The 144,179-nt window shown below is 44.9% G+C and overlaps 3 protein-coding genes across 5 annotated transcripts; all 3 read right to left on the bottom strand.

Annotated features, from left to right (window-relative positions):
• Positions 1–2,486: 2,486 nt before the first annotated feature.
• On the bottom strand, positions 2,487–9,389 carry LOC120930510 (3-alpha-hydroxysteroid dehydrogenase-like). The gene is made up of 4 exons (XM_040341688.1): positions 9,261–9,389; positions 7,073–7,240; positions 5,116–5,232; positions 2,487–2,843 (listed from the first exon to the last, which is right to left on the bottom strand). Exons 1-4 carry the CDS (start codon positions 9,339–9,341, stop codon positions 2,487–2,489), a joined length of 723 nt encoding a protein of 240 aa, XP_040197622.1. The 5' UTR covers positions 9,342–9,389.
• An 11,191-nt stretch (positions 9,390–20,580) lies between these two features.
• LOC120932853 (aldo-keto reductase family 1 member C15-like) lies at positions 20,581–48,621 on the bottom strand. Of its 3 annotated transcripts, none has more exons than XM_040345641.1 (9): positions 48,421–48,619; positions 43,646–43,813; positions 42,756–42,872; positions 41,354–41,431; positions 40,948–41,070; positions 38,893–39,002; positions 35,882–36,050; positions 28,494–28,576; positions 20,581–21,495 (listed from the first exon to the last, which is right to left on the bottom strand). In XM_040345641.1, exons 1-9 carry the CDS (start codon positions 48,499–48,501, stop codon positions 21,453–21,455), a joined length of 972 nt encoding a protein of 323 aa, XP_040201575.1. In that variant the 5' UTR covers positions 48,502–48,619; the 3' UTR covers positions 20,581–21,452. The 3 variants fall into 3 exon arrangements, with proteins under 3 accessions (XP_040201575.1, XP_040201574.1, XP_040201576.1); XM_040345640.1 differs by having other exon boundaries at positions 35,882–36,047; positions 38,890–39,002; positions 48,421–48,617; XM_040345642.1 differs by lacking the exon at positions 28,494–28,576 and having other exon boundaries at positions 35,882–36,047; positions 38,890–39,002; positions 48,421–48,621.
• Positions 48,622–59,870: 11,249 nt separating this feature from the next.
• Positions 59,871–110,898, bottom strand: LOC120932852 (aldo-keto reductase family 1 member C1-like). Its single transcript, XM_040345639.1, has 9 exons — positions 110,757–110,898; positions 99,744–99,911; positions 92,380–92,496; positions 89,756–89,833; positions 88,952–89,074; positions 88,276–88,385; positions 74,474–74,639; positions 72,417–72,499; positions 59,871–60,145 (listed from the first exon to the last, which is right to left on the bottom strand). The coding sequence occupies exons 1-9, from the start codon at positions 110,841–110,843 to the stop codon at positions 60,103–60,105; spliced, it is 975 nt and encodes a 324-aa protein (XP_040201573.1). The 5' UTR covers positions 110,844–110,898; the 3' UTR covers positions 59,871–60,102.
• Between the last annotated feature and the right edge of the window lie 33,281 nt (positions 110,899–144,179).

Genomic DNA, 144,179 nt, shown 5'->3' on the forward strand with positions numbered 1-144,179 from the left:
GACGCGACAAGGGTGCCCACTATCCCCCCTCCTCTATATTCTCACAATGGAACATCTGGCCATTGCTCTACGTAACAATCCCTCGATCCAAGGTGTAACAGTCGGGCCCACCCATACCAAACTCGCCCTCTTTGCAGATGATCTGCTCCTGTTCGTGACACACCCACATACTTCCTTGCCCTCAATATTGCAGGAGTTTCGTAAATTTGGAGTAGTTAGCAACTTCAAAGTGAATTACGATAAATCAGAAATCCTTAATGTATCTTTACCTAAGTCAGATCTACGTAGGCTATCGACCAATTTCCCCTTCAAAACCGGCTCTACTTCCATCAGGTATCTTGGAGTTCAGATTCCGGCGGATACATCCCAACTCTTCGCCCTGAACTTTACTCCCCTGCTTATTAGGACCCAATCTGATTTGACCACCTATGCGTCTAAGCGGCTCTCATGGTTAGGTAGAGTGAATGCTCTTAAAATGGATGTTCTCCCGAGGTTCCTGTATTTGTTTCAAACTATTCCTATTCGTATACCCAATTCGTACTTCAAAAAACTACGCCAGATGTTCTCCAAATTTATTTGGAATGCTGCCCGTCCCAGAATACGATACGAAACACTATCTCTTCCAAAGGCTAGAGGGGGAGCCGGAGCTCCGGACGCCTCCTTATATCATAAGGCAGCGGTACTCACTCGTATACTGGATTGGTTCCATCACTCTTCGACCAAGATCTGGGTTCAGCTGGAAAGCCACATGAACCCAATTGAACTCCCCGCTCTCCCATGGATCTTGCCCACGGTTCGGGGGTGTTCGGGCCCTCTCGGCGACCTTACCTTCCAGACGATCCAGATCTGGGATCGCCTCCGGTCCAGAGGGGGCCTGTCGAATTGCATGGGGCCTTTGACTCCCTTCTTTGGGACCCCGGCCTTTCCACCAGCTCTTTCTGTAACTAGATTCGGACCGTGGCGAAAGGAGGACCATAGGAGACTTGCCCAGGTCCTTCGAGCAGACCCCACTCTAAGGGCAGATACCCCTGCCAATCCGACCTCCCGACACCCCATGCAGTGGCTTCACAGGCAACAGACCACTTCCTACATCCGAACTTTTCCATCCATTCCAGACATCCTCGCTGAACCGACGGGATTTGAGGTGCTGCTTCTTCAGGCAGAGCCTCCAACACATGTGGTATCTCAACTCTACTCCATGCTGCTTACTATCTTCTCCCCTGATCCCCCGCCGTTTACGGTGGCCTGGGAAGCAGACCTGCGTCACCCTGTCTCCCCTATGGACTGGCAGAAGTGTTTTACCCTGACACACAAACTATCCTTGGCCACTAAGACCCAGGAGAAGGGGTTCAAGCTGCTAACAAGATGGTACAGATGCCCAACAACTATTAAACACTTCAACCCTACGGTGTCAGATACCTGCTGGCGATGTCTGAGATCCCGGGGTACCATGCTCCACATCTGGTGGGAATGTCCTCCTGTTCAAGGATTTTGGCAGCGGATTTTCAAGCTATACTGCAAACTGATGGCGACTTCTATCCACCCTTCCCCTGAGGTGGCTCTCTTATCTATACTCCCGGGCTCGTTCAAGTCCATTAAAAATGATGTGTTGCGACACTTTCTGGCAGCGGCCAGGGTGGTGATCCCACGTCATTGGAGATCGGCAGCTATGCCTTCCCTAGGAGACTGGGCTGTTGAGGTGGACCGCATAAGGGACCTTGAACGTCTGTTGGCGGAGGAGTGTGATAAAAGTGAACAATTTTCTCTCACCTGGAGTTCATGGTCTATGTTCAGATACTCCTCTGAGTTTATTTCCTGGGCTGAAAGTAGCTTAGATGACGTCGCTCTGGTTCCATGATGGAGTGCTTCTCGCCCCAACGCTTGCCCCAATTTCTCTCCCCCCTCTGTTTCCCCCTGCTTCTTTTCCTTTTCTTGTTATCTACATACATCCTCGGGTTTTCGTTCAGTCCACATTTCATGGCTTTGATCTGCCGAATGTTGCTGATTCGCTACCTGACCCCATGTGTTGTCTTTATTTTTTTATTTTTTTTTATCTCTTTTTTCCGTACAGATTTGTATGCTCTCCCATATGCTGCACCGTATGCGGGGTAGCACTACTCCCTTACCTGTAGTGTGGTTGATAGCTACCATAGCTAGACCTTCCTTCCATTTTTAGTTTTACGGGGATTGCTAACACTAACAGCCTTATGGGGGTCCTTGTATTCCTGCTTATACTCTCATTTCTATGTAACATCGACATGTCTATATTCTGTTGTACACAATGCCTATTGTTGGTGTATTTCATTTTGCTGTATGTAATGTTGGAGAAGATATCTGTCTTTCTGCTTCTCTTTTCCTTAATAAAATAAGATTGAATTAATATCTGGGTCCCTCCGGAGTGGGTTGGTCACCGCCCGGGGTTGTTCTGAGCCTCTCCGCAAGGCTGCCACCTCTTGGCTGAGGGAGGCGACCATCTCAGCTAAGTCTCATACGACCTTCTCCATCGCGGGCGTCTCCACCGTTGAGACTGTGGCAGGGCATGGGGCAGTCGCTTCTTCCCGCCCCACCAGCCACCCGGCTCCCTGAGTGCGGGTAACCTGGCTTCTGGCACCAGCCCGTTCATGGTTCGACTCTTCCTGTTCCCTCTCGATGGCCTCTTGTAGGATCACTGCAAACTTCACTGTACCATCAGCCCTCACTCGATCCTTCAAGGCTCTTTTTAATGAAGGGGACCACACACCAGCGAGGAACTGGTCCCGTATTAGCTGATCGGGGGTTAGCAACTCCAGTTCCTGTGGGGGCCATTTTCTCCTCCAACCGGCACCAGATCTCCTGCAATGCCACTGCAAATTGAGGAATAGTCTCTTGATCATACTGCTCCCGACTGTAGAAATTCTTACGGAGTTCGGCTATGGAGGTACTCTCACCATACAAACATTCTAAGCGGGCCACAATGGCGGCTCTGTTATCTCTCTCCTTCTCGGGCAGAACCATCACAGCCCGGCGGGCTTCTCCTTCTAGCGCATTAACCGCCAAATCTGCAAAGTGTGTTGCGGGTATTTCGAACAATCGGACCGAGCTGTCCAGTCTCTCCACCCAATCTGTCAGGGGAATATTTGCACCATTGAATTTTGGAATCAGTGCTAAGGCCGCTCCGTACGGTGCCATGAAGGACCCTCTAGCCGCTCCCCCGCTTGAGGACGATGAAACTGACATCCTGCCGACTACGCCAAAATGTAAGCGGGGTGAGGGGTGCGGCGATTCACTGAGGGAGACACACGTAAAGTTCTTTGAACAAGGTAACGTTTATTACCGAGAGGCGGTAGTAGTAACAGTCTTTACAATCAACCGGCAAATGATTCCTCTCCAGGCATGGAGGCACATATATGCAGTACAGATACTGTAGTTCTAAGCGATGTGGCTTTCTGAGTATCACAGGCACTTCCCACTTAATGGTATATTATATACCCCAGTTCACAATGCTTATTGGAAGAGGCTGGAAACACATTACCCGTAGCAGCTGGGAGTCTTTCATCCGACCAAGGTTACCACTGCAGGACTCCGTAGGACCCCTAAACTATCCCTCACAGGCCGGAACACTCTCCCTGGCTACTCCTGTCTCTCCCTCACAAGCAGGGTCTCTGTCCCTATCTACATCCACACGTGTTCTGCCTAAAACCAGCCTGAGCTTTACTATAAAAAGAAACCACCCAAAGATGGTCGCCCAAATCTCTCGAGATCTCGTGCGGCCTATCAGAACACAGGGCTCCTCCAAAATGGTGTTGGAGACACTCTAGAGGCAGAAGTGTTAAACATAATTACATACAAAAACATAACAATTTGTCTGCAGTATGAACACATATGATTACTTTACAACTTGCTCTTGCAGCACTAGACTGCCCTATCACTGACAGCTGCTTACAAGCTTCTAGCAAAGTGATTTGAGGTCTTCAGCCCTGACACTGCTGAGGCCTTTAGGGCAGCTACACAGTCCATCGGATGCCAGCGGGCACCAGCCTCTCTACCTCTGAAACCCACCTTGGGAGAAGAAACCCATGCTCTCTAGTATTTATCACCTTTACAGCCCCCTTCTGGGCACTACTTTTCAGGGATTGGCTGGAAACTGATAAATATTCAGACTTTGGGCAAGAGGAAGCAATCAAACTCCCAGCCTGTGAAACCCTGAACAGACCAGGCCAAAACAACTGCTGCTTTTTTGATTACAGAAGAACAACTAAATGTATCTAGCATCCTATGCAAGGAGGGTGCTACATCTATTTTAGAATCAGTGATGTCATCATTGGGTCTTTGTGCTTCTCTGTGAAATGCAGGCAGATCGTGGCAGGTAAAAGGAACTGGCAGGGTTCTGTACATAGCTTCCTGTGTAAACATCAGAGCACCCTGCCCCACTACTCTTTTCAAGAGCCCTCTGCCCCCAATGCCCTTGGTAGTAATTATGTAAATATCAAAATGCCTTGATGGATGATGTCAGTCTGGAGGAGTGGGAATTCCTAGACAGACTGTATTTGCATGCAGACCTCCCTAGGTAGCGGCCAGATATGATGCTGAGCATTTTTGCTTGAAAGAACTAAAATCCAATAGATGAAAGGGGTGGGCCAAAGACAGACAATGCTAAGGGCCCACCAGCCAGGAAATTAGTAAGGCCTCGTACACACAACCGAGAAACTCGACGGACGAAACACATCGTTTTGCTTGTCGAGTTCCATGTTAGGCTGTCGAGGATCTCGGCAAGCTAAATTTCTCCATTGCCGTAGAGGAAAAAGAAGACATGCTCTCTTTTTGGCTCAACGAGATCCTGGACAGTTTCCTCGTCCAAGAGTGTACACACGACCGGTTTCCTCGGCAAAAAAAACAAAAAAAAAACAGCACGTTTCTTGCTGGTTTTTGACGAGAAACTCGGTCGTGTGTACGAGGCCTCAGGCTCTGTCTGATTTTCTGCAGCTTCTAATGCACATTGTGAGAAGCTCACAGTGTGCAGCAAAGTCAGAGTACCAATTGCAATTTCAGTACAGGGGAGGAGGCTGTGCAAGACTGAAGGGAAGGCTGGAGTTCTGTTTTAAACTAACAATGCCCCATCTCAGGAAATCTGCTTACCTGTAATTCTACAGGCATGTGAATGAGAAAGAGATCCAAGTATTTCATATTAAGAGCTTCCAGGGATCTTTGCAGACCTTTCTGAACCAAGTTAGGCCTGTGGAAAGTGCTGCAGAGCTTTAAAAAAAGAAAACAAGAACAAAAAAAAACATTATTTGGATATTTACAACAAACTTGAGAGGTCAGAAGGTATCAAAAGTTCATATTTTTGGGGAGACAAATTGATATGAGATTTAGCAGCACCAAGATGACCAAGGGACAGGATGAGGGAATTGCGGGGTGATTTTTTTTTCAGCCAGTGCTGTATAAACACTGGGGGAAATCCAATAAAGTTGCTGTGCCATTTTTGCTCCATTTTTGTGCATAATTCTTAATAAAATACCAATAGTGGGCCAGATTCAAGAAGCAATTGCGCCTGTGTAACCATAGGTTACACAGCGCAATTGCTTACTTGCTCAGGCGTAGCGAATGCTCCTGATTCAGGAACATCGCTACGCCGACTGCAGCCTAAAATCTGCGTGGCATAAGGCTCTTATGCCACGCAGATTTTAGGCTGCATTCTTGCGTTGGCCGCTAGGGGGCGCTCCCATTGTGATCTGTGTATAGTATGCAAATTGCATACTAACACCGATTCACAACGTTGCGCGAGCCCTGCGTACGCAAATTACGTAGTTTGCGTACGTCGGGTTTCGCGTAAGGTTACACATCCTAATAGCAGGCGCAGCCAATGCTATAGGATACCCACGTTCCCGCGTCGCGATATTTAAAATCTACGTCGTTCGCGTAAGTGAATCGTGAATGGCGCTGGACGCCATTCACGTTCAATTTGAAGCAAATGACGTCCTTGCGATGTCATTTGCCGCAATGCACGTCGGGAAAGTTTCCCGACGGAGCATGCGCTCTACGCTCGGCGCAGGAGCGCGCCTAATTTAAATGATTCCCGCCCCCGGCGGGATCATTTACATTGCGCGCGCTTACGCCGGGCTTACGCCGGGCAATTTTGCCGGCGCGCCCTCGCAATTTACGAATCTGGGCCAGTGTTGTTATTATGTAAGTGGAGCTAATTAGGACCAGCTTTCTTTTAGTATAGAGAGAGTAATTTTGCAAAAGTGTCTCACATGCATTCTAAGACCCCTTTCACACTGGGGCGCTTTGCAGGCGCTATAATGCAAAAAAAAAGCACCTGCAAAGCGGCCTGAAACAGCCGCTGCGGTCTCTTCAGTGTGTAAGCCCAGAGTAAGCTTTCACACTGGAGCGGTGTGCTAGCAGGACGGTAAAAAAAAAGTCCTGCCGCTAAAAATAGCGGGCTTTACCGCCGACGCACCCACTGCCCCAGTGTGAAAGGGGCCTAAAAGCAATGCGCCAAATTCAAGTACAAGTTCGAGACAGATACATGAATTTGGCTCATACTGAGTCTGCGCCACTTTTAGAACGCATGAAAGACACTTTCCCAAAATCTGTCTGCGCCAGGCTTTATGAATTCCAGGGCCTGCATCCCCCACCCCCAAATCCCCTCCTCTAAGGAAGGCAGGAACAAAATGAGGAAAAAGTTACCTTTTTCATGAATTTTGAGGCTTGATGCTGTCACCCTTAGGCCCCTTTCACACTGGGGCGGGAGGTATGGTGGCGGTAAAGTGCCGCTATGTTTAGCGGCGCTTTACTGCTAATTTCGCAGCGCTATTCGGCTGCTAGCGGCCGAGAAAGGGTTAAAACTGTGATCACAATTGTGCTTTTTTGCAGTTTATATCACAGTAAAAATGCACAGTCATTTTTTCTTCTTTGTAGGGTGAGCGCTTGTAGACAGACAAATATTGTAAAAAAATAAAAATAAAAAGATGGTAAAAAAAAAAAAAGAAGACTACTGACTACTGACTCAGGGGGCCCTTCATAGTTTCTTGCACAGGGGGCCTTGAAGGTTACTGGCTCCTGCTACAACCTCCCCCTAAAAAGAACCTACCTTCCCAGTAAGGAACAAGTCTTCTCTCCTTATGGTTCCATCTGCGATCTTCTTGTGGATGGCCCGACCAACTTCAGCCTCCTTGCCATACAGATATGCCCCATCAATATGGCGGTACCCGACTTTAATGGCTAGTTCTGTGGCCTCTTCTGCTTTGCTCTTTGGTTCCTGAAAAAAGCCAATGTGATTTATATATATATATATATATATATATATATATATATCAAACCAATAATTTATCAATTATTGTTGTTTTCCAACTATTTTCTCAACATCATTTGTTATGTCAATTTACTACTGTCATATCGTTTAGTTTTTAAATGATGTAGAGGTTCATTTCAACTAATCTTTTTTTGACCATAGGTCACTGAAATGTAGATGCCTAGACTAAATTAAGCAGTTAACATTTTTGTTGTTTCACTAGTAAAGTATATATTACCCTATATGTGTTACCCTATATTTGTTCACATAAAGTATGTGTATTTTTAAATCTAACATTTTCCTGTACTTCTGCCATCTGGTTAACTGGTTGGTCCTTTCAGTCACCTTTCTTCCTTCCAAAAGCTGGTCTGTGCTTGAGTGGTCAGTTTGCATCCTTTGGCTGGCCATTTAATGGTACAGGACTCTGTGCAGACAACCTGCCTCTTGAATACGCCCCCTGCTCAAGCACAGCCCACATCATGCCTCAGGCTGAACAGACTATAGAATACAGGCACACTGAGTCTGTGCAGTGTCCTTTAACCCCCCTCCCAATCAAGAAGAAGCATAGTCACATGACAAACCCTTTTTTCATTCTTTAATATTTTTTTTTTATTCAATTCTTTATACAATGCGTGATCCTCCAAAGCCCACAGCATTACAAAAGCATACCGCTTAACTTTTTGAGATGGGAACGAGGGACCCCCATGAGCAAAAGTATGTAGACACAGGACAACCCCTGCCACACCCTCTTAAAGGAGAATAATAAAAAAAACACAAAGTTAAACCCACAAGTGCTTTTTGACCACTACTATTACTTTGGAAATTTACATGCAGCATACAGGTTCCACCATGACACCACGCAAACCTCCTGCATGCACAACTTAACTTGGTTAACATTTTTTATACCCACTGCTAGTCGCTAGGTCCCTAGGGTCTTCACCACGTGGATGTGGTGCTGGTTGCTGGGGCACCAACCACTCGGGAGGGAAGCAGCAAACTGCTTCCCTCGCTGTGCATAAGACCCGTAACCCTTGCCGACACTGCTCTCCTGTCTGGCTATCGCATAATTTCTTAATGCTTGTTGCCCATAGCAACCGTATGTCCTCCACTTCATCCCATGTTGGCATAACAGGCCCTATTCTCTTCTATATGCCATTATCACCATGTACCATTTGTAGTAATTTCACACCAGATATGAAAGGGTTAATAGAACTTTACTAAACATTCTCAACAGTACAGTCCAACAGGGCAATAACAATCTTTCCCTAACTAAACATAGGCTGCCACAATGCATAAAGTTCCATGTTAAGAGTCCATAGTGTGGAAGAGTAGGTGGGGCAGTCATATCACTCTCTACAGCTTATCCAATCAGAGAATGCTTTGCATTCATTCAGAAAATGCAAAGCATTCTCTGAATGACGCGAATGCCGAGTGGCCAACCTCATATGTTCAGAATGCTGCAGGGCAGCCACGTGGAATAGGACCTGGAAGATCACGGTAGTAGTAGTGCCTACTTCAATGATTTCAAGCTTCCCTAGGCATTGACCAGGATATGCATAGTTACATTGGTCCAAGCTGATCGGATAGCTTAAGACGGGAGAGGGTTACAGCCAGCCTCTCCTCCACGGCTTGGTGCCCTGCTCGCTCTGCTCCGCTGAAGCAATATATTACAGAGTGTAGCAGTGGGCCCAGTGTCACCCCTCTGGCGGGTGTCACCTGGTGCGGTCCGCACCCCCCCCCCCATAGCAACGCCACTGCAAATAATATACACATATATGGTACCAATGCGATCGTCGGTAGCTGGAGAATTTGTTTTGGGTTGTAAGTTTGGGACTCTGAGGATTCAGTATTTTCAATAATTGCAGCAAAATGCTCTACACCACATCTGGTATGACTGAGCCCTGCACAGACATTACATGCTACACCCTTGTGGAAGGCCAATTTATTGTATAATGAACCTCGAAAAGTAAAAAATTGTCTTCCTTACCGTTTCAGGAGCGTACGTCCCAAATCCAATAACTGGGATTCTGTTCCCATCGTTCAGGCTGGCGTGTAAACTCACAGACATGTCAGCGCCTCTGTTAGCTCCCAAACAGCCTCAGATTTCTTTACGCTTCTGCAAAATATGAAATTTTACCCCAAAGCGAGGATGACAAACAAATACAGCCGCCTCTTTCATACAGAGCAGACAAAGTTGTGTTTTCAGAGATAAACTCCTAATGTGCTGAGCCAGCTTTTTGCTTCTGCAGCCTCAGATGATTGCTACTTACGTGCTTTCTAGAGCTTCTATTTTTCACGCAAGGGGCCTCAATATACAGGATTATAATCAGAGGGCTAAATCCTCAAAAATCCTGCCTAACTTATCTTTTCCCATTTAAGTTACACTGACTTAAAATTTCTACCTAAGTGCCCGATCCACAAAGCACTTACCTATAAATTTCAGGCCGTGTAACTTAAATGTCTCCGGCGCAAGGCGGTCCTCATCTGCAGGGGGCGATGACAATTTAAATGAGGCGCGCTCCCGCGCCGGCCGTACTGCGCATGCTCGTGACGTCATTTTCCCGACGGGCAGCGCGCGAAATTACGTTATGCCGGGGTTTGTGGATTGCGACGGGACAATAAAGTTGCGTCGGGTAAAAAAAAAGTTACGCGCCGGGAAAAAAACTTCAAAATTTAAAAAAAATCGCGGCGATCGAAAAAAAGGTCTGTTTTTACAAGGTGTTACTAGTTTACACTTTGTAAAAGCAGAACTAATTTTACGTATGCAAACGTAAACTTACGCAGAAAACACAAAGCTGAAAAGCTTTGTGGATCTCCGTAAGTGCTAATTTGCATACGCTAGCCGGCATTTCGACACGAAATGCCCCCAGCGGCGGATGCGGTACTGCATCCTAAGATCCGGCAGTGTAAGTCTCTTACAGATGTCAGATCTTCTGCCTATCTTTGGAAAACTGCTTCTGAGGATCAGTTCCAAAGATAGGCACAGGGATACGCAGGCTGAACAGCAGATCCGCCTGCGTATCCCTTTTGAGAATTTGGCCCAGAATTTGTAATCTGTATTTTTTATTAATAAAAATGTGCTCACGGATAGTATACTATGTGTTCTCTTTGATGTGTACACATCCTGTGTCTCTCGTTAAAAACAACAAGATAATCAGATGATGTAATGTGTGCCAAATCCACAACGATACACAGAAAACTCCCAGTAATGGTGGAACCATTGTATGTACTATACCTTATGTAGCACTACCCCAGCAGGAGCCGCTGGTTGATTTGGGATCGGCATATTAAGTTACCTTGATATGGACTGAGGGTGCAAATAGAACACAAATCAATGAGCGAAGGTCCAGACAGTGAATAAAAGGGTTTTCCAAGGCTTTATTTTCTAAGCCAACATGGCCAACATCAACATCAATTGGGAAGAACAAGGTTGATGAAAGAGATAGAGAAAACCTTGCAGTTTCAGGCCTGGATATTAATGGAGCAGTCCTGCTCTGTGTAGAACTAATTTGTAACTCGTCGCCACTCCTGCCAGAGTGGGTGAAGTGCCCCCGGACAGACCACTCTCACAAGCCTGGCAGTCGGAGTGTCTCTTAGGATTTGCTGGGAGGAACAGATCTCTCTCACAGACCTGGCCCTAAGACCTCTGCCACAGGCCAATTACTTTAAGTAAGCTAAGTGAATGGACGGGGCGAATCCTCCCAGTGAAATTTAGCATATGTCACGAATGACAGCAAAGCGTACCTGTCAGCATTCCGGTCACCAGATCCCCGATTGGTTTGTCCAAACCCTGTTGGATCGCCTGCCTCCGGGCTCTCCTCAAGCCGGCTCCCCAATCGTATGGCACCCAGCCTGGGATCCACTCAATAGATCTGGGAACCCAGTGAGTCACTGGGGTCCCCTTTTTTCCTCCGGATGAGGTCCTTTGTAGCCTGCAACTTTGGCCAGGTGGGCCACGCTGGCGGGGTCCATGGATGCGCGCACCCTGAAGGTGGATGCCGCACCTTGAAACGGGACCCCGTGAAGATTTTAGAACACATGACACCTGTCACAGATATACTCTCCCCCAGCATGCCCCGCGAGGGAAAACTCCTCTAATTGGCTGCTGGGGGAATACTTGCTCTGCCAGAACCCCTCTGGTGCCAACTGCAGGCCAGGGATGGTATCGCATCCCTGGAGCACAGACTGACCCAGTGGACATTTCTGGAATGACAGAGGTCCCAATTTAAACAAATTATGAATGGGAGCAAAGTAACGCTCCCATTCCCCACTAACTTTAGCGTAGTGCCCATACTGAAAGTAAGGGGGCGCTACACTTAAAAAGTGATTTGTCACCATTATGTGGCTAATGCCTATCTTACACAAATACTAATCCTGTGTGTAGGGCTTTGAACATGAATAGGAAAGGGTATGTGTAGCACTACCCCCGAAGGAGCTGCTGGTTTGTTTTTAGGTGGCACGTTACCTCGTGGCTCCTCCGCCGTCCTAGGGGTGTACAGTGCATATAGCAGTAATGGAATGTCTTTTTCTGTGCTCTTTATTACCCAGCCGGGTAAAAACATTAAAACTTGTGATGAAGAGTAGAGGTGAAGCAGAAGGAGAAATAGCAGACTCAGGCGTAACAACAGGGAAACAGTCCTGCTCCCAACAATACTTTGTATTCTTCGCCACTCTAGCCGGAGTGGGTATAGCGTACCTGGATAGGCCCCTCTCACTGACCTGGCAGCCAAGGTATCGCTCGAACTTGAAGGAAAAGTCTCTGCCACAGACCCTCCTGAAATGGACTCAGGGAAAAGCTTCTGCCACAGGCCCTCTCTGCGATTGTGATTACGGAGATGATCCTCCTTGAAAGAATTGAGCCTGGATCTCCTTCAGATAGTTTTCAGGTACCGACAGGTGACCAGCCTCTCAGTGTCTGGCTACCTTGATCCCCGGTGGTTTGTCGAGACCCTATTGGATCGCCAGCCTCTCATTGGCTCTCCTCCGATGGACTCCCCACTGAACAGCTATCTCGCTTGGGATCTTCAGGATTGGGAACCCAGTCGACTATTTGGCTCCCTGCCACAGCTTAAATGTTCTGGACCAACATGGTCCCGGAATCAGGAACACTGACCTGGAAGGTCATTATGCCGGGGTGCCGTGATGCAGTCACCCTGAAGGTGGGTGCTGCACTCCGAAGAAGAACCCAGACTAATGGTGTCTGCCCCATAAATACCCTCCCCCAGCCTGCACAGCGAGGCTGAACCCTCCTGAAATGCTGCTGGGGAAGAGCACCCAAACCTCGACTCCACTGCTGCCACCCATCGCCCCGGGGTAGGAACTACACCCCAGCAACAATAGACAATAGACAGCCCACAGCAAAACCAAGCTGAAACAAAGACCCAATTTTGACATAATAATTGGATCAGAGTCAGTTAACACTCTGATCCCTCTCTAAATTTAACTAGCACCAGTACCTTTTAAGTAACCAGGCGCTACACATGTAATATATAACATATCATTACAGACCCAAAAAGCATTCTCAAAAGGTCAAACCTTACACAGTTTATATCTACATGGTCATTAATATGCCCCGCCCCATCCAAAACCATCCAATATTTATAGGTCTGTACATGCAGCCATCTATAGGGCCCTGATGTTTTGATTTATTAATTTGTGTATTCATTTATCAAAATTATGGAGGATGAAAATAGTGTGGGGCACTTCTAATCCTCAAGGTTGGGGGGGGGGTATAGAATCTGGAACTATCACAAGGAATCCTACTACTGATGTTTCCAGGTATCAGGACAACAGATGACTCAGTCTGCTGAACCTCTCAGCACTGGGCTCCTGGGTTAAAGCCGGCTCATTGGGTATAAGGAACACTGCATGAAAAGAGTGTGGATGTTGCCTCTGTGACTCTAGATCTCCTAGTTTCCAAAAATGATTCAAAAACATACAGCTAATCAAATTACCTTTTACTCAGATTACCCATACCTTCCAACATTTTGAGGTGGAAATGAAGGACACCTAGCAAAAGTATATAGGCATAGGGCACACTCCCTGCCACGCCCCCTTAAAGTGAATTAACTAAAAAATAAAGATTAGTTAAATCCACAAGGGCTTTTTTTAACCAATACTATTCCTCGTTTTGTTTTTTTATATACAGTAAAACCTTGGTTTGCAAGCATAATTCGTTCCAGAAAAATGCTTGTAATCCAAAGCACTTGTATATCAAAGCATTTTTTACAGGGTATAAAAGAGAAGAGAAGCACCTCTAAGGCCCCTTTCACACTGGGGCAGTATGTGCAGTGGCGGTATAGCGCCGCTATACCGTCGGAATTGCCACAGAATTGCAGCGGTATTCGGCCGCTAGTGGTGTGGTATTAACCCCCACTAGCGGCCGAAAAAGGGTTGATACCGCCGGCAATGCGCCTCTGCAGAGGCGCGTTGCCGGCGGTATTACCGCGGTGTCCCATTGTTTTCAATGGGAAGGAGCGGTATACACACCGCTCCTCAGATGCTGCTTGCAGGAGATTTTTTTTCTCCCGCCAGCGCACTGCCTCAGTGTGAAAGCCCTCAGGCTTTCACATTGAGAATGCTGGGGCAGGAGTATTTCAGGCGTAATTTATGTGCTATTTTTAGCGCTAAAACGCCTGAAATACGCCTCAGTGTGAAAGGGGCCTTAGTGTAGCAATAAGTTAATAAATGTTGTACCTTCATTAAATATATTGCTACACTTAGGCCCCGTACACACGGTGGGTTTGGTCTGATGAGAATGAACCAAAGTTCATTTTCATCGGACCAAACCGACCGTGTGTAGGCTATCGGTCTGGTTTCCTTCGGTCCAAAATTTCTAAACATGCTTCAAAACCGAACCGATGGACCGCTGCCCCATCGGACCGAACCGATGGTTAGTACAGAAAAGCATCGGTTCAAAACCCGCGCATGCTCAGAATCAAGTCAACGCATGCTTGGAAGAATTGAACTTTGTTTTATTCAGCACGTCGTGTGTTTGACGTCACCGCGTTCTGACCCGATCGGATTTTGGCTGATGGTGTGTACACATATCAGGCCGTCAGGCCACTTCAGAGGTGAACCGATGAAAACGGTCCGACGGGCCAGTCTCATCGGTTTGGTCCGACCGTGTGTACGGGGCCTTAGAGGCTCTTTTCTTCTTTTTTATACTCAGCTGTGACATGATGCTACTCTTATTTCAAGACATCACTTGTATATCAAGGCAAAATATATTAAAACATTTTGCTTGCCTTGCAAAACGCTTTAAAACCAAGTTACTCTCAAGCCAAGGTTTTACTGTACGCAATTTTTATCTACTAAGTGTAAGTGTATTATTTTTTTATATACAATTTCTGTGACGATATCACACTATGGTCTGCTTCTTTTTCCCTTTGAGTGTATGATTAAATTTCGGTTACGAACTCTGAAGCCCTGTACACACGATCGGATATCTGATGGAATCTAATCCGATGGATTTTTTCTTTGGATATCCGATGAAGCTGACTTTCATCAGTCTTGCCTACACACCATCGGTCAAAAATCCGACCGTGTCACACGGTGACGTAAAACACTACGACGTGTTGAGAAAAATGAAGTTCAATGCTTCCGAGCATGCGTTGACTTGATTCTGAGCATGCGTGGATTTTTGACCAATGGACTTCCACACAGACAATCGTTTTTTTCTATTGTTTTTTTATCCATAGAAAAAATTTAAAACATGTTCCATTTTTTTTACCGATGGAAAACAAACCGATGGGGCCCACACACGATTTGTTTGACCGATGAAAACAGTCCATCAGTTGGTTTTCATCGGATAAACCAATCATGTGTACAGGGCTTAAGAGACGCCAAGGGGAATTTAGACATCCATCCAGTCTGCTTCCTGTTTGAATCAGCTCAGCATTGCAAGCTAAAGGCTGGGTTATAGCCAGACGCCGTTTGTGCTTGCCATCTGGTAAGCTGATTTATTTAAGTTACTGTACCCGTTACAGTTACGATGTTGGGCACTTCTTACCTTCATGTGCAGTCACTGTGGTGTCAGTTTAAAGAACATTTGGTTCTGGATAAGGACTTTTAGATTGCCTAAAACTCTATATATTTCATTGATTGTGGATTGTTTTATATAACACATATGGACTAATGGTTTGCCAACTCATACAATCAAAGCAGGGAGAAAAAACAAGCACATTTTTGGTAAAAAGCAGCACATATTACACACATTGGCCCAGATTCAGGTAGAATGGAGCAATATTTGCGTGGGCAAAGAGCAAAGATTTTTCTCTGCGCCCACGCAAATATTTCCATTTGCCCAGCGATTCACGGAGCAGTAGCTCCGTAAATTGCGCGGGCGATATGCTAAACAGCCGGGCGTAAGGCTGCCTAATGTAAATGATCCCGCCGGGGGCGGGAATCATTTAAATTAGGCGCGCTCCCGCGCCGAGCGAACAGCGCATGCTCCGTCGGGAAACTTTCCCGACGTGCATTGCGGCAAATGATGTCGCAAGGACGTCATTTGCTTCTAAGTGAACGTGAATGGCGTCCAGCGCCATTCACGAATCACTTACGTAAACAACGTGAAATTCAAATTTCACGGGCGGGAGGCGCAGCTATACTTTAGCATAGGTTGCCCCTGCTATAGCAGGAGCAACCTTATGCTAAAGTCGCCGTACGGAAACTCCGTACCTTGCGTGCGCAGGGCCCGCGCAACTTTTGTGAATCGGTGGTAGTATGCAATTTGCATACTATACGCCGATCACAATGGCCGCGCCCCCTAGCGGCCAACGCAAGAATGCAGCCTGGGATGTGAAGGCATAAGGAGGCTTATGTCTGTCACATCCTAGGCTGCAGTCGGTGTAACGAGGTTCCTGAATCAGGAGCACTCGTTACACCGGAGCAAGTAAGCACTTGCGCCGCGCAACCTATGGTTGCGCGGGCGCAAGTGCTTCTTGAATCTGGGCCACTAAGAACCCTTTCACACGGAGGCATGTTTCAGGCGCTAAAGGGCTAAAAATAGCGCTTGTAAAGCACCTGAAAAATGCCTCCCCTGCAGCCCCAGTGTGAAAGAATGAGTGTTTTCACACTGGGGTGCTGTGCTCGCAGGACATTAGAAGAAGTCCTCCAAGCAGCATCTTTGGGACAGTTTAGGAGCGGTGTATACGCCGCTCCTAAACTGCCCATTGAAATCAAGGGTTAATACCGCCCATGTATCGCCGCTGCCGAAGAGCCTGCAAAGTGTTTTGGCAGCGGTACTACGCGGGCGGTATTAACCTTTTCCTCCGCAAGTTGGGGGGGGGTTAAAAACGCTCTGCTAGCGGCCGAAAAGCACCACTAAAATGACGGTAAAGTGCGGAGCACTGTCAGTGTGAAATGGCTCTAACACTTGTAAGGCCCCGTACACACGGTCGGTTTGGTCCGATGAGAATGAACCGAAGTTCATTTTCATCGGACCAAACCGACCGTGTGTATAGGCTATCGGTCCGTTTTCCTTCGGTCCAAAATTTTAAAACATGCTTCAAAACCGAAACCGATGGACCGCTGCCCCATCAAACCAAACCAATGGTTAGTACAGAAAAGCATCGGTTCAAAACCCGCGCATGCTCAGAATCAAATCGACCCATGCTTGGAAGCATTGAACTTCGTTTTATTCAGCACGTCGTGTGTTTGACGTCACCGCGTTCTGACCCGATCGGATTTTGGACTGATGGTGTGTACACATATCAGGCCGTACGGCCCCTTCCGAGGTGAACCGATGAAAACGGTCCGTCGGACCATTCTCATCGGTTTTGTGTGTACGGGGCCTTAAGCACACACCTAACCCTTTGATTACTCCAAGATGTTAACCACTTTCCAGTACAGTGACAGTGTATAGAATTATCACTGATCACTGTTTTGGTACCACTGGTGATATCAGTGTAAGTCAGTTCCCACCCAGTGTCAGATTGCCCACCACACCAGTCCCACTATAGGTCACTGATCACCGCCATTACAGCATAGCGTCATTAGCTGCGTAAATTTCAGTGTACAGTATACCATAGGTTGTAGATGCTATAGCTTTCACACAAACCAATAAATTTACACTTGAGATTTTTTTTTACCAAAGACATGTAGCAGAATACATTGTGGCTTAAATTTATAGTTTTATAGTTAAAGGATCACTAAAGGAAATTTTTTTTTTAGCTAAATAGCTTCCTTTACCTTACTGCAGTACTGGTTTCATGTCCTTATTGTTCGTTTTTGCTTTGAAGTGGCTGTAATTCTGCTGTGATCTCCACACTTCCTGGTTGTCTTTTTCCTTATAATCATCGTACTGGGAGCTTTTCACTGTAGGTCTAAGCCAGTAGCAGGGAAGAGAAAAAAACAAAAAGGGGGGTAACTAGAGAGGCTGCGAGTAGTGCCAAGATGGCCACAAACCACTCAATCAACTATAGGCGCAAGATGGTTCAAAAAGGTACGGAGGATATTTTTCAGAGAAATAATTAAACTGGTCCCAGTAAAATCATCTGGTCTTATGTTCTTACAATTTGCCCCGGAGAGGAGAGGTCAGATGCTTAATGCTTTCTAGATAATTCCCTCTGGCAAACCAGTGGGCAAGAGTAGGAGGAGATTGTTTCCACATGGCAGGGATACAGGATCTAGCTGTACTAAGTAAATATTTAACCGCTTGCCGACCAGCCACCGGCATTAAACTGCGGCACTGTTCCCACGAATCAGCATACCAGTACATCGGCTCCTTTAAGAGCTATAGCAAGCACGCGTGGGCCGCCAGAGGCACATGCCCATTGCACGGCGGGGGAGCCAATGCACGTGGCCGCTGGCTACCCCGCGATCGCTCCTCAGAGAGCTAGCACGGGGATCTGTCAATGGAAACAGATTCCCGTTCTGACAGGGGAGTACATAGTGGTAGTCTGTTCCTAGTGATCAGGAACAGCGACCTCTCTGTATGTACACTCCCCCCACAGTTAGAAATATCTCCCTAGGAAACATTTAACCCCTTGATCGCCCCTAGTGTTAACCCTTTCCCTGCCAGTGTAATTTATACAGTAATCAGTGCATTTTTATAGCACTGAACGCTGTATAAATGTCACTGGTCCCAAAAAAGTGTCACGTGTTTGATCTGTCCGCCGCAATGTGGCAGTCCCGCTAAAAATCACTGATCCCCGCCATCACTAGTGAAAAAAAAATGCCATAAATATATCCCCTATTTTGTAGGTGCTATAACTTTTGCACAAACCAATCAATATACACTTATTGCTAAAAAAATTTACCAAAAATATGTAGAATACATATTGGCCTAAACTGATCATTTTTTTTTTTTTTTTTAGGATATTCATTATAGCAAAAAGTAAAAAATATATATATTTTTTTCAAAATATTTTTTTTTCCTATTTGGCAAGAAAGGGGAGTTCTGATTGCGCATGAAGATCAAGTAGATATTCATATGAAGATGACAAAGATTTTCGTATCGGATCATCCCCCAAACAGAGCTCTTCAAATGAGGTGAGGGGCCTCCGGAAAAGGTGTGGCTTGGGTAGTGCTCTCAACAAATGTGACAATTGGAGGGTTCGCCAGTGGTCTAGGAAGGGGGACCCAGAGCTTATAAGTAGGGTTCTGCTTGGGATACAGCCATTTGTGCGAAGGAAATAAGACACACTTAAAGCGGGAGTTCACCCGAAAAAAAATTCTAACATTAGATTGAGGCTCATTTTGGGAAGCAGAATCGGGTGTTTTTTTTTAAATCGAAGCAGTACTTACCGTTTTAGAGATAGATCTTCTCCGCTGCTTCCGGGTATGGGCTGCGGGACTGGGCGTTCCTATTTAATTGACAGGCTTCCGACAGGCTTCCGACTGTCGCATACATCGCGTCACGAGTAGCCGAAAGAAGCCGAACGTCGGTGCGGCTCTATCAGTCCCGCAGCCCATACCCTGAAGCGGCGGAGAAGATCTCTCTCTAAAACGGTAAGTACTGCTTCGATTTGAAAAAAAACACCCGATTCTGCTTCCCAAAATGAGCCTCAATCTAATGTTAAAAATTGAGTTTTTGGGTGAACCTCCACTTTAAGAGCCTCTGGGGCAAATGCATGGTAAATGCTGGGTCCAACAGTCCTGGACTGAATGTGGGATGACCTACAGTATTATCGGTGTCATAGGAGAAGGAAAATTGTTGAGAGGAATTTTTATAAAAAATTTCAATTTCAGTCAAAGTGGGTCGGTTCAATTAAGGGGTGGTGGGAAAGTTGAGAGGTATATATATATATAGTTTACCTGCCCAGGGTAGGCCTGGAATGGGTGCCTGTGCCAATCTTAACCATTTATGCTATGTTGTTGTCTTCTATATTGGAGAGTATAATATCACAAGAAGATGTTACCAAAGCATTTATGTAGCTACGGCCAGTAGAATACAAGAAAAGGATTTAAAATTATTAGCAAAATGGTACAAATATCCGGTAAGGCTGCACAGAATATTCCCTCAAAAGTCAATCAAATGTTGGAGATGTAGGACACACCTGGGCACACTATTTCCACCTTTGGTGGGCGTGTCCCAGGATTGTACCTTTTTGGTCAGCTGTACTGACCGTGTGAAATTTCGACCGTGTGTATGTCCCATCGGATTATTTCCATCGGATATTCCGAGGAATTCCGTCGGAGTTTAGATAGAGAACATGTTCTCTTTTACTCCGATGGAATTCCGTCGGAATTCCAATGTGATTTTGGTCGGACAAAGGTCCGATCGTGTGTACGGGGCATTAGGGAGATCAAGGAGGGTCTCTTAAGTTTTTTCTTAATGGGAGCAAAGCCTGTCTTTTTTCTTTTCATCACACTAGAATGCTGTGCGGGAAACCCACCTTCATTGCACTGCCCTTGTGATCTGCAGTGAGTGTCAGTGCAAAATGAATGACACCTCAAACACTGGTCACAAATGCAGTGCATTACATTGTACCATGTATGTGCATGTACTACGTTTGGTGCGGTATGTTTTCAGACCATTTACGGTATCTCACAAAAGTAAGTACACCCCTCACATTTTTGTAAATATTTTATTATATCTTTTCATGTGACAACATTGAAGAAATGACACCTTGCTACAATGTAAAGTAGTGAGTATACAGCTTGTATAACAGTACACATTTCCTGACTACATGCACCAGCATTGGCTGCATGCCATTACGCTGGACTGACTTCATGTTGGTGACAACAGTGGAACATGTCTGCACGATGTGTGTCAGCACGGTTGCTCATTGTCACTTCACCAGGGGAACATGTGACAGGATGGAAATGTAGGAGCATAATTAGGGTGCTCCTACATTTATGTCACCCCATAAGAGGAAATGTCTGAACAAGGACCTTTACGACAGAAGGACCAGGTGTTATTTTAATAAAAGCTGCCTATTTATTGTTTTTAGTAAGCTAAAGTTTATATGAGGTTTTGGTGATTGGGTTTACATTTACTTTAAATTATGTGCCGAGTGAAACATGGAGCCTGATATTCTTGACCGTCTAGTGGATGTGTATATGTCTAGTGGATGTGTATATATAGCAGTCCTCCTGTTTCCGTAGCTTCTGGCTGGGTTCACACTTGTCCACATTGCTGTGCAGATCACATGCGATATTTGTGTGATGCAAATTCAGCCATACAAACTGTATGGCTGAAATCGCTTTGCATTCGCAGCAAAATTGTCCAGGACCCTTTTTTTAGTCCGCACTGGAAGCGAAACGCACCTATGCTATACGATTCCTGCACCATTTGATCTGCAAACCGATCTGGGTGTGTCATTAACTTCACATTGACACTTGCAGCGTTTCACAGATGTCAGTGTGAACCGCCGGCGAGTGACTTGTGAACTTGCATTGGAATTGCACTGGTTCCTGCATCGCATACGTGTGAACCGGGACTCTGGGTCACCAATCTGGAAAAAAATATGAAGATCAGTAGCTCTTGTGCTTACTTGTTGTGGGACAGATGCACCAGATACAATGTTTAGTTGCTGACATATAAATCCTTTTCCATGCAAAAAACTATCCAGCGTACCTATCTACATACATACTCATTACTAAGGTTTAGTGCTAGTTCTTAATTTCTAAAACCGGTCATGCAAAACAGGGAATGGCTACAAATATTTGTTTTGTTCTCTACATGGTTACGTCAAAGCATATGATGTGTGTAGCAGTCCATCCAGGATTTATGTTAATATTCATCATGAAAAGGATATTTTGGATGGTCCTCCCACCTACAAGAACAAAACACAATCATACTGTTAAATAGTTATTTTTTTTCCATTCTTTTCCATTAAATACGAAAATAATGAATGAAAAGCCTATCTGAATTCTTTGGTCTGTTAAATATTCAATGAAAGCATTTTGTCATATCTGTTTAAAGGGTAAACAATACCTATTGAGCATGCAAGAAATCTTATGACCTGTTAGCAGTCAGCAGAGGCAGAGAGCACTGGAAGTTATCAGTTACTCCCCACCCCTATAATATAGAGGGGAAGGTGTTCTGCAATCCTGTCCTAGGGTGACAATGCAGTTCATAAATTGAAAAAGTACAGTGAGTGAGAGGTGTCACCCTTAGACGGGAGGTGTTACTGCCAAGATCACAAGATAAAAATAAAAAGTGGAAAAAAAAACCCCACAAAAATACTTGTAAGCTGCAATATTTTCCAGTCTTGTATTTAGGTTTAGATACAATAAAAACAACCAAAAAGCTGTCATTGATTATTTCCTCCTGAACATGCTATTTTCCTGGCTATCTTTACACTGAAAATGTTTAATCATTCATCCAGGGCAAATCAGAGTGAAGTCAGAATGTCTACTGTTCATATTTTAGGCCAATGAATTAAAAAGTTTTAATAACCCCTTGCCGACCGCTGCACGCCTAAATACGTCAGCAGAATGGCACGGCTGGGCAGATCGACATATATATATATACACACATGTCACCTTTAAGGCCCGGGGTTGCGGGCATCCACCCCAAGCTACATGAGTCTGGCTGCGGGTCCCGCGGACTCGATGTCTGCCGGGAGTCCTGTGATCGTCTCAAGGAAAGGAAGAACAGGGAAATGCTAATGTAAACAAGCATTTCCCTGTTCTGCCTAGTGACACACAGCTCCTTGTAATCCGGAGTGGTGATCAGTGTCGTGTCACACGTAGCCCATCCCTACTACAGTTAGAACACATCCTTGGACACACTTAACCCCTTCACTGCCAGTCACATTTACACAGTAATCAATGCATTTTTATAGCACTGATTGCTGTATAAATGTGAATGGTCCCAAAGTGTCCCCCATAATGTTGCAGTCACGATAAAAAAAAAAAAAAAGCTGATCGCCGGCATTACCAGTAAATGAAAAAAAATAATAAAAAGGCCATAAAACTATCCCCTATTTTGTAGACGCTATAACTTTTGCGCAAACCAATCAAACAGTTATTGCAATTTTTTTACCCAAAAAATGTAGAAGAATACGTATCGGCCTAAACGGAGGGAAAAAATATGTTTTTCTTATATATTTTTCGGGGATATTTATTATAGCAAAAAGTAAAAAAATATAGCATTTTTTTTAAATTGACAGTCTTATTTTTGTTTATAGTGCAAAAAAAAAAACGCAGACGTGATCAAATATCACCAAAAGAAAGCTCTATAAAGCCACATCGCACGACCACGCAATTGTCAGTTAAAGCAACGCAGTGCCGAATCGCATGGTCTTTGGCCAGCCAAATGGAAGTGGTTAAAGCCAGAATATGGACATGTCAGCCAGGCAGCTAGCATTTTCAATAAACTGGAAATATTTATCATATACTGTATCATAAACATCACATACTGTATATATATATATATATATATATATATATATATATATATACACATACACACACAAACATACTGTGTGTGTGTATATATATATATATATATATATAAATATATATATATATATATATATATATATATACACATACACACACACAGTGCATATAAAAAGTCTACACACCCCTGGTTAAATGTCAGGTTTCTGTGATGTAAAGAAAATGACAAAGGTAAGTCATTTCAGAACTTTTTCCACCTTTAATGTGACCTATAATATGTACAACGCAGTTGAAAAACAAACTGAAATATTTAAGGGGGGTGAAAATAAAAAACTAAAACAATGTGGTTGCATAAGTTTGCACACCCTCTTATAACTGGGGATGTAGCCGTGTTCAGAATTAAGCAATCACATTCAAACTCGTGTTAAATAGGAGTCAGTACACAGCTGCCATCATTTAAAGTGCCTCTGATTAACCCCAAATAAAGTTCAGCTGTTCTAGTAGGTCTTTCCTGAAATTTTCTTAGGGCTCTTTCACACGTCCATTCCGTTCGTCCGTTTTTTGGACGTCCGTTAACGGACCACAATGCTTTCCTATGGGTTAGCGTCCGTTAGCGGATGAGCATCCGCTAACGTCCGTTAACATCCGTCTCCGTTAAGATCAGTTTTTTTGAACGGAAGAAAACCCTATTTTTCTTCCGTCAAAAAAACGGAATGGACGAAAAACGGACGTTAGCGGACGATCCGTTTACAATCCGTTCCGCTGACATCCGTTTTACATCAAAATATGTAAAAAGCCCAAAAAAAAAAATTGATGAAAAAAACGGACGGAAAAACGGACGAAAAACGGACGTTAACGGACGAAAAACGGATCGGAAACGGATGTAAAAGGACGGAAAACGGACGAAAAACTGACGAAAAAACGGATCAACTGATGAAAAAAAAAATTATCTAAAAAACTGAGCAGACGTGTGAAAGAGCCCTAAGGCCCCATACACACCATAGAATCTATCCGCAGATAAATCCCATCAAATGGGTTTCTGCGGATAGATCCTATGGTGTGTACACTCCGTCGGATATTTATCCGCAGAGAAATCTCCCCTGGGATGGATTTCCAGCAGATGGATATTTGCTGACATGCACAACAAATCCATCTGCTGGAATCCATTCCAACGGATGGATCCGCTCGTCTGTACAGACTTACCGGATCCATCCGTCTAAAGGGATTCCCCGCACGCGTCGTAATGATTTGACGCATGCGTGGAATTCCTTATATGACAGCGTCGCGCCAGTCGCCGCGTCATAATAGCGGCGACGGCGCGACACGTCATCGGCAGAGGATTTCAGCGCGGATTTCAATGCGATGGTGTGTACACGCCATCGCATAGAAATCCTCTGAAATCCTCGAGAGGATTTATCCGCGGATACGGTCCGCTGGACCGTATCTGCGGATAAATCCTCTCGTGTGTATGGGGCCTTAGTGTCGCATCCTACAGCAAAAGCCATGGTCCCCAGAGAGCTTCCAAAGCATCAGAGGGATTTCATTGTTAAAAAGGTACCAGTCAGGAGAAGGGTACAAAAGAATTTCCAAGTCATTAGATATACCATGGAACACAGTGAAGACAGTCATCAAGTGGAGAAAATATGGCACAACAGTGACATTACCAAGAACTGGACGTCCCTCCAAAACTGATGAAAAAAATTGGAAGAAAACTGGTCATGGAGGCTGCCAAGAGGCATACAGCATTATTAAAGGAGCTGCAGGAATATCTGGCAAGTAAGTACTGGCTGTGTGGTACAGCAAAAGACACAAAAAGCGGCGCCTTCTAAGCGTAGCAGTTAAGTATTTTATTTAAAAGTATAAAGGTATAAAAAAAACCTACTCACAAAGCAGGTGTTAGATCAGGCATGGGTACATTAGTATTATCATCCGCGGGGATCCCGGTGGAGGCAGTCGTCACTGGCTGTGTGGTACATGTGACAACAATCTCCCATATTTATGTCTGGTCTATGGGGTAGAGTGACAAGACAGAAGCCTTTTCTTACCAAGAAAAACATCCAAGCCAGGATTAATTTTGCAAAAACAAATCTGAGGTCTCCCAAAAGCATGTGGGAAAATGTGTTATGGTCTGATGAAACCAAGGTTGAACTTTTTGGCCATAATTCCAAAAGATATGTTGGATGCAAAAACAACACTGCACATCACCAAATGAACACCGTGAAACATGGTGGTGACAGCAACATGCTTTGGGCCTGTTTTAATTCAGCTGGAACAGGGGCCTCAGTCAAGGTAAATGGAATTATGAACAGTTCCAAATAGCAGTCAATATTGGCACAAAACCTTTAGGCTTCTGCTAGAAAGATGCACATGAAGAGGAACTTCACTTTTCAGCAACGACCCAAAGCATACATCCAGAACAACAAAAAAATGGCTTCACCAGAAGATTAAACTTTTGGAATGATCCAGTCAGAGCCCAGACCTGAATCCCATTGAAAATCTGTAGAACCATTTGAAGAGGGCTGTTCACAGGAGATGCCCTCACAATCTGACAGATTTGGAGTCTTTTTGCAAAGAAGAGTGGGCAAATATTGCCAAGTCAAGATGTGCCATGCTGATACTCATACCCAAAAAGTCTGCTGTAATAAAATTAAAAGGTGCTTCAACAAAGTATTAGTTTAAGGGTGTGCACACTTATGCCACCATATTATTTTAGCGTTTTATTTTTACTTCCCTCCACATCAAAAGATCAGGCGTCTGGCTGATCAAAAAAATAAATAAAAGGATCAATCTATGACCAGCTTTAGTGGTCAAAGTAGATTGGGCTTCAAATTTAGAAGTATGCTTGCTGTTTGGTGCTTGTTAGATGATTTATTATGCATCGTATTTGAGTTATGGTTTGCCCTTCAGTTACTCAAGGAGTTTGAGCTGCTTCTGAGTTGCAATGATCTGCTTAGGCATTCACATTCACAACAAGCAGCTCAGATGCAAATAAAAGTCCATGTTCACGAGCTCTAAAGCCTCTTACACACGGTACAATTGTTGGCCAACTGAACGTCAGATTTTTGTCAAAAGGGCATGTGCCAGGATCTTGTCTTGTATACCAACGGTACACAATTGTCGTGCAACAAACACGAACGTAGTGACATACTACGAGGAATGTCAGCTTTTGAGTGTCACCCTTTGGGCCCCTTCTGCTAATTTCGTGTTTGGTGAGCATTGACTCCGAGCATGCAGGTTTTTACTTTTGACCTTTGTGTGACAGATTTGTGTACTGACCATACGGAAATCTGACTTCAAACCATCGTCTGCCAAAAATTTACTAGCCTGCCATCCAACATTTGTTGGCCGAAAGTTGGACAACAATTGTCAAAAAGGAGCGTATTAACGGTAAGATTTTAAGGACAACGGTCTGTCAGACAAATCCCCCTCCAACAATCGTACCATGTGCACAAGGCTTTAGGGTGACTGCAGACAGATGTATTCTTTGCAGGCATTTATACAGCACCAACAATTAAAGAAACGCTTTACATACTGTGCATTGGCACCTATCCCTGCCCTTAAATGTCACAATGTAGAGAATAAGATTTCCTATCATCTGTGCCCAGTCTTGCCACACAGAGTTAATCTAGCTCTGAGCAATCCTCTTTTCGTGTTCAGTGAAAATTAACAGACTTCCAGATAAAACCCTGTCTAAATTAAAAGTCCGAAAGCCTCTCTCCTTGCTTTGAGTGACAGGTTATTTACATATCTAGCTTGGATATGTTTATCATAATATGAGGCGATCCACAGGTCATTGTATATTACCAGGATGTGTTATGTGGGAGAGGGGTGGATTTCTCACTTTTTATACTGTGGATCACCTCATATTATGATAAACATAACATATGATAAACATGTCCAAGCTAGATATGTAAATAACCTGTCACTCAAAGCAAGGAGAGAGGCTTTCGGACTTTTAATTTAGACAGGGTTTTATCTGGAATCTGTTAATTTTCACTGAACAATAAAAGAGGATTGCTCAGAGCTGGATTAACTCTGTGTGGCAAGACTGGGCACAGATGATAGGAGATCTTATTCTCTACATTGTGGCATCAAAATATATATGTATATATTTTTTTTGGGGGGGTTTACATCCACTTTAAAGCTTACAAATTTCCTATCTCGCATGCATACACATACTAGGGCCACTTTAGACAGGAGCCAATTAACCACTTGCAGTCAGTAAAACTGCTATAGGGCGGCAGCTCTGCTCCAGATCATACACACACACACACACACACACACAGGGCAGGGGGCAGGGGGCACTTATGCATGCTACAGCCCACTTCTGCTGTGATTGCACACAGCAGAAACCAATCGGTGGGCGTCAGGTATTGGATGTCCGCCGGCACCCACTTATCTTCAGGCAGAAATGCAGAACGGAGTTCTGCCTATGTAAACAAGAGAGAACTTAGTTGTGACAGGGGGGAAGGGATGGATTCTGTGTCCCTACAAAGCAGGGACTAAAATCCATCACTTCCCCTAGTAAAGGCACCTCGACCAGTACACATAAACACTTGTTAGACATACAGTTAACCCTTTGCTCGCCCTAGATGTTTAACCCATTCTCAGCCAGTGTCCTTAGTACAGTGACATTGCATACTTTTAGCACTAATCATTGTATTAGTTCCACTGGTTCCCAAAAAGCGTCAGTGTCAGAATGTCCGTCAGAAGAATACATTTTTTCAATATTGTCTGCCTTTTTTTGTTAATAGTGCAGCGAATAAAAAACACAGAGGTGGTCAAATACCACCAAAAGAAAGCTTTATTTGCGGGGAAACAAATTATATAAATTTTACTTGGGTACAGTATTGCATGACCGTGCAATTTGTCAGTTAAAATAAGGGAGTGCCGTATCGCAAAATGGTCTGGGCTTGAATGGGGGCAAATATTCTGGAGGTCAAGTGGGTAACCTACCAGTGTGTCTTTGGAGTGTTGCAGGAAGCCCTAGTAGACAGAGGAAACCCCACAATCACATGGAGAACATACATACTCCATGGAGATAGCATGCTGGCTGGAATTCAAACCGAGGACCCCGGTTCTGCAATGCAGATAAGCCAACCACTAAGCCCAGGTGCTGTCCAAATACATTTCTCTAAGAACATAAATTGGGGAGACATCTGAGACACAGTACGGCCCCCTCTACGTGTCATACAACTCCGCCAGAAGACAGAAGTGGAAGGTTCGAGTTGAAAAACACTTTTGTGTGCTTCGGCCAGATAGAGGCTCTGATTATCACCTCATATGGTAGCTCTAAGCAGCTGAATCCTCATTCCCCATCACAATTGGCTGTCAAATCCAGAGTAGGCTTTATGAACCTTTAAAATATATAAGCTGGTTCTTACAACATAAAACATGACAATACAATCAGTGGTGTTATACTCACATAGGCATTTTACCATAACGCATATTTTTATTCAGGGCGTAAAGAGAATTCATGTCCTTCTCCTCCAGTTGGAAGTCAAATACCTGCAGGAGAAAATAATTGTTATATGTGTGGTTGTTTGCTCTTTCTACTGAATAAGGCCCCTTTCACATGGATGGCTGTTCTGCCGCAGTTAAAAGCATGTTTATTTTCTGCTGAAATTCAAGACTCCAGGCACAGCAATCAGCTGCATTTGTACAGTGCGATTATCTGCGGTTGCGTTTAGCCACAGCACGATATTGAACGGGGATCCGACTTGGATCCCTGCCAATACCAAGCAGTGTGTATGGTATGAATCTTAAAGGGAGAACTCCATGCCAAATTTCAAATAAAAAATCGGCATGGGTTCCCCCTCCAAGAGCACACCAGGCCCTTGGGTCTGCTGTAGCATATCCATACCAGACCCTTATCCGAGCACGCAGCCTGGCCGGTCAGGAAAGGGGGTGGGGACGAGCGAGCGCCCCCCTCCTTAACCGTACCAGGCCGCATGCCCTCAACATGGGGGGGGGAGGTGCTTCGGGACAGGGGGGCGCCCTGCGGCCCCCCCACCCCAAAGCACCCTGTCCCCATGTTGATGAGGACAGGGCCTCTTCCCGACAACCCTGGCCGTTGGTTGTCGGGGTCTGCGGGTGGGGAGCTTATCGGAATCTGGGAGCCACCTTTAATAAGGGGGCCCCCAGATCCCGGCCCCCCCACCCTAGGTGAATGAGTATGGGGTACATCGTACCCCTACCCATTAACCTGGAGGAAAAACAATGTAAAAAAACACACTATACAGGTGTTGAGGGCATGCAGCCCGGTACGGTTAAAGCGGGGGTTCCGCGGTCCAGACGTTTTTTTATTTTTTTGGTTCATTAAACACTTTTAATCTTCAAAAGACAGTACTCACATATTTAAGTTCTCTACTGCCTCGCATTCTCCGCCTACATCAAATGTGTATTTATAAAATTTTATGCTGGCCGTTTCCATTTTGCTTGTGGGCAGCGTGAAGCCCACAAGCAAATGCTTCCGGGAAGCGGGTGCACGAGCCGTGTTGACGGCGAGCAGCGCCGTCAACACTTCTCCGTTGCCATCACAACGGCCGGCGTAATAAAAAGTTTACGCCCCGTTGTGACGACAGGCACCTCTTATTAGCGACACGCCCACTCCCGCGGGAGCTCAACCAGGAAGTGCCTGGTTCAGAAACGACAAAACAAGGTATGTAATTGATTTAAAAAAAAAATTGACAGCGAACTTGAAATATAGACACTGATCCCCTGTTATTAACGTTGACTTTAAATTAGGGTGAACCTTCGCTTTAAGGAGGAGGGGGGCCGCTCGCTCGTCCCCACCCCCTTTCCTGACCGGCCGGTCTGCGTGCTCGGATAAGGGTCTGGTATGGATTTTGTGGGGACCCCACGCCGTTTACTCTTGGAGGGGGAACTCATGCTGGTTTTTTATTTGAAATTTGGCGTGAAGTTCCCCCTCAAGATTCATACCAAACGCAGCTGACACAGTGCACTGCGATTACCTGCGGTTATGTGCCGATAGCTGCGCCAGATCGCATCGCGGGGAGGAAGCCACCTGCCTTCCTCCCCGCACTCCCTCCCCCCTCTTTTTTCTCCAACCCCCCGCCCCCACTCCCATCCCCTGGTCCCTCCTTTTTCTGTTTCCTTCCTTCCCTCCCCCAGTCCCGCCCTATTTTCCCGCACCCCTTCCCTCCGTTTTCTTCCCCCCCCCTTTCCCCCCCCCTTTTGCTTTCCTCCCTTGTCTCCCCTTCCCCTTCACCCCTTCCTCCCCTTTCCCCCCCTTTTTTTTTCTTTTCCTCCCTTTCCTTCCCCTTTTCTTTCCTCCCCCCCCCCCCTCTCTCCCCTCCCTGGGTGGAGTTCCTTGGTTCTCCTTTTCTTGGTTTTGCTCTCTGTGCGATACACCATTCTCGATTGCCGGAACTCACAGCAAATTTAATTATGTTTTACCATATTATATATGTATGTTATTGTATTATCTGCGACTTATGATCTTTCTCCATTATTGTAGCACACTCCAAACAAATGTACCTTTGAAGAAGCGCCAAGTTCTAGCGCGAAACATGTCAGGCCACAGCGACATTATTGTCATCGTCTAGACTTCTCAGTCTATCGCAATCCGTGGGTCCTCTCCAGGATTTATATCTATTTTAAGTGGTTGGAAGTTCTCACTTCTAAATATCTCTATATTCATAATTATATTGATTTCCATATCTATTATGTATTCTGCATGTGATGACATGCAATGATCCAATTCCTGGTGGTTCTCAATCATTATTGCAACGCTGTGATAATTTGTCAGTGTGTACATTCAATCCTATGGAGATTTTACAGCTGTTTTGATATATATGTTGTGTAATAAATATACTTTTTAGAAAAATACCCCTTTTTGTGACTACTATCTCTACCAGTCGACAGTGCCCACAAAGTCCATGACTTGCCCCTAGGCAGAGCTTTTTTTCTCAGAAAATAGGTGCAGGAACTCAACCACGACCCGTTCAGATTTCACAAACAGTAGAAGGGTCTTAAAGGGGCATTAAATACCTGAATTGCATTACATAAAGAGTGCAGAGTTCAGGGGGTTACAGAGCTGTCACTTGTAAACACAGAAACCAGACTTCTGTGTTTACAAGTGATTGTGGTGAGCAGGCACCAAAGGGTCTGAGCCTGAGGTGGTGGAACTCAGTTCCCCCAAGTTCCCCCTGAAAAAAAGCCCTGCCCCTAGGTCAATTTTCTATTCAAAACTTATCCAGGACGTGGCACACGTACTACCACTATGTATCCACATGCTCACTACATGTGAGGATACTGTACATCTCCCCTTGTTTTACCGCAGGTAACAAAACCGCAGCTAAACGCAGTGTGTGAAGGGTGTCATAGGAAAGCATTGTGTGCTTCTAGCTGCTGTAAAATCCGCAGCTGAAAGCACCATTCTATCTGTCTATGTGAAAGGGGCCTAAGGGTGGTTTCAGCCAGTTCTTGTATACACAAAGTTTGTACTGAAATGTATGCAAACCCTGATAATGAACTTCCATTATTTGTTCCCCTTGGGTCTGTTAAATACACAGCTGAACGCATTTTGATATATCTGTGCTAGAAGTGTAAAAAAATACCAGTTGATGGCAGAAATGTTGTGAGCTGATAACTTCCTATGCTCTCTGTTAGCACTGATCCCCGCTATCTCTGATGACTACAAAATGCCTATCTCCTATGTTGTAGAGATGCAGAGAGGAGGAGGTGTTCTATAGTCCTGCCCTAGAGTGACAAAACTTCTCCATAAATACAGTGCAATGATCACCAGCTGAAAAAATATATATAAATATTTCACCCACCATACCCAACGACTTGTAAGATGTAATATTTGATATTTTGTTCTATGCTTTAGATACACATTAAAGCAGTTACAAATTAAAGCAGAGTTACACCCAAAATTGGAACTTCTGCTTTTAACACTCCCCGCCCCCTGACATGCCACATTTGGCATGTAATTTTTTTGGGGGGGCGGGTGCTTAGTTTTGAGTGGGACTTCCCGTTTCACTTCCTGCTTCCGCCTACGGGCAGCCTAGGCGACTCCACCTCTCCCCCTAGATGGCTCCGCCCTCTCTGCAATCTTCTGGGACACGTGACAGATCCCAGAAGATTGCCTGTCCACTGAGAGAGCGCAGGGTGACTCGCGCATGCACAGGGCACACCCAGCCGTGAAGTCGCAAGCTGTCACAGCCGGGTGCCCACAGTTTCAATGGAGACACAGAGGAGAGGAGCGGGGCTCCCTGCGGCCGCATCGCTGGACCATGGAACAGGCAAGTGTGTTTAATAAAAGTCAGTAGATATATTTTTTGTAGCTGCTGACTTTTAACAAAAAAAGCCTGGAACTCCGCTTTAATCAGAAATTATGACATTGTTTTTTTTTCCAGCGAGTTAATATTCTGAATATGTTTATTGAAATATTACATCATTGCACATTGCAAGACCAGTTGCTCCAGAACTTAGTAAATGAGCAGAAGCTCTGCTGACTTCCATCATCCAATCACAGGTCTAGCGCCTGTGTACTTTTTAAATTTAGTGGGACTTATTTGCTCTCATCAATGTTTGATTTGTTTAAATTCGGCTGTTGCCAGCCCTGAACTGTCCTGTGGGTCATTCTTTGCTCCAGAGATGCAGTTCCATCTCTGGGAGGCAGGTGGCGCTAGAGGGGTCCAGGCGGAGGCGCCTTTTCCCCAGCAGCCAATCAGAGGAGTGTTTCCCTCGCGGGGCATGCTGGGAGAGGGTATTTCTGTGGCAGACGCCATTTTGTGGGGTTCTTCGCGGGTTCCTGGTTCCAGGTGCGGCACCCACCTTTAGGGTGTGCGCACATCACGAGTTCCTGACTTTGGGCCCTCATGGCCTGGAGCAACTGATGCTGCAAAGGGACCCCAGTGATTTAAGGAAAAAAAAGAGGTACAGCGCAAAAAGATACTGATGAATAAAATTTCTGATGTGACACAAAATAAATGATGAAAACCAACCACTATGTATCACTGAAAGTGAACAAATGACTGTGAGAAAATGTATACAAATCAAAAGAAAAAATATTGAAATAAAAAACAAATACAAGTGAGAAATCTCAAGTGAATACATATAAGTGAAAATAAAAATTGGTTTAAAATGTCCGTGTGTTTATAGAGATAAACAATATGTGCAAGAAAATAGCTCCAAAAGGAGTGTTAGTCCATATATTCACAGGTATCTAAAGAAAACCTCTTTGAAAAAATGAATTCCACAGAAAATGTCTTCAAATAGAGGGTAATAAAAGGCTGGCACCACCTTCCACCACAGATACAATATATGTATCTGTATTTTCGGTACCAGCAGCATTCTCACGGTTCTTTTTTGGTTTAGCGCAGTGTTTTTTTCTATAACCCCAGTGACTTACTGGGTTCCCCACCTCTCATCAAGAAGATCCCAAGCGAGTTATGCTATTCGATGGGGAGTCGGTCTGAGGTGAACCTGGAGGCAGGTGATCCAACAGGGCTTAGACGAACCATCGGGGATCTGGGTGACCGGACACTGACAGGTTGTATGCTGCAAACTGTCAGTCGGTGACCCTAAGGAGAGGGAGTCTACCTGAGGGAGATTCAGGCCAGAATTATTGATTGGGAGGATTCGCTCTACCATCTATGTTCTCAAGTGACAGGCTTGTGGCAGAGGTCTCATCACAAATCCTAATTCTGTTAGGGCCAAGTCGGTGGCAGAGACTTGTTCCTTCCCAGAAGTTCTAAGTGACGCTCTGGCTGCCAGGCCTATGAGAGGGACCTGTCCAGGGGAATTGGATCATTTCTTTTTTTTTTCATTCAACCTAATAGTTGAATGAAAAAAAGTGATCAATGTATGGGCTGCCTAAGAGCTAAGACCAGCCATAGACAGTTTAAATCCCAGCTGGTTCAGCAGGAACTGGCTGAGATTTGAACCATTAATGAGCAGATTCTCTTATGATTATCACTACTGGTTGCTATAGCCACTAGTGATAATCACTGTTTGTCGGGAGAATACAATTGCTGGGCAGGAGGGATATTCCCCTGTCAGCACTGTCTGTGTTGATGGTGGAATCATGCACGTTTCTTTCCTGCAATCTGTGGATGCAGGAAAGAAATTTGCACCGTATATTACCTGCCTAACTGGAAGTGAAAGTAAATTGTGAATGTCTTGAAAGAACAGGAGAGGTGGAGGGAGGCAGATGGGGGAGAGAAGGGATGGAGATAATGTAGTTCAGTGAATACAGTGTACTGCAGTCTGCAGCGCACACACTAATGCCGCGTACACACCATCACTTTATGTGATGAAAAAAACGATTTTTTTTTGTGGAGTAAAAAACGACGTTTTTGAAACTTCAATTTTCAAAAACGACGTTGCCTACACACCATCGTTTTTTCACAATGCTCTAGCAAAGCGCGGTTACGTTCATCACTTTTTTCCATTGAAACTCGCTTCATAACTAGCTTCTGAGCATGCGCGGGTTTAAAAACGTTGTTTTAAACATCGTTTTTGCTACACACAGTGATTTTTTGTGAAACAAAAAACGACGTTTTGAAAAACGACACAAAAAATTGAAGCATGCTTCAATTTTTTTTTTGTAGTTTTTCACAAGACATAAAACAACGTTTTCCCCCACACATGGTCATTTAAATTGACGTTTTTAAAAACGTCGTTTTTTCATCACATAAAGTGATGGTGTGTACGCGGCATTACCCACGGTCCAGGCTAGAATCTCAGGCATCATTCACACACAGCCAGGAATGCTGCTGATTTTCATATTTCCCACCCACACATCCCCTCTCTTCAGATACAGCACACCGGGATAGTGTGGGCGGGACTGAAAGGAGGAGGAGCTGCATTCCTCCCTGCTCGAATGTGAGAAGAGTGGGGGTGTAGAATGTGGGAGAGAGGGGACATTTTTAACATGTGTCATGTGATATGTCAAAAGTCTCCTTCTTCCAGGCGCTTTGTTCCCAATATACAAAACTCAGGTTTTCTTCCATGAAAGTACGAACTTTATTCTTCCGTGATAGACAAACAAATAGTCAATGCTTACATATTGGCAGCTGATAACACATGGCAGGATGATAATTCAGAAGGTTAAAGACGGAGGAAAGATATGCTGGTACATCTGTCTGCTGGGAAAGGTCCCTTCCAGCAGGTTGGGGCTTCCTACCCCCATCTCCTCTGTAGGGTCGGTGACCCTAGAGCTTCTTAGCTAGCTACGCACACCACATGGACACTTATACTGTTTTAAAAGCCAAGCTAAGCATAATTCATATATTGAATAGCTCCAAGGAAGGTGACAAGCTTCTGTCACAAACGTAACACCCACTTGTGTAAATTTAAGTAACATATCTCCACCCACTGTCTTGACGTAGAACTTCAAGAATAGATGTAGTGTCCTGTAACTGACATTGTCTGTCCTCAAAACTACCATGTTTAAACATTGATTCAGAAACGTTTATCACATAAAAATATTAATAAACGTAAAATCTAACAGGGGGGGAGGTGACTGGACTCGCTGGGCTGTAAAAGAGTGTCATAGACTGACACTCGGCTCAGATTGCAGTCACCACTCTCGGAATTTACAGGCTGGTTCTCCTGTCCTCCTGTCCGCAGCCCCGGAAAGGAAGAGGGCAGGGACACTGCGGGCTTCGTTTGCAGGCAAGTGCCACATAATGGGCTAGTATGCAATGAATACTAACCCATTATGCTTTTATTTTGCAGGGGAACGAAGAGGAAGTAAAACCCATGAGGGTTTACTTCGTCCTTAAACTGCAGCTTTATCCATTCACTATTTTATCCAAAACATAAAAAAAAATGTTGTACCTGCAGGTTCTCTTTGATTCTGTGTTTAGTGTAGCTTTTTGCAAGAACGACAATCCCTCTCTGCAGGAGATAACGAAGAGCCACCTGAGCCGGAGTCCGTCCAATCCTCTGTGCTATATCATTCAGGACTGGGTCCTCAAGGAGTACAGGGCAATCAACAGCAATCCTGCATGGAAGCAAACAGACAAAGCTTATGCCAAATAATGAAATAGGCTCACCACTAGCAGGGCCCGAGCACACAGGCTGGCAGACAATTGTGTCTTTTCCTCCAGCAGAAGACATTTTTAATAAAAGACATAAAAAACTACACTACTTTTTTTGGTAAAAGGGTACCCCATACTCATCCACATAGGGGGGGTTGGGATCTGGGGGTTCCCTTGTTAAAAGGGGCTTGCAGATTCCATTAAGCCCCCCACCCACCAGGCCCCAGCAACCACCGGCCAGGGTTTTCGGGAAGAGGCCCTTGTCTTCCCCGCCCCAAAGCACCCACCACCCCATGTTGAGGGCATGCGGCCTGGTATGGCTCAGGTGGGGCGCTCGCTTGTCCCCTCTCTTTCCAGACCTGCCGGCTGCATGCTCAGATAAGAGTCTGGTATGGAATTTGGGGGTGCCTAAATATAAAAAATGGCTTGGGGTCCACCCAAAATCCATGCCAGTCATTTTTACATTTAGGCGTTGGGGGGTCCCCTTCAGATCCATACTAGAACCAAGGGCCTGGTATGGACCTGGGGGGGCCCCCCACGCTGTTTTTGTTTTTCTATTTTTTTTTCAGTCTAAACACATAAGTACAGAACACAAAAATAGAAACAATTCTGTACTGTATTATACAATACAACGATGGTGTCGGGAGAGCTGGTAGCAAGTCAGAGCAGTCGCTAAACGAGGAGTACCTGTATATTGCTCCTCTCCCCAACAAACCAGTGCTCCTCCATGTGTGACAATGTAGATGCACTCATCAGAGCCAAAAGGTCTCGAGGACCTATAAAGCCTTTTTTTTGTTGAACCAATATGAACAGATGTAGTGGTCATATTTGCTTCAAACAACTTCCAAGCACTTCTCCAATGGTATTATTCTCCCATCAAATGGTTACCACGAAGTGCCAAGAAATGAATTAATGGCAGGATGATCGTGCAATACCGTTTAATAAAATAAATTCCTAAAAGTATCTCTACATATGATGCGCTTACATTAAAAAGTGCTCAGACTGGCACCAGCTCGATCAGCCTGTACAATTTTTCGCTGGCATTCAAATATCCTTCTACAGGGAACTGTTCGCCCCGCTGTCACCTACTGGCGTGCGTTCCATAAAGACTGGATGTGACGTCACTGGTTATCTTTGGCAACAGACTGTATGCATTTCGCTGAATAGGCATCATCAGGAAGTCCGGTTGCTGCCATTTTCCTGGAGACCTAAATACCCGCTGCCATTTTTCTATTGGTGGACTAATATTAATTTAGGGAGAGGACTTGGTGGAATGCACGCCGGGCTCCAGGAGGTAACGGCGGGGCAAATGGTTCTCCGTAGCGGAATCTTTAAATGCCAGCAGAGATTGTATAAGGCTGATCTAACTGGTGCTGGTCTGGGCACTTTTTAATGTAAGCGCATTTTATGTAGAGATACTTTTAGGAATTTATTTTATTAAAACGGTATTGCACGATCATTCTGTCATTTATTCATTTTTGGCACTTGGTGTTAACCATTTGATGGGAGAATAATACCTTTGGAGAAGTGTTTGGAAAATCGGACCACTACATCTTACATCATATTTCTGTAACAAAAGGCTTTATTGGTCCTCGAGACTTTGTGGCTCTGGTGAGTGCATCTACATCGTCACACATGGTGGAGCACCGGTTTGTTGGGAGCACCGGTTTGTTGGGGAGAGGAGCAATATACATCCTTTGAAAAATTTCTCATACACAGTATGGTGGATGGGTTCTAAAGATTGATTGAACGTCTCATTGGACTATATTTTTGAGCTGTATACATTTGAACATTATACACATTTATTCTTGTGCATTGTTTTTCTGTTGTTCTATACAAGAATTACTATTACATTTTTGATTGCAACGGTTACATGTTACTACCGTACTAATATTGAGATTTTGAGTAAGGTTTGAATGAAGGGTTTAATACTATTCTATAGAATACAGGGTACAGTTTACACTAAATTTTGCACATGAGAATAGCCCCTTACTTTAATTTTTGACCTATATATTTTAGCGTGATTCACACTTAAAAGGGCAGCTGTCACATATATGCACAGAGTCACATATGGTTGGCATGCTTTACAATAAGACTTTAGTTATGTGTTATCATCAGCTCATCAGTTTAGGCCAATATATATTCTTCTACATATTTTTGTTAAAAAAAATAATAATAATATTGCAAAAAAGCGTATACTGTATTGATTGGTTTGCACAAAAGTTACAAACTATAGGAAAGATTTATGGCATTATTATTATTTAATTTTTCCCCCCACTAGTTATGGCAGTGATCTGCGATTTTTAGCAGTACTTCAAAATTGTGACGGACATATTGGGCACTTTGGACACATTTTAGGGACCATTGACATGTATACAGTGATCAGTGCTATAAATATGCTGATTACTATATACAGGTCACTGGTAGGGAAGGTGTAACACTAGGGGCTGATCGAGGGGTTAAACGTGTGTTCCCTCAGTGTGTTCTAACTGTATGGGGATAGGACCGACTGGGGGAGGGGACATATTGTTGTTCCTACTTAGAAGGAATAAATGATATGTCTCCTCCCCCTGACAGAACAGGGATCTGTGTTTACACACACACACAAATCCCCATGCTGGCTCTCGTGCACACGATCAGGGTTTCGTGCAGCGGTGTCATTGTGCCGCAGTAAAAGTACCTGAGCCGGGTTAAGAAGCAAACTCTTTCTATTCAGACTGTATATGCAAGACTAAGTACAGCTGAGATTCAAATAGTACATAGCAGGGTTCTTCTTTAACATTTTACACAAACTTTTGTATTTACCCAAATGTCACATCCCGGCTGGAGCCCAGGACACTATATGCAACCAGCACAATGTCATTTTCCTTGCAGAATTTCAGCAGTTTCTCTTGGTTCAGGTACACGTGGCATTCTACCTGCACAGACAAGAAATCCATTAAAGAGTATGTTCACCTTTCTACATGTAGCAGTAGTTTGCTACGAGTTACAAACATCCACCAAATCACCCTGCTGACCAAACCCAATATATCACCTCTGAGACATTGGGCAGTCATTTGCGTAGTTTTGTTGCATTTATTGCGGGATACAACTTGGTTGGGGGTAAAGAAAGATATGGGATTCCCAAAGCACTTATTGAATTTCCATCACATTTGTAGAACAAAGTGTAGTAGATTTAGCCCTGAAAATGTATTACATTCACAGTATTTTCCCCTGCATATCTCCATACCTCCCAACCGGCATGGATTCTGCGGGACTTTCCCGCATTGACACCTATTTCCCGCAATTGAGGAAATATTCCCGCATAGTGCAGAGGAAGAGAGGAGGCAGCAGCACAGGAGTAGGGGAGCAAGTAAGAGATTATCTGCTTCTTTACATGTCGGAGGTGGGCGGCAGCAACTCCCTACCCCCCGCTTATCAACTTATCTACTAGTCGGTGGTCAGCGGCAGGCAGCATCCTCCCTCGAGGCACCCCCCGCTTCTCAAACAGGGCCCTGCTCCCAAGTGTCCCGCAGTTCTTAGTTCAAAAGTTGGGAGGTATGTATCCACTGCAGACTATTGCTCCTCCTCTTCTGCACTGGCTCCTGCAGAGTATGACTCCCTTGAACTCCTCTTGTACAAATCCTTTGCTGCAAAACTGTTAGATTCCTGTCTCATCACTTCCAGTAAGACGTGATTGTTAGAGGGGGATTGGGAGATTGGGACTTTAAATTTATTCCAACTATGAATATGATGGACCCCCTCATTTTACCATGTGATTAATGTTCAAAGTCATGTTCCTACTGGTTATTATCGGGTCAAGGAATTGGCACTACTTACTTGTTTGGTGCCTTCCCTGTATGTAAAACTTATGTGTGTAAACATGTTTTCTATGTATCAATAAATCGTTTATTGTTCCACCATTGTATTCAATTTGTCACCACGAGCCTCATTCAAAGTCCCACCCCTTCTCTGCAACCTTGCCTTGTTGCAACCTTGCTCCCACTTCGTCACTTCCAGTAAGACAAAAAGGAATCACCCTGAATAACTCCAGCTTGCTGACTGTACTTAGTTGTTGTAATAAAGTCTCTTGAATTGTGTTGCTGGAGCAAATCAAGAAGCCAGAGGCATACAATACCTCTCCCCTGTGGCTCAGCGATTTTGGTAGCTACACAGTCTCTTGGATATTACCTGAGTGCTTTACTAGGCCAGAGATATGTGGTACCTCTCCCCGATAGCCTAGCAATTCGACAGCACACGGCAATAAGCGGACTACTGATCCCAGCCAACTACTGATCCCAACCAGTCCATAACTACAAATGCTGCGTTCCCCAGTCACAGCATTCTGCAGTACTCTCAACAATCCTCCTTGTGCTTCTTTCACATTGACCTTCTCCAAAGTGCAAATCCTGTGTTCCCCAGTCACAGGAGCTTCACACCAACTCCATGGTGAAGATCTTTATCCAGGAATACATCCTAGCAACTCCTCCGGCCCTCCTCTGCGCTCAGCTCATCCCCACGTGGGAACTGCCTAAACCCCCATTCTCTTTTCCTGCACCGACATAATCCCCTTAGCAGCATGTGACCTTAGCTTATATTGGAGACCTGCCCCCTGCCAATACCGAATGGGGATTGGTCAGAGCTCCCCACATGAGCTGCCTGCCACTTAAACCTCAGGTCCAACCTCTGTTCCGGAACAATTTTTCATGGTGTCTGTTTTTTTTATCAAAAGAGGCAGTAGGATTACAGACGACAGGCTGTTCTTCTACCCGCTATACTATGCACAAATGATTTGTGACCTTGTTCTTTATTAGATTTAGTATTCTGTTTGTATTTGACTTATCAGGTTTACTGGAGGTAAATACATTCTCAGGTCTGTATTACCTGATTGCAGACGGGCTTGTATTTTAATCCTGGCTTTTTGAGGATCAGCTCCAGCTGCCGACGATTGAAGTTGGACACTCCAATAGATTTGACTAGACCAGCATCTTTACACTGCTCCATAGCCTGAAAAATATTTGTAGAAAATTAAAATATCTGCTTGTACAGCAATTCCCAAGCAGCCTGCACCTGACCCCGCCCCCTCCTCTAAGGAACACAGAAACACAATGAGGAAAAGGTTACCCTTTTTTATTAATTTTGAGGCTTGATGCTGTCCCCCTTATTCCAGGCATGGATTACAGGTGCCTTTTGGTAAATACAACCCCAATTATGTCTTGGCCTCACACCATTGTTTTTCATCTTCTAATGCAGACAGAGGTTTACTTTACTTTAGCCATATCATTCTCACCTCCCAAGTCTCTCGCAAGTCTGTGTTGCTGTACAGATACTTCCCATCTTTATCCACTGGCAACAGATCTTCACTCGGCTTGAAAAAAAATAGATTATAGATAAGAATAAGATATGAAGTCCTCTGACACTGTCTTATGGGAGAAAACTAGATGCCCACCACAGATGTTTTTTTTTTTTTTAAGCTGAAGTTTAATCTGCATACATTTTGCCTTAAAGCGGGAGTTCACCCAATTATATATTTTTTTCCCTTTTCCCCTTAGATGGATGCTCGTTTTGTCTAGGGGAATAGGCTAGTTGTTTTAAAATATGAGCTGTACTTACCGTTTTCGAGATGCATCTTCTCCGTCACTTCCGGGTATGGGTCTTCGGGAGCGGGCGTTCCTTCTTGATTGACAGTCTTCCGAGAGGCTTCCGACGGTCGCATCCATCGCGTCACTAGTAGCCGAAAGAAGCCGAACGTCGGTGCGGCTCTATACTGCCCTTGCGCACCGACGTTCGGCTTCTTTCGGAAAATCGTGACGCGATGGATGCGACCGTCGGAAGCCTCTCGGAAGACTGTCAATCAAAATAGGAACGCCCAGTCCCGCAGCCCATACCCGGAAGCGGCGGAGAAGATGCATCTCGTAAACGGTAAGTACGGCTCATATTTTAAAACAACTAGCCGATTCCCCTAGACAAAACGAGCATCCATCTAAGGGGAAAAAGGGTCATGTGCGAGTGAACCTCCGCTTTAACCCCTCCCATCAACATGCTAATGAAATATCACCTTTTCATGTTGCACTAACCCAGTAGGGGCCGCTGGTAACAGCTGGATCTTCCCTAACCGTATAGAGGCTTGTTATGGCGGAGATCTGCAAATTTTATCGTGACACTTTTGACGCCATTTTGGGACCATTCACATTTATACAGCGATCAGTGCTATAAAAATGCACTGATTATGGTATAAATGTGACTGGCAGTGAAGGGGTTAACCAGCAGGGGAGGGGTTAAGTGTGTCCTAGGGAGTGATTCTGTTAGGGGGTGTGGCTTACTGTGACACGTCACTGATCGCTGCTCCAGATGAGAGGGAGCAGACGATCAGTGTTGTGTCACTAGGCAGAACAGGGAGATGCCTTGTTTACAAAGGCATCCCCCCATTCTGTGACTCGATCACGGGATATCGAGTCCGTGGGTACGGTAATGGATACCACAGCGCATGCGCACGCTAGAGGGCAGGTTCAAAGCAATGTATATATACACTGCTTTGCCTACCCGTGCCATTCTGCCGATGTAAATGTGCGCGAGGCAGTCGGCAAGCGGTTAAGCAATTTCAGTACAGGAGAGGAGACTGTGCAAGACTGAAGGGAAGGCTGGAGTTTAACTTTAAACCAACAATGCCCCATCCTAGGAAATCTGCTTACCTGAAATTCTACAGGCACATGAATGAGAAAGAGATCCAAGTATTTCACATTAAGAGCTTCCAGGGATCTCTGCAGACCGTTCTGAACCAAGTTAGGCCTGTGAAAAGTGCACCAGAGCTTTAAAAAAAGAAAACAAAAAAAATACATTATTTGGATATTTTCAACAAGCTTGAGAGGTCAGAAGGTATCAGAAGTTCATATTTTTGGGGAGACAAGTGCTGAAATGACATGTAAAACACTGGGGGAAATCCAATAAAGTTGTTGTGCCATTTTTGCACCATTTTTGCGCACAATTCAAAATGAAATACCAATAGTTCATATCTTATGTAAGTGGAGCTAATTAGGACCAGCTTTCTTTTAGTATAGAGAGAGTGATTTTGCAAAAGTGCATTCTAAAAGCAATGCGCCAAATTCAAGTACAAGTTCTAGACAGATACATGAATTTGGCTCATACTGCACCACTTTTAGAACGCATGAAAGACACTTTCCCAAAATCCGTTTGCGTCAGGCTTTATGAACCCCAGGGACTATCTTCTATTGTGATCACAATTGTGCTTTTTTGCAGTTTATATCATAGTAAAAATGCACAGTAATTTATTAGTCTTTTGTAGGTTAAGCGCTTGTAGACCAAAAAATATTGTAATTTTTTTTTTATAAAAGTAAACATTTAAAAAAAAAAAAATAATAATATGACACCAGTGGTGGAACTACCAGGGTCACAAAGGTTGCATTTGCAACTGAGCTCTAGCGTTCTGTCACCAGGCGTGTGGGGGGGGGGGGGAGCCTGGCTGGGGGTCATGGGGGCCTTCATAGTTTCTTGCACCAGGAGCCTTGAAAGTTCTAGTTATGCCACTGGCTCCTGCTACAACCTACCCCTAAAATGAACCTACCTTCCCAGTAAGGAACAAGTCTTCTCTCCTTATGGTTCCATCTGTGATCTTCTTGTGGACAGCCCGACCAACTTCAGCCTCATTGCGATACATATATGCCCCATCAATATGGCGGTACCCGACTTTGATGGCTAGTTCGGTGGCCTCTTCCGCTTTGCTCTTGGGATACTGAAAAAAGCCAATGTGATTTATATATATATATATAAAACATACCTCTGGAATTCATAGAAAAATATTCATTCATTGACAGTTGGCTCCAGTACATTCTCAAGCCAATCATTTTATAAATTTTTGTTTTCCAACATTATTCTCAACATAATTTATGTCAATTTACTACTGTCATATCATTTAGTTTTTAATCAACTAACCTTTTCTTGACCATGGAGCTGAACCGGTATTCCAGGAAATCGGTACCTAAGTCCACAGAAGTCATCTGAAGAGCCATTTGTCAAACCTCAGACCAAAAGGTCAGCAACTATGTTATGTGTAAGAGAGTACTGGAATCTGTTTGACATTGCCAGTAGACATTTAGGGCCAGATTCAAGTAGAACTGCGGCGGTGTAACGGATACGTTACACCGCCGCAAGTTTTCACCGCAAGTGCCTGATTCACCAAGCACTTGCGATGAAAACCTACGCCAATTCAAATGGGCGTGTGCCATTTAAATTAGGCGCGCTCCCGCGCTGGACCTACTGCGCATGTTCCGTTCCGTAATTCCCGTTGTGCTTTGCGCGCCATGACGTCATTTTTTCGAACGGCGACGCGCGGAGCGTAATTCCGTATTCCCGGACGGCTTACGCAAACAAAGTTATTTTTTAAATTTCGACGCGGGAACGACGGCCATACTTTATACAGCAATACGATTGCTGCGTAAAGTTAAGGCACAAAAAAAACCGACTAACTTTGCGACGGGAAACTAGACGTAGCGAACGTGAAAATCCATCGGGAATCGCCGTAACTCCTAATTTGCATACCCGACGCTGGTTTACGACGCAAACTCCCCCCAGCGGCGGCCGCGGTATTGCATCCTAAGATCCGACAGTGTAAAACAATTACACCTGTCGGATCTTCTGGCTATCTATGCGTAACTGATTCTATGAATCAGTCGCATAGATAGAACAACAGATACGACGGCGTATCAGCAGATACGCCGTCGTATCTCTTTGGTGAATCTGGCCCCTAGAACCTGTGGATATATTCTGTGTAGAAGTACTGGGGCATAATACCCTGTTCCTGACATCAGTCTGCAATAGATGCTTTATGTGCCAAGGCGATGTGATACCTTCTTTACAAGGTGAAAGTTAAGAAAGATCATTTCTGAAAGTCAGCAAAAGCAGTTATGGTGTCTGCAGTTATAACTGTATTAGAAAGTGTCTAACATTTATGCTTACAACTACTTTAAAAGAGAAGTAAAGGATTTTTATTTATTTTTTGCAGTTTTATACATACCTAGGTGGATGCAGCATTGGTCCGATGCCGAATCTCTTCTCCGGCGCCTTTGCATTGAGAACGGAGCGATCGAACACCGCAGATCGCTCGGTTTTCAGAGCTCTGTGAGCAGAGAGCTGTAGACTGTCACAGCTCTCTCCTCTGCCCCCTCCTCGCTCTTTGGGCTGTGGAGGGGGTGGGGGCGGCCAGCTCAGGGTGTCAATCCAGGCACCTGATGGATCCTGAATTTATTGTCAGGATGACAAGGTGCCGGGCTTAACATCCGTGACATCAGCAGAGAGCGGACTTCAGCCTGCTCGCTGCTGAAAATGGGTCAAAGGAGTGCAAAACGAACTGCACTCCTGTGATCTATAGAAGTACAGCCAAACGATCTTTGGCTGGACTTCTCTTTTAAGTATTAATGGTATTCTGCCACCCTGTGGTCACATTTTTACCTGCATGTCATTTTCTATAATTTCTCCCCCTTTGCTTGGAAAGAAAGTTAAAATATATTTTGACAACTTTAAACTCTTCAATACTGACACATGATCTACCACATCATATTGTTTGCTTAATCTTCTACATGCAGTAAAGATATTTATCTGCTTTAAAAAAAAAAAATTTAAAATGTACATGCCTTGGGGTAAAATGGACCTGGTGTGGAAGGGCCAGCGCCCCTGTCAGAAGTGGCATAGGTCACCTCAATCACAGAGGTGATCTATGCCCGGAAGTGGGAGCAAATACCTGTATTACACAGGTATCTGCTCCCTCCGCCCCCCTGAAAGGTGCCAAATAGTGGAAGTTCCATTTTTGGGTGGAACTCCACTTTAAGTTAGTTCAGTCCGTTACTCTACCTCGCAACCCTAATAACAGCCCCCACCTGGAAATAGTGTAAGTGCAATGACCAATGAGAAACACACACATTATGATAAAATACAGAAATTGTCTTTATTGCAAAATTTTTGTAGAAGAATAACAGACAGTAACAATATATATTTAAAGCGGGGGTTCACCCTTAGAGGGCACTTTTCCCCCTTAGATTCCTGCTCGTTTTTACTAGGGGAATCGGCTATTTATTTTAAAATATGTGCAGTACTTACCCGTTTACGAGATGCATCCTCTCCGTCGCTTCCGGGTATGGGCTTCGGGAATGGGCGTTCCTTCTTGATTGACAGTCTTCCGAGAGGCTTCCGACGGTCGCATCCATCGCGTCACGATTTTCCGAAAGAAGCCGAACGTCGGTGCGCAGGCGCAGTATAGAGCCGCACCGACGTTCGGCTTCTTTCGGCTACGAGTGACGCGATGGATGCGACCGTCGGAAGGCTGTCAATCAAGAAGGAACGCCCGCTCCCGAAGACCCATACCCGGAAGCGACGGAAGAAGATGCATCTCGAAAACGGGTAAGTACGGATCATATTTTACTACAAATAGCCGATTCCCCTAGACCGAACGAGCAGGAACCTTATGGGAGAAAAAAAAAATTTCATAAATGGGTGAACTCCCGCTTTAAGTAATCAATTGCAGGCAATAACTGAGGCACACTTTAATGGTAAATAAAGCACAATATGACACTTTAAAGGGGTTGTAAAGGTTTGTTTTTTATTTTCTAAATAGGTTCCTTTAACCCCCTGAGCGGTAATCCTGAGTCTGGCTCGGGGTGGAATTTCAGTACCAAAAGCAGTAACCCCGAGCAGTAACCCCGAGCCAGACTCACCAGAATCACCTCGCAGCGTCCACAGGCACAAGTTACTTACCTTGTCCCTGGATCCTGCGATACCTCTCCGCTGTGTGATCGAGGGGTGTCCTCCTCGCTCGATTCACAGTGCCGAGTGCCGCCGAGCTCTGTTCCCTGCGACGTTACGACGCACGGGGGCAGAGATCAGCGCCAAATTCAAAAAAGTAAATAAACACATTACATACAGTATACTGTAATCTTATAGATTACAGTACTGTATAAAAAAAATACACATACCCTTTTTCCCTAGTGGTCTGTCCAGTGTCCTACATGCACTTTTATATAATAAAAACTGTTCTTTATTTGTTAACTGTATTTACTACTGTAACGGAACCCCAAATGGGACAGGAGTTAAAGCCGTTTAAGATATTCCATTCCCAAGACAGCTATCGACACTCCACAGTCAGGCAAACGAACCCCAATAACGAGACACGCAGCTCTGTTTGAGGTTCCACACGAATAGACCCTTTATTGAGAAAATCAGGCTCTTATGTACAGTTAGAATACTGCAGTCCAAATGAACAATGACCAAACTCCACACACAACATCACACAATGAGCCCCAATACACATCTTTTTGGTAGACATTATGACTCCGACTCCTGATCTAATTTACATGAGCTAATTAACTACAGCTGATGTCTCAGACACATGCCCTTTAGACTGTCTGTTAACTTGTAATATTTATCACAGGACTCCTTCACACAATACAGTGTCAATTAGCACAAGCCACAATGACAGATCCTCAGAAGCCATCCTAGATTCATTTACATCACAACAGACAGACAGGTGTTACAGTATGTGTCCCCACATTATGAATGAGTCACTTTTTCAATTAAGTTCATAATCAACAAACAGCAACCAGTTCTCCACAGATATCCTGGAATATATTGTGTATAATAATTACATAATAGTCCCATCTCAGGTAGTCCAAGATATATTCTGACTGTCCATTATTTTCTGGCTCATACTTTCTAAGAGCTTCTGGGTCCCACGGGCCCTCCCGTTACATGTCTCCCCTTTCGGCAGGAGACTAACACAGGAGGAGACCCCAGACGGGTTGACTCCGAAGTTAGTCCATAGTTACATTCCTCTAATGCCTGGACAACCCATCAGCATTGCCATTTTGCTTACCGGTCTCTAGCTAAAGGTGAAGTTGTAAGGTTGCAGGGTGAATAATGGAATTTAGTTCTGCAACAGTCACTTGCTTTGCTCTCTCAATGGCTCCCAAAACTTGTTGCTAATGCTCTTGGGAGAGATAAGGCACAACCTGGATTCAAATTCCATTTAACCTTTTGACAATTTCAGCCTGTTTGTGCATTTCAATGTTCAAAAAAAAGCAAAAAGCGCACTGTTTCTGTGCCCTACTATGAGTGCAAACAACAAATAATATACACATATATGGTATCACTGCGATTGTCAGTAGCAGGAGAATTTTTTCTGGGTTGTAAGTTTGGGGCTCTGAGGATTCAGTATTTTCAATAATTGTAGCAAAATGCTCTACACCACATCTGATATGACTGAGCCCTGCACAGACATTACATGCTACACCCTTGTGGAAGGCTAATTTATTGTATGATGGATGTCGAAAAGCCAAAAATTGTCTCCCTTACCGTTTCAGGAGCGTACGTCCCAAATCCAATAACTGGGATTCTGTTCCCATCGTTCAGGCTGGCGTGTAAACTCACAGACATGTCAGCGCCTCTGTTAGCTCCCAAACAGCCTCAAATTCCTTTACGCTTCTGCAAAATATGAAATTTGACCCCAAAGCGAGGATGACAAACAAATACAGCCGCCTCTTTCATACAGAGCAGACAAAGCTGTGCTTTCAGAGAGAGGACCCTACTGTGCTGAGCCAACTTTTTGCTTCTGCAGCCTCAGATAATTTGAGCTGATGAACACTTGGGCCCAGATTCAAGAAGCACTTGCGCCCGCGCAACCATAGGTTGCGCGGCGCAAGGGCTTACTTGCTCCGGTGTAACGAGTGCTCCTGATTCAGAAACCTCGTTACACCGAATGCAGCCTAGGATGTGACAAACATAAGCCTCCTTATGCCTTCACATCCCAGGCTGCATTCTTGCGTTGGCCGCTAGGGGGCGCGGCCTTTGTGATCGGCGTGTAGTATGCAAATTGCATACTACCTCCGATTCACAAAAGTTGCGCGGGCCCTTCTCACGCATGGTACGGAGTTTCGGTACGGCGCCTTTAGCATAAGGCTGCTCCTGTTAATAGCAGGCGCAGCCAATGCTAAAGTATAGCTGCGCCTCCCGCTCGCAACGTTCATATTTCACGTCGTTTACGTAAGTGAACCGTGAATGGCGCTGGACGCCATTCACGTTCACTTACAAGCAAATGACGTCCTTGCGACGTCATTTGCCGCAATGCACGTCGGGAAAGTTTCCCGACGGAGCATGCGCTGTTCGCTCGGCGCGGGAGCGCGCCTAATTTAAATGATTCCCGCCCCCGGCGGGATCATTTACATTAGGCAGCCTTGCGCCCGGCTGCTTAGCATATTGCCCGCGCAATTTACGGAGCAACTGCTCCGTGAATCGCGGGCAAAGCGCAATATTTGCGTGGGCGCAGAGAAAAAAATTTGCTCTTTGCCCACGCAAATATTGCGCGATTCTACTTGAATCTGGGCCTTGCTCTCTAGTGCTTTTATTGTCAACCATTTAAGGACCAAGCATCTTTCTGCAATTATGTAGAACCCCAAAACATTGCAAGTATTGCAACAAACATCATTTTATTCTCTAGGGTGTTAGAAAAAAAAATACTTATATAATTTATAATATTTTTTTTATTTAAAAGTGATTTTTTTACCAAAAAAGTGCGCTTGTAAGACTGCTGCGCGAATACGGTGTGACGGTGTGACGCAGCAGTCTTACAAGCGCACTTTTTTGGTAAAAAAAATCACTTTAAAAAAAAAATAAGACATCAGTAAAGTTAGCTAAAAATGTTTTTATATATTGTGAAAGATAATGTTACGCGGTGTAAATTGATATCCAACATGTCACGCTTCAAAGTTGCGCACGCTCGTAGAATGGCGCCAAACTTTTACCCTTAAAAATCTCCATGGGCTTTCTTGTGAAAAAAAAAAATCTCCATGGGCGACAGTTTAAAAAATTCTACAGGTTGCATGTTTTGAGTTACAGAGGAGGTCTAGAATGATTTCTCTTGCTCTAACGATCGCTGCGATACCTCACATGTGTGGCTTGAACACCATTTCATATTTGAGCGCTGCTCACGTATGTGTATACTTCTGCGCGCAAGCTCTTTGGGACGGGGCGCTTTTTTTTTCTTATTTATTTTACGTAAATATTTTTATTTTGACACTGTTTTTAAACATTTTTAAATTTGGTCACTTTTATTCCTTTTACGAGGAATGTAAACATCCCTTGTAATAGAAAAAAGCATGAAAGGACCTCTTAAATATGAGATCTGGGGTCAAAAAGACATCATATTTACAAAAAAATTCAATTTTTTTTTCTATGTCATTTAAAAAAAATGTCCCTTTAAGTGCATTGGGCGGATGTGACGTTTTGACATCGATTCCGCCCTGCAATGATATGGAGTTGGGTGGGGGCCATCTTCCCTTCACTCGTCTCCATATCCAGGCAGGGACAACATCCAATCTCCTCCGCCACTGCCGCCGACTCCCGCTGCCGATAAAAGTGACCTTGCGGCGTATCCGCTGCAGAGACCACTTTTATCTGAAAGCGGACTGCAGCGGGTGATCCGTAAGTGGTTAAACCAAATGCCCTTGTCCCTCGTTTAGGTGTAGCACCAACTTGTTAGGCTACTAGGATGTTAGGTATAATTTGTTTGGCTCCTCTGTAGCCAGTGAAGCATTGTTGATTGCCTTTGCCTGTTCTGGTTTTTACGGGCTGTGGATTTGATTGCTCTTTTCTGCTTTCTAAAAATTGATAGGATGTTCTGTAACATAGGTTTGGGGCAAGGCAAATGGTCAACATAAATATTTATACTGTTCCAACCAATCCCTGGGAGACATGGCCCAGATGGTGGATGGGAAGGGGTATATATAGTCTGAATTGCAGAACAGCATTGTCTTCCCTGTAAGGGATCACCACCTGTTCAGGTGAGGGGTGGCTACCTCTCACTTCAATCTACTCTGCTGATTCAAGTTGTCGATGTTTGGGGTCCCAGCTAGGACTAGCTGGGGAGTCTACTTTCAAGTTCTTTTGTGGAGCCACTTTGGATCTCTGCTCAGTCATCCCATCAGAGGACTTATGGATAGTGTTACCAGTCTGGTTAACCTTTCCCTCACTGGAATATGTCTGTGGTACTGGAAGGAGACATTTGTGAGCACTGATCTGATCTGGGGATTTTGTGCTTGTTAGCAGATAACTGTTCCTTAGGTAAGCCTCTTGCACACAGCACTGATGTTTGAGCATCAGCATTTGTGGAATAATTTCAGTGTCTTTGTCAGTTTTTGTTGCACATATTAACTCATACGATATACATTCCATAGGCAAAATCTGTGAATGTTCAAAACAATTCTGCTCATATGCACGTATTCGCGCATATTTGCATGTACTGAAGCAAACTATTTCTTGGGAACACAGATTTTTGTATTATTTTTTTACTCAAATATGCAGCGCTTGTTTACACAGCTGTATGTACAGGCACATTGTAAACAATAGGCTGCATTTTGGGTCAGTAAAGATTAGTGTTGCTCACGAATATTCGCATTGCGAATATTCGTTACGAATATGGCATATTCGAATATTCGCGAATAACTCGAATTTCGCGGCCAAAATTCGCTATTCCAAATATTCGTATTTTTTCAAATTTATTTTTAAAACAGATCACATCCTAGTGATCTCCATCGACGTCTAAAAGCATTGCTGGTATGATTAGAGACCCTGGGCCAAGTAGCTAAGCTGAGGCGATCCTTTTATGTTGCCGAATATTCGCAATCGCGAATATTCGTATTACGAATATTCGCGAATACTTTCTCCGCCCTTCTTTTGCATCAGAGCCAATCAGAGTTCTCCTACCACAGTTGTCATAGGAGAGAGTGGAGTGTTTCTGTGCGTTTTTCCAGTGTATCACATCTTCAAAGAATTTTCCATCTTTTGTCCCGTGTCATCATTTGCATTTCACCTCTTTAATGAGAATAATAACTGTTTAACATAAAGACATTTAAGAGATGTCAACGTAAACGGTTTACTTGGCTTTTTTTTTAACTCAACAGAATCAGGGGCCCCAGTGTGCGGTTGATCTTTACCTAACTCAATACAGGTCAGTCTAGAGGAGAGATCTGTATTTTCCAAATCTATGGTTATTCAATATTTATTAAACTAATCAATATACAAATTGGTCAATGTAAACCCTCAAATCTAAATAATAATACATTTATTTTATTAATACCTTGTTGTTAGTTGCAGGGTCCATTACGTAAAACCACACTTTTTCCAAAGGGCAGGTGAAATTGAATGTTTCAAAATTTCGCAATCAATTTCGCATTCGCATTAGCGAAATTTCGCAATCAATTTCGCATTAGCGAAATTTTGCAAAAAAAATTTTTTTGATAAAATATCACGAATATTCGATGTTAGCGAATATTTCACGAATATTCGTCTATATATTCGTGATATATTGCAAAATCGAATATGGCGTATTCCGCTCAACACTAGCAAAGATAAAAAAAGAAACCCCCCCCCCCTGTACTGAGCTTTTCGTGGGACATTCGTGGATCCTCCCGGACTGCTCCTCATGCTGATGACAGCTGATGACTGATCAGTGTACCGGCTCGCTGCCAGTACCACTGCTGTGACCAATGGCTGCCGTCCATTGTATAGAATTCTGTTGCTAGATGTGATTGGTCAATGGGATCACATGGTAGAGACAGGGCCAATCACAGCTAATCAATTCACAACAAAACAAACTGCTTCCAGCTGTCTCTCACTGTCAGGTCGCTGTATTAAAGCACCGGCATGCGTTCCACCATACAGATGTTCTAGGAAGTGTCCAATCAAATGTAGTATTTGCTGGGACACTTCCTAGAACATCCGTATGGTGGAACGCACAGTGCTTTTGTACAGCGACCTGACAGTGAGAGACAGCTTGAAGCTGCACATGTTGAGCACGCAATTCTACAATGACATTGTGAGTGCATTTATTTTATTATGTTATGAGCTTTTACTACAATAAAACATACTACTACACTATATATTATCCTCTTGTGGTCCCTCCTGGAACATTTTATTATAGTGTTGCAAAGTGGGATTGAGGAGAACTTGAATCTGTTCCTAAGTGGATCTGTTTACTTCCTGCTTGAACTGATAGGCTGGTTATAACTAAATCAATTGCTAGATTGACTTCAGTACAACCAGCCTGCCCACAGATGTATGGACAGGAACCAGACACATTTTGATCCATCTGTGGGCAGGCTGGTTGTCTATGGTTGGATTAAGAGGGTAATTACTCTCACTTTGAGAGATTTATTTTAACATCCTATTCTGCCTCTGGGACAGGAAGTGAGGTGAAATTTCCCCAATGGTGCATAGACATCAAAAGAATAATCCGGCAGGGATTTTAGCCCTTCTCTATCCAAAAAAATAAATAAAGTTTGGGCTATACATACACTTTATCATTCTCATTGCAAGGGGGCAAAGGGAACATACTGCAAAAGCAACAGATATCAAAATATTAAAAATGGCTTTTTAACCACCTATGCATGTTCATCAGTGACACCTATCAATATCCATCAGTACCGCCTATCAGTGCAGTCTGTCAGTGTCCATCAGTGGTGTCTATCAGTGCCACCTATCAGTACAGCCTCATCAGTGCCCACCAGTGCTGCCTCAGTGCCACCTCATCAGTGCCCCTCAGTGCAGCCTCATTAGCAAACATCAGTGAAGGAGAGAAATTACCTGTTTGCAAAACGTTATAACAAACTATTGAAAACTAAACTAAACTAAAAAAAAATAACACAGTGGTGATTAAATACCACCAAAAGAAAGCTCTATTTGTGTGGAAAAAAATATAAAAATGTCATATGGGTATAGTGTAGCATGACAGTGCAATTTTTATTCAAACCATGAGAGCGCTAAAAGCTACAAATTGGCCTGTGCAGGAAGGGGTTTAAAGTGCCCAGTAGGCAAGTGATTAAATAACATGAATATATTAAAGCTCATACAGTTTGAGATTTTGACGATTAGTTTTACATATGGTTTAATTGAAGCAAATTATATAGTTTTGTAGGGCTGTAAAATGTTACGTAACTTTATTTGCAGCAGAAAATGTAGTATGTGTGGGACTTAAAAAAGCGTGCGATCAGCATTCCTTGGTGTGCTGCAGAAATATGTTCCAGCAGGACTCAATTTCAGCTCTCTGCAAAGCTTCATGTTTGCTTTGTTCTGCGCCTTTCATTGCAAAGATGGCCCCGGTCCATTTTATTCTGGCACTTGACAGAAATCCCCAAAACTCCCTCCTCCTCCTCCAAGGTCCCTTGTTCTGGCCCCAGTTTTATATTGTAGTCCTTCTGATGTTCCCATGGAATTACTGAGGCAGCCGTGTACAGGAAGGAGTTGGAGTAATTAAGAATAGCATTATTTTCATCTCTGATAAGTTAGAGGGGGGGGGGGGGGGCAGAGTTCAAATCAAGGCGACATTCTTTGTGTGCTACTTCACAAGACATTTAAAGATTAACTCTAGGGAAATTAACCACTAAAGAACCAGAAGGATTTAACCCCCTTTATGACCAGGCCATTTTTTATACGGCACTGCGTCGCTTTAACTGACAATTGCGTGGTCGGGCGACGTTGTACCCATGCAAAAATGTATGTCCTTTTTGACACCGATTACTATGTAAATGTCATTGGCACCACGATCAGATTTTCGGAAAAAACATCCAAGGTTTTTCCGACGGAATTCCGCTCAAGCTTGGCTTGCATACACACGGCCACACAAAAGTTCTCTGATCTTTCTACCGCCAAGAACGCGGTGACATACAACACTACGACGAGCCGAGAAAATTAAGTTCAATGCTTCAGAATTTTGCATGTCGGAATTGTTACAGACGTTGGGATTTTCCGATAGGAATTTTTTTTTTTTTTTCTTGTCCAATATTTTTTATTAAATTTTTAATTTTTTTTTTTAACAAGCCGTGGTTTGCCCACGCAGGGGCGACATAGAACATACAACAAAAAAAGATAAAAAAATGTAAGAAATAGCGCATGAACACATAATAGACAACAAGATCAATTATAACCCAGGCCATAAAGGACCAGGTTGAAACATAGACCTATGTCATAAACACAAATATCTTTCTGTACCTAGGAGTACAGCAGCTTGCATTGTTGGTCCTTATAACGAAGAATAATGACAGAGAAAGCAAACAGGAAAGAAGGAGAAGGGAAAACGAAAGAGTAGAGAGAAAGAGAAGCCCCAGAAGAGGGCAAGTATCACGGACACGGGACCCGCCGGAGCAAGCCGATAGGAATTTTTGCCCTCTGAAAATTTAAGAACGAGCTCTCAATCCCGACAGCAAAAGTCCGAAGGAGCATACACACGGTCGGAATTTCCATTCAAAAGCTCACATCGGACTTTTGCTGTCGGAATTTCCGATCGTGTGTACGGGGCATTAGAGAGGCCGACATACAGCTACGGCTATTCACTCAGGGGAGCCAACCTGCTGTAGTATAACTGCAGTAGCTGGTCCTTAACTGGTTAAAATAAAATACCCTGGCAGTGGGGCTCCCCACACTGTTGGGTTTAAGCCCTGGTTCACATTGATGCTACTTTAAAATCGCGCTACTTCACTTGAGTAGTGTGATTTCAAAGTAGCAAGGTCAGTGCGATTTTAGGTGCTACTTGATAGACATCTGTGTAGCTTCATGCACAGATGTCTATTGAAATCACACCTGAAATCTGCAAAAGTAGTACAGGAACTACTTTTGCAAATTGGTGCGGCACCGCAAAAACGATGTCGCACCAATTGGAACAGCGCTATTGCCTCCAATAGGCTGCGAATTGTCATGCAAGTTTATCTCTCAAATTGCATGACAGATCGCTCCAATGTGAACCTAGACTTAAAGTAAATTTTTGTCTAAGGTAAAAGGTCCTTTTTAGACAAAATAAATATTTGGATTATTCCACGCTGGAGGTGATATAGTGGAATAAGTAAAGCAGCTACTACTACACAATTATGGCGTATACACAGTGGTAATTGACAGACCTTTTCCTCCATGCCCACTAACCAGCTAAACACAATGGGGGCGGGACATTACATGTAGATTAATGGTGGCTTCACCTCCCTCTTATTCATTCTCTCTACAAATTTATATTTGAAAGTAAATATCTTTTTAAGTCTTTAAAATCTTTTATTATTTTTTCTGAAATAACATGGTGTGGGTGGATTTCTGCCAGTCGTGGGCTGTGTCATGGCCCTCTAGCCTATTTATACATATTTTGCAGATTTCCATCTTATTTATTGGATTGCATCATTGGTTGATCTCCATTTGTAGATTTTAGTACTTATACGTACCTTATCCCTTGCTCCCACAGACACCTTTTTGCATGCAAGAAAGTCTACACTGCATTTTTGCTTCAGAAGGTACGGGGCAGGGATTGGGTACAGCTGGTTATTGCCGAGTATGGCTGGGGTGGATTGGATGGATGGCAGAGTATGGTGGAGGGATGGCAGAGGCTGCAATTGTCAAGGAGCAGCGCTGTGGGCACTACAGATCCAGCCCACAGCGCTGCTGCATCCGATTTCTCCCCTCTCACTGTACCGTTCGGTACTGAGAGGGGAGAGTGGAACCGAACATGGCGCCTTTTTTTTTTTACTAGTGATCGCTCCGTCATTTGACGGAGCAATCACATGGTAAACAGTCGCTGTCAGCGGCCATTTACCATGACGCGCCAGGTCCACTGGAGGACGATTCTGGGAGCACATCAATGTACGCCCTCCCAGAGTTAGAGCCGTGCTGTAGCCGTCATTCGGCTATGGTGCGGTCGGCAAGCGGTTAAACATTTGTATTGCCCATCACTTTTTTCCAATGGCAATGGTCAGTGAGATAAATGGGTGAATCTCTGTCTGTATTGCAGAGAGCAATAACAACCTGACAGGGATTCTAGTCACATTATAGTCCTGCCCTGCAGAGCCTGCGAACCAGGACCCGCTCCAAGACATCCGTTTGGATCTTTGTCGGGGTGGTGAGAATTTCCCTATTGGCAACATCTATAAGAGTTTGATCACCTGTAATGGGTGTCCTGGAAATCCAATTGGAGATCTGTCCGGGCCGTGGTTGTAGGAATCCTTGCTGGCAATTCCCTTAAGCACTTTTTGACTACCTATAATGGGGGTCATGCAATTCTGGTGAGTAGGATGTGTGGCAGGCAGTGTTGTAAGTAACAGCGTTTAACCACTTGCTTACTGGGCACATATACCCCCCCCCCCCCCCCCCTCCTGCCCAGGTGAAATTTCAGCTTCCGGCACTGCGTCGCTTTAACTGACAATTGCGCGGTCGTGCGACTTGGCTCCCAAACAAAATTGACGTCCTTTTTTCCCCACAAGTAGAGCTTTCTTTTGGTGGTATTTGATCGCCTGTGCGGTTTTTATTTTTTGCGCTATAAACAAAAAAGAGCGACAATTTTGAAAAAAATACAATATTTTTTACTTGTTGCTATAATAAATATGCCAATTTAAAAAAAAAAAATTAAAAAAACACTTTTTTTCTCAGTTTAGGCCGATACGTATTCTTCTACATGTTTTTGGTAAAAAAAAAAAAAAAAAAAAAAAAAAATCGCAATAAGCGCAAAAGTTATAGCGCCTACAAAATAGGGGACAGAAATATTATTATTTTTTTTTTTTTACTAGAAATGGCGGCAATCTGCGATTTTTATTGGGACTGCGACGTTATGGCGGACACATCGGACACTTTTGACACATTTTTGGCGCCATTCACATTTATACTGTGATCAGTGCTATAAATATGCACTAATTACTGTATAAATGTGACTGGCATTGAAGGGGTTAACACTAGGGGGTGAGGAAGGGGTTAAATGTGTTCCCTGAATAGTGTTCTAACTGTAGGTGAAGGGGGGTGACTGGGGGAGGTGACCGATCTGTGTCCCTATGTACAAGGGACACAGACCGGTCTCCTCTCCAGAGACAGGACGCTGTCTCTATGTGAGCCGGCAATGAGAGATGATCTCATATGTTTACATGAGATCATCTCTCATTGGCCGCACAGATCGCATCGCAAACGGCCACTCTGATTGGCCGTTCGCAGCGATCTGCAATTGGCTGTGTCCAAGGGACACGGCCAACACAGAGTTTCCCCGCTGGGCGCTCTGGAGTGCGCGCGGGGAATGCCCAAAGGGGCGGACGTCAATTGACGTCCAGTTGGATATTCAGGTCCGCGCTGTAGCCGTCATTCGACTATAGCGCGGGCCTCAAGAAGTGAAATAAACGCCGTTACCCAACGATGGCCCTTTTGAGGGTAACGAGTAATGTACCAGATTACTCTTTCCCTCTCGGTAACGCCGTTCCCATTACTTGGGCGGTGTTACCGAAATTACATTTAGCGCACGGGGGGGGCAGTCCGGGGCATGTGACCACAGAGCTGGCCTGTCTCCGTGATCGTCGTGGGTGGCGCTGGCGCATGCACGCGCCTGGAGTCTCCCGCCCGCCTGCAGTGTGCTTACGAGGGAGTGAGTCAACCCACCTCAGCCAACAGCCGCCAACATCTCCCCCGCGGAGGCTCCGCTCCACCACCGGTCCGGATAGGATAGTCAGCCAGCTGAGAGCGCCAGCAGTGCATCGACCGTGGTCCTGCGCAGGTGAGGAGCAGCATCGCATTGGAACTTGGTGTCTGGGAGTGGGGGGGGGGGGGCAGCCTAGTCTAGGGCTGGGGCTGGGCATGTGGAGCGGAGGTAGAGTAGTGACTCGAGTGACACACACTGGGTGGCTGCACACTGAATCTGATGATGATGTACAGTATTGCTGGCGCTGCCTCCAACCACCAGAAGGGCCTTATGAAGAAAATCTTTGAATGCAGTTTAACTGTTTAATCATTAATTTAATAGAAGGTGGAATACCCAAAAACTCAATGGTCAGGCACCAAAAGCTTCTCAGTCTAGAAGTTGTTGGGTGAGTTTCAGAAACCAGAAGTATTGCACAGAACTTCTTCTGTAGCAAAACACTCACAAAACTGGCTGTTCTAGCGTTTCTCTGATGATGTACAGTATTGCTGGCGCTGCCTGGGCAGTTGGGCACTGTGGGCAGGTGGAGTTGATATAATTAATTGTACACAGTATTGCATTTGCTGGGCCTGCCTGGGCATGTGGAGCGGTCCGGTGGAGTGTCACTCACACTGCACACTGAATCTGATATTGTACAGTATTGCTGGGCAGGTGGAGTGTGATGATGATATTAATAATTGTACACAGTATTGCATTTGCTGTTATAGAACGTAATTGCATTGTAGAATATTAGAACGTAATTGCATTGTAGAATATTAAAAAAAAAGTCAGTTACTTTGCTGAGTAACTAATTACTTTGCCAATGTAGTAACTGAGTCACTAACGCAATTACTTTTTCGGACAAGTAATTTGAAACTGTAACTAATTACTTTTTTAAAAAGGAAGATGAGCAACACTGGTGGCAAAAAACCTACAGTCACTCATTTATTGCTCATCAGGAATTGGAAGATCCATAGGCACTTTATTGTTTAAACATAAGATTATCCATATACATTGGACACTCAGATGTTAGAATTTTGATGGGATATATACAATACCCATGTTTGTGTTTTGCTGACACTGTTCGATGTAAATTTATTTTGAGAACTTGCACTTTGAAATAGCTTTACTTAGAGAGAGCGCAGTTTAATAAAGTAATTATTGATTGATTCTTTCACTATATGCCAACATTTGATAAAGTGATTTGGCACTACATATTCTTACTCCAGTGCCAGGATCACCCACAATCTTTTCCTGTTATCAGCAGTGTACAGACATGTAGAAGAACAAAGGTTACAAATGCAATAAGTCAATAGCATTGTGTGACACAAAGAAGCACACATTGAGAGGCTTTGGTAATAAATCTCCGGCATTCAAAAGCTTTATTTTAATGCTAAAACTCCAACACTTGAAAAGCACAAATGTGAGACACAAACTCTCATTAATGTTCTCTCTATAACCATCAGTGTGCGCAGTGTGACATCACAGCACCGCGTCATTGTCTCGCACTGGAAAGACAGACACATCCCAACTCCAGATGAGTGCTCCAGGCATTGTGCAGTCAGGCTGGGAAACCCAATGTCTTAATACTCATCATGATAGGGGTATTTAGGAGATTCCTTCCAACTAAAATGAAGAGAGGAAGAAATACATCAATGATGTCATGTCAAACATTACAAAAATCTAAAAAAAAAAATAACATTTAAATGAAGATGAATTTATTTGCGTTAATACTCAGGTATACAGTATGGCAGCATCACCTGAAACTGTTTTTTTTTTTCTTTTTTGGTGGATGTATTGCCCATCGACTTATAGCCCTGAGATTTTAAAAATGAACTTCTAGAATTATCTATTTTGTTAAAAACTTACAAGTTTGGTTCCATGTAATCAATACCAGAACATACCAAAACTTGTGCTATTTCCCCACCACACCCAGTTTATTAAAGGGTAACTCCACTTTTGTGGGAGAGAAAAAAAAAATAATAGCAAAAGTCTCCATCGGAGACTCTTTACCTAGATCGGAGTTGCGGTGTGTCAGGCTGACAGACTATGTCAGTCAGGAGTATGTAATGTATACAGTACTATAAAATTCTAACTGCTGCATTACATACTCTTGACCACTTATCTTTGTATACTGTGCCATCTTCCCCAAGTAAAAAATAAATACATAAAAATAATAAAAAAAAACACCACATCATTTATCTCTTCACCCCCCTGGGAACAGCTCACCTCTAACCCTCCCATCTATAGCCCACCTTTGTACCCCCCCATCCACAGCCCACTTCTACATCCCATTGTCCACAACTAACCTCTGCAACCCCAGCTAAACTCTGCACCCCTCTCCAATGCTCACTTCTGCACCCCACCATCCAAAACTTCTGTACCTCCATCCACAGCTCACCTGTGCACCCCACCAACTCACCTCTACACCCGTGCCCAATTCTCACTGCTACCATCTATAGCTTACTTTTTTACCCCCCATTGTCCATGACTCACCTTTGCACACCAGTCCACAACTCACCCTTGTACTTGTCCACAGTTCACCTCTTCATCACCCCTTCCACAGTTCCTTATGATGTGAAGAAGATACAGAGATATCTCACTTCTGCACCCTCAGTTCTGGACTCTGCAGCCGAGATTAAAACATGGCATAGGTGCCAGGATCCAGATACCAGGCAAGAGATGGGGGATCACCAGGCCCGGACTGGGACAAAAAATAGGCCCGGGCATTTTAGACTGAGCAGCCCGGGGGGGGGGGGGGTATACGCGGCGGGGGTTAATGATGGAATGCCCGCACAGAGAGAGAGACTGCTCCACATTTGTGGCACAGAGAGAGAAATCACTCCACATTGCTGGAACAGAGAGAAATCGTTGGACATTTCCCATTGTTGTACTGAAGTCAGTTGATAGATCGGAGTCTGTATAACCAGTCTGCACATTGATAGGTAGAAATTTCTGCTGAACTGGCAGAATTTCAATCTATTTATGATGGCCTAAGTCCACCAGTCTCTGAGTTTAATAATATCCTCAAATCTTCTGAAAGGGGTTCTCAACCTAGGTTTAGAAATTCACTTTGAACTCCACCTTATTTCCAGAATTCTCATTATGTATTAGATGTGCAAAGAATAAGGTGAGAGAACATCTAATACCTATAAAGAGTAATGAAAATAAGGTGGAGTACAAAGTGAAATATCTGGAGGGACTGGCTGAGGTTAAAACAGGCAGGGAGGAAATTAGGCATCACCTCCTTACTGTCTGTCAAATGCCTCTGAAAAGTGACCTGAGAATTGATAACTTTTCAGTGGAGTATCTGTGAGTGCAAGCCTTTTGGCTCACACTGGTGCTCAACATTTTTTTGGGGGGAAGCAATCAAACTGAACAAAAACATCAAATGCAGCCACTGTGCCCCATTAAATGCAGCCACTGTGCCCCATCAAATGCAGCCACTGTGCCCCATCAAATGCAGCCACTGTGCCCCATGAAATGCAGCCACTGTGCCCCATCAAATGCAGCCACTGTGCCCCATTATATGCAGCCAATGTGCCCCATCAAATGCAGCCACTGTGCCCCATCAAATGCAGCCGTTGTGCCCCATCAAATGCAGCCACTGTGCCCCTTAAAATGCAGCCACTGTGCCCCATAAAATGCAGCCACTGTGCCCCATCAAATGCAGCCACTGTGCCCCATTATATGCAGCCAATGTGCCCCATCAAATGCAGCCACTGTGCCCCATCAAATGCAGCCGTTGTGCCCCATAAAATGCAGCCACTGTGCCCCATTATATGCAGCCACTGTGCCCCATTAAATGCATCCACTGTGCCCATCAAATGCAGCCACTTTGTCCCATCAAATGCAGCTGTTGTGCCCCATCAAATGCAGCCACTGTGCCCCATCAAATGCAGCCACTGTGCCCCATCAAATGCAGCCACTGTGCTACATCAAATGCAGCCATTGTGTCACATCAAATGCAGCCACTGTGCCCCATCAAATGCAGCCACTGTGCCCCATCAAATGCAGCCACTTTGTCCCATCAAATGCAGCCACTTTGTCCCATCAAATGCAGCCACTGTGCCCCATCAAATGCAGCCACTTTGTCCCATCAAATGCAGCCACTGTGCCCCATCAAATGCAGCCACTGTGCCCCATCAAATGCAGCCACTGTGCCCCATCAAATGTAGCCACTGTGCCCCATCAAATGCAGCCACTGTGCCCCATCAAATGCAGCCACTGTGCCCCATCAAATGCAGCCACTGTGCCCCATCAAATGCAGCCACTGTGCCCCATCAAATGCAGCCACTGTGCCCCATCAAATGCAGCCACTGTGCCCCATCAAATGCAGCCACTTTGTCCCATCAAATGCAGCCACTGTGCCCCATCAAATGCAGCCACTTTGTCCCATCAAATGCAGCCACTGTGACACACCCTCCACCCACTCGCTGTCTGACCGACACTTACCCCATCTTAGTGGCCGGTCAGGCATGAATCTATCCATTTTACATATGGGGGTGGCATAATGGAGGGGCAGTGCCCGTGTGCCCTTAATGGACAGGCCGCCACTGTGGCGGTTTTCCAAAGCCCCAGTCCCTCAGACTTCTAATTAGAAATTGTGCGTTTTTGCTGCATTTTTTGGAATTGCACCACAGATGCGGCATGCAGGACTTTTTGTGCACTTTCAGGACATGCAGCAAAAATGTACAACCTAATAGAAGTCTATGGGACTGGAGGGTAACATGCCAGAACTGCAGCTAAACTGCAGCTTGCCAGTGTGAACCCACATCATAACATCTAGGAGGGCAAGAAACTGTCACAGGCTGCTGTAATATAACACTTAATATGCAGAGAGGGGGATGTGGCCAGTGGACAATCCACAACTTGTGGCAGGTGACGTGGCCAGGTGATTTGGCAAGTGGATAATCCACTTGTGGCAGGTGACGTGGCAAGTGGACAATCCACAACTTGTGGCAGGTGACATGGCCAGTTGACGTGGCAGATGACGTGGCAAGTGGACAATACACAACTTGTGGCAGGTGACGTGGCCAGTTGACGTGGCAGGTGATGTGGCCAGTGGACATTCCACAACTTGTGGCAGGTGACGTGGCCAGGTGATGTGGCAGGTGACGTGGCCAGGTGATGTGGCAGGTGACGTGGCCAGGTGACATGGCAAGTGGACAATCCACAACTTGTGGCAGGTGATGTGGCCAGTGGACAACCCACAACTTTTGGCAGGTGGCGTGGCCAGGTGACATGGCAGATGACATGGCAAGTGGACAATACACAACTTGAAGCAGGTGACGTGGCAAGTGGAAAATCCACAACTTGTGGTAGGTGACGTGGCCAGGTGATGTGGCAGGTGACGTGGCCAGGTCACGTGGCCAGTGGACAATCCACAACTTGTGGCAATTGACGTGGCCAGTTGACGTGGCAGGTGACGTGGCCAGTGGATAATCCACAACTTGTGGCAGGTGACGTGGCCAGGTGACGTGGCAGGTGATGTGGCCAGGTGACGTGGCAGGTGACGTGGCCAGGTGACATGGCAAGTGGACAATCCACAACTTGTGGCAGGTAACGTGGCCAGGTGACATGGCAGGTGACGTGGCCAGTGGACAATCCACAACTTGTGGCAGGTGACGTGGCCATGTGATTTGGCAAGTGCATAATCCACTTGTGGCAGGTGACGTGACAAGTGGACAATCCACAACTTGTGGCAGGTGACGTGGCCAGGTGACGTGGAAGGTGACGTGGCCAGGTGACATGGCAAGTGGACAATCCACAACTTGTGGCAGGTGACGTGGCCAGTGGACAATCCACAACTTGTGGCAGGTGGCGTGGCCAGGTGACATGGCAGATGACGTGGCAAGTGAACAATACACAACTTGAGGCAGGTGACGTTTCAAGTGGACAATCCACAACTTGTGGCAGGTGACGTGGCCAGTTGATGTGGCAGGTGACGTGGCCAGTGGACATTCCACAACTTGTGGCAGGTGACGTGGCCAGGTGATGTGGCAGGTGACGTGGCCAGGTGACGTGGCAGGTGACGTGGCCAGGTGACATGGCAAGTGGACAATCCACAACTTGTGGCAGGTGACGTGGCCAGGTGACGTGACCAGTGGACAACCCACAACTTGTGGCAGGTGACGTGGCCAGGTGATGTGGCAGGTGACGTGGCCAGGTCACGTGGCCAGTGGACAATCCACAACTTGTGGCAATTGACGTGGCCAGTTGACGTGGCAGGTGATGTGGCCAGTGGATAATCCACAACTTGTGGCAGGTGACGTGGCCAGGTGACGTGGCAGGTGATGTGGCCAGGTGACGTGGCAGGCGACGTGGCCAGGTGACATGGCAAGTGGACAATCCACAACTTGTGGCAGGTGACGTGGCCAGGTGATTTGGCAAGTGCATAATCCACTTGTGGCAGGTGACGTGGCAAATGGACAATCCACAACTTGTGGCAGGTGTCGTGGTCAGGTCACGTGGCTAGTGGACATTCCACAACTTGTGGCAGGTGACGTGGCCAGTTGACGTGGCAGGTGATGTGGCCAGTGGACAATCCACAACTTGTGGCAGGTGATGTGGCCAGGTGACGTGGCAGGTGACGTGGCCAGGTGACATGGCAAGTGGACAATCCACAACTTGTGGCAGGTGACGTGGCCAGGTGACATGGCAGGTGACGTGGCCAGTGGACAATCCACAACTTGTGGCAGGTGGCGCACTCGGCCAGCTCAGTGGCCTTTTTGCAGGACATTAGAGCAGCCCAGGGGGCAAATGCATTCTTGCAACCCAGCCCAAGGGCCTTGGTACACCTCTGGGTAGAAGTGACATGCTGGCCGCCGAGGGCCGTTCGCGGGCCACGATCGGCCCGCGGGCCGCCAAGGGCCATTCGCGGGCCGCTACCGGCCCGCGGGCCGCCGCGGCCCACCGGGCATATGCCCGGTATGCCCTATGGCCAGTCCGGGCCTGGGGATCACTGAGGGTTCAGCTCGCCATGCAGAGCCAACCTTCCACCCAAGAACAGACTGCACCTAGGGCACCTGCTCCTCCTACCCCCCTCCCTTCCTTGCCCCGGCCCTACAGATAATTATGCATGTGTCACATCCAGCTGGGGATGCTGAAATTAACTGTAATAGTCTGTGCTACATACAGTCAGATATGTCCTGTTCCAAGTGCTGTTGGTATGCGGAACACAGAATCACTGGCTCCCATACCATACAGCAAAAGGTGTTAATTTTCCCAAATGGCTACAAGCCATTCTGATTGGATGAGGCAGTGAGAAGTGGTGGATGTCATCACAATGTCCAATCACAGAATGCTTTGTTTTATAGAAAAGACAAAAACAAGATGCTTGCAGAATGACAGAGGTATGGATTGAGCACCTATAACAGGACAGTGTTGACCGTTTTACTAAATTGAATTTCAGCGCCCCAAGCAACCTTCTGCATAGAAGACATGGATATTATTAAACCAAGCTAGCCTAATGCAAGTTTAAAAATAGATAATAATAAAAAATATTTTCCCAACAAGGAAAAAACACTGTGCTAAAGAATAAGTGTATAAACATGAGAGAGTCCCAAAATATTGGGATAAAAAGCTGGCAGTACCAAAAACCTAGGATACCAAAAGTTTAGGAACAATGGGCCTGATTCTCAAAAGAGATACGCAGACTTAACTGCTGTTCAGCCTGCGTATCCCTGTGCCTAACTTTGGAAACGATTTTCAAAAGGCTTTTTCCAAAGTTAGGCAGAAAATCTGACATGTGTAAGACACTTACACGGTCAGATTTTAGGATGCAGTACCGCATCCGCCACTGGGGGCATTTCTCATTGAAATGCAGCTTTGCGTATGCAAATGAGGACTTAAGCAGATTTTCAAAGCATTTCAGCACTGTGATTTCTGCCTAAGTTCCGAATTTGCCTGCGCAAAACTAGGGCTGGTTTTATAATGTGGAAAGTTAGTCACACATTGTAAAGGCCCATTCCAGCGACGACATTTGGTATGCATTCCCGAGGGAGAACTCCACGGCAATTTTTAAATTCAAAACCGGCATGGGTTCCCCCCCCAGGAGCATACCAGGCCCTTAGGTCTGGTATGGGTTGTAAGGAGACCCCCCCTCCGCCGAAAAATCGACGTAGGGGGTCCCCCTACAATCCATACCAGACCCGTATCCAAAGCACGCTACCCGGCCGGCCAGGAATGGAGTGGGGACGAGCGAGCGCCCCCCCCCCTCCTGAGCCATGCCAGGCCGCATGCCCTCAACATGGGGGGGTTGGGTGCTCTGGGGCAGGGGGGCGCACTGCGGGCCCCCCCACCCCAGAGCACCCTGTCCCCATGTTGATGAGGACAGGACCTCTTCCCGACAACCCTTGCCGTTGGTTGTCGGGGTCTGCGGGAGGGGGCTTATCGGAATCTGGGAGACCCTTTAATAAGGGGGCCCCCAGATACTGGCCCCCCACCCTAAGTGAATGGATATGGGGTACATCGTACCCCTATCCATTCACCTGGAGGCAAAAAGTAAAAGTTAGTAAACACACAACACAAGGCTTTTTAAAATAATTTATTATTCTGCTCCGGATGCCCCCCCCCCGTCTTCTTTATTAGCTCTATTTCCAGGGGGGGCTTCTTCTTCCGCTCTCCGGGGGTCTTCTTCCACTCTCCGGGGGGGTTTCTTCTTCCGCTCTCCGGGGGGGGGGCTTCTCTGCTCTCCGGTGGGCTTCTTCCATCTTCTCCCCTCTTCCGCTGTTGACTCGGCGAACCCCGGTTCTTCTCCAGCTGTCCGGTGCCTTCTTCTTCAGCGCTGGCTGCCTGCTATGTTTGTGTGTTAGCTCAATTAGTAACAGGCAGCCGGCGCGGTCTTCTGTGACGTCAGGGTCTTCTGTTCTTCTCCCCTCTTCCGATGTTGACTCGTCGTCTGTTGTCGCTGTAATGATGGAAGCGCGCCTTGCATCCCATTTATATAGGCATCACCGTCCCATCATGCTCCGGCAGGTACCCACGTGGTGGGTGCACGTGGGTAGGCACCCACCACGTGGGTACCTACCGGAGCATGATGGGACGGTGATGCCTATATAAATGGGATGCAAGGCGCGCTTCCATCATTACAGCGACAACAGGCGACGAGGCAACATCGGAAGAGGGGAGAAGAACAGAAGACCCTGACGTCACAGAAGACCGCGCCGGCTGCCTGTTACTAATTGAGCTAACACACAAACATAGCAGGCAGCCAGCGCTGAAGAAGAAGGCACCGGACAGCTGGAGAAGAACCGGGGTTCGCCGAGTCAACAGCGGAAGAGGGGAGAAGATGGAAGAAGCCCACCGGAGAGGGGAGAAGCCCCCCCCCGGAGAGCGGAAGAAGAAACCTCCCCCGGAGAGTGGAAGAAGACCCCCGGAGAGCGGAAGAAGAAGCCCCCCCTGGAAATAGAGCTAATAAAGAAGACAGGGGGGGCATCCGGAGCAGAATAATAAATTATTTTAAAAAGCCTTGTGTTGTGTGTTTACTAACTTTTACTTTTTGCCTCCAGGTGAATGGATAGGGGTACGATGTACCCCATATCCATTCACTTAGGGTGGGGGGCCGGTATCTGGGGGCCCCCTTATTTGAGGGGACTCCCAGATTCCGATAAGCACCCCGCCCGCAGACCCAGACAACCAACGGCAAGGGTTGTCGGGAAGAGGTCCTGTCCTCATCAACATGGGGACAGGTTGCTCTGGGGTGGGGGGGCCCGCAGTGCGCCCCCCTGCCCCAGAGCACCCAACCCCCCCATGTTGAGGGCATGCGGCCTGGCACGGCTCAGGAGGGCGGGGGGCGCTCGCTCGTCCCCACTCCCTTCCTGACCGGCCGGGTAGCGTGCTTTGGATACGGGTCTGGTATGGATTGTAGGGGGACCCCCTACGTCAATTTTTCGGCGTGGGGGGGTCTCCTTACAACCCATACCAGACCTAAGGGCCTGGTATGCTCCTGGGGGGGGGGAACCCATGCCGGTTTTTTCTTTGAAAATTGGCATGGAGTTCTCCCTCTCAGGAATGCATGCTGAGCGACGCTGTCATTTTTTTTAATAATCATTTGTTTTCCTGGCGCGTCTTTTTTTTTTCACCCGTCGCAACTTTAGTGTCCCGTCGAAATTCTCAAAGCCGCCCGGCGTTAATTACGTTCGCGCGCTGCACGTCGGGAAAATGACGTCACACGCATGCGCAGTACGCGGGAGCGCGCCTCATTTAAATTTTAAACGCCCCCAGGAGAGGAGGACCGCCTTACGACAGCGGCACTTAAGTTACACGGCCTGAAATTTCTAGGTAAGTGCTTTGACGATCGGGCACTTAAAATTTCTACCTAAGTCAGTGTAACTTAACTGCTGAAATTTAAGTTACGCAGGATTTTTGAGAATTTGGCCCAATATTTATAATGAGATACAGCGCTAAGTGGACAAACGTGATGAACCAATTGTAAAAACAAATGTTGATAAATGGCTAGACAAGAGTTAAACCAATATGACAGATGGGTACAAAATATATATGTACATAAAAAGATGAATAAAAACTGTGAAAAAAGTTCCAAAAATTGGTGAATGGAGATAAGCAAAAACAAGGCAAAAAGTCCATATACTGCGATTCTCATCGGTGCATATAGATTGAATGTGTAAAGAAAAAGATATCTTCTTCCACCAAGAGGATACCCAAATAGTGATAATGTAGTCTCCTTACCAGAGGTGGAGGACCGTTGTTACAGCGGTCTTTCTAAGCATAGGGATTTAAAGTCTCCCAAATAGACTCACTCCAAGCGGTCGTATTAGGTAAAGTCTCCAAATTAAACTCACTCCAGATGGTCGTTTGAAGCATATGGTGATGATTCAATGTCCTCTCTTGCAAACTCCCAAAAAGGATTCTCTTTGGAGTTTGCAAGAGAAGACATTGAATCATCACCATATGCTTCAAACTCCCAAGAGAATCCTTTTTGGGAGTTTGCAAGAGAGGACATTGAATCATCACCATATGCTTCAAACGACCATCTGGAGTGAGTTTAATTTGGAGACTTTACCCAATACGACCGCTTGGAGTGAGTCTATTTGGGAGACTTTAAATCCCTATGCTTAGAAAGACCGCTGTAACAACGGTCCTCCACCTCTGGTAAGGAGACTACAATATCACTGTTTGGGTGTCCTCTTGGTGGAAGATGATATCTTTTTCTTTACACATTCAATCTATATGCATCGATGTGAATCACAGTATATGGACTTTTTGCCTTGTTTTTGCTTATTTCCATTCACCAATTTTGGAACTTTTTTTCACAGTTTTCATTCATCTTTTTATGTACATATATATTTTGTATCTGTCATATTGGTTTAACTCTTGTCTAGCCATTTATCAACATTTGTTTTTACAATTGGTTCATCACGTTTGTCCACTTAGCGCTGTACCTCATTAGATATAAAAATAGATAATAGTTCACCTCTAGATATTCAGTGTTCGATAAATGCAGAAGGGTTAGGCCCCTTAATTATATCTTTCAGAGACTATTGGTGGGATCTTTGGGCTGTGTTGTCTGTGTCTACACATCTGCTGGATCCATTATAAGGGGAACCAACCATACCTCACATACCTATGGAGTGAGCATAAAAATTTACTGACTAGGCTTCAAATTCACAAGTGGCTCAGGCTCCTCCCCCTGATGCATTTCACTGTGCAATTGAGTTTATTCAAATAAAATGTGTCAGTGGGAAGAACCCGAGAAGATTGTGCATGGACTCTGTGGGGAAGGGGGTTGCCAACAACGGCTGCAGAGCCGGGGGCGAAGACTTCACTCAAAAGCTTACTATGGGGCAACCGTTGTCGGCTGCCCCTCCTCTGCGCTGGTGCTGCCGCTGACGGCTGATCATGGGACCCGAGCAACTTCAGAATGGGTAAGTGTGGCAAACTTTTTTTTTGCAGGGCTGGATGGAGTGGGCTTGGAATGGGGGTAGGTAGGTTTAGTCTTAGTTAGATTTTGACTGAACTTCAAGTTTAAAGCCTTAACACACAGTATATGTTCACTGCAGTGCACTTATACTGTACAACCAAATAGATCTGCCCTATACTACACTACAACTCACGTGTGTCTTGCAAAAAAAAAAAAAAAAAGGGGGCAGGTTTTCGATGGTGCCTTGACGGGCATTGAAAGCCTTGATTTAACTGAATGCCCTGCCTATTCACAACACGCCTCAATGGACACAAAGGTGTAAAAAGACAAGTTGGATGAAATCTAACTTTTGTGGAGTACAATATGGCACACCGACACATTTTTTTGCAATAAAAGGTTCTTGTAAAAAAAAAAAAAATTAGTCAGGATAGTAATCTGGTGTACAGCTCCCAAGTTTCATCCAGAAACAAAAGTGGGCACAGAAAAAATTACATAAAGATCAATTGTTTTTGACCTTTACCTATATGCCTATTAATATGAAGAACCACGATTACGCCGCGTACACACGATCGGACATTCCGACAACAAAACTGATTTTTTTTTTTTTCGGCAGAATGTTGACTCAAACTTGTGTTGCATACACACGGTCACACAAATGTTGTCGGAAATTCCGAATGCCAAGAACGCGGTGACGTACAACACTACGACGAGCCGAGAAAAGTTCATTGGGCCAGATTCAGGTAGAAGTGCGGCGGCGTAACGTATCGTAGATATGTTACACCGCCGCAAGTTTTCATCGCAAGTGCCTGATTCACAAAGCACTTGCAATGAAAACCTACGCCGGCGGCCTCCGGCGTAAGCCTGCGTAATTCAAAGGGGCGTGTGCCATTTAAATTAGGCGCACTCCCGCGCCGGACCTACTGCGCATGCTCCGTTCTGAAATTCCCGCCGTGCTTTGCGCAAACTGACGTCATTTTTTCGAACGGCGACGTGCGTAGCGTACTTCCGTATTCCCGGACGTCTTACGCAAACGACGTGAATTTTTAAATTTTGACGCGGGAACAACGGCCATACTTTATACAGCACATAAGTGTGCTGTGTAAAGTTAGGGCACCCAAAACGACGACTAACTTTGCGACGGGAAACTAGACTAGCAGCGACGTAGCGAACGCGAAAAACCGATGTGGATCGCCGTAACTCCTAATTTGCATACCCGACGCTGGTTTACGACGCAAACTCCCCCCAGCGGCGGCCGCGGTACTGCATCCTAAGATCCGACAGTGTAAAACAATTACACCTGTCGGATCTTAGGGCTATCTATGCGTAACTGGTTCTATGAATCAGTCGCATAGATACTCTGAGAGATACGACGGAGTATCTGAGAGATACGACGGAGTATCTGAGATACGACGGAGTATCTCCTTTGTGAATCTGGGCCTTTGATTCCGAGCATGCGTAGGCTTTTTGTGCGTCAGAATTGGCTACAGACGATCGGAATTTCCGACAAGAACTTTTGTTGTCGAAAAATTGAGAACCAGCTCTCAAACGTTTGTTGTCGGAAATTCCGACAGCAAACGTCCGATGTAGCGTATACACGGTCGGATTTTCTGACAACAAGCTCACTACGAACATTAGTTGTTGGAAATTCCGACCATGTGTACGCGGCATAAGGCTGGGTTCAAACCGCAGCATGGAGCAACTCACAGCAAGGGTCTGATGCGTCTCCATCCAATTTCAGCCCAAATGCTTGGCTGAATGCGGTCCTGAAACGAACGAGAAGACGCACAGGACTTTGCAATGGAGCCACTCCAAAGATGTGTGAACCGGCTCCACAGAGAGCCTATCACAATCTCTTAAAATGCAAATTGGATGTAGGGGACTAGTGTGAACCCAGCCTTACATAATGTGTGTTTTAGCTTTAGAGATCATTTCAAGAAAAATACGGTAGATGAAAGGTAAAGCCTATGCAAGAGGTCTACAAATTCCACATAAGCAGACAAGGCTCTTACATACATCTCAATGTTGAAGTAACGCATGTTTTTGTTAACGCCATCTAATCTTTGTATGTCTTCGGCACTCAGCTGAAAGTCACAGAGCTGCAAGAAAACAAAACAAGTATAATTACAAAGATGTTAAATAGACGTGTGCATGGCGAAAAAAATGGTTTTGTTTATCTAGTAATTTATTTTGTTTCATTAAATTTCAGTTGATTCCTTCTGAATGCGTTTCACGTCTTTCAAATTTATAAATATTTTTTGTGATTCGAAATGGTCAAAACGATAAATAAAAAAAGTTCTAGCATCTACAAAATAGGGATAGATTTACAGCTTTTTTTTTTTTACTAGTAACGGCGGTGATCAGCGTTCATCGGGACTGCGACAGACAGATCGGACACTTTTGACACTTTTTTGGGTCCAGTGATGTATACAGCGATCAAAGCTAAAAATAGCCACCGATTACTGTATAAATGTCATTGGCAGGGAAGGGGTTAACAACCAGTAGGAACAGATCGGTCTCCTCACTCCTAACAGAACAGAGATCTGTCTGTTTACATTGACAGACCTTCGTTCTGTCTCTCTGGAGCAAGCGCGGGTGCCGGGCGGACACACGCATCACCTAGGGGAGCTAACCTGCCACAGTATAACTGCGGCAGCTGGTCCTCGAGTAGTTAAAATGTCCTTTGACGCAACAAAAACAGCATGATTTCGAAATAGTACTCTAATAACAGTCTTTGATTTCAGCAATATGTGTAGAGTTAGAATTTTACATGGAACTCCAGTCGAATTCTATTTGAATTTCAGTCCAAATTTCCAAAATTCAGACAAATTGCGTTTCGTTATTTGAAGCATTCGGTAAAATTAATTTATATTGTAATTCGAGTATTCAGATATATCTTCCTGTGACAGCCATGAAATCAACCACTTCATCTCTAGCACCTGTAAAACCCTTTACGGACTAGAGCAATTATTACAGTTCCACTATGGGCCTGTTTATTTTTTAATGTTGTCATTACTTACGGTAGTTAAATCGTTAAGGAGATGTCCCGGTAACATTAAAGGGGTTGTAAAGGTACAATTTTTTTTCCTAACTAGCTTCCTTTAACTTCGTGCAGTCCTCCTTCACTTACCTCATCCTTCGATTTTGCTTTTAAATGTCCTTATTTCTTCTGAGAAATCCTCACTTCCTGTTCTTCTGTATGTAACTCCACACAGCAATGCAAGGCTTTCTCCCTGGTGTGGAGTGTCGTGCCCGCCCCCTCCCTTGGACAACAGGAGAGTCAGGACTCTTACATTGCAGATAGAGAAAGGAGCTGTGTGTTAGTGGGCGTCCTGACTCTCCTGTTGTCCAAGGGAGGGGGCGGGCACGACACTCCACACCAGGGAGAATGCCTTGAATTGCTGTGTGGAGTTACAGACAGAACAGGAAGTGAGGATTTCTCAGAAGAAATAAGGACATTTGAAAGCAAAATCGAAGGATGAGGTAAGTGAAGCAGGATTTCACTAAGGTAAAGGAAGCTATTTAGGAAAAAAATTAATTGTACGTTTACAACCCCTTTAAGCCTTAGATTTCTGTGGACTAAGTGCAAGAGTTAGGATACACAGAGGCAGCTGTATTTTGATGGTCGCTCTTGCTGTGTAATACAAAGCTTTTGCCAGCAGTCACTTTGATAGCCTGTACTTTGGTGGGGGAGACAGGATGGATGCAAAAGTTGTATCCTATAAACTTTGTTAAAGTCTTTTAGGTTTAAAGTCCTCAAGTGGTTTTTGAGGGTGTAGTCATTGGCACATGAAGGCACAGGCAGCAACATCAGAAGTTTCTAACACTTCCTCAGCTAAACATGTGCTTTTGTTGTTCTATGTTTCCCTGTTGTAGAGAGAACCCAACTGAACAAGCCGAAGATAGAAGCCGACTGGCTACCATGCACAGCTGCATGAGATTTTGCAAGCTACAGTTTTAGTAAATAAACTCTAGAGTACTACAAACATGACAGGTTCCAACCCTTCCATGGTTAATCTAAAGCAAAATAAAACCTGTGTGCCGAAGCCGAGTTTTGACCTGGATTGAATCACCTGGAAGTTTTGTTTGATTCTCTCTGGAGTGAAGCTCTTTGCGAGGACAACAATCCCTCTCTGCAATAGATAACACATCGCCACCTGCGCTGCAGACCGTCCAACCTTCTTTGCCACGTCTATGAGAACGGGGTCCTCCAGCACTTTGGGTGAGTTTTGGTCTACCCTTTTAGAGAAAACATAAGAAGCCGATTTATTTTTTTCCCCATTATCAGTATTTTTAGTAGGATTCCAAACCCTAAGGCTGGCCATACATAGATAGTTTTTTTTTTCTTTATCCATACAACGTGGATGGAGGGACCTCCCCCAAGGACATTGTATTCGGACAGCTGCACACATATTTTGATGGAACATTTTACAACATTCAACTTCTGTTGAGCAGGGTAACACACACACATAGATACACATTCAGAAGGCTCCTGCTGGACCAGCTGATTTTCGATCAGTGTATGGCCAGCTTAATTGGATGATATTTCGTTTGGTAAAGTACTGTGTCACAATGTTAAACAGCCTTTAAAAAAAATAAACAGTGCCACTTATTTCACAGTGCCACTCACGTAACTCTTTGCTGCTCCCTCTCCCGATGTGACAGCTAGAGCAGGAGGGTCTGGCAATCCCCTGCTAAAGTCAGTCGGGAGGAGAGGACCAAGACATCACCCGAGAAGGAGGGGAGCCACGAGGAGTCACGCGAGTGCCACTGTGAAATAAGGTAGTAATGGGCAGATTTTGTTTACAAAGCACATGCATCATAGAGGGATTGCATGTACCTTGTACTGTTATTTCAGCAGCAGGGGGGCCTGACACAGAGCTGACAGACAGGGAGAGGGGAGAGAGGAGAGCTGCAGATGATGGAGGCACAAACTGACCACGGTGTCAGGGCTCAGCAACCTTGATAAACCGTGGTTAGTTTACAGGGGGGGCGGGGGGGGGGGGGACATGGCCAGGCATTTCAGGTTAAGACATAAAATTTGAAATAGAAAAGAATAGACAAACAATTCTATATTTGACATCTAACTTACTCCTGGTCCTGTCCTGTGACGCCTTTGGATACATAAAGTAACAACTTAGTATATGATGAGGCAGTGGCCATAATGTGAATGTTTTTTTTCTGGCTTGTACATTAATATCCTCTTGTTGGATTTCACCTAACCCTCCTACCCTTGGGGACTGGGTAAAAAATGGACAAACATGTACTATTTGAGAAATATACTTATCGTCGATGTAATGCATCTTGGAAATTTCAGAAGATATGGAAAAAAAAAAAAAAAAAATAGATCAATTTAGGTTGAAAGTGGAGAATATTTGCCATGTATCTCTGCTTTCTAGCCTTTATTGGTGGTCGCTTCCTCCTACCCCAAATACTTGACTTGGGCAAGGGGTAAAACTTAAATTACTGCTAATTATATCAGTATGGTGGTTGCTCTGGGATATCATAGTATTCCAGGACTCAATTCTTCATCATATGGGGGGGGGGGGAATCCCCCATCAATCTGAGATATCTTCTTCCTCCCTCTCGAATATTTTGGGGGAACGGATGATAAAATTTATTTAAGGAATAAAATAGGTTGTTGATGCTGATATACTTGCTTTAAAAAAGCAAGAAAAAAAAATTGTTTAAGTATTATAGTTCTTTTTTTCTCTTATTTAATATTTATTTTTGTTTGTAATATTAAAATATTATACTAAACAAACCATACATGTCTAGACATGTGCAGAATGAAAAAAATTATTTGTTTTGATTAGTTTGGTTAAATTTGTTTTCAGGATTTGTTTTGTTTATTTGGATCGATTTGAAAAGTTTTCGAATTTCCAAAGAGAATAAAATAAAGGAATACAATATAGAGTAAAACAGAACAAAATAGGATATAAAATAGAATTAAAAAGATTACCAGCTTCTGAAATTCGAATAGAAAAAAAATAGAATATAATAGAATCATTTTACAAAATTCAAATAGAATATATAGAATACAACCATCTTTCCTATTCTAATCTATTCTCCAAATTTGAATTTTGGAAAATTTCTGTTCTCTTTTTACCCCCCTTTTACAGAACAAAAAAAAAAAAAAAAAAAGAAGGAAGGAAAGAAAATCAAAATTCTAATTTGGAGAATAGATTAGAATAGGAAGATGGTTATATTCAGTATATTCTATTCTAATTGATTCCATTTGAATTTTGAAAAATGGTTATATTCTATTTTTTTAATTCTGAAATTCGAATAGAAAAAAAAAAAAAAATTAATAGAAGCTGGTTATCTATTTAATTCTATTTTATTTTTTATCCTATTTTGTTCTGTTTTACTTTATATTCTATTCCTTTATTTTATTCTCTTTGGAAATTCTAAAAATTTTCAAATTCATTTGAATAAACAAAACAAATTCTCATATGAAAGAGAGTTTCCCCATTGAAGTCAATGGAAACAAAAATAATTTGCTCCGCCACTTCAATGGCATGCAATAACGCATGCGGCCAGAGGTGGGGGGCGCCGGAGAGCCACGGAAGTGGCCGGAAAGACTCCGTTCCCGAGCTGTCCTCGGGTCTTTCCGTGCATTTCTGAACGTCACTGATCAGCTCCGTCGCCCCCCCCCCCCACCTCAGGCCAAACGCGGTACTGCACATCGCTTTGGCTAAATCCTGCTTGTTTTGCGAGACAACACTCTCAAACCGAGTCAGGATTTTTTTTTAAATACGGTGCTAGTATCGTGAAATGCTCATTAACCGCGTTACAGGCAATCTGAGGTTCCACTGTACTATTAGTCAGTTATATACCGATTAGATATGGTGTACTTTCACTACACCATTTTCACTCTGTTTCTTACATTTTCCTTTTTAGCTGAACTCCTCTCCTCCTTTTTTTGGGATAGCCCTCTTAGGGACACCTTCTCTTTTTGTACACATCTCTTTGGAAAAGCCAGTTAGTTACACCTTAAAAAGGTAGGCGCGTATGAGGATAAGAGATGTAGTAGACCTCTGATGATTATTGTAACTTCCCATCATTGTAACTTCCATATTTAATCCATGGGGATTAACCACTTAAAGTGGAGTTCCACCCATAAATATAACATTACATCAGTAGTTTTAAAAAAAATTCATTAGTCCTTTAAGGAAATTTTTTTTTTTTTTTAGATGCCTTCAACGTGTTGTTGCTAGGCAGAATAGTTAATCTTCCCACTTCCTGCACCTAGGTGCTTAAGCTTCCTAACCTATGTAGTGGGTGTAACTTTCCAGGAGTCTGCGCACTCCCCAGTCTCGAAGAATCATGTGACTTGGACAGTACAGGTGCTGAAACCTGATCTGAAACCTATTACACTGCTTGTGCAGCACTGAGCATGTGCGAGATCTGCAAGGCTGAAATCCAGGAAGTCATACAGTCTGGCTTCATGATGCCCACACTTAAGATGGCCCCAGTCAATTTCTATTTTATAAAGTGTCTAAATGCTGTAACAACCTAACAAAACGGACCTTAGTTTACAGACTAACTTTACCAGAATACATTAAGCTTGTGTATTACAGGGGTATTTATATATAAAAAGTGAAATTGGGGCCGGAACTCCGCTTTAAAACTCGGACCTTTAGGCAGCTAAAGGACCTGGCCATTTTTTGCAATTTGGCACTGCGTCGCTTTAACTGACAATTGCGCGGTCGTGCGACGTGGCTTCCAAACAAAATTGGTGTCCTTTTTTTCCCACAAATAGAGCTTTCTTTTGGTGGTATTTGATCACCTCTGCTGTTTTTATTTTTTGCGCTATAAACAAAAATAGAGCAACAATTTTGAAAAAAATCTATATTTTTTCCTTTTTGCTATAATAAATATCCCCCAAAAATATATATAAAAGAAAAAAAAAATGTTTTCCTCAGTTTAGGCCAATTCGTATTCTTCTACCTATTTTTGGTAAAAAAAAAAAAAAAAAAAAAAAAAAGCAATAAGCGTTTATCGATTGGTTTGCGCGCTAAATTTATAGCGTTTACAAAATAGAGGATAGTTTTATTGCATTTTTTATTTTATTTTTTACTACTAATGGCGGCGATCAGGATTTTTTTTCGTGACTGCGAAATTATGGCGAACACGTCGGACATTTTTGACACAATGGGACCATTGTCATTTTCACAGCAATAATTAAAAATGCATTGTTTACTGTGAAAATGACAATTGCAGTTTGGGAGTTAACCACAAGGAGGCGCTGAATGGGTTAAGTGTGACCTCATTTGTGTTTCTAACTGTAGGGGGGTGTGGCTGTAGGTGTGACGTCATTGATTGTGTTTCCCTATAAAAGGGAACACGCGATCAATGATGGCGCCACATTGAAGAACGGGGAACGACCCACGGCTGGGCACTAAAGAGGACATACCTGTACGTGCTTGTGCCCAGCCGTGCCATTCTGCCAACGTATATGTGCAGGAGGCGGTCCTTAAGTGGTTAATGAAAAGATTTAACCACTTCCATACCAGGAACTTTCGCACCTTCCCGCCCAAGCCAATTTTCAGCGCTGTCGCACTTTGAATGGCAATTGCGCGGTCATGCTACACGGTTCCCCACAAATAGAGCTTTCTTTTGGTGGTAATTGATCACCTGTGCGATTTAAAAAAAAATTTGGGCGCAAAAAAAAAAAAATACGTTTTGTTTTTGTAAATAAGCTTTCTCTTTCAATTACGGGCACTGATATGGCGGCACTGATGGGCACCGATGAGGTAGTACTGATGGGCACTGATTGCGGCACTAATAGGCGACACTGATGGGTGGGCACTCATAGGCGGCACTGATGGGTGGGCACTGATGTATCCTTTTTTTGCCCTTCCCTGGTGGTCCAGTGTGGGCTTCCCTGGTGGTCCAGTCTGGCGATCCGAGGGGGGGCTGCGCTGATTAAAAATCAGCGTGAACCTCCCGTCAGGAGAGCCGCCGATCGGCTCTCCTCTACTCGCGTCTGTCAGACGTGAGTGAGGAAGAGCCATCAACGGCTCTTCCTGTTTACATCGTGATCAGCCGTAATTGGACACGGCTGATCACGTGGCAAAGAGCCTCCGCCGGAGGCTCTTTACCGAGATCGGAGATGCAGGGTGTCAGACTGACACCCCGCATCACAGATCGCCGCGTGCCCCCACGAGCGCGCGCGGCATGAAATCCTGCAGGACGTCAATAGACGTCCAGTCAGGATTTCAGAACCACTTCCGGGACATCAATCTGTTATTGACCGGGCGGGAAGTGGTTAATGGTCATGTTCTCAGTTTCCCTCCCTTTCTCTATTCTACATTTATAAGAGTGAAAGGGAAAATGGGTACCGTCATACTAAATTTTTTTTTAATTTTATCCTCTTATAGTGTATTACAGGCAGTCCCTGACTTACGAACGACTCCTACTTACGAATGGCCTCAATCCCTTCTGTTTGTGCTCCACGCTGGTCCTGGATACCCCCGAGCAGCCATCTTGCCACATTCCACACTGAAGTACTGCATGGCCAGAAGAGGCCCAGAAGCGGCCCGGAACATACCACATCCCTGCACAGGCGGAAGCCGGAACATCCCACATCCTTGCACAGTCGGAAGTTACTTACAAGCAGTGTTCCGACTTGAGAACACACCTTCAGTCCCTAATGAGTTTGTAACTCGGGGACTGCCTGTACTTTGTGACACAAAGTTTACTCATTGAAATGCATTCATGTGTACCACTTTTGAAACCTCTTGAACTTTTATGTATCTTTCTACCACATATTCCTTTAGGCTTTATTATGCTTGTATATTGGAAACTTGTACTTTTTTGGAAATTTCAATAAAAACTATTGTAAAAGAAAAATTATTCAGCAGCTGGTTTGACTCCAGCCAAACTGCATGCTATCTATCCTACAGTTTTCAAGGATGCCCTCTGCTCAGCATTTTTACACACATGGTTCGGCCTTGTGAAAAACTGGTACCAGTCTGGCATAGGGTAAAGGAGTTCACCTCCGAAATAGTTGGCAGACCCATTACTTTACCCAAAGCCAAAATGATTGCTTGCTTCCCCTCCCAAACTATGCATTTGTTCAAAAATACTTATTCATACAATGTGTGTAGCTACTTATTGGGCAATTGTGCTGCGTTGAAAATCCTCTGATGTTCCTATCGTGCAAATAAAGGGTAGATTAAAAATTCTACTATGCTTATGGAAAGAACATACTACACCTTATGCCACTCTATGCCCTTTAAAGCGGGGTTCCGGACATAAATTTATTTTATCTTCAAAATGTTTTATTTTATATATTTTTTACATTAAAGGCAAGCTGTTAATAGAAAGTTCGTTTTTAGGGTGGAACGCTTTAATAAAAAAAAAAAAAAGGAAAAAAATGGGACCCTTGGTATGAAAAATTTATTTGATGGAAAAATCTCCAAAAGGCATCAAATTACAGATTAGACATTCTTATAATATGTCAAAAAAGTTAGATTTTATTTCCATCATTTACACTTTCAAAATTACAGAAAACAAAAAAATGGCGTCTGCAAAAGTTTGGGCACCCTGCAGAGTTAATATCTTGTACTGCCCCCTTTGGCAAGTATCACAGCTTGTAAACGCTTTTTGTAGTCAGCCAAGAGTCTTTCAATTCTTGTTTGAGGTATCTTTGCCCATTCTTCCTTACAAAAGTCTTCCAGTTCTTTGAGATTTCTGGGCTGTCTGTCACGCACTGCTCTTTGAAGGTCTATCCATAGATTTTCAATTATGTTGAGGTCAGGAGATTGTGAAGGCCATGGCAAAACCTTCAGTTTACGCCTCTTGATCTAATCCCCCGTGGATTTTGAGGTGGGTTTAGGATCATTATCCATTTGTAGAAGCCATCCTCTTTAACTTCAGCTTTTTCACAGATGGCATCAAGTTACCATCCAAAATTTGCTGAAATTTTATTGAATCCATTTTTCCTTCTACTTGTGATGTTCCCTGTGCCATTGGCTGCAATACAACCCCAAAGCATGATTTATCCACCCCCATGCTTAACAGTTGGACAGAGGTTCTTTTCATTAAATTCTGTGCCCTTTCTTCTCCAAACGTACCTTTGCTCATTCCGCCCAAAAAGTTATATTTTAACCTCATCAGTCCACAGAACTTGTTTCCAAAATGCATCAGGCTTGTCTATATGTTCATTTGCAAAGTTCAAACGCTGATTTTTGTGGTGAGGACGTAGAAGAGGTTTTCTTCTGATGACTCTTCAATGAAGACCATATTTGTACAAGTATCTCTTTATAGTGGAATAGTGTACCACAACTTCAGTGTCTGCCAGATCTTTCTGGAGGGATCGTGCAGTCAAACGTGGGGTTTGAATTGCTTTTCTCACAATCCTGCGAGCTGTTCTGTCTGATATTTTCTTGGTCTTCCAGATCTTGCTTTAACTTCCACTGTTCCTGATGACTGCCAGTTCTTAATTACATTCCGAACAGAGGATATTGACATCTGAAAACGCTTTGCTATCTTCTTATAGCTTTCTCCAGCTTTGTGGGCGTCAACTATTTTCAGTTTGTTTCCTAGACAACTGCTTAGAAGAACCCATGGTGCTGATTGTTGGGGCAAGGTCAGATGAGTCTGGGCATTTAAAACCTCTTCCCAGACGATGATTGAGAACAATCCATGACACTGGCAGGTCTCAGCTTTGCAAAGGGGGCAGTGCATGCTATAAATTCTGCAGGGTGCCCAAACTTTTGCAGACGCCATTTTTTGTTTTCTGTAATTTTGAAAGTGCAAATGATGGAAATAAAATCTAACTTTTTTGACATATTATAAGAATGTCTAATCTGTAATTTGATGCCTTTTTGGAGATTTCTTCCATCTTTCCTTGGCTTCGTTATGCACATTAATACAAATGTTTACCTGGGGTGCCCAAACTTTCGATCCCCACTGTAATCTATATATATAAAACTCAAGTGTGTGTATGTATGTATGTATGTATGTTCCAGCATCACGTCCAAACGGCTAAAGATATTAACATGAAACTTGGCACACATGTTACTTATATGTCAGCAACAAACATAGGATAGGTGGTTTAACCCTTACCCACCCCCATTTGCCATGGTCGGGGTTTTTCTTTAAAGTCCCATTCAACTCTATGGGAAATACATGTTACTTCATAACTTCCAAACGGCTGTACATATTTCGATAACACTAATGCCTCGTTTCCACTGATCGGTTCGGTTCGGTACGGTACGCTATTTTGGGTGTTTCCTAACGGTACGGTTAGGGCGGAGCTACTGGCGTCACACAGTACTTTCCACTGATTGGTGGTCAGAAAACATCAATGCTGACGTCAAAGCAAAGCGCCAAACAATCACCACGTCGCCTTATTAGTCCATATAAAGGAGAAGGATGCCAGCAAACAACAGCAGGGTCTGGTTATCTGAGGAACTATCTACGTTCTTAGCAATTATCGGTGATGGCGTTATTCAGAGTGAGCTTGATGGATCAGTGAGAAATGAAAAGGTCTATAAAGATATTTCTCAGCGGATGGCAGCCGAGGGATTTGAACGGACGTCGGGCCAGTGTAGGGCAAAGCTTAAAAAGCTTAAAGCACAATATAAAAAAATTAAGGACGCCAACAGCCGTAGTGGAAACTGTCCAACTGCTTGGAGGTGGTACGACGCCATGGACGCCATTTACGGTCATCGGCCAGCAAACCAAGGCAGGGAGGGAGGTCTGGACTCTGCAACTGTAATTCTCGAATCCATGGTGGACCCCTTTGGTAAGTTTTTTTTTTTTTTAAACTTGGCATAGGATATCGCTCTGCTTACCATTTAAAATATAATATCTAACCATATGTTTGTTTTCAGAAACAGTTGGACTCTCCACTGATGCATCAAACTTATCAGAAGATGGACCTTCAATGTCTTACAGCAGCAGTATTTCATCAAGCCAACCACAGAGTAGCCAACCACAGAGTAGCCAACTACAGAGTACTCCCAATGCACCAAGGCACAATGGTAAGACATGATGATAATAAAGTAATTTTTAACTGTTCATTTTCTTAAACTAAAACAGCAGTGGGGCAGATGTGCAGGAGGTACAGTGTTGGAATAGATGAGAAGGGGGGGACCAGCTGTGGGGGAGATGTGCAGGAGGTACAGTGTTGGAATAGATGAGGAGGGGGAGATCAGCTGTGGGGGAGATGTGCAGGAGGTATAGTGGTGGAATAGATAAGAAGGGGGAGATCAGCTGTGGGGGAGATGTGCAGGAGGTATAATGGTGGAATAGATAAGAAGGGGGAGATCAGCTGTGGGGGAGATGTGCAGGAGGTACAGTGGTGGAAGAGATGAGAAGGGGGGGATTAGCAGGAGGTACAGTGGTGGAAGAGATGAGAAGGGGGGGATTAGCAGCAGGTACAGTGGTGGAAGAGATGAGAAGGGGATTCAGCAGTGGGCAGATGAGCAGTGCTGTGTATTGGTGTAGCAGATGAGCAGGGGGAACAGAGGTGTGGCAGTGAATCAGTGTGGTACAGTCTAGTGGGGCAGATGAGAAAGGAGCTTACAGTATTGGTTTGGCAGATGTTACCAAAAGCAATATTTAGGTCTTTTGTATATTACAGGTGAAAGGAGAAGGTTACAGTTGGATCTGCGCACAGTCATGGAGGATATGCGGGCAGCAGAAGAAAGGCAGCTGGAAAGAATGGATACCCTTTCTGAGAGGCGGTTTCAAGCACTACGTCAGGATGCACAGGAAGCTATGCGCCAGGAGGCAGAAATTTCCCGGCAGCAGATGGAGCAGTTGGCTACCTTCAACCAGGCCTTCCTCGGTGTCCTTGGTCAGCTTGTTCAAGTGATTGGAGCCAATCGTCAACACAGGTCACCACCCAGACAGTAGTGCCTTTCATGCAGCACAGGACCTGTACCCATGTTTACGTTTAAAAATATATAATTAGAGTGGGTTTTAAAGGTTCGATTTTTTTTTTTTTTGAATAGGCTCCTTTGAGCCATCAGCGATCACACAAGATTGGACACATTTGCTCCTTGCTGCACATGGCTTTCTTTGTGCTGCTGCTCCGATTCCCTTCTGCCTCCTTTGCGTTATCACCCCCCTTGGATGGTGGAGCCTGGATTTCAACAAAGGGCACCCCCGATCGCTTAATTTCTTCTGATTTTTGCATAGTAGATGTAATTGCGAATATACTTTGCATTTTTGGTTTACCTTTTCCTTTAATTTCCTTTTTAGATGTTTTTTTTCTTGGTCTGAATTTCTCACTTCCTGTTCCTTCTCAGTAAACCTGACAACATCATCTGAGCTGTGTTCAGTCAGTCAGCACAGCTTATTGAACAGCTTACTGAGGAGGAACAGGAAGTGAGAAATTCATACAAAGAAAACAAAAAAAAAACATTTATTGGAAGTGAAATTGAAGAAAAAAACAACAATGCACTAGCTTAGGGATATGCAATTAGTGGATATCCAACTGTTTCAGAACTACAATTCCCATGTGGCATAGCAAGACTCTGACAGTCACAAGCATGGCACCCAGAGGCAAAAGCATGATGGGACTTGTAGTTCTGCAAAACAGCTGGATTTCCGCTAATTGTGTATCCCTGCACTAGCTTAATAAAAAAAAAACCTTTACAAGCTCTTTATTGTAAACAATGTTTCTACATTATCAAAATTTTGCCTTTACAAAATATGTAGGAAGATGATTTTTTTTGTGGAATAAAAAACAAGAACGACTTCTCTGAGTATGTCTGATTTTATTTAGCATATAGCAAAAAGTAATTAAAGATTTTAATTATTCACGGTAACAACGTTAACGTTAAGGTGCCTCATCAGAGCCTGACGTATTTCACTGCACTCTTCTTCCATATCCTGTGCTGCTATTACTGGTACTGGCTCTTCTGGAGATGTATTCCAATCCTGGTCAAAGTCTTCTCCATGACTTTCACAGAGATTGTGAAGAGCACAGCATGTTAGGACCATGGATTTGGTAAGTTGAATGTCACTGTCATTCCTCTTCATAAGACACCTCCATCTACCCTTAAGTCTTCCAAACGCATTTTCCACTACAACACGTGCCCTGGATGCTTTCTTGTTGTAGATTTGCTGCTCTGTTGTTAGGCGCCCATTGTCAGGAAATGGTTTCAGGAGCCAATTTTGTAAAGGATAGGCAGAGTCCCCAAGCACATAATAGCCAACATTCACCCCACAAATGTTCTTAGTGCTAACAGGGTACAGGCCTCCCTGGCCAACCCAATCCCAAAATGTTGACAATCGGAGAACCCGAGCATCATGCAAACTCCCAGGCTTTCCTACATTCACATTCCAGAATAGTCCCTTGCCATCCACTACTCCCTGGAGGATGATGGAATGCCAGCCTTTTCGGTTGAAGTAGTCAGTGTGGTATTCTTGTGGTGCCATTATTGGTATGTGTGAGCCATCAATAGCACCAACACACTGTGGAAGGCCCCACCTGTTCTCAAAGTACTCAGCCATGTCTTTGAGCTTTTCCCTGTTAGGAAAATGAACAATTTCAGGAGCTAGCAATGTGCACACAGACTTACAGAAGTCCTGCACACACCGGCACACTGATGATTTGCTGACACCAAAAAGATGACCTATACTCCTGTATTCACTGTTGGTAGCCAGCATCCACAGTGCAATGGCAATTATTTTCCTTACAGGCAAACAGGCTCTGAAGTTGGTGCTTTTCTTTTCCATCACTGGACGTAGCTTGGCACAAAGGAATGAGAAGGTTTCCTCTGACATCCTTAAATTCTGCACCCACTGTCTGTGTGTGAATCCTGGGACGGTCACATTCCACCACTCATTGGCACGAGGGAAAGCCCAAATCACTGGTCGGCGGCGCTGCTTTGCCAAAAGGAGAAGCATCTGTAAAAAATGCAGTGTGTATAGGTCAGTGTGTGTGTGTCAGTGTGTGTATAGGTCAGTGTGTGTTTCAGTGTGTGTGTCAGTGTGTGTGTATAGGTCAGTGTGTGTGTGTGTGTGTGTCTGTGTGTGTATAGGTCAGTGTGTGTCAGTGTGTGTGTGTCAGTGTGTGTATAGGTCAGTGTGTGTCAGTGTGTGTTTCAGTGTGTGTGTGTGTGTGTGTGTCAGTGTGTGTGTGTAGGTCAGTGTGTGTGTGTGTGTGTGTGTGTGTTTGTGTGTGTGTGTCAGTGTGTGTATAGGTCAGTGTGTGTTTCAGTGTGTGTGTGTCAGTGTGTGTATAGGTCAGTGTGTGTATAGGTCAGTGTGTGTGTGTGTGTGTGTGTGTCAGTGTGTGTATAGGTCAGTGTGTGTCAGTGTGTGTGTGTCAGTGTGTGTATAGGTCAGTGTGTGTCAGTGTGTGTTTCAGTGTGTGTGTGTCAGTGTGTGTTTCAGTGTGTAGGTCAGTGTGTGTGTGTGTAGGTCAGTGTATAGGTCAGTGTGTGTGTCAGTGTGTAGGTCAGTGTGTGTCAGTGTGTGTATAGGTCAGTGTGTGTGTGTTTGTGTGTCAGTGTGTGTATAGGTCAGTGTGTGTCAGTGTGTGTATAGGTCAGTGTGTGTCAGTGTGTGTGTGTCAGTGTGTGTCAGTGTGTGTGTGTCAGTGTGTGTGTAGGTCAGTGTGTGTTTCAGTGTGTCAGTGTATGTGTGTGTGTGTGTTTCAGGTAAGTCAGTCAGTTGTGCTTACCCTATAGCGCTGCCGTCTTTGTCTTAGCAGCACAAATGTATACTTCTCCTCCCGGCTACACATCCAAGCTAAAAGTTTTCTTCTCTTTTCGGCTGTGTTTCTCATTGCCGCTCGCAACCTTCTCTCATACAGTGCGGTATGAATTTTGCCTATAAAGAACCAAAAGGCTAGCAGAGAAAAGACGAGCTGCTGAATGACCTCCATTGTTGTTGTTGTTTGGCTGACGCTGAGTGACGCTGCATCACGTTTCTCGTCGCACTAGTGTGACATCATGAGAGGCATTTTTTCTAAAACCTGTATGGCCCTGGCGGTCCGATTTGCAGTGGAAACGCTCACCAGAATAGACCGGACCATTCAAACCCGTTCCATTCTAAACGACCCGAACCGATCCGCTCAGTGGAAACGAGGCATTAGTCACATGTTACTTATATGTCCACTTAAACTATAGGATAGTTAATTTATCCCTTAACTACCCCCATTTGTGAGGGTCGGGGTTTTTGTTTAAAGTCCCATGCAAATCAATGGGAAATGTATGTTCCCACATAACTTCTGTACGCCTGGAGATATTTCAATAATACCTGCTATACATATTACTTATATGCCAAATAAAAATATATGACAGTTAAATTAACCCTTACCTACACCCTTATATAAAAGATGGGTATATTTATATTACTATGATTTTCCTCCCCAAAAGGTTAAGATAGGAAGACCGGGCAGCGCCGGGTATTCAGCTAGTTTATATATATATATATATATATAATGTGAATGGAAGATGAAAGGAATCTGGGGTATACGCAGTGCCGGCCCAAGACATTGTGCTGCCTGGTAATAAGAATGAAATGCTGCCCCCCCCCCCCAAAAAAAAATTACGCCCACCAAAATGCCCCCACATCCATTATTTTATATCATGATAACTAAAGTGGACCTATCATGGCTCTATACATGTATATAGGAGTATAAAAAGGACCGGTTATGGCTCTATTCATGCAATTAACCCCACAGGAGTTGAGAGCGGAACGGGAGGAGCGGTCGGGTGGCAATTAGCCCCACAGTGGAGTGGAGAGCGGAGCTGGCGGAATGGGATGGCATGTGGGCGGCAATTTGCTGCCCCCCTGAAAGTGCTGCCTGGTACAATGGTACCATCGGGTCCCATGGTAGGGCCGGCCCTGGGTATACGAGATATGCCCTAGGTCCTTACCTAGTTACATGTGCACTTACCAGTCCTTAGGTCTGCTTGAGCCCAGGACGCTATACCCGACCAGTACAATGTCTTTGGATTTGCAGAATTCCAGCAGTTTGCTCTGATTCAGGAATATGTGACACTCCACCTGGGGCATAAATATTGCACTGGTTAAGGAAAGCTCCACATTACAAACATATTTTAGTAAACAAAAAAAACAAAAATTGTGTGCATCATATTGACACATAGCTAGAACTCCACTCTAACGTCATTGCAATGGGATGGAGGGTATTCAAGCACCAAGCTTTGCCAGGAGACAGCAGTGAGCCACTATGACATTATTGTGCCTCTTGGAAGCATTAGCAACTGTGGCCAAGGTAACTTTTTGTCAAAGCTTTATTTTGAGGATTTTTTTAAGCTAATCTGTTTGGGAGTTGGGGAACTGGCAGTAAAATGGATCTTCCATTTTCATGGAAGGTCTGCTTTAGACCAGGGGAAGCCCCCTAGATGGTGAAACATCTTCCAACATTATAGAACAAGTCTAGTTGAATGGAACCAACTACTACCTGCTGTACTCCGACCTAGATAAATTAAAACCTTAACCAACATTGGCAAGCCATTGTAGAGCAGATATAAAAATACCTAGGGCATGTTTGTTTTCCATACAAAAGATTTGTTCCCTAAAGTTTCTCCCCATTTAATCACTGTAGTTACCTGATTACAGACAGGTTTATACTTCAGACCCGGCATGTTTAGAATCAGCTCCAGTTGTTTGCTGTTAAAGTTAGACACTCCGATTGATCTAACCAGTTTGGCATCTTTACAAGCCTCTAAAGCCTGGAAATCAGTTACATAATTAGTTGAAGTAAAAAAAAACAAAAAAAAAAAAAAAACACACACACACACACCACACAAACAAGCATTATAGGCTTACCTATAGGTAAAAGTCAGTAAAGGAAGTTTACTTCCTCTTTAAAGCAGTTGTAAAGGGAAAAAAATATTGCATTAAGGTGAAAAAACATCTGACATTGCAGCCATTGGTTGGCGCTGCTGTCAATCACATCCAGTGACGCGGGCCGAGTGATACAGTGAGCGGCGATGGAATCACCACCATGCGAGCTCTCGCATGACTGGTGAGTACTTGCGGGGAGGACCAGAGACAGCCGCCAAGGGACCCCAGAAGACGTGGATCGGGGCCACTCTGTGCAAACGAACTGCACAGTCGAGGTAAGTATAACATGTTTATTAACCCTTTAAGTTAAAGCCCAACACAGCCAAATTTAACCATCATGTGAGAGGGAGAGAATATAGATCACAACTGTGAAACAGGGGCAGAGAAGTGTCACCCCACAAGAGTGGCACCTAATGAGGGACCTTCATTGCGGAATCTCCAGGTATTATTTTAATGAAAACTGAAGATTTTAATATATTGAAAATTACTTTTAAATTAACATTCACATTAAAGTGTATATGAGATTTTACTGTGCCTAGAACCAATCACCAAATTTTCCAGCTTACCTTCCAGGTATCCCGGATGTCAGTGTTGTGAAAAATTAGTTTTCCATTTTCATCTTTGGAAAATGGATCATCTCCAGGCTGAGAAGAAAGAGGGAGAAAGACACTGGTGTTCACCTGGTTTATATTGGATGATCAGCCAAAGATATCCATTAGTCAAGTGTGAAAAACGTAACACTCCTATAGCATTAGTATGGACGTTAAACTGGCATCAGCGATCTTTAGTATGGGCCTTGGACTGCCATTTTTACATTTTTATCTCCAGATACGCCGTCGTAAGTCTGAATGCGAGCAGTCGTATCTTGGCGCCTGATTCAAAGAATCAGATACGCCTCACTGTTGCCAAGATACGAACGGCGTAAGTCTCCTACGCCGTCGTATCTTGGGGTGCATATTTACGCTGGCCGCTAGGGGCGCTTCCGTATATTTCTGCGTCAAATATGCAAATGAGGTAGATACGCCAATTCAGAAACGTACTTGCGCCCGGATTTAGTTACTTCGTTTACGTAAGGCGTCGGTCCGGCGTAACTTTACCCCTCATAAAGCAGGGGCAAGTCATGTTAGGTATGGACGTCGGAACAGCGTCGTATTTTACGTCGTTTGCGCAAGTCGTACGTGCATGGGGTCACGGCTCATTTCAATACAACACGCCCACTGCCTGGTTCATTTGAATTAGGCGGGCTTACGCCGGCCCACATACGCTACGCCGCCGTAACTTCGGGCGCAAGTTCTTTCTGAATACGGGACTCGCCTCTCAAAGTTACGGCGGCGTAGCGTATATGAGATACGCTACGCCCGCATATAGTTACGCAATTGTATCTGAATCTGGGCCAGTGTTTTTACCCGGCTGGGTAATAAATCACAGAAAAGACACCTGTCGTATGGACATTACCTTTATTGCAGCTCTCATCAAGTACCCTAGACGGAGGAGATACAGAGGTAACGTGCCACCCAAAACAAACCAGCAGCTCCTTCGGGGGTAGTGCTACACAGCATTCATCCTTGCCTGCAGCTAGAAGGCATGTCTGGGCAGAGGGAAGGAGCTGCCCAACTTTTCATGTCAACAGGCAGGTAAATACCGATTCCCTGATCACTGACAGCAGTGCAGCGCTGAGATGGAAGGAAAGGCAGCAGGCAGGCATGATGTGGCACCTCTGCTGTGCAGAAGGGGGGGGAAGGCTGCGCAGCCTGTACTAACCTGTGCATAGAGCTAGAGGTTGGGCCGCCTGTGTGGAGGCAGCTCCCCAGGCACCGTACAGACGAGTAGATCTGATCACCTGACCTGAGATTAGCAGCAGTCCCCAGACCTAGTGCACGCTCTCCGCACAGCCTGGACCCTCAGGAGGTGCCTATATGAGGCCACAGTCTTGAATTTGTTGGTGGAGCACCATGGGAAAAAAAAAAAAAGTGGTGAACAATGCCAAGCCTAAATGTTATTATGCCATGTCAGTTACCCTTTAATTTGCATGCCTGGTGATTTGAGTTCATCCCAGTTGTGTAATCACACACGGAGGGCTGCATCCCTCCCCCCCCCCCCCCCCATTTCTATGAGGCCATATACCCTGAGACAAAGGGAGGGTAATACAGTGATCTGGATCTCTGGCTTTGTGTATTGTACACAAAGCATATCAGACCACTCTTATTTAGGGGGGGGGGTCACACTTCTTAAGGTAAGAGCGCAGTGTGATATCACTGGCTGGTGACACCTGCTATTACACAGTATGGCATGTGGGACTTCTCATCTATCATTTTAATTAAGTAATAAGCGCTGCACTATTGGTTTTATGTTTATTTTTTTGGTGTCTGAACATTGTGCACAGCTGCTGTTATTGTTGATTTGTTTTCACTTTTGCACAGATTTATATAGGTTTTTAACAAGCAGGTGATTGGTTGCTAGCACCGCCCTGCATCCTAGCACCAAATCACTGCCTTGTTAACTAGAAAAGTTGGGCAGCTACTGCCCTCTGCACGGACACGCCTTCTATGTGCAGGAAAGGATGAATGCTGTGCCAGTAGTGGGAGAAGGACACCGGCGCCCGGGAGAGCACACTGAGGCTTCTACATGCCAGAGCCACGTTTCAGATAGGATTGTTGTTCGGCCCATCATTTAGTGACAGCCGCTATATAGGGATGATGTGTGCAATGCTGTATCCTGGCCTAGGCCAACAAGGCCCAGGCCTAGGGCAGCACTTTGCAGGGGGGCAGCACGGACAGTGTCCCCGCCGGCTTGCAGGCTACACTGTTGGGCAAATTAGTTTAGCGCCCCCATAAATCAGCCGCACTGCTTCCAGTATGTGGGCGGTTGGCATTCTGCAACTGGGGGGGGGGGGGGGGGGTTCTAATTTTTTACCATCCCTGTCCCATTGCAGAGATTTCCCTTCACTTCCTGCCCCATAGCCAAACAGGAAGTGAAAGGAAATCTATGCAAATTAAGGAAATCCATTGCCCCACCCCCCATGCCATCAGAACTAGTGTCCTCACTTGAAAATTTCAGGGTGGGTCTTAAACCGCAATGGGTGTGGCCTTGACAGGAAGGGGTGGGTCATATTTAAATTAGGGGGTGCACGAATTTAGTCAGGCCTAGGGCAGTACAAAACCTAAATACACTCCTGGATGTGTGAACATACCTTCAACTCCACAGGGTTGTGGATTATGAACAGATCCATGTAATCTAGTCCGAGATCCTTTAGAGATTTCTCCAGAGCTGGACGAACCCTTTCTGGGACATGATTGCTACTCCAAAGCTTGAAATAAAAAGCGGGAAAAAAAAATTTGGTAAGCAAAGGCGATTTAAGGTAATAGTGGAAGCATGAGCTTTGTTAATTGCAGAGCAACCGTATATGTCAGATTCAGCGGGGCTTTTGTTGGACAACTGCAAAGAAACTACCGTTTTCACAGAGTAAGAGCCCTCGTCTTCATCACCTCATAGATGCTTTCTAAATAAAACCAGCAGTGGGACTTTGCACATCTTTTGCTTCGATACACCCAAGAAGCATTCATTGGATTTAAACTGAAAGTTCAATTAGGCTTTAAAAATCTAGTTGTGGGTTCCTATGGAAAGATGGTGCTCCATGCAATCAACCTCTCATAGTCACATACAGCCAAGGCCACCTGTGGTTCTACCGTCCCTGTTCTCTTATTATGCATTCTCCATCCTGTCTGCATCCACTGGTCGTGTGTGCTTAAAGTAGTAGAACTATAGGCAAAACTCCCCCACCCCCCCCATTTTTATAGCGCGATGGAGGGTTATAACCCCAGTCAGATTTTTCTTCGCCATCTGTGTCCCTTTGTGGAGATTTCCCTTCACTTCCTGTCCCATAACCAGACAGGAAGCGAGAGGAAAACCCTGAAAATTAAGGGAATTTATTGGGGACCCCCCCAGATCACCAGAACTAATGTCCCTACTGGAAGATTTCCCCCTCTGTTACTTTTCTGGGGACAACCCAAAATTTGGGATTTTTTCACTTTCAATGATAAACAGGACAAATAGCGAGGGTGAATCTCCCTAACGGGGGCACAGACAGCAATAAAAACTGACAGGTGATCTAATCACTCCACTCTAGCCAAAGCTAAATATAGTTGTGGCTTTTAGTTATACTTTAATTTAGATCTATGACGCTTTTACATGTGCTGTCAATATGGTTTTCGGAATTTCAGCTAGTAGATGGAGGGCCCTGCAGTCACTTTCAAAAGGTTTCCTAGGATTGTTCCAATTTCACTGATCTTGATATTTTTTTTCTGGTCTTTTACTAAGCGAAGTTGCATGATTTTATTAAATGGCATGGGTAGCTAAGCACCGCCATAAAGGATATGTACCAATGCAAAAAAAATACTGTTCATTGGGAAGAGACTTGGTTTGGCTTAAAGGTTAACAGTTAAAAATACACTAATCAATAGATAACTTGGGGGATGTCTTAAGGGGTTGTAAAAGGTAAAAGTTTTCACCTTAATGCATTCTATGTATTAAAGCGGGGGTTCACCCTAAAAAAAAAGTCTTCTACCATGCCATCCAGCATACTAGCTCGAGCTACAGTATGCCTTTATTTTATTTTTTTGCGCCGTACTCACAGTTTAATCCCTTAGTTAAGTTTCAGACTCCCCACGGGTATTAGGCGTTCCTATGCAGAGGGGAACATGATTGATGGCCGGCTATGGCGCGTCATGCTTCCCGAAAATAGCCGAAATAGGACTTGGCTCTTCACGGCACCTGCGTAGTCAGCTCCTAGTCTGTGCGCAGGTGCCGTATAGTGCCGTGAAGAGCCGAGTCCTACTCCGGCTACTTTCGGGAAGCGTGACGCGCCATAGCCGGCCGTCAATCATGTTCCCCTCTGCATAGGAACGCCTACTCCCCGCGGGGAGTCTGAAACTTAACTAAGGGATTAAACTGAGTACGGCGCAAAAAAATAAAAATAAAAGGCATACTGTAGCTGACGCTAGTATGCTGGATGGCATGGTAGAAACTTGTTTTTTAGGGTGAACCTCCGCTTTAAGGTGAAAACTGACTATACCGCCCCCCCCCCCCCCCCGTTATACTTACCTGACCCCTGGAAAGTCCCGTGCTCGGCACTGACATCCTCTTCGCCACTCAGCCTGGCCGTTGATTGGCTAGTAGCGCAGCCATTGGCTGGCGCTACTGTCAATCACATCCAATGACTTAGCGCGCCGAGGGGTGGGGCCTAATGTTACAGTGAGCATCGATTGCCTCAAGGGAGCGCGCCCACAAGGACTCCACACAATGCGGAGGGAGCTCACATGAATGTGTGGAGTTCTTGCGGGGGGGGGGGGTTTGGGAGACAAGAAATAGCCGCCGAGGGACCCCAGAAGACGTGGATCGGGGCCACTCGGTGCAAAACGAGCTGCACAGTTGAGGCAAGTATAATTTTTTTTTTTTTAAATAACAAATTCTTTACAACCCCCTTTAAAAGCTGCATGTAAAGTTAAGGAGCAATAAAATGTAACCCTTAAGTGACTGGTTTGTTTACAAACTGCAGGTGGATGTCTGTCTCTTTACTGCAGCTAACTGGAGATCCATGCTGGTTTCTGCTTATAAACAAACCAGCAAGAGAGCTATTATTTTGTGGTGGTAGTACTACTGTAGCTAAAGGATAGATCCCTGACCAGGGATCCGGGGTGACATTATTGACCAAGTATGGTTGGCCTGGGAATTTATTATTTGTGATGAGCGTCGCAGCCTCTAGTGTGTCATTAGTGGGAGTGCAGGAAAATGTATGTTTTGGCTCATGCTTAAAGGGATTGTTACATTTAAGTGAAAAAAATAAAAAATCAAAAGAAAAAGGACTTTACAAACATGTTACACTTACCTGCTCTGTTGCAGTGGATTTGCACAGAGCATCCTAGGTCCTCTTCTTGGGTCCTATTGGGCACCAGAGCTGAGTCACTGAGTTGCTATTGTGCACCAGAGCCAAGTCACAGCTCCCTGTGTCCATTCAGACACAAAGCTCCAACCCGGCCCCTCTCTCCTCTGATTGGCCAGACGACTGACAGTAGCGGCAGCCAATGGCACCACTACATCTCAGCTAATTAGGAGGGAGAATCTCAGACAGCTGAGACACTTGTGGACATCGCTGAACAGAGGGACCTCATGTAAGTGTTAGGGGGGCTGCTGCATACAGAAGACTTTTTATGTTAATGCATTAAGGAGAAAAAAAACAAACAAACACACACACTTTAACTTGTTAGTCTTAATTGGGTCATGGGTTTACTTTAGGTCAGGGCTGGATGACTCATACAGGCAGGTGTCTGGTGCCTCCCCCTGGTTCTGGGAGTTTAGAGAAACTTCTAGAAGCTGGAGGGCAGAGGCCAGGAGGGTTGATCTGCATACTTAAGGAATCCCAGCCAATCCTGAGACAGTATGCCTGGCATGGGGTCTGAGCCAGCCCTTAAACGTGGATGAGTCATGCTGGCTGGGGAGTCGGGTAGAAGATGGAGTGATCAGTAGACAGTCAGTGGCCTTGGGGGGGCGGCTTGGCTTTACCTTTGGAGGATTCTGACAGCATTTTAGTTTGAAAGGACTCTTTTCTTAAGTGGCATCAGGAGCAAGGATGACAGTGTGAGTACATCAGCCTAGTCAGGGACCTAAAAGGTGAGAGACTGCCACATGTAGCAGGTCTCCCTGAAAGACAGCTTTGTGCTTAACCACTTGCCGCATAGTAAAATGATGCTGAGCGGTGCGACTCTTGTTCTCTTGTTCTAGGACACCGTCATGACATTGCCTAGTTGGGGGCACGCGGTAATCGCAGATGCACTGTTTTTCTAAGACACGACCCCGATCTCAACAAAGAGCCGCTGCTCATTGCCAATGCGATCAGGGCCGATCCTAGGCAGGGTGCACCGGGTGCTTTGCACCCAGGCGCCTGCAGAGGTGGGGGCGTCGAAGTGTCAGAGTTCTCCCTCCCTCCTTCTCTCCTTGTTTGTGTCTGTCCAGAACTAAATGTGTCTCTGACCATCTCCTTTACTATGTCTGTAGTCTCTGACCATCTCCTTTACTATGTCTGCAATCTCTGACTGTCTCCTGTACAATGTCTGCAGTCTCTGACCATCTCCTGTATCATGTATGTAGTATGTTTAGGGGCTCTAACAGACTCTCTAACATAAGCCCTCTCTGTGTCCATCTGAGAGCCCCCCCCCCCCAGGTCCCAATAAAGTACTCTGCTTCTCTTCCTGTATTTTGTTTATTGTTAAGAGATCATGCAAGGATCCCAGGGTAATGAAGTCTTTGTGGGGGAGCATCTCTGGTTGAGTCATTGCCATAGAAACATTTGTAAAGGGGAGGAGTTAGTAAAATGACCACGCACATGTGGGGGGCGCCAGAAATATTTCTGCACCCAGGGGCGCCTGTGACCCTAAGATCGGCCCTGAATGCGATTGGCTGTATCCAACCACATGTAAGGGAGCGACTTTTATCCGCTCTCCTCACACTGACAGAGTGTGAGGTGAAGAGAGCCGATGTAAAAAAGGTAATCAGGGCTTCGATCAGTGCCCTAATTACTATGCAGCCCCAGCAGTGCGATTAGTGATGCCAGTCTGTGCCCCGTTATGCCAATCAGTGCCTGCCCATCAATAAAAAAAAAAAAAAATTGGTACATTTTCTAGCAAAAAAAAAAAAAAAAAAGCAGCGAATACCACCAAATAACAAATTTATTTGGGTACAGTGTTAAATGAACGTGCAATTGTCATTCAAAGTGAGACATCGCTGAAAGCTGAAAAATGGCCTGGGCAGGAAGGCAGTGAAAGTGCCATATAATGAAGTGGTTATTACATATATTAATATTGCCCTGATGTATCTCTGGAGCAGTCAGGCAGGTGGGTGAATCTGCCTGTAATCTGGAGCAGTCAGGCAGGTGGGTGAAAAGGCAGTCAGTAGAAATGGGATCAGTGTCTACAAAGGAGTTGGAGGTACTCGGGAATGTAGTGTTACTTTCTAAAAGGACTGAGTTCCTAGTCCTTAAAGGGCTTTTACATCTTTTCAGACAGTCAGTGGTCAAGAGTGAGACAAATCCAGAGTTGTACATAGTTGTCCTTGGATTTGTTGATATTTTAAGTTGGGCATCCCATAATTCCTATTTCCCATCCAAGTCATTACACCTAAAACAAAAACCCAAGCTCAAGCTGTATTAGGTCGGTCATTTCTATCTCTATTCCCATGTCCGTGGAAGTTGGTCTATTACATTTGGTGGAGCCCCTGGCCACCACCAGGGCTATAGGGACATTTTAGCTATGAATTAACTTTTATAGTTTCATTTTGTAATACAAGTATACAAATACACAAAAAAAAAAAAAAAAAAAAAAAAGCAGTGCAAGTCCCAAACCCCCAAAAAGGAATACTTTTAGGGGTGTAGTCACTTTTGTTGCCAGTGGTTTAGACATTAATTGCCATGAGTTGAGTTATTTTGAGGGGACAGCAAATTTACACTGTTATACAAGCTGTACACTCACTACTTTACATTGTAGCAAAAGTGTAATTTCTTCAATGTTGTCACATGAAAAGATATAATAAAATATTTACAAAAATGTGAGGGTGTACTTACTTGTGAGATACTGTACGTGCAGTGAGGATTTATATACATCATTTACTTGCCCCCCAAATATAATTTTTTTGTTTCATAAACACACAAAAATAAAGAAACATAGTACAAACCAAATGTAACATGGGAAATACACACAGTTATCTCAGACAAGGCCAGCGGGTTGTCTGGTGTAAATAACACAACATGGGACAATATTATCCAAAGAACTCGTGACCGCCTGTTCAGTATTCTCCTCAGGCATTTTAACATTACTCTGGGATCATCAGGTAGGGGATATCACTATGTCTCAATTATCGGGGATTTAATTGCCCGGTCTAACTCTCATATATCACCACGCTTTGCTAGAGCATTTTTTTTTTCACGATCGTGTGTAGGCAAGGCCGACTTAACAAGAATCGGGTTGAAAAAAAAAAACGTTTTTTTCTAGACCATTAAAAATGGTCGTGTGTACGCGGCATAAGTTCCTAAACTCTTGTGCTATGCGAGTTGGCATAGTTCTTTCGTCCCGATGGTGCTTTTATTTGGGGTATGAATGTTTTGGGGCAGATCCTCAAAGAAATTACGCCGGTGCGTCGTATCTTTATTTTGGTATCCACCAAACAAGATACGACGGCATCTGTGTTAGATCCGACAGGCGTACGCCTTAGTACGCCGTCGGATCTAAGATGCAATTTTCCGGCGGCCGCTGGGTGGCGTTTCCGTCGTATAGTTAAAGCTGCTATCTGGTGGCGTACTCAATGTTAAGTATGGCCGTCGTTCCCGCGTATAATTTTGAAAATCTTACGTCGTTTGCGTAAGTCGTCCGTGAATGGGGCTGGACACCATTTACGTTCACGTCGAAAACAATGACGTCCTTGCGACGTCATTTGGAGCAATGCACCCTGGGAGTTTTGACGGACGTTCGGCGCGGGGACGCGCTTCATTTAAATGAAACACGCCCCCTACTCGCCGCATTTGAATTCCACGCCCTTGCGCCGCGAGAGATACACTACGCCGCCGTAACTTACGGCGCAAATTCTTTCAGGATTCAAAGAATAGCAAAGTAAGTTAGATGTATGTGGATCGGCCCCTTTGAGTCTATGTGTCCTTACCGCTTTAGCGAGCAGTTTCCTACATTTCCGGATTCGTATGAGCTTCCGGCAAAATTGTAGCGCTGCTTTGGCTCTATAGTGGAGTAAGTCAACTGCTTGTTTTCTCAGAGAAGACAGCTCCACTTCCAAGGGGGGCACAGGCGTTTGTGCTTGGATTCCACTGTGCAAATCTTATTCAGAAGTTGTAGCAGTTGTTCCCGCTCCCTTTTAATGTGTGCGCCATGTTTCATTAGTATCCCTCTGATTACCGATTTATGCGCTTCCCAAAGAATACCTGGGTCGCAGTTGTCCGTGTCATTGGTCCAAAAATAGTGGTGCAACTCATTTGTGCCCTCCGTCATGACTTCTGGCGTCTGTAGTGAGCTTTCATTTAGGCGCCAGAACCTAGCGCATTGTAATGGGCGCGTGGTCCGATCACGTGATGTTACCCATCGCAGGCTCGTGCACCGCTTCCAGCTGGTTGTGTGGGACAAAAAAGTAATTCAAGTGTGGAAACAAGTAAAAGGTGTAATCTCTCTCTCTCTCCAGGGTGAAGTGTCCACACGGTGCAAGCCCTGAGTAATACGCTTATGTATTCCCGAGCGTACAGAGGAGTACCATTTAGGAAGGCAGCTTGTCGGTCATTGGGCATGTAAATATATAGCAGCCTTTGGTATCCACCAAAAGGTATTGCTGCATGTCCAGGGTACAGGTGCACTAAAACGTAAAGTTTTTAAAAAAAAGAAAAATTATTATGTCTTTACATTTAGTTGTAGAATACAAGTTTATATGCCCGTTAAAATGGTGTCTGAAAGTGAAGGTTTGGGCTTAAACAATTTTTATTTTTATTTTTTAATAGAAAGATTTAGTCACCTTTCCAGTGTAGAAAATGTCCTCTCTCTTCACTGTTCCATCAGCAATCTTTGCGTTGATAGCCTGGCCAACTTGCACCTCGTTGCCATAGATGAAAGCACAATCAATATGACGATAGCCAACATCGATTGCCACCTTTGTAGCCTCGCCTGCCTGCTCTTTCGTTTCCTGCAAAAAAAAAAAAAAGTGTAAAGGAATCGTGTTTAAAAAAAAAAAAAAAAAAAAAAAAAACAGAAGATGTCATAATGCCCCTGAAGCTCTTAGAACCTATTCACATTCAATTTTTTCCATGCAACAGCCCATTCATTTCAGCTCCTCCGCTTTTTTTAATGCAGAGCTTGGCACATAGTTTACTCTGTTTTACCTTGTTTGTTGCGCAAATTTCTCCTCATTGAACATGAAGCAATGGGTACATGCTTCTACTCACCCTGATGGCAACACCTTTGTATTCTCATACCTATGTACTCCATTCAACCTCTCCAACAATACTATTCCTCTCTGATCACCACCTTATTCACTTCACTCTCCCCGTCTTCCACCTCCTCTCCCTCCAACCATATAACAATTACCCGTAGAAACCTTCACATCTTCAACCCTTCTCTTCTCAATTCTGCTACTGACCACTTCGGTGACAAAATCTCACCCCTTTCCTGCCCTAATCTAGCCACTTCTGTCTACTTTAGATCCCTGTCCTCTGCCTTGGACAAGCTCACCCCATCACTATCAGTGTTGTTCATCTTCCTTTAAAAAAGTAACTAGTTACAATTACAAGTTACTTGTCCGAAAAAGTAAGTGAGTTAGTGACTCAGTTACTTTATTGGCAAAGTAAACTAGTTACTCGGAAAAGTAACTGAGATTTTTTTTTTTTATATTCTACAATGCTAGTACGTTCTATAACATCTTTAATATCAAAGATGTTTATATTAACTGACTGAAGAATAAAAACACTATATACAGTATTTTAGAACATTTCGTACTGTGTACAATTATTAATATCATCATCACACTCCCCCTGCCCAGCAATACTGTACAATATAGATTCAGTGTGCAGTGTGAGTGACACTGCTGCAGTGCACACTGAATCTATATTGTACAGTATTGCTGCCTGGGCAGGTGGAGTGTGATGAGGATATTAATAATTGTACACAGTATTGCATTTGCTGGGCCTGCCATATACTATACTGTATAACTGCACTACAAAATTCCTTTACAAATAATGCATATTTTAAAATGTTATTAGTAATAACATTTTAAAATATGCATTATTTGTAAATTAATTTTGTAGTGCAGTTATACAGTATAGTACAGTACAGTATATGGCAGGCCCAGCAAATGCAATACTGTGTACAATTATTAATATCATCATCACACTCCACCAGTGCCCACTGCAGGTGTAATGGGTGTGTGCAGGGTATGATGAGTGTACACAGGATATAATGGAGTGTATCAGGGTATCAGGTGTGACTGTACATAATAGAGGGGTGGGTGGTTACTGATGCAGGCTGGGCATTGCAGGGTGTTGTGGTGATTGGGTGACACTCACCAGATGCTCCGGGATTCGACTCTCCCTCTCTGGACAGCAGCAGCGACACAGCACATGTCTCTCCCGTGGGCTTCCCTCTTCCAGGCTCCAGCACCCGTCAGACTGCAGCCCATCATATTGATCAAGCAGCCTTCTCCCCAAGAGCCCTGTCCCTGTGTATCAATCATCCGGACAGTCCTGCCCACCACTGGTCATATGACTGCCGAGTGTCCGCAGGACTCGGGAGCAAATCTGGGCTGGTGAGGGAGGTAAAACTTAGACTCTTAGACTCAGTACTGCAGGGACCGCGGCTGGCTCTTTATTGATCCATCGTATGGTACACAACATGTGCAGTTCTGAGCTGGAAGCATAGCGGCCCTTTCACAGGGAATCAGAGCGGCCCAGGGGGAGCCGGCGGCCATCCATTATTAAAAAAGCGCGCCTCCTGTCCTGAGTGTTCCGTGATTGGCGGAACACTAATTTTCCCAGCATAGCCTCTGTTTAGTGTTCAGCCTATCACGGATGCCTTCTCATCCTCAGCCTTGGATGAGGATGAGAAACAGAGGCTCTGCTGGGAAAATTAGTGTTCCGCCAATCACAGAACACACAGGAGGCACGCTCTTTTTAATAATAGATGGCCGACGGGCGATGGCTGCAGTGCTGACACAGGTAAGAGTAATTGCGGTAACGCCACCCAGTAATGGGAACGGCGTTGCCGCGAGGGAAAAAGTAATCAGATAGATTACTCGTTACCCTCAGGAGGCCCATCGTTACCTAACGGCGTTTATTTAAACGCCGTTAGTTACAACACTGATCACTATACACAGTCAGGCCCAAATCCTAGAACCTTGCAAACAGGACCCCAGAAGTAAAAAAAAAAAAAAGTAAAAGTAGTCACGCTCTTTAGCATCTGTGGTGCAAGGCTAAATGCGGAGGGAACCATGTATTAGTCTAAGGCTCGCCAGTTCCTAAACAACTTGCAGGACAATTTCATAGGTCAGATGGTAGACGCACCAACTAGAAACAAGATCTAGTTATTACCAACAATACAGACCTCATCATGGATGTAAAAATATGGGGCAATTTAGGAAACACTGATCACAGGTCAAACACACACACACAAAATTTCAAAAGAGCCAACTTGTAATGCTTCAGGCAGAGTTACTATAATGGGTGGTGAGGATCACAGCTTTGGAAGTCTATGGATATGGTATTCTCAACAGTTAACTTTAATTTGGCAGATATCAGGTAGGTAGGTAATACACAGCCACAACGTGGAGCATCAGGGTTAACTTAAAGCGGGAGTTCACCCATTTCTAAAAAAAAAAATTTTCTTCCCCTAGATTCCTGCTCGTTCGGTCTAGGGGAATCGGCTATTTGTATTAAAATATGAGCCGTACTTACCCGTTTTCGAGCTGCATCTTCTTCCGTCGCTTCCGGGTATGGGTCTTCGGGAGCGGGCGTTCCTTCTTGATTGACATTCTTCCGAGAGGCTTCCGACGGTCGCATCCATCGCGTCACTCGTAGCCGAAAGAAGCCGAACGTCGGTGCGGCTCTATACTGCGCCTGCGCACCGACGTTCGGCTTCTTTCGGAAAATCGTGACGCGATGGATGCGACCGTCGGAAGCCTCTCGGAAGACTGTCAATCAAGAAGGAACGCCCATTCCCGAAGCCCATACCCAGAAGCGACGGAGAGGATGCATCTCGTAAACGGGTAAGTACTGCACATATTTTAAAATAAATAGCCGATTCCCCTAGTAAAAACGAGCAGGAATCTAAGGGGGAAAAGTGCCCTCTAAGGGTGAACCCCCGCTTTAAGTATAGTAGCAGTACACAGGAATACAGTTTATCGTGAACGTAGGGATACTTGCTGTGAGTGGTCTTCTGTTAGTGCCACCCAGTGGCTTCTGGAGAGATATACTGGTCAGATTGGAGCAGTCGTGTAGGTAAGAGATTCTGCCTGTAGAGTAGGCTGACTGAGGATAGGGCAGTGGAGAGCCTCCGACTACCAGCATGGAAGGGGCTCTGTCCGGCCCAAAAGCTGGAAGTTGGAGGGGCTCTATTTGGCCCAAAAAGGAGATGGCAGTCAGGGCTTTGTCAGGCCCAATAGGGAGATCGAAGTCAGGCTTTATCCGGCCCAATAGTGAAGGAAGACAGCTGTCAGCTACTGGAGCCATTTGCCTGGCATCAGCTTCCTAGCACGAACATCAGGCAATAGGCATCGGCTGTTAAAATAGGGATACGAGGAGGAGCCAGGTAAAGTCGCTGTGACGTCATTACCCTGCGCCGGAGCCCCGATGGTGATGGGAATATTACAGGAGCCCCGGTGGAGAGATAGGAATATTTACACAACTGCCCTTAACTACGAACCTTGCAAGAAGATATAAATTGGGATAAAATCTTAGAAACAAAGAACGTGGAGGAAAGATGGGTTTGCTTTAAGAGCATATATAAATAAGGGCATTAGCCAGGACATGCCATTGTGAAATACATTTAAAAGAGCAAACAAAGGTCCTGGATGGCTTAACTCCTATGTAAAAATGCATATAAAAAGCAAAGGAGAAGGTCTTCAAAAAAAAAAAAAAACACACAAGGCTGAGGGATCATCAGCATTCAGACTTTACAAAGAATGCAACAAGAGATGCAAGGGTGCATTAGGGCGGCTAAGATAGAACACGAAAGACACATAGCGGAGGAGAGCAAAAAAAAAAAAAATCCCAAGAAATGCTTTAAAGTGGAGGTTCACCCGAAAAGTAAATTTTTAAGATTAGATTGATGCTCATTTTGTCAAGGGGAATCGGGTAGTTTTTATAAAATCCGAGCAGTACTTACTGTTTTAGAGAGCGATCTTCTCCGCCGCTTCCGGGTATGAGCTGCGGGACTGGGCATTCCTATTTGATTGACAGGCTTCCGACAGGCTTTCGACGGTCGCATACATCGCGTCACGATTTTCCGAAAGTAGCCGAACGTCGGTGCGCAGGTGCCGTATAGAGCCGCACCGGTGTTCCGCTTCTTTCGGCTACTCGTGACGCGATGTATGCGACCGTCGGAAGCCTGTCGGAAGCCTGTCAATCAAATAGGAACGCCCAGTCCCGAAGACCATACCCGGAAGCAGTGGAGAAGATCGCTCTCTAAAACGGTAAGTACTGCTCGGATTTTCAAAAAACTAACCGATTCCCCTTAACAAAATGAGCATCAATCTAATCTTAAATTATTATTTTTTTTCGGTTGAACTCCCGCTTTAAGTATATAAACAGTAAAAAAAAGGGAGGCCAGACCATATTGGCTCCATAAAGAATGAGGAAGGACATCTGGTTACAAAAGGATGGGGGGGAGGGAATTATGAAGGTATTCTTCTCCTGCAGCGTTTGTCCTCATGACATTACAGGAAGCACCGTCATGGCTAACAGAGGACAGAATTAGAAATAGACTTGGAAAACTTAACATCAATAAATCACCGGGACCAGATGGCTTGCACCCAAGGGTTTGTATGGAACTTGTAGCACCAGTAGTATTTAAAAAAGGGTCAAAATACATTCCTGGGAATTACAGACCAGTTAGCCTAACTAACTTTACCAAGTAAGGTCCGGTGTCATGGACCATAGGGCGATTACATGGATTGAAAAAAAAAAAAAAAAGGGCTACAAGGGAGAGTTCAGAGGGTGGTGATAAATGGAATACGTGGAATGGTCAGGGGTGTGAAGTGGGGTTCGGTTTTGGGACCAATCTGGTTTAATTTGTTCATAAACGACCTGGAGGATGGGGTAAACAGTTCAATCTCTGCATTTGCTGACAACACTAAGCTAAGCCTAGGATGTGGAAACCTTGCAAGAAGAAGATTTGAACACATTAATGGGGTGGGCAACTGCATGGCAAATGAAGTTTAATGTAGAAAAATAATGCATTTGGGTGGCAAAAATATGAATGCAATCTACTCACTAGGGGGTGAACCTCTGGGGGAAATCCGATTTCCCCCATCGCCGCAATCACTTATTAACGAGCGAGCGGATTCCCCCATAACTTACCGCCCTTAACTGTATGTTCCGGGCGTCAGGGGACTCCATGCCACTGCCGCCCCTTGGAGCCCTGCCGCCCCAAGGCCTGGCCTCAGTAGCCTTGTGGGAAATCCGGGCCTGGGGGAGAAGGTACAGTATTTTCTGTGCACGGAGTCTGTCTCGGAGGCCTTCACATTTGGACCCTCTTTTGCTTGGACTTCTTTTGATTTTCAGCTTTATTTTGAAAATTATTGTATGTAAATTTATCAATATTGTTTTTTCTCATAGACTGTATTTACTACACTGAATATATATGGTGATATTAGTGATTATTTGGAAAAAAATTATTAGGAATTGGTTCATATGGTTATACATTTAACATGGCTACCAATTAAAAAAGAAGGGAAAAAAAAAAAAAAAAAAAGTATGTGTATGTGTATGTGTATGTGTATATATATATATATATATATATATATATATATATATATATATATATATATATATATATATATATATATATATATATATATATATATATATATATATATTTTTAAAAACATCCGTTTTATTCATAGTATTGCATAGTAGTGCATATTACCGTGCCACTGCACCCAGAAGCATTTAGCTAGTATAAGTCACCATGGAAACTTGGGCCGACCGTCACTCCCCCTTACACTATGGCATGGGTGCTCAACCTGTGGCTCTCCAGCTGTTGAAAAACTACAATTCCCATAATGCCTCAGCCTTTGGGAGACATGCTTGTACGTGTCAGCGGCTTACAATGCCTCATGGGAATTGTAGTTCCGCAACAGCTGGAGAGCCACAGGTTGAGCACCCATGCACTATGGTATAAAATTACCACATCCAAGATGGCCACCAGTCAAGCGTGAAGGGGCATGCCCCGATCGCGAAGAGCCGCCCGCTAACCCCTGTCCCGGAAGTGACGACTACACATCACGGAGCCTCTATGATCTACATCCAAGCCTCCAGGAAGCGCTGTGCATTAAAAGCGGACAGAAAGCCACAGGACAGAAGATCACCTCTAGCAGCCTGTGCCGCGCCCACTAAACCGAGGACTATGTGGATGCAACACTGTAATCTTTGAATGCCTGAAAACCTTTGTCCCCATGTGAGTGTTTTTAATCCTTCTACATTAAAATATTGTAAAACATGCTGCACTTAGAGGGCGCCGTTCTCTTCTCTTTTGACCCCAGAGTCCTTAAGCAGATGACAGTCAGACAGGCTATTAAAAAAGGGGGCATGTGAGCCTGTGAGGACTGGACCTAAAATACCGGCAACTGCTGTCCCTCATAAAATTGTATCACTACCCCCAAAGGAGCTGCTGGTTTGTTTTGGGTGGCATGTTACCTCGTATTCCTCCACCGTCTAGGGGTATTTTGTGAAAGTTGCAGTAAAGGAATGGAATGTCCACGACAGGCATCTTTTTCTGTGCTCTTTATTACCCAGCCAGGTAAAAACAATATAACTTGGTGAAGAGTAGGGGGAAAAGGGGATTAGGCCGTTTCAAGGCCCCCCTTTTCCTTATGGGATTCATGGCAGGGGGCAGTTTCAAGGTTTCCCTGGGTTATTTAGGCGGGAATCTCTTGGATTGGTTAAGCTCAGCTAGTTGCTAGGGATAAAGTTGAGGCTGGGATAGGTCAATAGGTCAGTTAGGCGGGAAAGGTTAGGATTGGTGCAGTCAGTTCAGTTACTGGGGAGAATTTTGAGGCCTTAGGGGGTTCAGGATAGGTCAGCTAAGGTCATCTGACCTTCCAGAACTTTCCAGCTTGGGAAAAATCCCTATTTAAAGAGCTGGTTCCATGGGATCGGGGCCAGCTGTTCCAGGAGAAGACCAACAGCGTATCTCCCCACCCTCCCTTCCCTTGTCGCAGGCCCGCGGCTATAGCTATGTGGTAAATCCATTTTTTGCAGGTTGGCAAAAGGGGATAGTTTATTGAATATTTTAAGGCAATTCATTCAGCTCGAGTCTTAGTGGCTGAGCTGTAATTTTATTTGGTACAGTTGATTGAGTAAGGTGAAATATGTGATGTTAATATTTTAATGATTATTTATTAAATAAAAAACAATAGTTATGCCGCGGACAGATTTTATCCCAAAAAAAAAAAAAAAATTGTTATTTGTATAAAGATGGGCGTTTTATCTTTAATTAATAAAGTAAGTTATTTAAAAAAAATTAAGTGTGTGGTCTCAAATTATTGGTATGTCCAGGCATCCTGCCTATAATCCCATAGAGGTTTAGTAAAAATGGAAACAGCAGATTTAGGTGCGAGTAACAGGGAAACAGTCCTGCTTCCATACGATACTTTCTTGGTCACCACTCCAGCCTGAGTGGGTGTAGTGCACCTGGACAGGCCTCTCTCACTAGCCTGGCAGCCAGAATGTCACTCGGAACTTGGGGAAAAAGTCTCTGCCACAGACCCTCCTTATGGTTGAAACAGCGGAGATAATCCTCCTTAGCAGACTTGGCACCCGGATCTCCTTCAGGTAGTTTAGCAGGTTACCGACTGATACTGAACTCGTACGATTTCACTCCCGCTGGCAGTCCCGATTTCGGATGCGATTTCAGGGACATCTGTGCAGGTTTCTGCACAAATGTAAATCACGGCCCGAAATCGCAAAAAGTAGTACAGGAACTACTTTTTGAAATCGATGCAGCGCCGCACCGATTAGGATGGTGCCATTGCCGACAAATGCCGCCGATTTCAGATGCGATTTGACATCTCAAATCGTACCAGTGTGAACCAGGCCTTTCTCTTCCCTTTGGTAATGGCTCTTATCTTCCCCAATTATTAATTGTGTAGTCACTTTGCTAATACACTGTTTCCACAGAAGCCCTATGGGCCCCTATTCAGCACTTATTACAACCAGAGTTCTTTATTGGGGACGACATCTATTGACGCTTACCGTATTTACTCGGAGCCGAACCTGCCCGAGTATACCCGAGTGTACTGCGCTCGGTATATGTCGGCGGAGTGGTTCAAACAGCGCGGGAAGCGGCGATCGGCTGAAAAACACAGCAGGGAGGACACCACGATGGCCACAGAAGGACACCGGACCGGACAAGGCCGCCGGGCAAGACACCAAAACCGAAAGTATAAAAAAAAAAAAAAAACACAGGAATTTCAGGGCTAGATTAGGGGTGCGCGCTATACGCCGGAGCGCGTAATAGGGTGATAAATACGGTACTTATTTTCTGTTCACCGCTGTGCTGCCGCAGTCACCGCCACCTCAGTTTCTGGGGATGATGTTCCCATAGTGCCTCCAGTGACTAATACTACCCATGTTGAATACTGAAGCTTACTTATAGGTAATAGTATTGGGATTAAGTTGTGGTTCCCCGCTCTTCCTGTTATTAGTTACTACATTTGGTATGTAGATTTTATTAGACATACCTATAAATTGCATTTACTCCCGATGAGTGAAAGTTATTCACGAAATGTTCATAGAGCTATATACCAATGTATTGCCACAGCTACCATTATGAAGAAATTTGAATACATTTTACATTATCATGCATGCAGTCAATAATGTCTATATACAAGTTTGTGTGTACATTTATATGCATTTGTTATTTACTGCCCCACATGCACCCTTAAATATTATTTACCAATTCATTCATTTGTTTTGGTATTGTGCTTCATATAAAGTCCAGCCATTCCCCTCGCCCTATTTTTTCTATAAGATTCAGGCATGGAGACTTACAAACTCTGCAGCAGTCGTCTCATATAAAGTCCCAACAATGTTATTAATTAAATCTGTTTTTACAGCCCATCGGCCACCTTATAAACTTAGCCTTAAAGGGGTTGTAAAGGTACAATTTTTTTCCCCCTAAATAGCTTCCTTTACCTTAGTGCAGTCCTCCTTCACTTACCTCACCCTTCGATTTTGCTTTTAAATGTCCTTATTTCTTCTGAGAAATCCTCACTTCCTGTTCTTCTGTCTCTAACTCCACACAGTAATGCAAGGCTTTCTCCTTGGTGTGGAGGGTCATGCTCGCCCCCTCCCTTGGACTACAGGAGAGTCAGGACGCCCACTAACACACAGCTCCTTCATCTGCAACGTAGAGATCGTCCTGACTCTCCTGTAGTCCAAGGGAGGGGGCGAGCACAACACTCCACACCAGGGAGAAAGCCTTGCATTACTGTGTGGAGTTACAGACAGAAGAACAGGAAGTGAGGATTTCTCAGAAGAAATAAGGACATTTAAACGCAAAATCTAAGGATCAGGTAAGTGAAAGAGGACTGCACTAGGGTAAAGGAAGCTATTTAGGGGGGGGGGGGGGGATTGTATTTTTACAACCCATTTAAGGTTATGTTTTATTTTTAACTGGTTGCCGACCGCTGCATGTATATGTACGTCCACAGAATGGCACATACAGGCATATGGGCGTACATGTACGTTCCCGCCTTTCCGCGGGTCGAGGGTCTGATCGGGACACCCGTCCCCCCCGGTACATGCGGCGGTCGGAAACCCGCGGGGAGCGATCCGGGACGAGGGCGCGGCTATTAGTTTCTAGCCGCCCCCTCGCGATCGCTCCCCGGAGCTGAAGAACGAGGGAGAGCCGTATGTAAACACGGCTTCGCCGTGCTTCACTGTGGCGGCTGCATCGATCGAGTCATCCCTTTTATAGGGAGACTCGATCGATGACGTCAGACTTACAGCCACACCCCCCTACAGTTGTAAACACACACTAGGTGAACCCTAACTCCTTCAGCGCCCCCTGTGGTTAACTCCCAAACTGCAACTGTCATTTTCACAATAAACAATGCAATTTAAATGCATTTTTTGCTGTGAAAATGACAATGGTCCCAAAAATGTGTCAAAATTGTCCGAAGTGTCCGCCATAATGTCGCAGTCTCAAAAAAAAATAAAAAAAATAAAAGCTGATCGCCGCCATTAGTAGTAAAAAAAAAATTAATAAAAATGCAATAAAAATATCCCCTATTTTGTAAACGCTATCAATTTTGCGCAAACCAATCGATAAAACGCTTATTGCGATATTTTTTTACAAAAATATGTAGAATACGTATCGGCCTAAACTGAGGAAATTTTTATATATATATATATATATATATATATATATATATATATATATATATATATATATATATATATATATATATATATATATCTTTTTTTTTTTTTTTTTTTTGGGGGGGGGGGGGGGGGGGATATTTATTACAGCAAAAAGTAAAAAATATTGCATTTTTTTCAAAATTGTCGCTCTATTTTTGTTTATAGCGCAAAAAATAAAAAACGCAGAGGTGATCAAATACCACCAAAAGAAATCTCTATTTGTGGGGAAAAAAAGAACGCCAATTTTGTTTGGGAGCCACGTCGCACGACCGCGCAATTGTCTGTTAAAGCGACGCAGTGCCGAATCGCAAAACCTGGCTTGCGCATTTAGCTGCCTAAAGGTCTGGGGCTTAAGTGGTTAATAAAGTTGGTTTGATAAAAAAAAGTCTGCATCCTACCTGTTCGGCGGCAGCGGTACCGAACCCGATCACTGGCATCTTGTGCCCATCATTCAGAACCACATAGGCGTCTGCTTTTAGGGCCATTTTCTATGTCTGCTTCCTATCTGGCACACTGACTTGTTTGCTAGTTATGTATGTGACTTTATTCCAGTTCTAACCCCTCCTCCTGGTTGGCCTGTAATCTGCACATGCTGCAGAGAGTTTAACCACTTGTTGGTAATCACCTCATTTGCAGCACATCAGTTTCACCTTTTTGATAATAGGCGGAATGCCAGCACAGGGTTAAACATTCACAGATTAATAGAACCCCACAGAAGCCAATCACAAACAATGTAGCAACACACCTGTGACATCTAGAGAAGACTCTGGGGGGTTGATTTACTAAACCTGGAGAGTGCAAAATCTAGTGCAGCTCTGCGTAGAAATCAGGTTTTATTGATAAAACTTAATAGAACAAGCTGAAGTTAGAAGCTGATTGGCTACCATGCACAGCTGCACCAGATTTTGTATTCTCCAGTTTTAGTAAATTAACCTCATTGTGTTTTGCAGTGTGACAATGACTCTACCTATATCAAGTTTACAATGGAATGCAACCTGTAAGTTATATCATGCTTTGTCCCTGACCTTTCCATTTGTTTTCACAGGTAGACACTACAGTTTTTTTTTTTTTTGTGCAATCCAGCACTGCAGGTTGCACAAAAAAAAACTGACAGCTCTGGTTGAAGCTGCTGTACTAACCATGTAAGGTTAGTTCAGGGATCTCCCCCGTTGAGCTGTTGTGTTCTGACTGGGGGATGCCCCCCATGCCAGATCAGCACGTTTTGCCATTGGCCTGCCTGTCTGCTGTTTTTTTTTTTTTTTTTAACCAGCCGTTGTCGTCCAAAATCCATGTGTGCAGGGCTTTATGGTGATTTAATTTGCTGAGTATGGTCCAAGCTTTTTCAAATTAAAAAATTAATCGTGTGACAAGGGCGGCTGGTTGGCATGTTCCTGCAAATTGCCATGGGCAGTAGGGTTCCTGGCATGAAGCCAAAAGGCTAAAGTGTCGGGTTCCCTTAATTGTAATGGAGGCGGCATGCACCTGACAGCTGATGGAAATATCAGCTGTGGTGCCAACATCGCTGGACTCCAGGACAGGTAAGTGTCTGATTATTAAGTATGTGCAGCTGCTGGCTTTTAATTTTTGCAGCAGTAGGCAGACTTCTGCTTTAAAGTGCTGTAGCAGGCGCGGGCCCATCGTACGGACGGGGGCTCGATGCGCTTGCCCGGTGGCCGCGATGGCCGTCCACGAACGAGAGCCAGAACATGGATCTGTCAATGTAAACAGACAGACCCCCGTTTTGACGGGAGATAGAGAGATCTGCTGATACTCGTTATGAGGATCAGCGATATCTCTCCTCCTCCAGTCATCCCAGCCCCCATACAGTTAGCAACACTGCCAGGAAACACAATTAACCCCTTGATCGCCCCCTAGTATTAACCCCTTCCCTGCCAGTAAAAGTTATACCATAGTTGCCAACATTGTAAAAAAAATTATAGGGACACTTTTTTGGCTGTAGGTGGGATCTTATTATAATTAGGAGGCGGCAGTGGCGTAACCAGAGTTATGGGCGCCCGGGGCGAAAAAAAAATTTCGCCCCCCCTTATATAAACATCCACGTTTATATGTGCATAAACGTGGGGGATTTAAATATTTTGGAGCTTTTTTTAAAACCCCTACACTGACACTGACCCCTACACCTACACTGACACTGACCCCTACACTGACACCTACACTGACACTGACCCCTACACTGACACTGACCCCTACACTGACCCCTACACTGACACTGACCCCTGCACTGACACTGACCCCTACACTAACCCTGACCCCTACACTGACACTGACCCCTACACTGACACTGACCCCTGCACTGACACCTACACTGACACTGACCCCTACACTGACACTGACCCCTACACTGACACCTACACTAACCCTGACCCCTACACTGACCCCTACACTGACACTGACCCCTACACTGACACTGACCCCTGCACTGACACTGACCCCTGCACTGACACCTACACTAACCCTGACCCCTACACTGACACTGACCCCTACACTGACCCCTACACTGACACTGACCCCTGCACTGACACTGACCCCTACACTGACACTGACCCCTACACTGACACCTACACTAACCCTGACCCCTACACTGACCCCTACACTGACACTGACACTGACCCCTACACTGACACTGACCCCTGCACTGACCCCTACACTGACCCCTACACTGACACTGACCCCTACACTGACACTGACCCCTGCACTGACACTGACCCCTACACTGACCCCTGCACTGACACTGACCCCTGCACTGACACTGACCCCTGCACTGACACTGACCCCTACACTGACACTGACCCCTACACTGACACTGACCCCTGCACTGCCACTGACCCCTGCACTGACACCTACACTAACCCTGACCCCTGCACTGACACTGACCCCTGCACTGACACTGACCCCTACACTAACCCTGACCCCTACACTGACCCCTACACTGACACTGACCCCTACACTGACCCCTGCACTGACACCTACACTGACACTGACCCCTACACTGACACTGACCCCTGCACTGACACTGACCCCTACACTGACACCTACACTGACACTGACCCCTACACTGACCCCTACACTGACACTGACCCCTGCACTGACACTGACCCCTGCACTGACACTGACCCCTACACTGACACCTACACTAACCCTGACCCCTACACTGACACTGACCCCTACACTGACACTGACCCCTGCACTGACACCTGCACTGACACCTACACTAACCCTGACCCCTACACTGACACCTACACTGACACCTACACTGACACTGACCCCTGCACTGACACTGACCCCTGCACTGACCACCTACACTGACCCCTGCACTGACACTGACCCCTGCACTGACACTGACCCCTAACACTTACCCAACACCTACACTGACACCTGCACTGTCACCTGCACTGACCTGACACCTGCACTGACACTGACCCGACACCTGCACTGACACTGACCCGACACCTGCACTGACCCAACACCTACACTGACACCTGCACTAACACTTACACTGACCCAACACCTACACTGACACCTGCACTGTCACCTGCACTGACCCTGACCCCTGCACTGACCCCTGCACTGACCCTGACCCCTGCACTGACACTGACCCCTGCACTGACCCGACACCTACACTGACCCCTGCACTGACCCGACACCTGCACTGACACTGACCCGACACCTGCACTGACACTGACCCCTAGACTGACCCGACACCTGCACTGACACTGACCCGACCCCTGCACTGACACCGACACCTGCACTGACACTGACCCCTGCACTGACCCGACACCTGCACCGACACTGACCCCTGCACTGACCCACCTAACTCCTACAGTAGAAGTCCATCCTCTGAGTCCTCCTTACCTGTTTCTGCTCTTCTCCAGAGACTCCTCCAGGACGGACAGGACCCCAGCACTGGATGTGCAGAACTGCTTCGGATGGAGTTCCGACTCTTCCCCGCCGGCCGCCAGCACCATCCACCCGCAGCCCGCTCCATGCTGCAACTCCCCTTCACACAGTGGCAGCGCCGTACCGCAGAGCACCAGAGCGGAGGGGAAGACGGCGCCGGCGGCTCACACTTTCCGTGCCTGACGTCTCCCGCCGGCCGCCCCCATTTTCAGACTTTCCTGGCGCTCTGCGATTGGACGTATGGCGGTCATGTGCGGAGGCGGGACTTCCAGCCCCACTCCTCACATGACCCCCATATGCCCAATCACAGGGCGCTGGCGGCTGGACATTACACATGGTGGCCGCTGGCCGCTCGGAAAACATCCGTGTCGCGGTGACACGGGAAATTAAAATTAGGAGGAGGCACGGAAAGTCGCCCCCCTAAATGGTTCGCCCGGGGCAACAGCACCCCCTGCCCCCCCCTTCCTACGCCAGTGGGAGGCGGGGCATGCATTTGTAGACGTGACATAGCAACAAAAAAAAAGCGGCTCTCGCAGCGGCAAAAAAACGGGCGTGGTTTGCGTGGGCGTGGCTTAAATGGGGTGTGGTTAGAGTCTGAGATAAATGAGGGAGAAAGAGGGAGGGAAGGAGAGAGAAGGAAGGAAAGAAGGAAGGAGGGACAGCAGGCCCAGATCCTACACCACAATAGAAATATGTGTATTCAAGAGTTTAACAAGCGGCAGTTAAAGATTCTCCAGACACCAGGTGTTAGCGCTTCAATCATCCCGGCACCATGGTTGTTATGGTGTCAGGATGGTTGAAGAGCATTATTCCTTCTACTACATTTTAATATAAAATGAAATTATTCAACTCACCATAATCAGTGTTAGCCCCGAGTGTGTCACCTGCCACCAGGTGCCCCCAGTGGAGTCCGTCCTTACATCAGATGCCCCCAGCAGAGGCATCCCAAGCGGAGTCCCTCCTTACATCAGGCATACCCAGCGGAGTCCCTCCTTACATCGGGCATACCCAGCGGAGTCCCTCCTTACATCGGGCATACCCAGCGGAGTCCCTCCTTACATCGGGCATACCCAGCGGAGTCCCTCCTTACATCGGGCATACCCAGCGGAGTCCCTCTTTACATCAGGAGCTGCAGCTTTAAATTGTATTGTACTAGTGTTTTGGTCTTCTTAAAGTGGACCTCTAGCGGCGGTAGCCCGCGTCAGCAAAAAATCTGGAAAAAAAAAAAAGATTTCTCGGAACACAATAAATGCGGGGAAAAGGTGTTAATGCCGGGAAATTTGGGACAGTTGGCAACTATGTTATACAGTAATCAGTGGCTATTTTTAGCTGTGATCACTGTATAAATGTCAATGGTCCCAAAAAAGTGTCAAAAGTGTCTGATCTGTCTGCTGTTACTGCCATTACCAGTAAAAAAAAAAAAAAAAAAATTGCCATAAATCTATCCCCTACTTTGTAGACACTATGTCCCGGATTCACAGAAACTTACGCCGATGTATCTACTGATACGCCGTCGTGAGTCCAAATGTGCGCCATCGTATCTATGCACTGATTCTTTAAATGAGATAAGCCTGGAACAGGACAACGCAGGAAGCCGGGATCGAGTGGATTTCTCACCGCTGGAGGTTTTTTGTTTTTTTTTAATAAAGGACTTTATTCTTTGGTGTCAGTGTGTTTTTTTACAATACTTTACACTTCCTTCGTGAAATGGTAGGGGTACAGTGTACCCCATTACCATTTCACACAGGGGGGGTCAGATTCTGGGGGTCCCCTTTGTTAAAGGGGTCTTCCAGATTCTAATAAACCTCCCGCCCGCATACCCCCACAACCACCGGGCAAGGGTTGTGGGGATGAGACCCTTGTCCCCATCAACATGGGGACATCCTCCCCATGTTGAGGGCATGTGGCCTGGTGCGGTTCAGGAGAGGGGGGGCCGCACTCTGTCCCCCCCTCTTTTCTGTGGCCGGCCAGGTCAACGTGCTCGGATAACGGGTCTGGTTATGGATATTTAGGGGGAACCGCACGTCATTTTTGTTTTAGATTTACGGCGGGGTTCCCCTGAATATACATACCAGACCCGAAGGGTCTGGTTATGGATATTTAGGGGGAACCGCACGTCATTTTTGTTTTAAATTGACGGCGGGGTTCCCCTGAATATCCATACCAGACCTAAAGGGTCTGGTTATTGAATTTGCGGGGGACCTCCGCACATTTTTTTTTCCCGAACTCCGATCCCGGACCCGAACTTTTTTCAATTATTTGGGTTCGGGTCCGGGTTCGGGAAAAACCCAAAGTCCGTACCGAACCCGAACTTTACAGTTCGGGTTCGCTCAACCCTAGTCAGGACACAGAAGGTGGCACACACAGGTTAAAGCGTGAATTAAAGGTTAATTTCTCACATTTGTGGCTTTTTAAATCACAATTAGACCCCTTTCACACTGAGGCGCTTTGCAGGTGTTATAACGCTTAAACTAGCACCTGCAAAGCGCCCTGAAAGAATCGCTGTTGTCTCTGCAATGTCAAAGCTCCGAGGGCTTTCACACTGGAGTGGTGTGCTAGCAGGAGGGTAAAAAAAAGTCCTGCTAGCAGCATCTTTGGAGCGGCCTGTATACCGCTCCTCCACCACTCCTGCCCATTAAAATTCATGGGCACCGCGGCTATACCGCTGGCAAAGGGCCACTACAGCGAAGGGGAAAAGCGCCCTGCTAGCGGCCGAATAGCGCAGCACCCACCGCCCCAGTGTGAAAGGGGCCTTAGTGTCTGTGTATAATTCGTGAATGAGTTTGTTAGCTCTCACTTGGATGCCCTAAGCAGGCTAGAAACTGAGCCATGAGGAGGTAGAAAAGAACAGTCAAAAGACCTGCGTTACAAAGTAATGGAACTTTTAAAAAGATGAAAAAGCATATAAAAAGATACCTAGTCAGTACTGTTTTTAATCCCTTATTAAGACGTGGAAAATTTGGGGCTCTTTTGATACCAAGCCAAGATCAGGTAGACCAAGAAAGATTGCAGCCACAACTGGTGGAAGAATTGCTCAGGATACAAAGAAAAACCCACAGGTAACCTCAGGAGAAATACAGGCTGCTCCCCAAAAAGACGGTGTGGTTGTTTTTAAGGAGCACAATTCAACGATACTTGAATAAAAAAGAGCTGCATGGTTGAGCTGCCAGAAGGAAGCCTTTACTGTGCAATGCTACAAAAAAGCCAATGAGGCATGCCAAGGTGTTGTTGGGCATATTGTAACCAGGCTTTTTTGTGGAACTTGTGCAGTAAAGGCTTCTTTCTGGCAACTCGACAATGCAGCTCTTTTTTGTTCAAGTATCAATGTATTATGCTCCTTAAAAACAACCACGCCATCTTTTTCCAGAGCAGCCTGTATTTCTCCTGAGGTTACCTGGGGTTTTTCTTTGTATCCCAAACAATTCCTGTGGTAGTTGTGGCTGAAATCTTTATTGGTCTACCTGACCTTGGCTTGGTATCAGGAGATCCCCAAATGTTCCACTTATAAAATGATTTAACAGTACTGACTGGCATATTGAAGGCTTTGGATAACTTTTGATATCCTTTTCCATATTTGTAAAGTTTCATTACCTTGTTACCCAGGTCTTTTGATTGTTCTTTTCTGTTACCCATGGCTTAGTATATAGCCTGCTTAGTGCATCCATGTGAGAGCTAACAAACTCATTGACTATTTATACACAAACACTAATTGTGATTTAAAAAGCCACAAATGTGGGAAATTAACCTTTTAATAGCCATTTTAACATGTGTGTTTAACTTGTGTGTGCCATCTTCTGTGTCTGTACCAAGGCAAAACATTCCAAGGTATGTAAACTTTTCATCAGGGCCATTTGGGTGATTTCTGTTTATCATTATGATTTTAAAAGAAGCTCATTCCTTCTAATTTCATAACGTACTTGTTTGTAGCCTAAATACTGAAATTTGCACTTAAAACTGTAATTGTGTAACTGTTGGAAACGCCAGTAAAAAACTTGGCTGTGCCGGTCAATTTTAAGTGTTGTGTCAGTAAATTTCAGTCTGGTAGGTTGGCAACACTGACGAATAATCATTGGAAAGTTTAAGGGTTAAAGCAAGTTTCCATCCTGGAACATTTCTATTTAACTTTGAAATGGCACATTCATTACCCTTCACTGACATCTACTGTCGGACGTTGGTACTCAATCACATTGTGTTCCACTTCCCTATACAGTAAAACCTCTGATTGCGAGTACCGCTGTTAACGTGAATTTCGCAATACAAGCACTTTTTTTTTTTTAAATCCTGACCCAGTTTGCGGGTGTTGTCTCGCAAAGCAGGATTCAAGCCACAGCGGTGTGCAGAACTGCATATGGCCTGAGGTGGGGTTTCGCCGGAGCCAATCAGTGCCGATCAGAGCCGTTTTGAAGTACTCTGAAAAACTCTGAAATACTCAGTTTTTGAGGTTTTCCGAGTTTAGCCGCGGTGTCCCTGAGCCTTTCCGAGGCTATCCGGCGCCCCCCCCCCCCCCCCACCTCTGGCCACATGCGGCATTGCATGCCATAGAAGTCAATGCAGAACAAACTATTTTTGTTTCTATTGACTTCTATGGGGAAACTCGCTTTGATATGCGAGTGCTTTGGATTACGAGCATTCTCCTGGAATGGATTATGCTCATAATCCAAGGTTCCACTGTATGTGAAAAGTTACTACAGTAAAACTTCGGATGGCGAGTAACACTGTTTATAAGCGTTTCACAATAGGAGCTGTTTTTTTTTTTAATCCTGACTCGGTTTGCAATCTTTGCCTCGCGATTTAAGCCTCTATGGTGTGCAGTACTGCATGCTGCAATGCTCCTCGGGGACACTTGGAGCCACTCAGATACACTAATGCCTTGTTTCCACTGCACGGAACGGTTCGGGTCAGTAAGAATGGAGCGGTTTAGAATGGACCGGTCTATTCTCGTGAGCGTTTCCACTGCAAATCGGACCGTCGGGGACCATTCAGGATTTAGAAAAAATGCCTAGCACGTCCACCAATCAGTGGAATGTATTGCATCTCCTCCCCTAATGGAACCGTTCCATTTCCTATGGCCCCACATCTGAAGCAGGACCCAGAATGGTCTGGTACGGTTCGGTTTAATGGCACACTTTCGTAGTGGAAACACCCAAAATAGCGTACCGAACCGAACCGTACCGAACCGATCCGCTCAGTGGAAACGAGGCATTGGAAACACTCTGTTCCCGAGTGTCTCCGGGTGTTTTCAAGTGTCTCCGACCTCTGGCCACATGCGGTACTGCATACACTTGCAGTGACACTGGAACAAATTATCTGAGTCTCCATTCCTATGGGGAAACTTGATTTAAAATACGAGTGCTTTGGATTACAAGCATGCTTCTGGAACGGATTATGCTCATAATCCAAGGTACTACTGTATTCTACATCTAAACTGATTCTTGTTATTCTGCAATATATAATCATTTTTACAGCACGGTTATTTAACTCCTATTATTAATTGTGTGGCTACACGGCTCTAGGTGGCCATGTTTTCACCACACTCAGTCTTCAGATCTAAGATTTATTTCTTACAGGAATGGATTTCATTTTTGTAAGGTTTAGTTTTTTGCACTTTTTATATGTTTTCAGACTAGACTGGGCTTCTACTAAGGTAGGGTGCTCAGACATCCCCAGTTTCAGGGGACAGTCCCCTGTTTGAGGACACTGTCCCCGGACCAAGTCTGTCCCTGGTTTTGTCCCCAGATTGGATTTAATAGGGGGCCGGGGCAATTTCAAAGACAGTCAGTGCAGAATTCAAAATAAAAAGCATAGGGGGGTTGTATTTTTCCCATTATCTGTGCCCCTTTCTGATGATCATGTACTGGTCGGAGCGGAGGGAATATTTCTTCAGTTTCGGGTGCATGCCCAATCAGCATTCGCTCGTTTGTTCTTCTGCCTTGACTCAAATCCTGGCCAGCCACCTGACTATCTCCTTGCCTTCCCTGGCGGAGTGATCTTCTTCCACTCCCCATCCAGTAGTAACCGGGGCTCGAAGAGTAATGCCGCGTACACACGACCGTTTTTCGGGTTCTAAAAAATAAAGTTTTTTTTAATGTCATTAAAAACGATCGTGTGTGGGCTTCAGAGCATTTTTCGGGTTAAAAAAAATGGGCAAATTTATTTTTTTAAGGTTGTAAAAAATGGTCGTGTGTAGGCTTTAATGATGTGAAAAATCCGCGCATTCTCAGAAGCAAGTTATGAGACGGGAGCGCTCGTTCTGGTAAAACTTCCATTCGTAATGGAGTAAGCACATTCATCTCGCTGTAACAGACAGAAAAGCGCGAATCGTCTTTTACTAAACACAAAATCAGCTAAAGCAGCCCCAAGGGTGGCGCCATCCGCATGGAACTTCCCCTTTATAGTGCCGTTGTACGTGTTGTACGTCACCGCACTTTGCTAGAGCATTTTGTTTTTCACGATCAAGTGTATGCAAGGCTGTTTTAATGATCGGGTTGAAAAAAACGTTGTTTTTTCTAGACCCTTAAAAATGTCATTTTTTAGAACCCGAAAACGGTCGTGTTTACGCAGCATAAGACTTGAGAGGCTGTGAGGCGGGCGGCGACGGGCAGAGAGTGCTCATTGTTGCCATTACTAGTAAAGAAAAAATATGTCCCCGGATTTAATTTTAAAAATCTGGTCACCTTATACTAAGGGTCACAGGAATGCAATTCGTTTTGCACTCCTGTGACCCGTTTTCAGCGGAGAGCGGTCTGAAGTCCGCTTTCCGCTGACGTCACTGCCATCAGTCAGGCTCCATTCACATATATGCGACAAAACGCCCGACGCCGGACGCTTCTGCCGCTAGAGGGGAGAATTCCCATTGCTGTCTATGGAGATGGTTCACATATCATAGACGCCGAACGCCTGTCGCCTGAAAAAAAGTCCCGGACCCTTTTTTTCAGGCGACATTGGCGTTCGCCCATTGACAGCAATGGGAAGAATCTGAAAAAAAAAAAAAAGGATACACACTCGCGGCAAAATACGCTGCGTACGCCGCTGTCGCATAGATGTGAATGGAGCCTTAGGGCAGCACGTCATCACGACTTCCAAGTCGGGATCCGCCAGCTGCCCTGATTGATGGCAGTCTAATCATCACAGCGAGCCGCTGAGACAGCCTCTCCCCGCTCCTCCACTGCTCAGCTCTCCAATGAGCATGGAGAAGCAGAGAGGAAAGACGCTGACTGATAGTCAGCAGCTTTCCTCTCGAGGATCTGTGAGAACCAAGCCATCGGCGGTGTTCGGTGGCTCGGTTCTCAGTGTAGAGACGGCGTGGAGCATCGGTCTGATGCTCCATCCACCAAGGTAAGTATGAATCAAAAATAAAACCCATACTTCTCTTTTAATATTGGTCCAAATCCTAGCAGAAGACAGCCTGAGTTTTGGATCAACAGATCCACTTTGGTATCTATGCATGTTGGGAGACCTCTTGTTTTCCAACCCCATGTTTTTCTTCAGTTCAATAACTGTACTTAAAAGGGCTATCTTTAAACAATTTAAAATGATGGTTTAATATTGTAACGGTACAAAACAATTGACATTTTTAGCTAGATTTAGAGAGAGTTATGCCGGCATATCAGTAAATACGCCGACCTAACTCGGAATCTGCGCCGTCCTAAGTTTAAGTGTATTCTCAAACTGAGATACACTTAAACCTAGCTAAGATACTTAGGGTGCAATATTTAGGCTGGCCGCTAGGTGGCGCTTCCGTTGAGTTTGGCGTAGAATATGTAAATGACTAGATACGCCTATTCACGAATGTACATGCGCCCGTCGCAGTAAAGATACGCCGTTTACGTAAGGCATTTTCAGGCGTAAAGTTATTCCATCAAATAGCTGGACTAGTCAATGTTAAGTATGGCCGTCGTTCCCGCGTCGAAATTTGAAAATTTTAAGTTGCTTGCGTAAGTCATTCGTGAATAGGGCTGGGCGTAATTTACGTTCACGTCGAAACCAATACGTCCTTGCAGCGTACTTTGGTGCAATGCACACTGGGATATGTACACGGATGGCGCATGCAGCGTTCGTAAAAAACGTCAATCACGTCAGGTCACCCCCCATTAACATAAAACACGCCCCCTCATCCTAATTTGAATTAGGCGCGCTTACGCCGGCCCAATTTACGCTACGCCGCCGTAAGTTAGGAGGCAAGTACTTTGTGAATACAGTACTTGCCTCTCTGACTTAAAGCGGCGTAGCGTAAATACGATACGCTACGCCGCCTTAAAGTTGCGGCGGCGTCTCTGAATCCAGCAATTTGTGTTTTTTCACCAATTGAAGAGAATGCATTGTGGTATATTTTGTATTATGTCCACTTGGAGCTGTGGTTGATGGGCGATACTAGATTGTTGCATTCAAAGATTGGTTATGTACAGCTTATAAAGTATTCTTACATTGGGGATAAACTACAAAACCTTTAACTCAGAAGATGACAATTAAAAATAATTTCACATAATGTACAGGGATTTAATTCCCCAAACAAAAGGAAGAAAGCATTTTTGCAATATAACAAACTAAATGCAAAAAATTTACTCCAAGAAACCCACTTTAAGAAGGATAACCATCCTTCTTTCTTCCACAAATCTTACAACCAAGTTTTCTATACAAACAAGTAAAAGGATTGAGCCGGCAACTCTGTAGTCCATATAGCGTTTTTAATGGTTGGTTACATGAAGTGACAAGCAAAACAGCGGACGCGTTTGGGCACCAGCCTTAGTTGTAGCATACCAGCCAAGCCTGGAAATTTACCTACTCTCAACAAAAAAAAACAACATTATACTTTTAGCACACTAGAGGGTGCTGCACTCATACATTTTTCTTTGTTCTGTCAGGAAGTGGTTATGACCTGCTTACAGAAACAAACAAAAAAAAAAAAAAACACACTTTCAAGGCAGAATAGATCTTTTTGGAGTTCCTGATGGGAGGGGCCCCTCCCCAGAGACTGACTGGCTCCTTAGAAGAGTTGAAGAAAAGATCAAACCTCACCCTCAGTGTCCTTCAACAGGTAAGGTCAGTGCCGATCCTGACCTCCCTGGAGCCCTAAGCAAAATGAAATGTCACATTGAGAGAGAGAGAGAGAGAGAGAGAGAGAGAGAGAGAGACTTGTAAAGCGCAACACATGCGAACTGAATCGCCTCTGGGTGCTGTATCCATTTCATGGGTAAGGAACCCCTTGACCTCAGAAGAGATGGGTTTTAATCTTTCTCCTGAAGGCCAAGTGGTCCGACTCCAGTCGGATGGTGGTTGGTAGTGCATTCCACAGGCGAGGTCCCTGGACTGCAAATCTTCGATCTCCTTTGGACTTGTATCTGGCCTTGGGTATCTGGAGGAGGTTTTGATTGGTGGATCGCAGAATGCGATTGGGGTTATGGGCTTTTATTTTTTCGCATAGATATTGGGGGGCGTTGCCTTGAATACACTTATGTATTAGGCAGAGTGCCTTGAAAGTGATTCTGTCTTTTACCGGCAACCAATGAAGGGATCTCAGTGAAGGTGAGATTGATTCCCATGGTTTTTTCCCAGTCACTAGTCGAGCGGCCGTATTTTGAACGACTTGCAGACGAGTGATTTGGTATTTGGGGAGTCCTAGATAGAGGGCATTTGCGTAGTCGAGTCTGGAATTTAATGATTGTTCCCACCACGACTGCAATGTCCTCTTTCGGGATAAAGGGCGTGAGTCTGCGTAGTAGGCGCAGCAGATGGTGGGATCCGCTGACTACTGACCCTATTTGTGCATCCATTGTCATGTAGGTATCGAAAATGACTCTGAGACTTTTGACTTTGGTGCTAGGGGTGATAGTTTTACCCAGAATGGGTGGGGGAGTCCATGTTGACGCGGGGTGATTTTTCCGGTTAGCGTGAAACAGGAGAAGTTCTGTTTTCGAACCATTGAGTTTAAGATAACTGTTTGTCATCCAGTTATCTATTAGAGTGAGGCATTTCTCTAGTCCAAGAGAATGATCCTTTTTGTTGCAGAGGGGGGGGGGGGACGCTGCCGACAGTGACATGTCACATTAAAGTTGAGAAGCGGGGGGAGGGTGTGTTCTGCTATCAGAAATTACATCTTACATTAAAGTGAGAAACGGGGGGGTGCTGACTTCTTACCTCTTCCTCCATGCAGCCAGAGAGTTTAGAAGTGGGGTGAGGGGCCGAAAATTACTTCTCACCAGGTGGGGCCTCTAGTAATTTAGGGGGCCCTCCGCAGCTTTGTGGGGCCCTAAGTGGCTTGCATAGTGAGCCTATAGGGCGGATCGGCCCTGGGTAAGGTCCATCCATTGGGCACAATATAGGGTGGCGAGCCATTTAGATCCTGCAAAAGTCAGGGAGAAAGAACACATACTCATTGCAACTCTCCCCGCATTCTATGTGACCACTTCCATGATGGCTATACATCTCCAACAAGCCTCTTTATGCATAGTACTGTGGGTCTGGCAGTCTCTTCCTACCTCCCCCTTCCTCCCTGATGGAGACTGAGTGACTCCTCGTAGGCCGCCCTGCCTTCACGATTATCACCCCGTCTTTGTGGATTTCTCTCCCCAGCCGTCATTCCCGCCAAATGTCCTCCAAGCGGGCCCAGGTTTCCTCACACTCTGGAACCCACAAAGGCTTGGGGATATGGAAGTGCTCCCAAACTAAGTCATCTTCCCACACTCCCCGGGAGTTCTCGATGATGTCCATAGTCTCGGAAGGGACATAAGGATAGTCCAGACACCTCTCCAGAGCAACTCTGCGCTGTACCTCCCTCTGAAACTCGGAAAACGTAGGCAGTTCTTTGGGCTTTTCTTTTGCAGGGAGAACACAAGCATCTGGGGACCTCTTGACCCACTGCCTGTATTCAGTTGCTCTGTTCTGGGTGGTGGAAGGTCTGTTGTGGAAAAGTTGTCTGCTGCTGATGGGGGTTCCTGCAGCTTCTTAGGTGTTCCCAGAACCTCCTGTCTTCCATTCCATTCCTCTTCCGAGCTTCTACCAGGAGATGACCACTCTGCTAATCTCTCCCCAATCTTTGGCCCTTCCCCTTCTGACTCCTTCCAGATAGGGATAACAAGGGACATAGAAATAGCCAGCCTTTCAAGGACATTATCTGGTTCCTGCATGGCAGTACTCGCAGTTACCAGGTCATAGGCCACAGCAGACTCCCCTCCCACTATGTCGCTTATTTTCACAGGGGGGGGCACCCTGCTCAGACTCCAACCCACCTTTCGGCGATGACTCCAGGCCCGCTCCGGCCTTCCGGGATGTCCGTGACACAGTCCCGAGTACAAATCCACATTGTAGTACTGTGGCTCCTGCTGGCTGGATGAAAGCCAAATGAGCGGTTTTCCACAATGACCACACCGGATCCAGGCACTGACCACCACGGTCGTTATCCGGCACTCTGAACACAGCAGGCTCCATCCCATCGATCATCTCGAGGGTGAATCCCCCGCGGTGCTCCAACTGGACATTGGTAGCAGATGACCGCTGACTTTTCTGGTGGTTTCTAGTAGCAACAATAATGTTTGTAGCCTATGCCTCACTGAAGGGAACACTTTTAGCACAGTCCCGGCCGCAGGCTGACCCCAATCACCCCGGACAACAGTAGACACTTCCAGGCATACTTTACTGTTTAAAGTAGGAGTTTGAAGCACAAGTTTAGTGTGTCCAGCATTGGCAGACACCATCTCTGGTCATAACAACCCAAGACTCCCGTTTTACCACTAATAGGAATCCTTATTCTGCGCTATTCCAGTGAACAACGCATACCCGGATTATACTATTATTGCTTGTGGAAGGGAGGCTATCTGCAGGAGTGTGCTACGAATCCCAACCATGCTGATCGGACATAGCAGAGACAAGAGCGCACATCCGCCTATAACCAATAATGTCCTTGCAGAGCGAACATATCCCTCCCTAGACGATCGTCTGCGCTAATGCACAGGGGGCCCTTCGTCGGCGCACATATCCCCACTCTGCAAACATCACTCTCCAACCTTAAGACGTTTTCCACTACCAGACGGGACTCAACTCTTTAGACCGGGTTGCAGGAGAACTAACACTGGGAGACACTATGACAATACATATTAACTACATCTTCATAAAATTTCCACGACAGTTGGGAGGGTTTACAACCACTTTAAATAGGAAAGCATAAAGTTACAGTATTCTATCCTCGCATGTCTTTTTCTCTTTTACAGTTGTGTTCACTTTGCTGTGCCCCCCCCTTCCTGGCCACTCCCACATTTTCAGATTTAATATGGTGACCTATACGTAAAGCTAAGCAGCAATGCTCGTCTTTGCAAATCATGTACAATGCAGACAAACTCATCCTCTGTGGCCCATATTATTTAAATTGTGACTATGAACAAAATAAAAAATGACACACATTGGATGCAATTTTTCAGCTTTGTCACCCTAAGCTAAGCACAACACATGGGCTGAATATCACGTGACTACAGAAATGGATATTCCCCTTCCTGACATGTTTATTTAGTCCTTATACATCTGCTTTGTATTCAGATTTTTCACCACACTGATCATCCCTCGGATACACCATTTCCACCACCATGGAAACTAGCAGAGACTTTTAGCCTGTTGGTTGGTGTAATCTCGACTTTGCCAGTCACAGTTACTCAGCAGAACTGGCTTATTTAACCTTAATTGTCCTTCACTGTTAGAGATTGTTTTCTAGCAGAGACCTTGAGAGAGACTATAGCTTTGATGGAGCATGCCATGTCAGCTTTACAGGAAGACTGGAAAAACCAGTTTCTTGCGCATACAACTAAAGCATTCTCATCAAAGACATGTATAGCTGGATTCAGGTAGGGGCGCGCATCTTTGCGGCGGCGTAGCGTATTTACACTACGCCGTCGTAAGTCAGAGAGGCAAGCACTGTATTCACAAAGTACTTGCCTCCTAATTTACGGCGGCGTAGCGTGAATAGGCCGGCATAAGCGTGCCTAATTTAAATGAGGATGTGGGGGGCGTGTTTTATGTATATTAACTGTGACCCGACATGGACGTAAATTACATCCAGCCCTATTCACGGACGACTTACGCAAACAACGTAAATTTTTAAAATTTCGACGCGGGAACGACGGCCATACTTAACAATGACTAGTCCAGCTATTTGATGGAATAACTTTACGCCTGAAAATGCCTTGCGTAAACGGCGTATCTTTACTGCGACGGGCGCACATACGTTCGTTAATAGGCGTATCTAGTGATTTACATATTTTACACCAAACTCAATGGAAGCGCCACCTAGCGGCCAGCCTAAATATTGCACCCTAAGATACGACGGCGCAGGCTGTCGTATCTTAGCTAGGTTTAAGTGTATCTCGGTTTGAGAATACACTTAAACTTAGGACGGCGCAGATTCCGAGTTAGGTCGGCGTATCTACTGATACGCCGGCCTAACTCTTTCTGAATCTAGCTAATAGTATACATTTTATATAATTGTAAAATGCATTATTATTTTTTTACCAATGTATTTATAAATTAGGCCCAATTCATACTTGAATCGGGCCTTTGCAATTAGCTGCGGGAGAACCCAGCGGGGGTCTAAAGGTAAATACTGAATGATCCGTAGAACTTTGCATACAATTGGAGTATAGGGGTTTTCCCAGTGATATGTACCAGGTACCTGAACCTTTCCCTCCCCTTTCATCCTTCTACCCTACCTTCTTCAAAAGTTTTGAGCAAAATAATAAAACCTGACAGTTAAGAGGTTTTACATCTTGTATGGACATTGGAGTTCTTTCAGACTTTCTTCCCCTAGACGACAAATGTTGAGGTAACGTGCAAGGCCCAAATCTAAACCAGCAGCTCTACGTGGGTAGTGCTACAAAATTATATTATACATTGTGTGTATATATATATATATATATATATATATATATATATAGATATAATGTTATGCTTCTATGACTCTTTTGGCCAGACTCAAAAATAATTCACCTCCACTATTCAAGCGTCAAAATATACAAAATGAAGAATACAAGCTAAAGTCCAAAATTGCAATTTGTCAAATGGGCAAAAGAGGCTTAATTAAAGAGATATAAGCTTAGAGATATAAACTTTAAGATGTTCTGAAAATGTACAAGTTGTTTTTAATGTTTTTCATTTTGCCACTTTCAATACAATAATACCTGGTGATCCTGCCTTGAAGGGCCTTGTTCAAGCACTTCCTGTTATAGGGTAACAACTATCTCTACATTGTCATCCTATCACATGTGCCACTGTTGGAGACTACAAGCAGCCATAGTGATACACATTGCGCAGTCCACCATTGTCACTATCATGAAACCAGTCCAGAGAAATAATGTGCAGTTAAAGCTTGAGTGGGTGCATAGACAGGAAGTGGCTGAAAGTGGCTATGGAAGATCAGCAGCACTGACATACAAAAGGATAAAATTAAAGTAATATCAGTGTTTTATGGAAAACAGGCAATTTTTACATTTCATCCAGTTACAGATAAATCTACTTCATTTGATCAAAAGAGGAAATCTTGACTGCAAATGTGCTTTACAAATGTGTTCAATCTTCTAAAGAGGTGAACTGACATCAGATCAATGATTTCCTTCTTGGTAAATACACTCCATACTAGTTTGAATCATAAAACATGAGGCAGAATCAGTTAACCTTATTATTGGCTATCTGAGCTTTACCTGCAATGTATAGCCATATCTTATCTTTTGTGGGTGTGTAATGACAAGCTCCTGCGCTGAACAGCTGCCAAAGTTCAGTTTTTTTTTCTTTCTTGCCGACAAACCTTGCTTGGCCCAAGTCCTTGTTCCTGCACTGACTCGGTTTGATTCAATTAACTAACATTTTTAATTAGGTGCTGTCAGTTCAAATCCTGATTAATGTCCTCATTCTTTTGCAAAATAAATTCTTCAGCAGAGGTATAACCCGGGGATATTATCCCTGCCAAAGCTGAATCCCTTGAGCTGTTAGAGCCGGTTCACACTGGGGCGGCACGACTTCGGGGGCGACTCATCAAGGCGTCCTGAAAACGACTTCAGAGGCGACTTGCAAAATGACTGTATAGAAGTCAATGCAAGTCGCCTCCAAAGTCGTACAAGAACCTTTTTCTAAGTCGGAGCGAATTGCGTCGCTCCTATTAGAACGATTCTATTGAATACAATGGGACGCGACTTGTCAGGCGGCTGAGTCGCCTGACGAGTCGCCCCAGTGTGAACTGGCTCTAAATAATGCACATTTAAGTCATAATAAAACAGATGTGTCAGATCTAAAACTGTAGCACCCTGATGTTTAGGTAGGGTTGCTATCAAATTTAGTTGCCAGGTGATAGTTGCCTTGGCCAATTGTTAGGAGATCAAGTGATTGCTCTCTAAATCTGGACTTGTTGCACCCTTTCTCTTCTGTTACTGGGTGACACTATACTAGTGACATAAGATAAGACTGGGGCTTTACAAGCTTGGACAAAAAATTGCACTTGCGTTTCTGGTGTGACTCAATTGAAGTCTATTACAAGTAAAATGCAATCTTCTGCGGGAAAAAAAGTCAGCAACCCTTTCCAAAAATGCATCGGCTGAAAAACTCATAGATGTAAACGTGTGCCATAGGAAACCATGTTAAATGGACTGTAGTGTGTTTCTGCAAAACAGAAAATTTACAAAGGGAGGAGATTGGTTTCTCTACATGCCTACCTCCCATCCAGGACTTGCTGCCCCCCTGTGTGCTTTCCTGCACCCCCCCCCCCTCATCCCCTTGCACTGATGTCGGGTTCCCATCCGCCTCTCTTGCCAGCTCCTGCGGGGGATGTGTCAGGATGGAGAGCGGGGAAGGGGCATGAAGATATACCAGCCACTTCCTTGTCTGAATGGATTGGTACCGATCACTGACTCTGTCCATTCATTACTGAAGCAGAGTAAACTGTGAATGAATGGGAAGCTTTGTACAGATATATTCCTGTCCATTCATTCTCTGCAGCTGAGGCTACAGATATGGAGATTGAGGGCTGTGTTTTCAATCTCCTTTTTCTGTCCCAAAAGTAAAACAGCAGAAGTCTGTGTAGAGTAGGGTGACCAGACATCCCCGGTTTCGGGGGACAGTCCCTGGATTGAGGACACTGTCCCTGGACCAAGTCTGTCCCCAGTTTTGTCCCCAGATTGGATTTGAACAGGGGCTGGGGCAATTCCAAAGACAGTCAGTGCAAAATTAATTTAAAAAAAATCTGAATTACACCCCCCCGCTCCGCCGCTCCTACTAGCTTAGGGGGGGGGGGGTCTATTTTTTTTTCCATTATCTGTGCCCCTTTCTGATGATCATGTGCTGGTTGGAGCGGAGGGAAAATTCTTCAGTTTCAGGTGCATGCCCATTCAGCTCCGCTCTCATGTTTTTCTGCCTTGGCTCAAGTCCCAGCCAGTCGCCTGCCTGCTTATCTCCTTGCCTTCCCTGGCAGAGTGATCTTCCTCCGCTCCCCACCCAGTAGTAGCCGGGGCCCGGAGAGTAAGACTTGAGAGGCTCTGAGGCGGGCGACGGCAGCGACAGGCAGAGAGTCACTGATTGTCGCCATTACTAGAAAAAAAAAAATGTCCCGGATTTCATATTATAAATCTGGTCACCTTAGTTTAGAGTGACCCCCAATATTTCACCAAAGCCCCCCAACAGAGCTCCTAAGAAATTGTAAAAATTATAAAACAAATTGTAAAAAAAAAAAAAATTAATAAAATGGTATACAATATAAAATATTTTTTTTTAAAACTACTGACACCAGTGGCGGAGCTATCAGGGTTACAAAGGCTGCGCTTGTAACCGGGCCCTGGCGTTCTGCTACTGGGCTCGGAGGGAAGGGCCCTGGCCAGCCCTTTCTGTTTTTTTGCACTGGGGCCCTGAAGGTTCTAGTTACGCCTCTGGCTACAAACATAGGACAGATCAAAATATTGGAATTTGTGACCAAAAGGACCTAACTTTGTCACAAATCCAAACCACCTGCAAGAAGTTACCTGTTTCTATATCACACTTATGACAGGTAGGGAATCCCTCCTGTGCATTTGGAACAGACATTGTGGGTTGTAGTAAACCCTGTGTAAGTATCGTAATTGAATGAGCCTGTCTAGCTGATATCACCGAAACCCGAGTGGGAATTGAACTCCTGGCAGTTTTCTGTAGAGAGATCAGGTATCTCAATTAGCCAGTGTAATTGCATTTTAATGAGTCGGGGAGATTGTTTCTCCATGAGCAACATGTGTAGTAATATGTGGAGACAAGGCGTGTATGGTCTGGAGAGAGAAGGGCCTGCTCAAGTTTGGAATGAGTAAGACAAAAAGAAGAATATTTGGCCGGGCTTTAGAGGCAACTAAGAATGCATTGGGGCAGATCCTCAAAGAAATTACGCCGGCGTATCTGTTGATACGCCGCGTAATTTAAAATTTTGCGCGTCGTATCTTTTTTTTTGGTATCCACCAAACAGATACGACGGCATCTGTGTTAGATCCGACAGGCGTACGCCTTAGTACGCCGTCGGATCTAAGATGCAATTTTCCGGCGGCCGCTGGGTGGCGTTTCCGTCGTATTCCGCGTTGAGTATGCAAATTGGCTATTTCCGACGATCCACGAACGTACGAGCGGCCGTCGCATTTTCTTACGTCGTTTTTGTTTGTTTTTTTCCGGCGTATAGTTAAAGCTGCTATTTGGTGGCGTACTCAATGTTAAGTATGGCCGTCGTTCTCGCGTATAATTTTGAATATTCTACGTCGTTTGCGTAAGTCGTCTGTGAATGGGGCTGGACGCCATTTACGTTCACGTCGATAACACTGACGTCCTTGCGACGTCATTTGGAGCAATGCACCCTGGGAGTTTTGACGGACGGGGCATGCGCAGTTCGTTCGGCGCGGGGACGCGCTTCATTTAAATGAAACACACCCCCTACTCGCCGCATTTCAATTACGCGCCCTTACGCCGCGAGAGATAGACTACGCCGCCATAACTTACGGCGCAAATTCTTTCTGGATTCATACCAAACCCAAATAAGTTACGGCGGCGTAGCGTATCTTAGATACGCTGCGCCGGTGCAGATCATTGTGGATCTGCCCCATTGTTTTCATTTCATTTTCACGGTTTTGGGAATGGAGTGATTTTGCAATTTTTTGGGGAATTAATAAATTGAACATGGCAAAGTCCAAATTGCGCCTCTACAGCATGTCTGAGTTGCAAATATCAAAAAGTGCCAAAGTGAAGAGATCTGCAAATCTTGGCGCAACTGTGGAAAGGTCTTCATTGTCCCTCCATCATACAGTTGGTGTAAATACATCACTCCCCGTCTTGCCCACCATAGACCAACAGGAAGGGACAAAAATGGGGTAGTCTGGGATTATATCATAGAGGTTGATTGGGTGAATGCAAGTGGGCAGATTCAGACAATAAATTAGGGATTAGAAAGATTTATTTTTCCTCCATGTTGTAAACCAGAATCAGAACAGACACTTAAGCCTCATACACACCATCGGACTTTCATCAGGTAAATCCGTGGATTTTTGTCCAAAGGGCGTTGTCCTTGAACTTGTTCTGCATACAGACAGCAGAACATTTTCAGCCAATTTACACCAAACTTTGTGTTTTTTTAGCTCTTTACTGTCACCCTTTGGGTAACTTCTGCTATTGTTGTCTGATGTTTAGCATTGGTTCGGAGCATGCATGTTTGTACTTTTGGATTTTAGTCTGACGGATTTGTGTACACACGATCGGATAATCCGACGGAACACATTTGTTGTCGGAAAATTTGAAAGCATGCACAGCCAACATTTGTTGTCTGAATTTCCGACAACAATTGTCCGATGGAGCATACAGACGGTCAGATTATCTGACAAAACACGTCCATTGGACAATTGTTGTCGGAATATCTGATCGTGTGTACGGGCCTTTATGTGACATATGTGCCATGCATTTCAATTTTTACCTGACTCAGCAGGGGATCATTAAGGAACTGGTTCAAAGGTAGAAGAGAGGAAATGAGGACCAGAAATGAGAAACTGATACTCTCTTGGAATGTCATGCACCTGTCTTTACCTTTTCGCATCTCCTTGGGTATTTAGGATCTTCTTCCCTGCATCCTGCATACTGTTGAAGCCAAGGAACTCACCTTTCCGTATGTACTAAGCTAAAAGTCAAAAATTCGCCAGTACATTTGATGATTTGACGAATGTCGTTCAAAAGTACTTCTAAAAAAGTTTGCCTTCAATATTTGATTTTGGAATGAATAGACTTTCCAGAATGAAAACCACATTACTTGTTAGAAATTTGTTAATTGGAAAAAAAATTCCATCTTGTTCCTTCAAACTTTCTTATTACTGTGGTCCAAAAGAAACATCGATTGGACACCACTAACCATTAGAAAACCGAACAAATGTTCTTAAAATGATTTTTTTTAACAAATGTCTTCTAGTGTGTGGCCAGCTGTGGTGGCTGAGCAATGTACCTTTTTACTGTGTCAATGGATGCAGCAGCGGGACTCAGGATCGGGCCAGCATGGGTGCCCACCATGGAAAGTGGCTTTCTGTGGCGGCACCCAATGAAAGGAGGGGTCTGGAACACCAGCAGGGGACCCCAGAAGAAGAGGATCGGGGCTGCTCTGTGCAAAACTATTGCACAGCGCAGGTAAGTATAGGCATGTTTGTTATTTTTATAAAAAAGCAATCGAAGGTTTAAAATCACTTTATAACATTGATATGTTACTTCTACAGTATACTGTTAACTCTTTACCACCAAAAAAATTATGCACTGCATCCAATACATTTTTGTATGTCTAATAGCAAAACTGAACACTATAATCTTCCACAATGTTGAGTTTGTGTATGTTGCAACACCAGTTAGGCTTTGCCAGGTTTGGCATAAATTATAAATACCGTATGACACTGTGTCATTGATTCATTGAAATATGCCTGAGGCAAAATCATTTTTTTATTTTTAAAGTAAACTCGTGACAAATCTTGGCAATTCAAACTGAGCTTACTATAAAAAAAATTACATAAGTTTACTTTCAAAACTGATGATCAGTAAATCAAAAGCCCCTTAAAGCGGTGGTTCACCCTCCATAACAAGATTTTAGCATAAAATTAGGCATAGTAGAGCGAGCTACAGTATGCCTGTATTTATTTTTTTAGCCCGGTACTCACTGTGCAATCGTATATTGAAGATTCCGACTCCCCGCGGGGAATGGGCGTTCCTATCCAGAGGGAAGGTGATTGACGGCCGGCTCTGGCACGTCACGCTCCCCGAAGACAGCCGTAGTAGGTCTCGGCTCTTCACGGCGCTATACGGCGCCTGCGCACAGAATATGCGCAGGCGCCGTGAAGAGCCAAGTCCTATTTCGGCTATTTCCGGAGAAGCGTGACGTGCCAGAGCCGGCCGTCAATCACCTTCCCTCTGGATAGGAACGCCCATTCCCCGCGGGGAGTCGGAATTTTAAATATACGATTGCACAGTGAGTACGGGGCTAAAAAAATAAATACAGGCATACTGTAGCTCGCGCTACTATGCCTAATTTTATGCTAGAGGAAAACATTTTTTTTTTTTTTTTTTATAGGGTGAACCCCCGCTTTAAGTAATAAGAAAAATATACATTTTCTGAAGGTTTGCTGTGGCCCCAACGACTTCATCCTTCCAATTTACCATATAATGCGATGGAAAGCCTTTTGTCCAATAACGAGGCTTAAAGGGTAACTCCACTTTCGTGGGGAAAAAATAGCAAATAAAAGAAAAATAATATAGCGTGTACAAAGTACACTCAAGTCATATTGTAATTGAATGGTATTAAAAATAAAAATTACCTTTTCTTTTCAATTTGAAGCTCTATAATTTTCTGTAATGAAATGCAATAAGACCCCACATCTCTCCTCCAGGTTTACAAGCATGAAATCTGTGAAAAGACATTTACCGATCTCACACCGACAGACGCGATTGCGGCTTTGTTGGTGGGAGAGCCCGGAGAACCCCCGGATGGCGGCGGGAGGGGGGAGACGTCCCCTACCGCTGCCTATAAGAACGATCAAGCGGCGGAACTGCCACTTTGATCCTTATTGTGCACAGAATCGCCTGCTGAAGACGGTGATATCTGAATGATGCCTGTAGCTGTAGGCATCATTCAGATATCACCGCACAAAGTCAAGGACGTAATTTGACGTTCGGCGGTTGTAAAGTGGTTAAACACTGGCGAAAAAACTGAGGCACTCTCTATTTGGGAGGAACTCAATTTTAATTGGGGTAACCAGTGTCCAATCACCTGTGGTGACTACATAAGCCATTAAAGGATCACTAAAGGATTTATTTTTTTTAGCTAAATAGCTTCCTTTACCTTACTGCAGTACTGGTTTCATGTCCTTATTGTTCGTTTTTGCTTTGAAGTGGCTGTAATTCTGCTGTGATCTCCACACTTCCTGGTTGTCTTTTTCCTTATAACCACAGTACTGGGAGCTTTTCACTGTAGGTCTAAGCTGTCATTACTGTGTGTCTAAAACTTAACAGAACCAATCAGATTAATTTTAAAAACAAAACACTGCCCTGGATTTGTTTGTTTTTGTACTGTGTGTCTCTCTAGTTCACAGGAACATGAAAACAGTTTAAACGTGAAACTAACCTACAGGCACATTATATGATTGATTTTTTATCTATTTGTAATAATTTTTAAAAGGAATCAGTTAACTTTTATGTCTCTATACCCTGTAAACAGTCATTTCAGCAAAAAAATAAAATTTCCTTTAGTGACCCTTTAACCTCTTCCATACCGGGCAGTTATACACACTTCCATACCAGGCCTATTCTGGCACTTCTCTCCTACATGTACAAATCATAATTTTTTTGCTAGAAAATTACGCAGAACCCCCAAACATTATATATGTTTTTTTAGCAGACACCCTAGGGAATAAAACGACGGTCATTGAAACCTTTTATCTTGCACGGTATTTGCGCAATAAATTTTCAAACGCCTTTTTTTGTAAAATATGAAATATGATGTTACACCGAGTAAATAGATACCTAACATTTCACGCTTTAAAATTGCGCACACTCATGGAATGGCGCCAAACTTCGGTACTTAAAAATCTCCATAGGCAACGATTTGAAAATTTTTACAGGTTACCAGTTTAGATTTACAGAGGAGATCTAGTGCTAGAATTGTTGCTGGCACGCGGCGATACCTCACATATGTGGTTTAAACGGCGTTTACATATGTCGGCGGGACTTGCGTGTGCGTTCGCTTCTGCGCGCAAGCTACCGGGGACAGGGGCGTTAAAAAAATTAATTTTTTTTTTTTTTTTTTTTTTTATATATTTATTTCTTTTTTTACACTTTTTTTTTTAATTTTTTTTTTTTTTTATCACTTTTATTCCTATTACAAGGAATGTAAACATCCCTTGTAATAGGAATGTGTGTGACAGGTACTCTTTATGGAGAGATGCGGGGTCAATAAGACCCCACATCTCTCCTCCAGGCTGGAAAGCATGAAATCGGTGAAAAAAAATTCACCGATCTCATGCTTGTGGTTGCTTAGCAGCCGCAATCGCGGCTTTGTTTACTTACGGGGACCCGGGCGTGACGTCATCACATCGCGCCCGGGTCCTCCGACGGTCATAGAGATGACTGGTGACCATCTGGTCACCAGTCATCTCTATGCTTCCTGCGAGCGCCGGACGATTCGTTCTCCGGGCCCCCGATGGCACGGGAGAGCCCGGAGAAGCACCGGATGGCGGCGGGAGGGGGGGGATGTCCCCTCCCGCCGCCTGTAAGAACGATCTAGCGGCGGAACCGCCGCTATGATCGTTCTTACGTTGTGCAGAATCGCCGGCAGTTTAGAAGGATATCTGAATGATGCCTCTAGCTGCAGGCATCATTCAGATATCCACCCGGAAAGCCCAGGACGTCACATGACGTCCACTCTGAACGGCAGAAGTTCTTTGTGGACGTCATTTTACTATGGGCCGGTAGGGAAGTGGTTAAGTAATTAAGGGCTCCGTGTCCCGTGATGTAAGATTAAGCCTAGGTCCACACTGAGCTGGGGGAATGAAGCCATGCAAGTTCAGCTGGGGTTTTCTTTGGTCCCTTGGTCTGCTGGGAGAGCCCATTTGTTTGGGTGGAGTCAGGTGATCAGCGTTCTGTGCCAACTGGGCTGCTGTCTGAGTGGACGTGTGTCACCCAGCCAGAGACCTATCCCAGGGACACCTGGCTGTTAGGCTGCCTGAGGCCTATACAGGAGCAAGAGAAGCAGCATAGGGTTGGGACTGCAGGATTGGAGTTCAACCGAGTTGTGAAAGTTCAGCCGGACCGGGAACCAGTTGTGGTCAGATGTAGAGGGGAAGCTGTCACCACTAAGGGACCATCCACAGTGGCGTCTCCAGCTTTCATATTTAGGGGGGGCACATGGGGGGACAGGGACAAAAGTAGGGGGGCCAACTATAAAATGCAATTATATATATATATATATATATCCTGGGGCCCTTTACTACGATCCCACTATGGGCCCTTTCACATGTTCTGCAGTGAACTCCCTTCCTACTATACTGGGGCCCCCCAGGGTGGCAGAAAACAAGAAATATATGTCACCAGCACACCAAGAAAATATAAGGGTCCAAAGCAGTGGGAGAACTATCATTGTTGCAAAGGTTGTCTTGCCACCGGGCCCTGGGGTTCTGCCACAGTGGGGATCCCCAGCTGTCCTGTCCCTGCTATTTACAGCGCTGGTCTGGCATCTGTCTCCTTGGCAGCGGCGGCAGTCTATTAGGACCTAGTGCTGGTGACATTATGGGTGCATGCAGGGGAAGGCTGGCACAATTGGTTATAGAGAGCCTAGCCCCCAGCTGGTCACCTAGCAGCAGTAATGCTGTATAACCTTCTCTGTTGACATGCTGATCGGCATGTGATCCAGGTGATGCTCCCAGTCAGATCTAATAAACACAGTATTTATTAGCATCAAGAGTACAACCACATAAATATAATCAACCGTATGATCAGCAGCCATGTGGGCTCTATGCCTGTAAAGTGTGGGCTTTGTTCAATAAAATAACTGATAATTATAACTAGGATTTGACTAAGAGCATCACCTGGATTGCATCACAATCAGCATGTCAGAGAAGGGTCCACTGCTGCTAAGCAACCTGCAGGGAGCTCAACTGTGTACAACCAATAGAGATGGGCTCGGGTGTGTTTGAAATCCCACATGCCCGATCACGCCAGGAAGCCGACACTCCACAGTGCTAATCAATGTATGGGCTGCCTAAGAGCTAAGACCAGCCATAGACAGTTTAAATCTCAGCTGGTTCAGCAGAAACTGGCTGAGATTTGAACCATTAATGAGCAGATTCTCTTATAAATTATCACTAGTGGTTGCTGTATAGCCACTAGTGATAATCACTGTTTGTCGGGAGAATATAATTGCTGGGCAGGAGGGATATTCCCCTGTCACCACTGTCTGTTGATGGGGGAATCATGCAAGTTTCTTTCCTGCAATCTGTGGATGCAGGAAAGAAATTTGCACCATATATTATCTGCCTAACTGAAAGTGAAAGTAAATTGTGAATGTTTTGAAAGAAAGGAGAGGGGGAGGGGGAGGGAGACAGATGGAGGGGGAGAGAAGGGATGGAGATAATGTAGTTCAGTGATTACAGTGTACTGCAGTCTGCAGTGCACACACTTAAACACGGTCCAGGCTAGAATATCTGGTTGTGTGAGCACTCGCATTATGCAGTGTCGGCGAGCAGAGGGAGGGAGAGGAATCCCCCGCAGAGCTGACTGGGGACGCTCTCCCTCTCGGGGAGCAAAATACAAAAATTGCAAAAAATAAAAAATAATAATTTTTTTGGGGGGGCACATGGTGGGGCACAGCATGATGTTGGGGGGGTCAGGGCCCCCTCTGGCCCCCCCCCTAGGGACGCCCCTGACCATCCAGCTTGTTACCAGACACTACAATGAATGGAGGGAAAAGGGGAAAGGACTGTTTCAAGGCTCCCCTTTTCCTTATGGGATTCCTGGCAGGGGAAGTTTCAAGGCCTTTTTGATTAGTTTGAGCGGGAACAGCAGGGATTGGTAGTTAGCAGCTGTTGCTAGGGGTAAAAGCTAAAGCCAGGATAGGTCAGTAGGGCCCTTAGGCGGGAAAGGCAGGGATTGGTCTAGGCAGACAGGTTACTGGGGAGAATTTAAGATGTTAAAGCGGGAGTTCACCCAATTCTTTTTTTTTTTCTATTTTCCCCCTAGCTTCATGCTCGTTTTGTCTAGGGGAATCGGCTATTTGTTTTAAAATATGATCCGTACTTACCCGTTTTCGAGATGCATCGTCTCCGTCGCTTCCGGGTATGGGTCTTCGGCAGCGGGCGTTCCTTCTTGATTGACAGTCTTCCGAGAGGCTTCCGACAGTCGCATCCATCGCGTCACTCGTAGCCGAAAGAAGCCGAACGTCGGTGCGGCTCTATACTGCGCCTGCGCACCGACGTTCGGCTTCTTTCGGAAAATCGTGACGCGATGGATGCGACCGTCGGAAGCCTCTCGGAAGACTGTCAATCAAGAAGGAACGCCCAGTCCCGCAGCCCATACCCGGAAGCGGCGGAGAAGATGCATCTCGAAAACGGGTAAGTACGGATCATATTTTAAAACAAATTGCCGATTCCCCTAGACAAAACAAGCATGAAGCTAAGGGGAAAATGTGTTCGCTATGGATGAACCTCCGCTTTAAGTGTACCTGATAGGTCAGATAGGGTCATCTGACAGGTAGGAACATTCCAGAATGTGGGGAAAGTCCTATTTAAGGAGCTGGCTGAGGGGGTCCGGGGCCAGCCGTTCCTGAGGAGGACCGTTCAGCAGAGCTAACCCACCCACCCACCCCTGTCGCGGCAAAGCTATGTGGATAAATCTCTTTGCAGTAACAAAGGGGATAGTTGTATTGTTTTAAGGCATTTTATTACAGCTCGAGTCGTAGTGGCTGAGTTGTGTTTTAGTTTGAACAAATGGTTGAGTAAGGTGTATACGTGATTAAGTTAATGGTTATAATAATTAAATCCAATAGCTATACCGCGGCCATTATTTATCCAAAAAATAAATAAAACATATAGTAATATATTTGAGTAATATTTATATTTAATAAAGTATGTGTGTTTATTATAATAAAAAAAAAAAAGTTATACAATGGTGTAGAGTCAAGTTGATTGGTGTGTCCAGGCATCCTGCCTATAATCCCATAAGCTGGAGCCAGTACTTGAGCAGTTGGGGATGGTGAAGAAGGGGGAAAACTTCAGCAGGTGCCAAGCCAGGGACCCAGCAGGACAGCAGGGGTGACTCTTTAGGATCATTGAGTGTCAAGCTAGGGACCCAGCAGGATAGCGGAGGTGAAGATTCAGTGGTGATTGGATCTGGAAGTCTAATGAGAGACTGGGAGCTCAGTGAGTAAAAGTCTACAGTGAGAGACTGTAGTTCAACCAGTTCCCTACCAAGCCATAGTAATATGACGTCGGCAGGAACCTTGTCTCCCTCCTGGGCTTCCCGGCCGATAAGGGGCGCACGCCTGGGGACCTGGTGCGCATGTCCGGTGGCCGTGATGTCCGCCAGGCACCCGTGATTGCCCGTGATCACGGCAGGAGTGTGGATCTGTGCGTCAGAGGTGAGGACACCGATGTGTGTTCCCAGTACAGAGGAACACATATCGGTCTCCTCCCCTTGTGAGTCCCCTACCGAGCCTACCCCTACAGTAAGAATCACTCCCAGGGAACATATTTAACCCCTTCCACGCACCCCAAGTGTTAACCCCTTCCCTACCAGTCACATTTACACAGTAATCAGTGCAGTTTTATAGCACTAATCGCTGTATAAATGTGAATGGTCCCAAAAGTGTCCGATATGTCCGTCACAATAAAAATCGCAGATCGCCGCCATTACTATAAAAAAAAAAAGCAATATCCCCTATTTTGTAGATACTATAACTATATAGCTATAACTTTTGCGCAAACCAATCAATTTATGCTTATTTTACCAAAAATATGTAGAAGAATACGTATCGGCCTAAACTGAGGATTTTTTTATTTTTTTTATTGATATTTATTAAATCAAAAAGTAAAAAATATTGTGTTTTTTTTTTTTTAATTGTCGCTCTTTTGTTTATAGCGCAAAAAATAAAAACCGCAGAGGTGATCAAATACCACCAAACAAAAGCTCTATTTGTGGGGAAAAAAACCATAAAGATTTAATTTTGGTACAGTGTTGCATGACCGTGCAATTGTCATTCAAAGTGCGACAGCGCTGAAAACAAAAAATTGGTCTGTGCAGGAAGGGGGTGAAAATGTCATGTATTGAAGTGGTTAATAGAAGTACAACTATCGTTAGTGACTGTTACAAGATTTGTTGTCATAGGAGACAGTAGGTAAGTGAAGGAGAACTGCACTAAGGTAAAGGAAGCTATTTAGGGGGAAAATGTTTTACCTTTACAACCCCTTTAAGGCTGTCCTGGCCCTAAACCCTCTCTCCCACAGTTATGTTAAGAGACAATAAATCTCTTTTGAATTCAAAAAGTGTCTGACGCCCATCACTCCAATTTTGCATCACACCCACCATGCCTTGTAACCCACTATAGTCCCCCTTCAGTACAGCCCCCCCTCCACTAACTACAGCCCCCCCTCTCTCAGTATAGACCCCCCACTAAGTGTAGATCCCCCTCCCTCAGTACAGACCCCCTTCCTCAGTATGAACCCCCCAGTAAGTACAGTCCCCCCTACCTCAGTACGGACCCCCTCCCTCAGTATAGACCCCCCTCAGTGAATACCCCCTCTTCAGTATAGACCCCCCCCCCCCAGTGCATACACCCATCAGTAAAATTAAAACCCTCAGTGCATACTCCCCCATCAGTATCCGGTGTGGATGTAAACAGAGAGGAGGTGGAGGCGGGGCTTAAGTCTGCTCCGCTGAGAGGTCCGAGAGGCACAGATCACAGTGTAGGGCAGCGGCTGGTGTTAGCGGTGTCGCTACCAATGGGTGTCATCCCTCTGGCGGCCCTCACCCCCTGCCCTCCACTAGCGACGCCACTGCTGCTCAAGCTTTCATGCTCACTCACACACTAACATACATCAGCTATCCAATAAAGGAAATATCGCTCATAAATGAAAAATGAACAGCCAGTCCCAGGTACAGTTTGGCACTAGGACAGTGAACCTGCCAGTATAATGATAACACAGTCCAGGAATCGGAAATGTACTTACTCAACAACTTAGGGGCAGTGTGTGTGAAAAAGAAGGGGCATTGTTCTGTACTAAAGCAGATAAAAGTTACTGGGTTAGATCCTTGACCAGGTTTCAATGAAGATCACATTGAAGGCAGCAAATCTCAGTGCAAAATAGATGGAAAGTCAAGCTGGTAAATATCAAAGCAGACAGGCAGTGGATTTCCGCGGATGGAAGTAATATGTCACCGGCAAATGGGGTGGAGTTGGATATAAGCAAGTAAAGGTAGATAGTCCAATAAATCCCACGATAGCACCCAAAGATCCACCAATTAACTCCGGCATCTGTCTCCACAGCATGTCAGTCACTGCACCCACATTCCTGTCATGCCAGCTGAAATCCCTGCTTGGTAGTTAGAGAGCTCAGCGAAGCTGCTTCTCTACAATCAGCACAAATTAAAACTCAAGTGTGTTTCTTTAGTGCCACTGTTTTGTGCCATAAAAAAATTACATTTGTGCTGCTTTTATTTTTAAGATACTAGCAAATGTTTTTTCCAGACTATGACATCACCCAGCCCCCTTACAACAGCAAAATGGCACTAAACCAGGCTGGTTGGTTTGTAACGTTTTAAAGTTCTATCTGTTATCGTTTTTTGCGTTATTAATGATTTATTAAAGGTCACCAAAGGTCACTCAGCCTCCCTACAACACCCAAAAGACACAAAACCATGCTCGTTGGTTAGTGCTATGTTTGTGCTGCCCGCCATATAGCAAAATTATGTTGGAAAAGTGGTTGTGTTATCCTGACCCCAGGGGCACGCATTGCAGCAATCGTTGTTGCGATTGCTGTTGCGGTGTGTCAGTCTGACACACCGCAACTCCGATCTAGGTAAAGAGACTGTGACTCTTTACCACGTGATCAGCCGTGTCCAATCACAGTGTTAACAGTAAAAGCCATTTATCTGCTTTTTCTCATTTGCGTCTGTCAGACACGAGTAGAGGAGAGCTGATCGGCTGCTCCTCTGACGGGGGGGGGGGGGGGGGTGTCTGTGCTGATTGATTATCAGCACAGCTCCCCCGAGGATGCCCACACTGGACCACCAGGGACACCACCAGGATCATCAGGTATGTCCACCACTAGTCACCACCAGATATGCCACCCATGGCCACCAGGGATGTCAATCAGTGCCCACAATGGATGCCAATCAGTGCCCACAATGGATGCCAATCAGTGCCAAACAATAATGCCTGCCAATCAGTGATGCCCATCAGTACTATCCATCAGTGTACATCAGTGCCCATTCATGCCCATCGGTGCTGCCTTTTAGTGCCCACCCGTGCTGCCTATCACTGCCCATCCATGCCACCTTTCAGTGTCCATCCATGCCGCCTTTCAGTGCCACATATTTGTGCCCTTCATCAGTGCCCATCAGTGCCACTTCATCAGTGCCACCTCATCTGTGCCCATCAGTGCTGCCTTATTAGTGCCCATCTGTGAAGCCCCATCAGTGCCCATCAGTGAAGGAGAAAACATACTTATTTACAAAGTTTTGTATCAAAACAAAAAAAAAAACAGAGGTGATCAAATACCACCAAAATAAAGCTCTATTTGTGGGAACAAAATTATAAAAATTGATTTTGGGTACAGTGTAGTATGACCGCGCAATTGTCACTTAAAGTGCGACAGCGCTGAAAGCTGAAATTGGTCTGGACAGGAAGGTGTATAAGTGCCCGGTATTGAAGT

Source organism: Rana temporaria, chromosome 3 (assembly GCF_905171775.1).
Source record: "Rana temporaria chromosome 3, aRanTem1.1, whole genome shotgun sequence".
Taxonomy (NCBI): domain Eukaryota; kingdom Metazoa; phylum Chordata; class Amphibia; order Anura; family Ranidae; genus Rana; species Rana temporaria.

Excerpts from the sequence above, each read along its gene's own strand:
- LOC120930510 (XM_040341688.1), bottom strand. The coding sequence starts at position 9,341 with ATGTCTGTGAGTTTACACGCCAGCCTGAACGATGGGAACAGAATCCCA. Across the intron at positions 5,233-7,072 it reads ACTTGTTCCTTACTGGGAAG|CTCTGCAGCACTTTCCACAG; the intron begins GTAGGTTCTTTT and ends CTTTTTTTAAAG. Across the intron at positions 2,844-5,115 it reads ACATGCCTGTAGAATTACAG|TGGCATTGCAGGAGATCTGG; the intron begins GTAAGCAGATTT and ends CTCAATTTGCAG.
- LOC120932853 (XM_040345641.1), bottom strand. The coding sequence starts at position 48,501 with ATGTCTGTGAGTTTACACGCCAGCCTGAACGATGGGAACAGAATCCCA. Across the intron at positions 41,432-42,755 it reads ATGTGCCTGTAGAATTTCAG|CCGAGTGAAGATCTGTTGCC; the intron begins GTAAGCAGATTT and ends TTTTTTTTCAAG. Across the intron at positions 39,003-40,947 it reads ACAAGCCCGTCTGCAATCAG|GTAGAATGCCACGTGTACCT; the intron begins GTAATACAGACC and ends TTGTCTGTGCAG.
- LOC120932852 (XM_040345639.1), bottom strand. The coding sequence starts at position 110,843 with ATGGCCCTAAAAGCAGACGCCTATGTGGTTCTGAATGATGGGCACAAG. Across the intron at positions 92,497-99,743 it reads ACATTTTCTACACTGGAAAG|CTTTGGAGTAGCAATCATGT; the intron begins GTGACTAAATCT and ends TTTTATTTCAAG. Across the intron at positions 60,146-72,416 it reads CGTTACTTCAACATTGAGAT|TTGGAAGGAATCTCCTAAAT; the intron begins GTATGTAAGAGC and ends TCTTCATTTTAG.